General features: G+C 34.1%; 6 protein-coding genes across 11 annotated transcripts; 3 read left to right on the top strand and 3 right to left on the bottom strand.

Annotated features, from left to right (window-relative positions):
- Nucleotides 1–14702: 14702 nt before the first annotated feature.
- On the bottom strand, nt 14703–100764 carry LOC111056885 (Hermansky-Pudlak syndrome 3 protein homolog). Of its 4 annotated transcripts, none has more exons than XM_039423102.1 (22): nt 100546–100709; nt 99052–99157; nt 98466–98584; nt 97299–97531; nt 96071–96284; nt 95708–95770; nt 94790–95034; nt 94082–94217; nt 93447–93565; nt 90905–91057; nt 90472–90581; nt 88975–89265; nt 86835–86937; nt 85621–85835; nt 84108–84261; nt 83397–83558; nt 82586–82729; nt 79280–79429; nt 77974–78144; nt 77167–77260; nt 74523–74728; nt 14703–14884 (listed from the first exon to the last, which is right to left on the bottom strand). In XM_039423102.1, the coding sequence occupies exons 2-21, from the start codon at nt 99144–99146 to the stop codon at nt 74550–74552; spliced, it is 3150 nt and encodes a 1049-aa protein (XP_039279036.1). In that variant the 5' UTR covers nt 99147–99157; nt 100546–100709; the 3' UTR covers nt 14703–14884; nt 74523–74549. The 4 variants fall into 4 exon arrangements, with proteins under 4 accessions (XP_039279036.1, XP_039279043.1, XP_022199987.2 ...); XM_039423109.1 differs by lacking the exon at nt 14703–14884 and adding an exon at nt 24486–26211; XM_022344295.2 differs by lacking the exon at nt 14703–14884 and having other exon boundaries at nt 72543–74728.
- On the top strand, nt 29064–31182 carry LOC120353614 (THAP domain-containing protein 1-like). Its single transcript, XM_039438390.1, has 3 exons — nt 29064–29202; nt 29744–29939; nt 30739–31182. The coding sequence occupies exons 1-3, from the start codon at nt 29132–29134 to the stop codon at nt 31180–31182; spliced, it is 711 nt and encodes a 236-aa protein (XP_039294324.1). The 5' UTR covers nt 29064–29131.
- On the top strand, nt 65821–68923 carry LOC120353264 (piggyBac transposable element-derived protein 4-like). The gene is made up of 3 exons (XM_039436555.1): nt 65821–66397; nt 67557–67676; nt 68847–68923. The coding sequence occupies exons 1-3, from the start codon at nt 65821–65823 to the stop codon at nt 68921–68923; spliced, it is 774 nt and encodes a 257-aa protein (XP_039292489.1).
- Nucleotides 100765–100793: 29 nt separating the features above from the next.
- Nucleotides 100794–108635, top strand: LOC111058476 (uncharacterized protein C16orf52 homolog A). The gene is made up of 3 exons (XM_022346010.2): nt 100794–101625; nt 106261–106473; nt 108317–108635. Exons 1-3 carry the CDS (start codon nt 101523–101525, stop codon nt 108502–108504), a joined length of 504 nt encoding a protein of 167 aa, XP_022201702.2. The 5' UTR covers nt 100794–101522; the 3' UTR covers nt 108505–108635.
- A 747-nt stretch (nt 108636–109382) lies between these two features.
- Nucleotides 109383–112585, bottom strand: LOC111058470 (odorant receptor 4-like). 2 transcript variants are annotated; one of them, XM_039423140.1, is made up of 5 exons: nt 111681–112585; nt 111153–111249; nt 110690–110791; nt 109893–110048; nt 109383–109557 (listed from the first exon to the last, which is right to left on the bottom strand). In XM_039423140.1, exons 1-5 carry the CDS (start codon nt 112553–112555, stop codon nt 109495–109497), a joined length of 1293 nt encoding a protein of 430 aa, XP_039279074.1. In that variant the 5' UTR covers nt 112556–112585; the 3' UTR covers nt 109383–109494. The 2 variants fall into 2 exon arrangements, with proteins under 2 accessions (XP_039279074.1, XP_022201693.2); XM_022346001.2 differs by lacking the exon at nt 109893–110048.
- A 1656-nt stretch (nt 112586–114241) lies between these two features.
- Nucleotides 114242–128818, bottom strand: LOC111058472 (major facilitator superfamily domain-containing protein 6-A). 2 transcript variants are annotated; one of them, XM_039423130.1, is made up of 10 exons: nt 128614–128818; nt 123621–123979; nt 121345–121560; nt 120023–120305; nt 119039–119226; nt 118616–118752; nt 117951–118063; nt 116979–117221; nt 116144–116314; nt 114242–115687 (listed from the first exon to the last, which is right to left on the bottom strand). In XM_039423130.1, exons 2-10 carry the CDS (start codon nt 123966–123968, stop codon nt 115632–115634), a joined length of 1755 nt encoding a protein of 584 aa, XP_039279064.1. In that variant the 5' UTR covers nt 123969–123979; nt 128614–128818; the 3' UTR covers nt 114242–115631. The 2 variants fall into 2 exon arrangements, with proteins under 2 accessions (XP_039279064.1, XP_022201697.2); XM_022346005.2 differs by lacking the exon at nt 128614–128818 and adding an exon at nt 124957–125327.
- Between the last annotated feature and the right edge of the window lie 220 nt (nt 128819–129038).

Genomic DNA, 129038 nt, shown 5'->3' with positions numbered 1-129038 from the left:
AACTAAATCGAAAGCAGCCATTCATTTTTTTCAAACTAAGTTTAATTATTATTCCAATTACTAGAAATTGAAAAAACCAAAAACTTAGCTTAGGCTTTTTTCAGGGCTTATAACTCTCCAACAATACATCATAGAAACTGATGCTTATCGTAGGTGTGTAGAGAATTGAATTCTCTTTGAAATGATGTATTATTTCACTATTCCAAGTTTTCCTTTCATTGTTATAGCAGCTTAAATGTGGGGGTGGAATTTTCATTGCTGCAACAATTGATCGTTTGACAATGACATTTGAAGGGGGTGTCTGTGAAACAATTTTTGACATCGCAGATTGATTTGGACTAGTGAGTATGGGAACATAGCAAAAGTGCGTATCTTTATCCCCTCTGTTGAAGGTGTGAACCGCTGAGTTGACACTTGTTACAGCAATGAAAATTTCACCCCCTACATTCAAGCTTCTATAACAAGGAAAGGAAAGCTTGGAATAGTGAAATAATACATAATTTCAAAGAGAATTCAATGCTCTACAAACCTACAACAAGCATCAGTTTTTATGATGCATTGTTGGAAAGTTATAAGCCCTGAAAGAGCAAAACATTGGATAAAAACCTGTTATTTTAACAATTACACACCTTCAAGAGCAAATATCTCGGGAACTGTTGAGAATATCACAAAATTCCACTGAACAAAAAGAGAAGAGAATTTACCAAGCTTCATTTTTGAATAGTTAGTTATGTCGGATAACGCATTGTTCTCAAGATATGAGCGTGGAAGCAAAACGCTGAAAAATGCAACTTCTAAACCACCCTCATCCCCTTAGCACATGAGTAAGGAATGGTCTAGGGAAATTCGTAAAGTGTGAAATTATATATCAAATTGAAGAGAATTTAATGCTCTATAAGCTCATAATCAGCATGGATTTTTCCCATCAATTTTTAAAAAGTTATGAAAGCAAAAATAGAAAATAATTGATGGTAAACGTGTTTTTTTTTCAAAATTATCACGCTCTGCTTCACGTCGTGTGATAACTGTTTTGCGCGAGCGATAAAGTCGCGCATTACGCTCTTAATACATAAATACCTATTAAGAATGTAATGGTGATATGGAAAGGCTAAGTGGGACAGGTGACTTCTTTGTATTACCTTGGCTCTACAAGAATAAAATAAAGGTATTTTTTCGTTAGGGCTACTCTTGAATAAAAATAAAAATCTAAGTACCCTTTTTTAAAATTATTGTTTACTCACAACATGTTTCGGTTATGATACCATCCATTATCAAGAATCAAGTCATATGCCTTGACTTGATAATGGCATCATAGCCGAAACATGTTGTTTCACCATTATCAAAAATCAAGTTATATGCCTTCACTTGATAATGGCATCATAGCCTAAAGAAGTAGCAAGTGAACAATTTTAAAAAAAGATTACTTGGATTCTTATTTTTATTTCTATAAAATGAAGGTTAGCAATCATGCCTGTCTTTAAGAAGGGTGATAGGCATGATCCTACTAACTATAGGCCTATCTCCATCCTGCCTATTATATCGAAGATATTTGAAATCCTTATTGCTGAGCAACTCCTTGCTTATTGTGACCAGTGCGGCCTGTTTGCGACCACCCTGTTTGGTTTCAGGAAAAATAGATCCACCACTGATGCAGTAGATTTCCTGCTTTCCAAAATATTTGATTGCTTTGAGGCATGTGGACTTGCTGGGCTCACCTTATGTGATCTCAGCAAGGCCTTTGATACAATGGATCATGCTATTCTCGTGGACAAGCTTAGGCATTATGGTGTGGGACCGTCTCCTCTCAAACTGATTCAGGCCTACCTGGGGGGTCACAGACAGGCGGTGCTGGCTAATGGAGTTCTCTCTGAGATCAAGGATTGTGTTGACTGTGGAGTGCCTCAGGGCTCTGTCCTGGGGCCTCTGTTGTTTCTTATTTCAGTTAACGACATAGCTCAGGTGGATGGCAGATGTGTTGTCTGTTATGCGGACGACCCCACCTTCTTCAATGCTGGTCGCGAGATGGGAGGGCTGAGGGCAGCTATGGTGGAGACTGGGGCATCTGCGTCGGACTGGTTCTCTGCCAATCGCTTCCTCCTCAATGAAGACAAAACACAGTCTATTGTGTTCAGTCTCAGAAATGGGAATGAATACAATTTTGCCCCCGTCAAACTGTTAGGGTTTACCCTTGACAGGAAGCTCTCATGGGGCGAGCACATTGAGACAGTCTGCGCCAGGTTGAGCAGAGTGTTTTTCCTGCTGAGAGGTCTCAAATACAGTGTGCCACCTCATTATCTTAAAATGTGCTATTTTGGCTTTTTTCAGAGCGTGATTTTATATGGCCTCCCTCTCTGGGGTGGAGCCACAGATGTCGCCCGAGTCCTTCGTCTCCAGAAGAGGGCCCTGAGGATTATTTGTGGGGCTGGTAGATTAGCCCACTGTCGCCCGCTCTTTATCAAAGAGAGGATCCTCACCGTCTTCTCCCTCTATGTTCTTCATACCCTTTGCAGAACACATGCAAACGTGAGGTTGCTCTTGACCCGACAAAGCTTCCACCCGTATGAGACTAGGGGTAGACTCAGGCTAGATTTACCCTACCAGAGGCTGAGCAGAACTCAGACTGGTCTGGCTCATATGTCTATCAGCCTCTATAATAGGCTGCCTCTGTTGGCCAGGGAACTGCCTGCTGTGCGGTTTCGAGGGGCTCTGAGGAGCCTGCTGACGGATCACCCTCTGTACTCAATCCGTGAGTTCTTTATGTTGGAGAGCAGTGTGGTGAGTGCCTATTTTCTTATTTGATTTCTGCCTCCGGGCAGTTGTTTTTCTTTTACTTTTTTGACGTGTCCCAGTGGGCTTCACTTTAGTGATCCCTTTTATGGACCTATTTAAATAAATACTAAATACTAAATCAAATTTATAGTAGCATAAATAAATTTGAGGTTAGAAACAGTCCAAAACAAAAATGTTGAGTTATCAACAAATTGTATTTATTTTGACAACAATTCATGTTTCACATTCATTTTTAGGAAGTGAGTGCATACAAATTTAAAAAATCACACAACTTTTGATTGCACAAATACAATAGTGCATTACAAAACAATATTAAGCAAAAAAATCATGCTATAAAAAAATCATAATATATTATTATAATCATCTACCGGTATGCATTCCGTTAATGTTCTTGAACAATATATTAATATATACGTATTGTTGACAATAACATAATTATTTTTCTTAATTGAACCAGTTTATAAATTCAACATTCAATAAACTATACAACTGTATAAACTTTTGTGCAGCACTTCAATTTCATAACTGTTTTTAGAATTTGTTGAAGGAAAACATAAAATACTTTTGTGATGTTGCATAGCCTAGTATCAACTCAGATGTAATCAAATTTTTTACGATGATGATTAGGCGATAATCTCTGAGAAATATCTCGCAAATGCTTATCCAAATAACGTAAGTAAAATCTAATCTATCTAGAGTAAGTAAAATTATACCATCAGTAATCGTTATTGATAGAAAATAATTCCTTACTAAATTACAGGCAGCTCATGTTGATTGAAGTATTCAATTTAAATTGAAATTTTTAAAGTAATGTCATATTGGAAAGATAGCATAAACATTTATTACTTTCTTTTCTTGATGATGAATTATTATGAAAAAGTGTAATTTTCAAGTGTCAGAAATTTAATATTAGAATTTGAGAAATTTATTTCTATTAAAAGCTACATGGAACACTAGAGCTATTGACTTAGGTTTATGAAAAAGGATTCCAATTCATTACAGGTTCTACTCATTACGGTTAATATGACATTTACATGAACCAAGGTTTGAAGCTGTAACAGAATAACAGTGTCCATGTTGAATGAAAAAGACAAAGAAATTGTCAAAAACCACAGATTTATTGATACTTAGAAAGACCGGTTTCGGTTATTACACCATTGTCAATCTCTGATAAACTAAAACTAAATACAAGAGCAGCAGAATTTATACTAGTAGGCGTGTACTGCTATTGGTCAAGGGCATGAACGCCTGCCATTGGCCCAGCTAGACAGTCTCCTCCCACTCAACGTTGTGACAAAATGGCGGCTTAAGCAACAGAATCGCCATGATAACAAAATTTACTTTCAGTACAAAATAAGAACCAAGAAAACAAGTGTGAAAGATAATAAAACAAATATGTAAATGGAAAAACTATTGACTAATGTATGCTTACAATTTTATGATAAAACTAAATTCGTAGTGTTGTATTGGTTGAAATGAATCTGGTCATTTAAACTATACTGGGAATTTTCCTTAATTACTCTTGTTGTTTCTAAAGCCTCTAGAATATTCAAAGATCTGCCTTTGTTATTAACATGCAGAAACTCAACATTCTCCTTAACTGTGAACTTGTGATTATTTGTTATCAAATGTTCTGCAAAGTTAGGTTCCCCATTTTGTTTATTCTAATCTCTGATGTGTTCTTTAATTCTACTTTTGAAACTTCTACCAGTTTGACCCACATAACAAGCATTACAATCACCACATTTAAGTTTGTACACCTCACTTTTATCCCAAATATCAATTTTGTCTTTACTCCAGCTAAATAGACTATTTAAAATCGGTTTGTCTTGAAATCCATTCCTCTTCAATTCCCTACCTATCTTATCAGATACAAGGCCTAAATATGGGATTGTTATCCAAGTCTTCATCCAAGTGTTGACAAGTCTTAATTTTCTAACTTTGACATTTGAAGGATATTCTCCATTTGAAATCATTAGCCTAGTGTCCATCAGACTAACAAGAAACAAAGCAATCAAATTAGAAAACTTCTGATTATGCATGAATATACATAAGAACACATGTCATACAATTATTTAAATACAAATGAGTAATTTTATAATAAATTTATACCTTTCAAGTTGAGATTTTTAAATTGTTCATTTTAGTTTACACAGAAATCAAAGTGTTCTAAAATTTACAATAATTAATTATTGGATTGAATGAATTCAGAGTACGAAAGACACACTAAAATGACATAATTGACATTGTAAAGTAATGCGATTAGTAAAGATACTGTAATGCTATTATCAAGTTTAAACATTAATTTTTAAAACAAATATTGTAATTCCAATCATTGAATTATATTAGTCATATTGACATGTATTGTTATTTGTTTCCTTGTAGAATAATAATTTTTGATTTCATGTTAGGCTCATGGAGGATAGGTTCAGTCAATTAGAACTCTTTGATTGATCAAATCACAGCAGCCGTAGCCATAATGTATCATGAATAATATATTATGTTAAAATGAACAGAATTTTCTTCAACAGTATGTCAGCCGCATTTGATTTTCAAAATACAAATAAATGAAAAATATAACCAGGAAATATTCTTATTCAACTATATTCTTATTCTACATTATTATTGTAAGGAATTACACCAGAACAGTGTTGAATTCATAAAAAGCTTACACTAATTGCAAAATTAGAATAATCGTAATGACAAAGGCAATGAATAGGTTAATATTTGAGTGGTTCAGAATAAATTACATGAGAACACGAAAAGTAGAACCATTAAATCTGGAATAGTCTAAAACTGGTTAAAAAATGCATAAAAACTGGAACATTCAAAAATTAAAAAACAAGCCAATCTTGCAATTTCTTTGTTTTCAGAACATCATACATTCACTATAAATAAGTTCATTTATTTTTCTACTATCACAAGCTTTGTTGATAAAATTTCTTGATGTACATAAAATTAACAGTACTTGATAACACATAGCTTCTGGAATTAATTTCAACATTGGATGAATATAGTCATTAACATAAAAACAATTCATTTAAATTTCTATAAAAAACAACATTTTTGTAACAAAATAAGACTAGCGCACAAATAAGCTAATATAACTTAGCTCAAAACAATATTTATGTTCAAAGATGAAGAAATACTTATACCAAATAGTTGATTGCAGATAAGATGAGACTTCAAAAATTTCGATGTAAATTGATGAATAGAACGGAATAATCAAGTACCCGGAGAATGTCAAAGATTTCTACCCTTATTTAGTTGGACTCCAACTCAAAGTGTCTCATTTTATGTGCATTCAACTATACTCCAAATCACCATGGATTGCAGGTTCTCTGATTCTCTACATAAGTCTCATTCAACATTATACAAAGATTTGACTAAATAATAAAATATTTGAAAAATCATCCGAAAATAGTGGTTTTACTCAACATAAATGAGGAACCTATGGGATTGCAGATTGCTCTCTGCGTGGCATTGGGAAACCTATGCTTATGGACATGTTCGAACTCAGTTTGATATATGTCTGTCATGCTGCTTAACATTATATCAGGTATAACATTGGGATATGTCAATTTCGGTGTTGATTACAATAGTATTGAACTTGCCAAGGGAGCCCTTTTGCTCCTTCTAAACTGTGCGAATGGTTCATGGATGTATCCTGTTGATTACTTTTTTTGCAGGCATGTCTGACGAGCAAATAGCTGGTCTAGTACTTCTCTCCAGGTGTAATTGAGATGGTATGTTATGATATAAAGTGTGTGTTTTACAAGTTGAGGCAATAAAATGTAAGTAAAGAAATTGTGAAAATAAAGACAAATTACTATCAAAAGTTCAATCAAGTTATTACAATGGCGACGAATACTATCATGGCGTATAGTGAATTTAGATTGGAGGACAATTTCGAAGTGTGGTTGGAGAGAATAGGCTCTTTCCCCGCGGTTGAAACATTCACTAATGTATTTGCTAATTACTTTAATTGGAAATTATACTTATTCGTTTTTGAGACTTATTTAAGGAATTTTTTTCTATATTCCTACTACGGTATATCAATTTGTTAATTCTTGCATTTAAACTTGAAAATGGTCAAAGTAGGCCGAAACTAGTTGTTTGGAATGTTTTAAAGTTAAAAAATTTCTAAATAAAAGGGTACTTCATGTTTTTATATTGTTTTTAATAATTTTAATAAAGTAGCCCATACAAGTGAAGTGATTTTATTATAATAATATGTTTGAGGACTTTGTGTTTTCCTCTTTCTGATTTTTTGTTATACTTACTTGCAGGAATGAATGTAATTGAAGTATTCAGCATATTTATAAACTGTTATGCATTTTGTTTTAATTGTGTTATGTGTAATTTTTTTTTTGTAACCTGTATGACGATTTTCAATGCTATTTTTCAATAATCAATGACATTTATCAATAATAAACATTATTAAACCTGCGCAGAGCTAAAGCTGATAAAAAGATAAAGAAAAAGTATTCGAAGCAAATGACACAGCAACATTATATCTATTAGTTTCGATCTAAGAGGATGATGCCTATCCCTGATGTGACAAATTCAGAAGTTTATTATATGCGACAATATTTTGGACATACAACCTAAATACTCATGATTTGAAAACTAAAACCGGAAATATGTATATGTGGCACGGAGGCAAAGCACGCAGAGGGTGTAAAAAGATTGCCTCCTGCTCCTGCCTCTTGAAATATGTATCCCATACAAGGGCTTCCACGGAGTTGCGACATTATCATCGTAAGTACCTACAATCACTATTCAATATTCGCAGCTTCCGAAATCCTCACATTTATCATCACAATATTTATTTCAATTTTCGTCTAATAAACTAATATGATTTTAATACTCTATTATAATACCATAATTATTATCTATTCTAAATAATAAAAATTTTACTCTTTCTTCCATTTTTAACACAAGCAAGTTCATCAAAACAAATTCTCAAGTGTGTTTTGTAGAATTTGAAAACTAATAATTCCTTTTCCTTTTTTCTCAGTTGTTGGTTTTAGCATACAGGAACTGAATACTATTTGAACATTACTATTAATAACAGATATTATATTGTTTCTGGTTCTAGTTTGGCCCTGGTTTACATAGCCCACTGTTATAAGTGTACCTTCGATACTTTATTGAAAAATTGCCAATTGGAATATTGAAAAGATTTTCAATTGAATAATAAAATTTCATTTGAATTGTATGTTGAACTGGTACAAATAATGTCAGCCAGAATATTCATTATGGTGAAATTAGTTGGTTGGAGGTATAAAGTCTCAACACAAAGTGTTTCAATATAACAGTTCTTTGAATGATTTCAAGAATTGATGTTATGCGTTGTAAATTCAAATTATTATGTTGTATGAAGAAAAGGTAATTCATTATTATTTGTGAGAATGAATGGTATTCTCATCAAGTGCTACAAACTACTAGTTTTAAAAATTAATTTTTGTAACTAACGTCTTTTGTTCAGCAGGAGTGTTGTTCTCCTATTTTGCTGTGAAGTCCTCCACGGCAGACTGCCAACCAATTGAATAAATGTCATGTTAATTACTTTGAAATGTCAGCTATCTCACACTGAATGATGAGAAAACACATAATAATCTATTGAATTTGCCCAAGTATAGAGGACTGGTAATAAAAGAAAAGGAAATATTGAAAAAACTTTCCTTCCTCTTGAAGTCCTTATTCTTGATGGCAGGGCGTTTAGCATTGGAAGATTGGGACCTGTAGGGGGGGGGGAAGAATGACATGATAAATACAGTTGACTTAGTTTCCATAGTTTGTTATTTCTTGTTAAATCTCATTTTATCATGTTCCATCACTAGAGTACAATTCTGTCAAGAAATTAAAGCCTATATTTTGATCCAAATATCGGTCTTTTCTTTTTCACCAACTCTTAAACTATAAGGAGGAAGTGAAACAATTGAAAAAAGAAATTGATGTGCTAAAAAACGAAAATACAAATTTAAAGGTTGAAATTTCCGGCCTGCAAGGTTACACCCGTAGAGACAATGTTATTGTCACTGGATTTCCAGAGACACGTAATGAATCAGTGTATGAGGTCTTTAATAAAATTTCATCCGCAATAAACAGTCCAATGAACTCTAATAGTCTCAGTATTGCTCACAGATTGCCGTCAGGGAACAATAATAAAAGTAAGCCAATTGTTTTCAAGTTTATTAGAAGAAAAGATAAAGAAGATTGGTTGACTTATTTTAAAGGCGCTTCAAATCGTGATGGAGAGGATCCTGGAATCTCAACAAAAACGGTATGCCAGTCATTGATTGACGGACGAGTGTGTGCTTATCAGCATCTTGCTCCCACCACAAGTGCACTTCTCAAAGAAACGCGAAAGATCGCTATTCAAAAAGGCTATCGTTTTGTATGGGTTAAGGATGGTAGGATACTGGCTAGGAAGGAGGAAGGTAAGCAGCCAATACATGTGAGAAATGAGAAAGATTTTGTGAAACTATAGATGGCCGAATTATTTTGTTTTAAGTCTTACTTTGTAACTATGAAGATATTTTTCTATAACACTAAGTTATGTTTCGCAATAGGCCTATTATTTACATTGTCTAATGATAAACTGAGAAAGAACTATACTCTGATTACTTTAGAACATTCGAAACATGAATTTTATTATTTTTTTGGTGTTTTTCAAGATGGAAACTATGATTTTATGACTTTTATAGATCTATTTTGTATAAAGATGAACAGAAGTTCAGGTAGAATTATTTATTATTTCCAGGATTTAATTTACTTCATATTGTTTATGAGAAATCGTCAAATTAAATATGTATCTGAAGAATACAATATCACTAATAATTATAAAACTGTTAAAAAGTTGAATTCAAGCGAGATTAGTTTTTTGTCTTTGCTGATTGATTTATTGAAAGATGGCTTCTTGGTATTATTTTATTTGAACGGCCAAAGGTATATATATAGAACGCAATTTTGAAAACGTTCAATCATTTTTATTACTATGTTTATTGTAAATTTATATAGAATGATTCCAAACAGCTTTATTAGAGCCGAAGATCCACAAATTAAACAAGAACAGGTTGATTTGAATATTTTTATCAATAAAATAATTGTATTCTACATCATTGTCACAATATTGTCAATAATTAGGATTTCAATATTGGTAAGACTCCATTATCCTATTAATATAAATCTTTATCTTATCGTGTGCAGTAGGTGGCTAGCCGAATTTTTCATGAGTAACGAAGTTGTTATTTTATTTTTCTACCCAATCCAATGCCTTTTGAAGTAGGTGATACAGTTGATGTTGGTATCTATGATACGCTGGAGGTTCAAGATATTGCTAACTTCAAGCCGGATAATTATTTAAATAGTAATACAGAGAGTTTACTCAACTTATTGCATATGAACATAAGGAGTGTTAATAAAAATTTTGATCAATTTATATGTTACCTGAACCAGTGTGAAACAAAATTTCATGTGATAATTTTATCAGAAACATGGATAACTGAGGACTCTCAATGTAATTTTATTATGGATGGATACCGAACTATATATAAAAAATCCAAATATTCAAGAAGCGATGGTATCTGCTTGTTTATTGACAATAGCATCATAGACTTCGAACTGATTGATTTAGAAATAGATAAAGCTAACTCGATTGCAATTACATTCACATTTCTAGATAAGAAGTATACGCTGTTGTCTGTCTATCGCTCACCTTCACTTAATATTGTTGATTTCATAAACAGTTTCGACTCTCTTTTGCAAAATACTAATAATGGAAATACATTTTTGGTGCTAGGAGACATGAATTTGAACCTATTAGAAAATTGCAATCTAACGAACGAATACTTGAGTGCTGTTCATTTAAATGGATTTAAATCCTACATAAATATACCAACAAGAATTCAAAATAATACTAAGACATGTATTGATCATATATTTCTCAAAGATAAGAATATAAATCCTGAAAACATATTAGCAACTGTAATCGAATCAAATATTACTGATCATTTTTGCACAACCATCCATTTAAATCAGAATAACATAAAAACTAAGAGTATTTCATCGACTAATGATATAGTCAAAATTGATTATGAAAAATTATGTCGTAGCTTAGAAGAAGAAAGATGGGATAAGATATTTAATAGCAATACTGAAGACATTGATGAGTTAGTGGATGCTTTTATAAATACACTCACGGACCACATTAAACTTAGCTCACGATCTTTTAAGATACCTCATAAAAGAAAACCACTGAAGCCATGGATAAGTCAGGGCATTATTAATTCTATAAGAAAGCGAGACAAGATGCATAGGAAACTGACTAAAGAACCATTTAATATTAGATTGAAGGAGGAATATAAGCGATATAGAAACACTCTGAACATTTTGATCAAAAAAGCAAAAATTGAATACTATAATCAAAAGTTTCTCAATTATAAAGGTAATATTAAGAAAACTTGGGATTGCATAAAAGAAATTACCAAAACCAAAACTAAAGAATTTGAAGCTAGAATTGAAGCTGTCGTACTAAATAAACATTTTGCAACAGTAGGCCAGAAATATGCTAAAAACCTAATTCAAAATAATATAATTGAAATTCCCGAAACAATCTCACCTAGAACCTTACATAGCTTTTTTCTAAGCCCAACCAATGTTACAGAAATAAATAAATACATTCATGAGCTAAAACCAAACTCTTCTCCAGGTGCGGATGGCATAAGTAGCATATGTCTAAAGAAAATTTCAAACTATATTGTTTGTCCTCTTGAATTCATAGTTAATAGATGCTTTCTACTAGGATATTTTCCCAGAAAATTTAAAGTAGCCTTAATAAAACCGATTCCTAAATCCAATAAACTTGATGATCCACAAAATTATAGACCTATTAGTCTACTCAGCAACTTGTCTAAAATCATGGAAAAAATTATAAAAGCAAGACTGTTGAATTTTCTTGAAAAAAATAAATTTATTGAGGGCAACCAGTATGGATTCCAAAAAGGTAAATCTACCAAGGATGCTGTGTTACATTTGACAAGTATAATCGACAAAAATTTCAATAGTAATAAAAAAACACTTGCTGTATTCTGTGACTTAGCGAAGGCGTTCGATACAATACCACATTCTATCTTATTAAACAAGTTGGAAAATAGTGGAATAAGGGGGATAGCAAAAAAACTATTCGCAAGCTATTTGAAGGATCGAACCCAAATTTTGGAAACTGATATCCAGATTATTAAAGATTATGGTCTGCCACAAGGCACTGTACTATCGCCTCTTATGTTTTTGATTTATGTGAATGATTTATTGAAACTACGCATTCCGAATGGTATTGCTCTATCTTTTGCCGATGACACTGCTTTAATCTTTTCTGGCTCAACTTGGGATGAAACATTCAACTGTGCAAATCGCGGTCTCTCAGTGGTCAAGTCGTGGTTAAAAAGTCATATTCTAACATTAAATACAATAAAAACTAAATATATAACTTTTTCGCCTAATAGAAGCGGTCAACCTTCAGAACATTTAAAACTAATAATACATAATCATAACTGCGACACTCCCAACTGTACTTGTTCAACTATAGAAAGAGTTAAGTCAATGAAATATTTAGGAATTACGATTGATCAGCATATTAAATGGGACATTCACATCCAAAATCTTTGTTATAAATTAAAATACTTGATTACAATATTTTACAAAATTAATCAATTGAAAGACTTGAACATTCTCAGAACAATTTACAATGCATATGCTCACTCAATCTTCCACTACAATATAGAAGTATGGGGAGCAGCCTTTGACACCCATTTCAATAAACTTTTTACTATTCAAAAGCATATCATCAGGGCTGCGCTAGGAAGACCAAGACGCTATCCTAGCAGACTAATATTTGATGAGATAAACTTACCAACGCTTCGCCAAACGTACATAACAAACTTAATTATATTCATAAATAAAAATACACATCTATTTACTCAACGCAATGTCACTTACAATTTAAGACCAGCAAGTGTAAGTGCTTACAGTATAAATTTCACTGCATTGACAACCAGCAATCATCAATTCAAGTTCCAGAGCGATAAGCTAATAAATAGAATACCAGACGATTTCATTAGGGATAAAATTACAAGTAATAAATTAAATAAAATAAGATCCTGGGTAAAAGAGAATTACTTTTTTAAAATCGAAAACTAAATTACTATAATTATAACTTGTTTTTAACACGCTCAATTTAAACTTGGTTTTTTTTTTTTATCTTAAATATTCATATCAATTGAAACTTTTACAATATTTCCATTTATTTTAAAAAATCTTTAGTTTAATTAATGAATTAACGTTTGGTAGAGAGTTAGTGGGGAGGATATTTTTAATATTCTTCCGAAGAATGGACATTGTTATGTCCAGAGCTCCGTCAATTATGTAGATGCATAACAATATAATTATCACATTTATTGGAGTTTTTTGTTTCTGTCTTTGGCAATTGAGGGTGCTTACCCCTCACTACCATGACTTTGGGGGGAGGATTCTTATCTCTTCGGCTACGTCATCCCTCCCAGTGACTTGTAACAGAGCCTGGCTGTTTTTCTTTCTACTCTCTCGTTTTCAATTGAAGTGCGCGGTTGAACTTGGCTGTGACGAATTGTCGTGATGCATTAGAAAATTAAGCCGTGATGTATTAGTGCGTGCGGTGTGAAAACACTGATTCCAAAAACCTAATGTACCTGCTCTACCGACTGAGGCCTATCCAGGGACCAAAAGCTTAAAAGCCGGTGAGTCCGTTCCTTTTTAAAAAAAAATAGTTAAAAAGGACCCTTAGGTGGAGTCAGTTTCCACAACATGTAGGATGAAGCTAACACACACAGGAAATAAGGAGGAGAGAAGAGATGCTAGAGGTGATCGGTGAGGATCACCACCGACTAGAGGTTCAGTTGGCCCCTGCTGCCTGAGGGCAGCTGGAGTTGCAGGACTCGACATTTGGCCTCCGCCATCTGAGGCATGTTCTACTGAGTCCAGACCAACTGCTACGTAGATACCCAGATACTTCAGCCACTACAAATCATATTTAACCAAAGTTAAGCAGCGTTTTAGTGCCCCGGGGGTCGAGCGAGCATCCTCAGGTCACTTCCTCCATACTTGGTCAGAACAGAACACCCCAAAGCTATCTTCCAGATACCTAGACTTGCAGTGCAGGGGATTCAGATATAGAGAACCTGCTAATGGCCAGGTTATTCCCTGAGCACAACTGTTATAAGCCTACCTTCAATAATTAGAAATTGCCAATTGGAATATTGAAAAGTTCCAATAAGATTTTCAATTGAATGATAAAATTTCATTTGAATTTTATGTTGATCGTTAGGGGAGTCAGTTGTCAAAATTGTTGATTTTTGATCAGAACAAATACTTTGAAATTCCCACTTTTCAATGATGTATGAATTACATCTCTGTGACAACCAGAAAAGTTTCTATGGCATTTTTAAAAAACCGTTGCATGCATGCTTTGAAAAAAGCTCCAACAGCAAACAAAGAACTTTGCTCTGAATATTTTGAGCTCTGATTTCTGTTTTCATTTGATATTATTCAGTAAATTTGTATTATCAAGATTTGTGAACTTGTTATTCATAGTTTGGCAACGCATTCAATTCCAATTCCAGCAGTTATTGTTTGTTTATTATTGTCAACTGAATGCCACCTAACCAGTGTTGCCAAAAAGCGGGTAATTACCCGAAAAGCGGGTAATTTAGTTACGTGGGGGTAATGCTGAGGGTAATGACAAATGGAGGGTAAAAACCAGGTAATTGGAAATGAACATCTCAATTAGTTTTTTATTGTTACCTTTATAATCTTCCACAAAAAAAATATTTTCCATGTTTTTCTCTCTTTGAGTAGCCTGCATCACTGTATGTAACTTTTAGTTTGTAGTTGGTTGGTACAATCGTACAATGGAATCTGGAACTGGAATCGTTTCCGTTTGACCGTTTCCGTTTGGTTCACGTTGCGAGTTGCGAGGGATTGTTTTCTTTTGAATGTTGTTGTTTGAGAGCTCGTGTGTGTTTAACCTCTCGTCTTCTAGTAATAATATCGTCTTCTGAAAGAAAGTGATATACTCTTGAATTACAGTCTACTGTAAAACATGAAAACGCAGTAGGTAAAATATACTGTACTTAAGTGACGGTTTTAAATTACAGTGATAGTGTCAGCCTACTGACTAAGTACCGGTACGTACTAAGCTAACATGTGAAAATCACGTGGAGGTTTGTTGAAGAAGCTACAGTAATTTGTGACCTGGTAAAAGTGCTGTTGTGTTATCTTGGAGACTAATATGAGAATATATTGTGAAATGGTGTACATGCATCATATATGTATTGAGAAGTTTATAAACAGCAGGAAAATAGAAGAGTGAATTTTCATTTGTCAGAGTTTTCCAAATGTTGGTCTAAATAATTTGAAAATCAACTTTAAGCTTTCTGGCACTTTTATAATTTTGACATTGCAGTGATAGTGTAGTGATGACCTAAGGCAAGTAACTTTTATAAATATATCATACTGAAACTAGATATCAGTTTTGTGGAATAGCCTACTGTTAAGAAACTGTATAAGTTTTGACCTAGTAAGATGAAGTGTTGAAAAGTAATATAGGCTATAAATGGATTGAAGAGTAATTTCCAGTAAGTTAATTGTAGAAAGTAGAAAAGACAATAGTACATTTTAGTTCAGATTAGGCTTTGCTAAACACAGATCAAAAAAAGTAATAATAAGTCGATATGTGAGCCTAAATAACTTGAAAATTAATAATAAGCTTCTAGTAGAATTTTTAATAGTAAATTGAGTTGTGAGACCTAGCAAAATGGACAAATTTATTATAAAGGGGAAGATGCTTGCTGGTGCAGATAAGCCCACTGAACCCATGCCCAGTACCAGCACTTCAATTGAGCCTACATTTTCTAGTTGTAGTAATGATACTACCAGTAGACCTGAGGCTCCTCTTAGGCCCGCCCAGCACTCAGTCACGTGGCCAACATGAAATTATTAAAACCACAAATAAAATTAAAATCCCATTGAGTTCAGCCTCTGGAAAAATTACCAAGCATAGGGCAAACAAATTTAGTTCGAGTTGGCTTTCAGTGCAAGAATTTTCAGGTTGGTTGAAAAAAAGTCCTAAAGCTAAAGGTGACAGTGATTTAGCTTACTGTCAAATTTTTGACCAAACTATTACCTCTCACAAATCAGAAATAGTAAGGCATTCCAAATCTAATAGGCATACAACACTAAGCAAACAAACTGCAACAAACACTAATTTGTCTGAAATATTGTCAAGTAATGCAACCAATTTAGACGTCAGAAAGGCAGAGATAAAATTAACTGGACTCTTGGCAGCAAATAATTTGCCTTTTTCATTGATGGATACCTTAGTCCCACTGTGTAAAAAAATATTTCCTGACTCCCAGATAGCAAAAAAAAAAGATGTCTAAACGAACAAAAGCAACTGCTACAATGAAACACTCCCAATCAGCATCTTTTCAAGAAGGATTATATGAAAAACTTTGTGTACCTGGGACTTTTTTTTCTTTAATTATGGACGAGACAACTGACCAGTCTTCAATCAAACAGTGTGCCTTAGCAGTTATTTTCTATGATGTTGAATTTTCCAAGGTCAAGACATATTTTTTGGACATTTATGATGTAAGGTCAAGCACAGCTGCTTTTTTATTTTCATCAATGAGATTGACAATTTGAAATCTAAAAACATCCCATTACAAAATCTGATAGGCTTCTGCTCTGACACCTGTAATGTAATGGTTGGTCAACAAAACTCTGTTTTCTCTCACCTAAAAGAGTTGAACAAAGATATAGCATGCATCAAATGCACATGCCACAGTCTTCATTTGGCTTCTTCAAAGGCCTGCCTGAAATAAGGAGGAGGGAAGAAGGGAAGAGGTGCCGGAAGTGATGAGTGAGGATCACCACAGACTGGAGGTTCAGTTGGCCCCCGCTGCCTGAGGGCAGTTGAAGTTGAAGGACTGGACATTTGGCCTCCGCCATCTGAGGCATGTTCTACCGAGTCCAGTCCAAGTGCTATGGGCCTGTGTCAGGCTGTTAACCCAATATGCCCTGTACCCAGATGCTTCAGCCACTACAAATCATTCAACCAAAGTTAAGCAGCGTTTTAGTGCCCCAGGGGTTGCACGTGGAGCGAGCATCCTCAGGTCACTTCCTCCATACTTGGTCTGAACAGAACACCCAAAGACTATCTTCCAGAGACCTAGACTTGCAGTGCAGAGGATTCAGATACCCTCTACTGCCACATGTGACTTTCAAGTCACAAGCCGTTTGAGAACGGATAATATTAGTTATGTGATATTATCACTATCAGTAACTGCTCAGAGTGACTCCCAAGATACAAATGGTTGACTGGCTGAAAGAAATTTAGTGCTATCTGTTGACAATTTATAGAACTTCTGTTTCAAAAATCATCTTCCCGGGACATTGAGTGACCAGCTGACAGCCATACTATATAAGTAAATTATATTCTTCAATTGAATATTCCGCTAAAATAAAAATTACTGACTATCTTAGAATATTATGAAATTTATAAAAATTACATAAAAATGCTAAAATTCTGATTCAGTAGTTTTATATGACTTGATATTGGTTTGTAACTTCTAAGTCACAGCTGACAACAACTACAACAGCAAGTTGGAAGAAAAGTGAGGTTATTTAGTCTGAGTGAAAAATGTGTGTCGTTTGTGCTGCAATGCAATAGAATTATTGAAAGTAAATAATTATGAATTGGGCAGGTAAGGATTTGACTGAAGAGGTTGTTACTAGACAACTGGAATTCCTTAGTTCTGATGATGAATATTTAAGTGAAAGTGACAATGAAAGTAATGAAGAAACAGTTTTAGAAGCAGAACCTGACGAACCAGCAGAAACTCATGAGGCAACAGACAATGCAGAAGAAAGAGAAGAAGCAGCAGCTACAAATCCAGAAGAAAAAGGTAATGAAGAATTTATATTTACTCCTCTCACTTGGAAAAATCCCACATCAAGACTTTGCATACCGGTCCCCAAGTGGAAGTCAACTCCACCTCAAATTGATGAACCCCTAAAGGAACCAATCAACTATTTCAGAGACTTTGTAGACAACACCACTCTGGATAGAATAGTTGAAGAATCAAAAATTTATGCTCTTCAGAAAAATATCAATAAACCACTGGAGCTGGACAGAAATTTATTAGAACAATTTATAGGTACCTGTTTTCATATGAGTATCTATGGTTTACCACACACGCGCATGTATTGGCAAGCTGAAACTCGACTACCCAAAATAGCTGATCTAATGTCAAGGACAATGTGGGAAACCATAAAAAATAATCTTCATTTTAATAACAATGCTTTCATCAATGGCTCAGAAGATAAACTATATAAGTTGCGTCCCTTTATTGATGCTCTACTAGAAAAATTCCAGGCAATTGAAATGGATGAGAAATTATCAGTTGATGAACAGATGATACCTTTTAAAGGCAAACATTCTCTAAAGGTGTATGTGCAGAAAAAACCAAAGAAGTGGGGATATAAGTAGTGCTTTCTTTGTGTGATGATAAAGGTATTGTGTACAATTTTGAATTTTATACTGGGAAGGTAATACAACCCCGTTTCCTGCCAGATATAGGCGCCAGTGGCAACGTTGTGCTTCGGTTGAGTTCAATAATTCCTAAAAATATGAACCATAAACTCTGTTTTCTCTCACCTAAAAGAGTTGAACAAAGATATAGCATGCATCAAATGCACATGCCACAGTCTTCATTTGGCTTCTTCAAAGGCCTGCCTGAAATAAGGAGGAGGGAAGAAGGGAAGAGGTGCCGGAAGTGATGAGTGAGGATCACCACAGACTGGAGGTTCAGTTGGCCCCCGCTGACTGAGGGCAGTTGAAGTTGAAGGACTGGACATTTGGCCTCCGCCATCAGAGGCATGTTCTACCGAGTCCAGTCCAAGTGCTATGGGCCTGTGTCAGGCTGTTAACCCAATATGCCCTGTACCCAGATGCTTCAGCCACTACAAATCATTCAAACAAAGTTAAGCAGCGTTTTAGTGCCCCAGGGATTGCACGTGGAGCGAGCATCCTCAGGTCGCTTCCTCCATAATTGGTCTGAACAGAACACCCAAAGACTATCTTCCAGAGGCCTAGACTTGCAGTGCAGAGGATTCAGATATTAAGAACCTGCTACACCACTAGGGATACGAAGTTTGACCCCCCAAATAAAATTGAACTAAAACTGTATTCAACTACAAATTGCGTGACGTCTTTTTTTCAGCAGGAGTGTTGTTCTCCTATTTTGCTGTGAAGTCCTCCACGGCTGACTGCCAAGCAATTGATTAAATTATATGTTAATCACTTTAAAATGTCAGCTTATCTCACACTGATGATGAGAAAACACATGATAATCTATTGAATTTGTCCAAGTATAGAGGACTGGCAATAAAAGAAAAGATGGCAAATATTGAAAAAACTTTCCTTCCTCTTGAAGTCCTTATTCTTGATGGCAGGGCGTTTATCAGGTCCAGACAAGTGGATGGAGTCACGCTGGGTTTGTAGAGAGAGCAAGCACCCAGCCAGGCTGTAGATGCCCTCTCTGATTTCGTCAGAGTATAGAGGACTGGTGGTTGATGGGAAAACAACAGATATAAAATGAAATAAAAATTGTGGTGTTTCTGTTTGAAACAACATAATTAGAAATTTAACCCTTAATTGCCCTGGTGTGGTCAAATTTGACCTCAAGCGTTTTCATTGCAACAAGACCGGAAAGACAAAAATATGATCCACTGGCAGCAATTTCAAACATTTTCAAAAAGTTTGTAGAAAACTCAAAATCCAATTACTCATGTGGGCAATACACAACGATTGATGAGATGTTGGTGCCTTTCAGAGGAAAATCCAGGAACAGAGTTTAAATGAAAAGCAAGCATGCAAAGTATGGAATCAAGATTTTCATATCATCTGATGCCAGAACAAGCTATTTTGTGAATGGAACAATTTATTGTGCAAATCAATATCCAAATCCAAAAAATTAATGAAGCCAACATTGGAAGTTCTAAACCTTATCAAGCCTATTTCGATGACAAATAGAAACATAACGGCCGATAATTGGTTCACATCTGTTGTGCAAGTGAATGAGCTCAAAAGAGAAGGTCTAACTTATGTGGGGACTATGAGAAAAAACAAATTGGAGATTCCACTAAGTTTCTTACCCAATAAAGACCGACCCCAATACCCTCAACAGAGTTTGCCTTCACCAATGATAAAACTTTGATTTCTCATATTCCCAAATATAACAGGGCAGTAGTACTTATCTCTTTGATGCATTATGATGGAGTAATTCTAAACGACCATGAAGACAAACTTCCAGAAATTATTATTGACTCCTACAACATAACAAAAGTGGGAGTAGACTCCTTGGACCTGAAATGTGCGCAGTTTTCTGTCAATCGTAGCACTCAGAGGTGGCATATTTTTTGAAAAATTATACACAACATTTCCTCAGAGGTTGACTGCATGGAGCATCTCAACAAGAGAGCTGGAGTCCCAGCCATGCCGGCTTCCAGACGCCCATTATTAAGAGCTGAATAATTCATTTATAGATTCGAGCTTAGGACAGCCATCTGACAAATATCGTATTTCGCCATACTTGGTCTGAACAGAACACCCAAAGGCTATATTCAATACTGCAGTCCACTCAATAATTACACAAATCCAAGGCAGTTATGTCAACAAACACCATTCATTGTCTTTCCAATTCATGTGATTTTCAATATACAAAGGACACGGTGAACCCCTACCGGGGAAACCGGGATTACCTTGAATTCCTCATGATTTTACTAACGAGGAAAAATACCTTGAATTCCTCATGAATTTTTCATAAATTTAAATTCATTCATTAATGAAATGTACAGTAACAATAAACACAAATAAAAAAAACACTATTATTTCTAGAAATAATAATTGGCAATGCTTTTGAGCCTACCTAACCTAAAAAAATATCTAAAACCATCGGCTATGGTACTGAACATACATTATACATGGCTTCATTAGTGAAAGTATGACTCAGAATACATAATAAATGTTCAAATGTATTGTTAACTTTGACACGGTAGTCTATTTTTGTGGGGAATTTTTTTTGTTTTTCAATTACTGAGTTTTGAAAATGGACCCTTTCCGAAAGCACTCCACACACATTAGTAGTTAAAAGAATGTTCTAATTCCTCACAAAAATATACTGTAGTGTCAAAAAATATCAATCTATTTGAAAATGTAAATACGCTATTCACGATTCTTCATGGAAGATCAAGCTGAAGATTTCCATAATAAATTCTTTACGAATATATCTTGTTCCTCAAACACCACGGATACTCTAACTGGAAAATTAAATTTTACTCGGGAAAGCCGGGAATTACTCATGAAGTTTTTATTTTAGAATGGGTGGTCATGCCTCCCCATGTTATTAAACACTTGGTAGCCTTTAGTGACAATTGTGGAGACCAAAATAAAAATCACCTAATATAGAAATTTCGGTTACACCTAGTACCGGACTTAAAACAATCACTCACAATTTTTTGTTCACTATTTTCAGTTCACCTAATTTACTGCAAACTTTATATGAAAATGAAGTTTATGCCACTTTTACAGTAGAACAGGGCTTCCTGTTATAAGTAAGAATAAAAAACTTGATAATAAACATGAGTACAAATGGAGAGTGAATGGTCATGTGGGCTATGTTCAATGGCAAGATACAAAATTAGTACATGTTAATATCTCCACAGCATTCAGACCCAATGAGAACACAGAAAGATGGGAATATGATTTCTGTTACTTGTCCTAAAGCAGTTGTTGAATACACAAAAAAATGGGGGGAGTGGATCGATTTGACCAGAAAAAAGGTACATATGAAACTGGGAGAAATTCAAGAAGGTGGTGGCTGCCGTTATTTACTTCATGCTGGACAGTGCAATCGTCAACGCACATTTGCTTCACAAATCTATCCATTACAAATCACAGTTTGAGTTTAGAAGGTCTCTTGCAGCAAGTTTGATATCCAACTTTTCCAGCCGAAAGCGACCAAGTACCGATTTCCAAGCTTTTGTGAAAAGGAGAAACAGTGGTAGGCCTACAAAAGATTTTGGTGTACCTGATGATGTAAGATTGGCATCAGTTGGCGTCCACTTTCCACAAGGAATGGATGAATACAAAAGATGCAGGTACTGCAGTGGCAAAGATAATAACAAGAGATCAAAAATTCGATGTTTAAAATGCCTTGTTCATTTGTGCATTGTACCATGCTTCCACCTTTTCCATACACCATAAAGTTTCAAAATAAATATATTATCAGCACCTGAAAGTACGATACCGTAATTCTTCGCCTACTTATAATAATTATTCTGGATAATATTGATGTAATGAAGTGGGAAATATTATTATCATAAACTTTGTATTTTATTAGAAACCCCCATATTCTCATGATATGATTCTAATTTATTGTTGTGTTGACAGGCAATGGCAAAAATATTGCCACCTAAAAAAGGTCAGTAAAAGGCAGTGGCAGATATATTGCCACCCTATAAAAATTGATAAATTGAAAATTTGAATTTTTCAAATATGATATGATTTATGTAGAGTATTATGTTATGAAATTGCTTTGTATCAGGGTTCTAACTTTTAAGGAACTCTCTGCCTTATAAAGGGTTAAAACAGAATAATAATAACTCAAATCAGTAGGCTATTATAAAATTAATGAGTAAGAGTCATATGAAAAAGTGAAGAATTTAACAAATATTGAGTTTGATGAGAAGGAGAATGAATTACTTTCGAAGGCCTTAAAATATAACATCAATTTGGATAATAAAACTAGAGTAATTGAGGAGCAACTTTTTTTATTGAACATCAATTATATTCAAAGTGAGAAATCCAAGGTGCTTTGAGGAACAATTTTGTGCAAGAACTTGATAAAGATAACAATCCAAAGAAAAAGGAAATTTTGGAAAAATCAAAAGAAGATATGAAAATTATTAATTCAATTTCAAATAAACTAATTAATGAAAAAGCTATGATAACAAAAAAGTAAATATTTCAGAGTTTTCAATAAAAGGGTACTAAAAGTTTTTATATTGTTTTTATTTGAATCTACTTGATACCCATATAAGCGAAGTGAAGTGTTTATATTAGGTACATAGAAGTGAGACCATTCAATGGGATGAAGGGCTCTATGGTGCAAATCAAGTTTTATTCAATGTCAAAAGATTGTATATCTAACCAACGTGGTTCTAAAGATAGCAAAATTTGTATATATTTTTTATTTGGTCAAGTGTCAAATGAACCTATTCAAATATAAGATACGCAGTTCTGTGGAGAAAATACCTTCTACCTAGTAAAATGGCAAGAAAACTGATGAGTACTGCTTCACGGGACATAATGAAAAACACATCTCTCCCAACTGAGCAGAAACAATGTAATGACCAAAGTTTTGAGTGATTGTCTTTTCACACTATGTAACAATAGCAATGGGGTTATAATGATATCACTCTTCTTGATACAGTTTACTGTCAATGATGCTGTTAAAAGAGTGCAACGACCTGTCAAATAGGAAATTGTGTATATCAACTTTTCAAATTCAAGCCACAATAAAGTGTGAAATATTTCAATATTTTGTATGAGAACAAGGATGGATCTGCAGTACATAAAATAATGTGTTCCAATTACATGTATCCTATCAATAGAATTATTGTATTATATCTATTTCGTGTTATCAGAGAAGGATATGATTTATCATACCATTTCAGCTTTGACTGTGGATTAGAAACAGTTACGATTCCTAGATTTCTATAAAACAGAACCAATGAACATATTTATTGAATCATATACAACTTGTACCTGTTAGCCGCAGGCGTCACGGGAAGTATGAGGACGCAGAGGAGAGCAGGCGCTCTTGTACTTTCACGTATCATGTGCCTGACGGTAAGGCTAGTTTCACACACATTCGGTTCGTTTTCGGCAAATTCTGATAAGTGTGAAACTAACTATTCCTCTTGTGATGTTATTTGTGATACGTCTTTGAAGGATTTTAAGAACTGTGTTAGCTCTACAGTGAAGTTATACTGAAGTTATACTACTTGAAGTTAATTCGGTACCGAATAGAACCGCATGGAACCGAACGCCCATTTGACTAATAAATTCACATAAGGTTCAAATTTGTTTCTAGCGAAGAGCTACACACATTAGGTTCGGTTTGGTTTGTTTCGTTTTCGGCAAATTCCGATGAGTGTGAAACGGTGATTCGGTTTGAATTCGGTTTCGAATAGCAACCGCATAGCACCGAATGCCCCCAGGGCACTCAGGGAAACTCAGGGAGAATTTTTATTATTTTTATTTTTCCATGAAAATTACATGATTTTATTAATGGAGAGAAGAGAAGAACGTTACATGTACCATGTGTCAAAATTGAAACAAATTTTTAATTCAAAAAAATAATCACTCTGAACGTCCAAAATTAATACAATCAAAAATAAACTATTGAAATAGTTGAAAATTTTTAATTAAATTGAAAATTTTGTTGTTCAAGAAATCACATCTTCCTGTTTGAACACCAGCTTTTATATTTTATTACCAGCATGAATTTAAAAATCTGATTAGAACCGTACGAATTAAAACCTGATATGTATGAAAGCCTCATTCGTTTTCGGCAACGAACCGAACCGAACCGAACCGAATGAAACCGAATGTGTTAGAAGCTAGCCTAAGGGTAAAAATGTGCATGTTTGTAGTAAAACATTTCGGGACATTTTTGGAGTTACTCCTAGAAAACTCCAAACAATTCAACTGAAGAAGAAACAGGGTAGCTTGGGGTATAATGACACCAGAGGACAGATTGAGTAATCACATACACACAAATATCGATTTACAGACAATTATAGAGATTTAGTTCACCAACATGTGAATTCATTCCCTAAATATGAGAGCCACTATTCCCGTAAAAGAACAACGAATGAGTTTTTATCACCTCACTTGAATAAACATGTTATGTTGCAATGTTTCAAAGCACAATATCCAACTAGTGAAGTGACATACAAATACTATGCTCAAGTTTTCCAATTAGACTTCCCAAAACTGAAATTTAAATGTCTATCAACAGACTTTTGCAAGAATTGAGACATGTTCAAAGTACAAAGACTTCAAGCTTCCAGTGAAAATGTCAGGAATGAGATAAAAGTTGAGCAAGAATTACATCATAGGAAATCAGAAAAAGAAAAAGAGTGTATGAAGAATGATATTATATCTGCCCAGCTTCCAAGTTCTAACGCCAACTGTTTATGTATGGACTTGCAACAAGTCATGTTCGTTCGAATGCTTACCCATAGTGATATGTTTTATTCCAGACAACTGTCATGTTACAGCTTGGGAAATCACGTGAATAATCATGGGTCTGCATTTATGTGTAAGTGGCATGAAGGGGTTGGTGAGCGGGTAGCTGATGAAAAATATCATCTTCTTTCTTCAAGGGTTTAACTTCTGAGTCTCTATTGACAAGAAGAATGCTAATTTTGTGGTGTGACAACTGTGGAGCACAGAACAAGAAGCAGTTTCTTTTAATGGGAGTCATTCATTTTGACCTGTCAAATAGGAAATTGCGTCATAATTTTTTAAATTCAAGCCACAATAAAGTGTGAAATAGTTCAATATATACGTATGAGAACACGGATGGATCTACAGAAATGTTTCACTTAAGTTAAAGAAAACGAACGTAAGTTTTTGATAAATAATCTTAATGTAATGGAAACAAGTGATGAACAGTATTCCTACTTGTCAAGTATGATTAGTTTGATTCCTATGCAAAGAAAAAGATCTCGTTTACCGGATGAAGAAGTTAAGTACAGGGATTCGACATATTGTTATACAGTTCGCGTTTTGAGGGAAATTGAAGGGCGAGAAACTGCGTTGGAAATTCCAGCTATCTTTAAAGAGTTTTGTTTGATTTTTGGAATAAATAAAGGTAAGGTTGAGTATATTCAAAAATCACTCAAAGCAACAGGTTTGTTTCCAAAAAAACAAGAGAGGGAGATCATCAAGCACGCACATGAGTTTAGAATTTGAAAATAAAATTTGGATAATGCTATTCTCCAGCACATAAATTCGTTCAAAACTCTTGCTACAATATGATATAGAACATTCACCGAAGTTATATCTCTCTGAAGAATTGAATGTTTCAAAAATGTATTATATGTTTAAATCACAAGAAGAATAGAAAGTATCCTATGATTCATATAGAAGAATTTTCATCGCCAACTTCAATATTTCTTTCAAATATCCTAGAGTGGACTCATGCTCTGGTTGTGATGCATTCAAAGCATCTGTTTCTATATTGAAAACTGGAAATAAACAAGATTAAATCAAGGAACTTACAACTGAAAATGCATTGCACACCAATAAAGCCAAAACATTTTACGATCGTAAACGTAAATCAAGAAAACTTGCACAGAAGGACCAATCAGTTTTGTCGATTCATATGGATTTTCAAAAGAATGCTAGCTTGCCAAAAATTTCTACTAATGACATGTATTATGAACGCCAACTATCAATGTTCTCTTTTAATGTTCACACATTATCGAACAATAATTCCTTCTGAAGTAGTTCATATCGGAGATAGGGATCCAGTAATATACCTATGGAATAAGCTCTTGTAAAGATTCTACATTAAGAGATGTCCATTCAAAACTCAACCACTCAGGAAAATCAAATTCGCCAAGGCACTCACTTGGCTATGTACAGAAATTCTTATAATGGTCATTGGAATCCAGGATATGCACATGTTTGATTCCCCAGTTATTGGTGAAAAACCTTGCACCATCTGTGGATTCTGAAAATTTAGATAAGACCATTCCCACCACACAAGAAGAGCTCGAAGATCCAGTTGAGCATTTGGATTCAACTCCAGAGTTCCCTGCTCTCCTGGAACCTTGTAGATACACTAAGCTCATAGCACACAGGAAACGTGCCGCACCGCCGCGTACCGGACATGACTCTCACCCCGACCACTGCCTGCATTCTGTATCGTGACACCGTTATGAGCAGTTCGTTATTCAGTGTCGTTAGTTAAAACCAAGTTGTATCTTTAAGATGAGCACGCTCAAGATGGCGACTGTATCTATGATCTACTCTGTCACAAACTTAACAAGTGTTTATATCTTCAATTCGGTTGTGGAAAAATTAAGTGAAGAAAAGAGTAAATGATGTACAATTGGAAAATAGTAATTTTAGAACGTTATAATAGGTTAAACAGTAAAAATCAAACTTAGTGAGGTTGATTTATTTGTGTTGATACACTTTCTATGTATGATTTCTGTTTCTTTTTATGGTTTATAGTGTATATAGTTTATAGTGTAGTGTCTTCTAAGTTAGTGACTTTCATATTTCAATAAAACTAAAAAATATCGGACAAAATAAGAGTAAATTTCACTCATGAAGAGTTAAATTTGATAAACCTTGGTTCTAAATGATCGATAATTGAAAAAAAGGTGCACGACCAAGAGAAATAGAACTTACAGAAATTGATGTGGGGAGAAATTGCAATTGAGTTCAATGCCGAAGGACTGAATACACACCATAGAACCATCGAACAGATAAGAGGTGCATGGAAATGCATAAAAAAGATTACAAATCTCAGAAAGTGGTATACTTCTTAATAAGAAGTAAAAAATAGTAATTTCAATATACAATATTATTACCTAGATATAATGATTCACTTTTTGGCATACTAGTTTATTGTAATAATGCCACAACCTTATCATATCTTATTTTGATAGATAATATTAAATTATATGATATATGATTATATAATGAATATCATGGAAATTATTTTGGTTGCTTAAAGTTGTTCTTTTGGATTTTCTGATGCTATTAACATAATTTTTCTGCCCTATATTATCTCATTTAAGCTCGAACTTTTAAACCCGAGTTAATCCATTGTTGGTCTCATAAGCCCAACTTTTTATACCTCGGTATTATCCCTGCGATAATTATTGCCTTTTATGCCTCAGCTTAGTTAGACACGAGCTCATAAAGCCGATTTTTGAACTACAGCACAAAAACCGGTTATTAGTACTAGACTAGAGATAACCCCAAGCCGGCTAGAGATAACCGGCCCTGTATGTTGTAGTTTGAGTGAATTTTAGTTATGCAACTATAAATGGACAGCGTCCAAGAACAGAAATATTTAATTACAATATTATACTACTAAATTGAATGTTTATTATAAATCATTCCACAATTACATTGGATGTATTCTTTCATAAGAAGACAAGAATCCCTAGGCCTGGTATAAGGAGCGATTCCTTTTCCATTATGATTTTCAACAGTGGACAGAGAAGGGGCTCAGAAGACAAAAAACTGGTGAGTGGAATGAAGCCTTTCATTTCCCTTGACAAAATGACGGGCGTAGCAATAGAAAAAAATCCACCCACAGTGAATTTCGATTGAATGTCACAGAACAAATGTTATCAACATTGACATTACCCCGATACAAGACAAGAGGCCGTCCATCTGCTTGTGACACTCCATTGCGTCTTAAAGCCAAGCAGTGGGCTCATTTTGCTGAAAAAAGTACCGGCAACAGTTTCGAGAAAGAATCCCACAAAACGCCTCTTCGTTGAGCACGACAAAACATAAGTAGATACCTAGTGAGACTATCTGGCAATGTGAACAATTTTAAATGGCATTGCATATGCCAGAATGTGACGATGGACAAATTGTATCCATGCAGGAAAATAAATTTGTTGATGATAAATAATTCAGAAATTATAATAACTAACTACTTAACTTACATAAATTATTATAACAGTTATGCAATTAGTAATGTTTCAAACAAAGTTAATTATCAAATGTTAATAATTAAATTGACAAAATTAATTCAATATTTGGACGTACATTTTCTGAACATTTCCAATAACGCTTTACTGAGGAAAGCTTAACCAAAACCATTCATTGTATTCATAAGTTTCCTGCATCATATTGTATGAAATTCTGTTCTTGAAAATTCTTGGCCTACGAATAATAGGGTAAGTCCGGGATAGATGGACCACCGGTATAGATCAAAGAAGTTATAATAGTATTCACTAGAAGGAGCAACAGCGCTAGTGTTGCTCTGCAAATTGAAAGTGCCTCTGGACGCCATATTTAGGGACCATCTTCCGGTCTTCTGCTTGTCAACCTACTTCAAAGCATGGTTTTCGTAAAGAGTAGTGTTTCAATTTTCATATAACTCAGTTGAAAATATTTAAATTGGACAAAATTATGGTGAATTCTTGCGCTGCATTCAATTGTACAAACAATGTTAAGAAACGCAAGGATCTCAGCTTCCATCGGTAAGTATAAATAATACGATCTACCTAATAGGTTAAGTCACACATTGCTTGGAAAATATGTGATGAAATGTAATCATCACTCTAAATAATTTTCATAATGCGAATAATGATATTCTACTCCAGTCTACTTGTTTCCAGTATTCCAGGTTGAGAATGTGCTAGAGAATGAGAAGTGATCATGTCATTGATGGTCTTAAAATTTGATTCAAGCTTATTCCTTTGGGAATTTATTTTTCTATAGTTTGTCATTTTTTATTATGAAGTATTATACTTGGTCTGAAGCACCTTTTGAGCTATGCATATATATGGACAAGGTTAAAGGACATTAATTTGTAGGGGGACTTACCTTACTAGTCTAATTTACATAAAATTTAGGCTCTAGAAAAGGATTATAATTTTAATCCGTATATGGCTATGCATGGTCTACAACTCATGTTAACCAGAACCCTTACTATTATAACAATAATTGACTATTCCTTTCTACATCTGCCTAAAAATCATAATTTGTTATTAATGTATATTACTGTATGGTTTTTTTCAGTTTTCCTCTTACAGACAAGAAAAGGCTTCAAGAGTGGTTGGTAAAAATTCGACGAGAGGGATTTGTTCCAACTATCTACAGCGTTATCTGCTCAGAACATTTTGAACCATCATGTTTCTGGCAAAATCCAAATAAGAAGCTTTTGATGCCCTCAGCTATTCCTACAATCTTCAATTTTCCTGGATCACTTAAGAAGGTTAGTTTGAATTCCTGGAATTTTTAAACTCTTATTATTTCTACAACATTTCATTATTTTTTTTCATATTTCTTCACATTTCATGCTCCAGGTTTGATTCAATGTAAATTCTACTTGCCAGCAAGTTTTATGCTTCTTAAATGTAATAATGAACCAAACCTGGAACACAAAACTTGCTCGTAGTGTGACCATATCCTTATGAAAACAAACTCTTATGTACTGAATTCTCATGAGTGAGTCTCTCTCTGATAAAGTACAAGTAATAAAACATGAGTTAAGACTAGCTTATTCCAAATCAGAATCTCATAAATAATTCTGAGTCAAATTACAATTGATGGCCTCTTGATCATTACAACAAAATACAACAGGATTAGAGGAAAGCAAATTAAATTTCTCCTACTTGCATGCAATAAACTTCATGCTTACAGCAAGTTGTATATTATTATGATTCATTAAATTTTTTGCACATCATACAATAGATATAGAGTACAACCGCTATTACTAGCCTATTCATCTACTTTTCTAGTATACTATGTCCTTTTTTCGTATACTGAAATTGTGTGATAGATTCAAACTTCTGTTTATGTATTGTGTATGAATTGGAATAAGGCAATTTATTGTTTTGATTTGAAATAAAATTGATAAATTTTAGTAGACCTCTGCTATTCTTCTACTTTTTCCAGAAAAAACTCCTAATTCATGTTGTACTATTTATCAAATACTTCAAAGCTTTACATCACAGCGTATACCATACCTACTATTATACTATTATTTATGTATATATTTTTTGTTTTTGCAGAGGGTGCACACACGGCCGCCTCCAAAAGAAAGATCTGCTGCTTTGGATTCTGGGAATGGTGATGTAGAAATGCAGGAGGAATCTGGACATTCTACTGTGGAAGCTTCCATGAAAGATCTTCTACATGACCATTCATATGAGATTAATAGTGAAGATAAACTTTCAAAATGTGAGTATGTACTCAATAGGAAGGTGAAAAGTATTGAAAAATACAAAGCTAGGTTAGATAATAACGCTGCCAAGATTAATGTTAGGGATAGAAAAATTAAATCCATGTCCAACATGATAGAAGAGTTAAAGGAGAAGGTACACATTACCAAAGGACTTGAGAGTGTTCTTGAGAATAAATTTGCAGATATTTTCATTGAACTTACCAATCTAGAAAAAAGTGGAAGAAATGCTGGATATATTAGCAACGTTAAAAGGTTTGCTCTCACCATGTAGTTATAAATTTGTCAGGGACTGTTTTAATAATTGTTTACCACATCCAGCAACCTTGAGAAGGTGGTATAATGTGGTAAATGGCAATCCAGGCTTCACTGCAGAAGCATTCGCTCTTATCAAACAAATGACTGATAGTAAAGATTATCAGATTCATGCATGCCTCATGATGGATGAGATGTCCATAAAAAGAGATGTGATTTGGAATGGAAAGGAGACGACTCTGGGGTATGTTGATATAGGGCATATTTATTGTGAGGGGAGAGAGAAAGGGCTTGAAGCTAGGGAGGTACTTGTTGTGATGGTAGTTGCATTGAATGCATCCTGGAAGATACCAATAGGGTATTTTTTGGTGAATGGCATCAGCAGCAAGGACAAATGCACCATCATCAACCAGAGTTTGTCATTGCTGCATGATGTCAATGTAAATATTGTATCTGTAACATTTGATGGATTATCCAGTAATGTAAATATGGCTCGAGAATTAGGATGTAGTTTCGATATAAGTAGTTTTAATTCATTTTTTCAGCACCCTCTGACAAAACAAAATGTATATATAATTTTAGATGTATGTCATGTGTTGAAATTGGCTCCCAATGCTCTTGATGATATGGGTGTTTTAATAGACAAGGATGGGAACCTGATAAGATGGCGTTTTTTTTCTCAATTATTAGATCTGCAAGAAAGTGAGGGTTTGGCACTCGCAAATAAATTGAGAAAAAAGCACATTCTATATCACCCTCAAAAAATGAAGGTGAAGTTGGCTGTCCAGCTGTTGAGTGCTTCAGTTGCTAAAGCACTTGAAGTTTTGGAGCAGGATCTGAAACACCCCCAATTTGTTGGCTGCTTGGCAACAAGTAAATTTTGCAGCATTGTCAATAGGCTTTTTGACATAGGGAACTCAATGCATCCTATTGCCAAGAGTTATAAAAGCGCACTGAATGATAACAATGCTTTGCATGTATTCAAATTTCTGGAAGAGGCTGAAGACTACATGCTAGGGTTGCAAAGGGAAACCATTGATTAAATCTCCCCGAAAAACTGTGATTGTTGGCTTTTTATGCCTCATACATGGCATCAGAGGCATGTACAAGGACTTGATTGTATCTAGAGAGCTAAAGTACATTCCTATGTATAAAATGTCACAGGATCACTTAGAAATGTATTTTGCATGTATAAGGGGCCGCTTAGGCTGGAACAATAATCCAAATGTAATACAATTCAAAGCTGCTTATAAACAGCTCCTTGTAAAAAATGGTATAAAGGTAAGCAGTAATGGAAACTGTGTTCCACAAGATCCAACTGAATTGCTAACGGTTGATTTTAGTTTGCAGTTGGATCCAATAATGTTCGCCACCAATAAGTTGACAGGGAAAGAGCCTATTGAGAATGATCTGAGTGATCAGGATCTCTTCTCAGATTGTAATATTGATGTGAGGCTTTCAGAGTACATTGAGAACATTATTGTTTATATTGCAGGGTATGTTGCTGGCAAAGTTGCCAAGGTATTTAATTGTATGATTTGCATGGGAGCTTTGTTCTCTGGCTGTTCCTCCTCAAGCCACCACTTTTTAATAAACAGAAAGGACAATGGGGGACTTGCATATCCCTCACAAAGTGTGATAAGTATTTGTAGGGTATCTGAGAAAAATCTAAGATTTGTAAGCTGCCAAAAAATGAAAATTGATTCAATGGTTAATCATATTTTGACACAATGTAAATTTGAAACTTTGTTTGTGGAGCTCAATAGCCACATTTTTGAGAATGAATTTCCTAACAACCATGCTGTGATATTGACAAGGAAAATCATTGAATTTTATTTAAGACTGAGAATGTTCCATAAGGCCAGATTGGAAAATGATAAAAGAAGTGTTTCCATACGAAACAAATTAAACAAATGTGTTTTGTTCAGGAATGAATAAACAATTTATAGTCTCTTCATTCAAAATTGAACACATTTGTTTAATTTTTTTGAATATTGTTGTTCTATCTGTAATTTATGCATAAAATCATGTGCGAATCATTATTTTCAAATGCAGTTTGTGTGAGATATTTTTTAGTATATTGTAAGTAAATTATTTGTAAATACTGTTTGTTATAATGTTGTAATGTAGGGAACATGTACCATGTAAAGTATTCTCAAATACCGTATATTGTAAATGTGAATATATCAAGTAAATATTGATTGTGAATGTGTGATTTTTAAGTAAATAATATGATTTATTATAATATACGATTTATTCTTAAATAGTTGTAGCAAACTTTTTTGTTTCCCTACTCCAGTCTAGCCTATTCTAGTTTGATCTAACTTAATGCTCGGTAACAGAATGATGCATAATCAAATATTTCTTGTTTTGAATTGGGAAATTTTTCAATTCTTTAAAAAAGTACGGTAAAGTTTTGACGTTTTAAACTGATAGATCATGATGATTTTCAATATCTTGATGGAAATCCTACAGTTTTACGAATTCAGTACTTTTCTAAATAGCAGTGCAGTATTAATCTTTCACAATATTTGTAGTATGATATTATGTGTTTGCTGTCTTCTTCATGGTAAAATGAATAGTGAAAACTATTAAATTAAATATCATTGAGAATTACCCTGAACTATGAAAATATTTCAGTTGTATGAAACTTGAAGCCAGCTTACAGACTGATGTATTGTACTCATTCTGTATCGAGCATCATGTTTTGAAATTTGTCACAATAACATAATTTTGAATATTTAAAAAATAATTCAAAAAATGAGGCTCGATACTTCATACAATAAGTCATTGTGTAAGCCGGCTTAGAAATAATACAAAGACCATTGTCGCTTGACCCTGCGATAGCTGGAGCTATTAAAAATTAATCAGATGATGATATATTATTATTTTCTAATGATAAAACCATAACTATTTTATAAAAATAAATTCGTATGGCTTTTGTTGGTGGGGAGTTCCTTGCGGGAATGTTCCACCGCCTGAATATATAATTTAAGCCGTCAATGGGCCTTACGACTGTCATACTTCAGCCGGGACCGACAGTTTAACGTGCCCATCCGATAACACGGGAGTGATCTGTTTTAAAAAACTTTTGGCTCTCAGTGGGGTTTGAACCCGGGATCTCTATGCTGCTACGCAAGCACTCTATCCACTAGACCACGGATCACTCCATTAACTATTTTATTAATAGTGGGTACGGTAGACCTACCTACTCATTAAGTTACATTCAGGCCGCTGTTGTAAATAATAATAATAATAAAAAATAATAATAGGTACCTACCTACGTACCGTAGGCCTATAGCGCCTAGTAAATCGGTTCTGGTGCTGTCCTCATAATACGGTATGTAGAATAATCAATTGGAAAAATTAACTCTAGACCATTCATTTAAGAAATTGTCTACAAGTTCATTAATAGGCTATTTATCTTCTATTTGATCGTTGAAACTGAAACAAACCCAGTACGGTAAAGTATTGTAGGTACGGTACGGTAAGTTAGATGACTGAAACTTGAACCAATAAGGTGTACGGTTCGGTTTATCAATAACTATAACAATAGTAATAGTGACTCGAATCTTGAATTACAAGTTTTGAAACAGCATTATCGCGGTGTATTTGATATAAGATATAATTATTATGTCTTTGTGTGATAATAACAGTCAGTTATCCCATTCCTTTCAATACTGGTTTTGAATTTGCCGCCTGGAAGCTCCCTGAACATGGCGACGATGTTGACTTTCAATTTGCAGAGTTCAGGCCTGTACAGCGGTATAGGGATGGTAGGGGCTTGGTATAGATGGACAACCATTATAATTTGTCCTTCTTCCACCACAGCGCTAGTGTCGATGTATGGAGTCGTTGCTCTAGAGGAGATAAGCCTTTCACATAGTTTGATCCATTATTTTTACTTATATTTTGAGAGAAAAAGACGCTCATTCTATTTGGTAAGTTGAAAATTTTTTTAGCCTTGACTTTTTTTTTGCAGTGTCTAGTTGGTTATCATTATTTCAACATAATTTGAATGCTGTAGCTCAAGGGTACATGTGAGCATGTTCCTAACCTAAAAATGGCGGAATTGAAGCATGCTTTGTCTAAATGGGAAGCTGGTCCATCTATCCCTCACTTTTGGGATAGATGGACCACTTGAAAAGCCTGGGATAGTTGGTTGGACCATGTATTGTATTAAACTTTTATTTTCTATATCAATTGCTTAATTTGTTTTAACTGGTAAAATAGAATTATATTTAATGCAAAAATTTTATTTTTAGGTTTTAACAGCCCTATTATTGCTCATAAAACAATAATACACAATGAAAAAATATTACTACTTAGCCTATATTGAATGTTAAGAAATATTACAAATGTTATGAAAGCCGCAATGAATGTTGCTGAAATTATCATTATTAACAATAAATTCTAATAAGTTTTCTTTTTTCGATTTTTTATAGGAATGCCTACTTTCTACAAGAGGAATGGAACTTCTGGGCGAGGAGAATGGACCGAAGATGGTTTGAAGAATGCTGTGAAAGCTGTCGAAGAGAAGAAGATGGGAGTGAATGCAGCAGCTACAGCTTTTGGAGTTCCAAAGACTACTTTGAAACGGCGCCTCAAATCCCAGAATTTCGATAAGGGCTCCATGGGGAAAAGTTCTTTGTTGGGAATTGAAAATGAGAAAAAAATTGTTGGACACATTAAAAAACTCCAATCGCGAGGGTTCACTCCAACAAGGGACTCTGTACGCTCCATGGCTTACTATCTTGCTGAGAACCTGAAATTGAAGCACAATTTCAGTCACGAGAAGAAGCAGGCAGGCTGTGACTGGTTGTCTTCTTTTCTTGCTCGTAACTCTGAACTTTCCATCAGACAATCCGAAGGAGTCTCACTAGCAAGAGTAAAGGGCTTAAATAAAATAGTTGTAAAAGAATATTTTGAGCTCTTGAAAAATGTTATTGAATCAAACGGTCTCATTGACAAACCAGGAAATATTTTTAATATGGACGAAACGGGTTTACAACTCAACAACAAACCTGGGAAAGTTGTTGCCTTGAAAGGTTCGAAAAATGTGACATCTGTCACATCTGGAGAGAAAGGAGAGACTATTTCTTTATTAGCGTGTGTTAATGATAGAGTGTACACCGGCCTACCGGAAGGACATAACGTCCTACCATTAGGATGTTCTACACAAATTCATAATAAATCTTGTGTACTGCTGGCAGGACCGTTCTTTGCACCATTATATAGAGGGAAATTTTACGTTTTAGCGCAAAAAAAGTTGAAGTTGGTAGCTTTGTCCAGTCAGTAATGGCTGACGATCTAAGGAAAGGTGATCGCGTCTTCGTTTATGCGACTTATTTCGACAATTCAAACAGTGAAAATGGATGGAGTAAAAGTGTTTTTGGTGACAATTATGATGCCACCAAGTGCTATGGTAGTATAATTAAGATATCGTGTTCACATGCTAGATGATTCTGCTAAGGAATTATTTTATGTATGGAAGAAGATAAAGAACTATATTATGCAACAAGAAAAATCTCAGACGATTGAGTGCTCCAGCTCTGACAACAACAATAATTGTAGGCCTACTACAAATGCAATTACAAAAAGTCTTGATGCTCCATCTTGCAGTCACCACTCTGTCTTGCCTCAAGAAGAGCTGAATAGAGATCCTGACCCAGACAATTTTGAAAAGCCTACTCTAAGCCAATGAACATCCAACTCTTCCAATTTGACACAAGGAGCTCCTGTACTCTCCGCCTCAAACAATCTCAATGTATTATCCAACAACAAGGATTCAACAGGATTCAGCTATTTACAAGATGCATCTCAATTGGATGACACTGATACACCTGAAGAAAATAATCCTAACTTATCAGTAAATAGCAGCGATCCCGATCTTATCAGAATAGTAGACTTTTTACAAGATGAAGGCGAATCTTTTGTATTGGATATTAGTATGAATAATATGACAACTGAGGAACCTTGCAACACCAAATCAATCTCACCTACTCAAGCTAATCAATGTGTCACACCCACATCAAATAAACTTTTGAGTGAAACAATCAGTCCAGCCTTTGGTGACTGCTTACTATGGCCCACTGAGTCTCCTGTAAAAAAGGGAGGCAAACTTAGAAAGAAGCTGAAACTTCCGGATGCTGTAGGGGCTGGAGCATGGAAGGATTATTGGGAGAAGCAAAAACGTATGAAGATTATCAAAGAGGAAAACAAGGCCAGGAGACTTCAAAGGAAGAAAGAGAAGGAAGAAGAATTGGAAAAAAAGAGAACCCAGAAAAATAACAAACAGGTGGGCCGACAAATGAGAAAGAAAAAAAGAAATTCAGAAGTTTTCACATCATCATCAGAGGAGGAAAAAGACGAAGTTATGGAATTTGAAGACAAATCTGATGAAATGGAACTCTCTTTATCAAGAACTCCAACACCAACCGAGGAAATCAAACGGGAACCAAGGGAAGGGGATCATGTTCTTGTGAAATTTCCTTTTGATGGGGTGGAAAAAGAAGCAAACTATGTAGGGAAAATTCTAAGTATTTGAAAAAGTGGAATCTCAGTGTCATGTATGCGGAAAAGTAAAAGATATGAGAACAAATTTATTTTACCTCAGGTCCAAGATACCGCCACTATCAACGAGGACCAAATAATTCACATTCTGAAACCTACAATAATGAAAGGCACAAGGAGACAACAATCATATATTTCATTTGATGTTGATCTTGATAATTTCAATATCAACTAGCCTGATTGACACAAGAAACTCCAATTCATGAAAAAGAAACCTGTATTGGGCCTATATCCTTTTTCAAGAAAGCATTGCCAGTTTTTGAATTTATATTTTTCATCCAGTTAATAAATTTATATTTTCAACATCCAGTTTTTTTATAAAATGAGAATTGTGTTTTGTCTTAACATTGTGTGAATATAAACTCAAACCTAAGAAAAATATAAAAAAAAACAGTTTATTTAGGCTACATAAGTGCAATTTAAACTCAAACCTAAGAAAAAAAACAAAAAAAAAAACAGTTTATTTAGGCTACATAAGTGCAATTTTATAAGTGCAATTTTTCAGTTTTCTTATTTTTATGTAATAAATATTGTTTTTTGTAACATATTTCGTGAATGTTTTAAAACCCAAAAGAGCTTATTAATGTTTTAACATAAAATTTCTATTGGTCGGTAATTGGTGCAATGCTGGTTGTTAATTGGAGCAAGTGGTCGATTATTGGTGATTTTGCAGATTTTCAAAAAAATGCTTAAAAATCCAATTTAAAAATTATATTAAGCTCAAGTAAAGTATCCTATTCATGTAGAACATAACAAGGATTAGATTAAAGGTGAGAAGAAGATTCTACAGTTTACCAATGATCTACTAGAATTTTTCAAACTCGAAAAAGTCTTAATTGGTCGGTAATTGGTGCATTCACCCTAATTATAATAAACTTTATGAATAGCATTTTCAAAATAAGTTGTAGGTATTGCAAATGGATCACCGCCCATTGTAGAATAAAATTTCTCTTTTTAAAAAAAACACTTCTATTGTTTTATCGTTATATTTTGAATAAATAATATTGTTCTGTGAAAAATTTTCTCAAACAATTCTCTGCCCATTGTTCCAGATGGAGCTCAAAATCGAAAAAAGAGTACAACCACTGATGCCTCTGGGACTGCTAGTACTTACAAACCAAAAACTCCTCCTACTTCTACCAGGTATGATATTTATTCACTTATTTCATATTTTCAACAATATTCTTCAATTGCTAAGTTATTTTTCCAAGTCTGGGCAGTGTGAGGGGGGAGGATTTTGAAATAAAACTCTCCTCAATAAAATTAGTAGAATAATATTAAAAATATTACTGCTTTTGAAATTTGGACTTACTGTAGTTATACAATAACTTTATATTACTAATAACATTCATTTTAAATTTTGAATATTTATTAGTAGAGGTTTCTAAACGTTTCTTCTAGATACCACTGTGATTATGCAGTATTTACATAATAGAGCATTGAAAATAAAAATTCAACCTTTTGAAACATTTTTGAAGCCCATTGCAGAATGAGATTTTATCTTTTTAAAGCTAGTTCCATTGTTTTTTTATTTTTCAATGCTTCAATTGAAATGAAATATAGAAAAATATTTTGAAATAGCCTACTGTGATCGGTCAAGTGGTCAGAATGTTATCAGTTCACTCTGATGTGTTGAGTTATCAGTACTTTGCATTTCCCTTATAGGGAAACCACTTTCTAGACCAAGTAGCGCTGACACTTATCTGCTTTAGATCACTTCCTGGTGGTTCGGTACCCACCTAAAGCTGTAGGTCCAACTCATCCTTCATCATCACAATCATCATTCATTACAACCACAAAAGAACCAGTTTCATGTAAGCATAAACCTTCTGAAAAAATATAAGAAATTATATAAAAGCTAATTGTTTCAGGTGATGGAGCACTAACACTGAAGAAGAGAACAGATCTTGAGCACACTATTCAACGAAGAAGTCTTGCTCCAGAATCATCATCATCATCTTCGTCAGATGAGAGTTCAGAAGATGAGCAATTTGTTGAAGACACAAACAATAATAATCTGCTAGGGGAGGAAGTTGAAGTGGATGAGAATATTGTTCAGGCTCATGACACCGAGTGGAAATTTTTTAGTGAAGTTCGTGTTGATAAGTTCAAGGATCATCAGTACAAAGCACGTTTTCATCTACCTACCAATCGAGACCCTACTTCAATGAATGAAATGGACTTCTGGTTGTTATTTTTCCCTATTGACGACATAAACCATATTCTAGCTTGCACAAATGCACATTTGAGAGACAGAAGAAGAGTAATATCAAAACATGAGTTTTTCAAGGTCATAGGGATATTGTATGCAATGAGTATTCTGTTTTAGGTGCTCGCCGTAAATACTGGTCAAATATTCCTGATGGACTTTTTCCAGCACCAGCTTTTGGCACAAGATTTCAAATAGGGTTACATCGATTTGAGGAAATATTAATGGCAATGGCTTTTGCTATGCCTGATGAGAAAGAAAGTGGAGACAAATGGTACCAAGTCAGACCTCTCATTCAACTGTCAGTTGAACATTGGAGGCAGAATTTTTCTCCAGGCCACAAGTTGACTGTTGATGAATCAATGTTTGCATGGTATGGCAAGGGCAACTACTTTGATAAAGGCATGCCTGCAGTAATGAAAATAAGAAGGAAACCAAAAGGAGTGGGGTGTGAAGTTAAAATTATTTGTGATAGTACATCAAGAATCATGATAGGCATGGAAATAAATGAAGGGAAAGAAGAAATGAAAATGAAAAAATGGCAGAAGGATTTTGGAGCTGGTAATGCTACAACTTTACGACTTACGGAGCCTTGGCATGGAACTGGTCGCATTGTTGTTGGAGATTCGTGGTTTGCATCAGTGAAAACCGCTGTAGAACTACATAAAAGAGGAATGTATTTTCTTGGAATGGTAAAAACTGCTTTCAGAAATTACCCTCTGAAACAAGCCATTCTAAAGTGTCCTGGAGGAAGGGGAGAATTTGTTTCAGCTACAGGAAAGTATGAAGATGTAGATCTCATATGTTTGGGGTGGAGGGACCGAAGAGTTCACACGTTTTTAGGAACATGTAGTACCACTTTACCTGGTGAACCTTGCAAGAAGAAGAGATTTGATAATCAAGGTAATGTATTTATGAAAGAAGTGGCTCGCCCAAAGTTAGTAGAAGATTACTTTTTTGGTGCACCTGCAATTGATACCCACAATCATATTCGACAAGATGGACTGGCCTTGGAATCTGTATGGCAAACTCAGCAGTGGCATCATAGAATGTTTGCTTGTATATTTGGTATCATGGAGACCAATGCATTTCTTGCGTACAATATGTACAGGTCAGAAGATAATAAGAAAAAACACGCCGACTTCACAACTGCTCTTGCTGTACAACTAATTAACAACAATATTGGAGGTCCACAAGTACCAAGAATGTCAGTTGAAGAAGAACAATGTGATAAAGTTCTATCACATGTTCTAGAACCTCTTTCCAAAGCAGACTGCCGAAAACGTGTCCAGAGAAAATGTGTTATTTGCTCAAGGATCCATGGTAAACAACAAAAAGCAAGCTATTTTTGCAAGAAATGTGGTCTAATGTGGTCTCTAATCTCAAGATACTCTGACTGAGGATACGCAGTTCTGTGGAGAAAATACCTTCTACCTAAATGCAGAGTAAAAGGCAACCTAGTAAAATGGCAAGAAAACTCTGATGAGTACTACTTAACAGACATAATGAAAAACACATCTCTCCCAACTGAGCAGAAACAATGTAATGACCAAAGTTTTGAGTGATTGTCTTTTCACACTATGTAACAATAGCAATGGGGTTCTAATGCTATCACTCTTCTTGATACAGTTTACTGTCAATGATGCTGTTGACAAAAGAGTGCAACGACCTGGTGGTCGACTGATGGTCGAATTCACAGCTGTGCAATCAAGGATGACATCAGCAGCATTATTGATGAGAGAGGGAAATCGACACCAGGCAATAAAGTTGACATTTCAAGTGTTGTGAACCACATCAACTCTTTTCCTGCCTACTCTCCAGCCACTATACAAGAGCACAGACAATCCCAACCGAAAATATTTAAACCCAGATCTTACCATTAAAGAAAAAAATGTTCGACCTTTATGTTTTGTGGTGTGGAGAAAATCAAATAACTCCTGTAAAAGAAAAAATGTATTACCATGTATTTTCAAATAATTTTAATTTACATTTCAAACCTCCACTAAAAGATACATGTCAAAAGTGTGACTGTTTCCAAAATAGACTTCTGGTAGCAAATAATGATGATAAGAAAGAAATAGAATCAGAGAAGGAGCTTCACCTTAGAAAAACACAAAAAGCATGAGAAAGTTTGAAAGAAGATCAAGAAAAATGCTCTGATGATTTGTATGTAATAACTTTTGATCTCCAGAAAGCATTGGCTTTTCCAAAGTTGTCAACATCTGTAGCCTACTACAAACGCAACTTGTATGTTTATAATTTAGGGGTCCACGTTTTTAACAATGCAACTGCCTACATGTATGTCTGGCCTGAAACAGAAGGTTCGAGTGGCTCGCAAGAAATCAGCTCTTGTCTGATAAAACACTTGACTGGACATGGAAACAATGCTAAACACATTATTATGTACTCAGACTCATGTGGTGGCCAAAACAGAAATATAAAAATAGTTCTCTCTCTCATGAAATACTTACAAAATCAGACTGGAGAAACAGAAATTATTGACTTGAAATACCTCGTACCTGGACACAGCTACCTTCCAAGGTGAACAAGGTGAACCAGTTAACTGGCTGACAATGAGATGGATCAGAGTTGAGAAGGCTGAACCATTTGATTTTAAATACAAAGCTACTTTCTCATCAGAAATACCTTTTGGAATAATCAATATCAGAAGGAAAAATGAAAACAGACGTCCTTTAGAAAGCCTTGCTAATGTCACACAAGATCTTCTCTATCCAACATCAAGACCGATCACCATGGCCAAGAAGAAGGACATGATTTATCATACCATTTCAGCTTTGACTGTGGATTAGAAACAGTTACGATTCCTAGATTTCTATAAAACAGAACCAATGAACATATTTATTGAATCATATACAACTTGTACCTGTTAGCCGCAGGCGTCACGGGAAGTATGAGGACGCAGAGGAGAGCAGGCGCTCTTGTACTTTCACGTATCATGTGCCTGACGGTAAGGCTAGTTTCACACACATTCGGTTCGTTTTCGGCAAATTCTGATAAGTGTGAAACTAACTATTCCTCTTGTGATGTTATTTGTGATACGTCTTTGAAGGATTTTAAGAACTGTGTTAGCTCTACAGTGAAGTTATACTGAAGTTATACTACTTGAAGTTAATTCGGTACCGAATAGAACCGCATGGAACCGAACGCCCATTTGACTAATAAAGCAACTAATAGGAGCAACTTTTTTTATTGAAAATCAATTATATATATTCAAAGTGACAAATCCAAGGTGCTTTGAGGAACAATTTTGTGCTAGAACTTGATAAAGATAACAATCGAAATAAAAAGGAAATTCTGGAAAAATCAAAAGAAGATATGATAATTATTAATTCAATTTCAAATAAACTAATTAATGAAAAAGCTATGATAACAAAAAAGTAAATATTTCAGAGTTTTTAATAAAAGGGTACTAAAAGTTTTTATATTGTTTTTATTTGAATCTACTTGATACCCATATAAGTGAAGTGAAGTGTTTATATTAGGTACCTAGAAGTGATAAATCGGTACACCAGATCACATTTGAGGCAGAAGGGAGAGAAGCACGGAGTATTGATTGATTGATTGATTGAGTACTTTATTTATGTAGATTACAATATATACTGGCTTATACACTTGTATACAATAGAGTATAATAGATTATTGCATGTACAGCACAGAAATGAGAAGAAGAGTGACTGATGTCAAAGTAATAAGAGGTGCCGAGCTGGATACAGATCATAGGCTGGTGGCGATGGACATGAGATTGAATTTACCAGTGAAGCAGCGATCAAAAAGGTACAATAGATTGAATGTCCAGAAATTGAAAGATGAACATACTCAGGAAATATACAGTCAAAAGATTGCTGAGGAATTCAGGACATTACCAGAGGACACCAGAGATCCAGATGTATTTTGGCAAGAAATAAAGAAAGAAGTACTGAAGGCTGCAGAGCTAGCATGTGGAAAGAAAGTAGTCAACTCAAAACTGAGAAGAACAAGGTGGTGGAATGAACAGGTGAAGAGGTTGGTGAAAAGAAAGAAAGAGGCATGGAGAGCATAATCTGGCTAGTAAAAGCCAAGAGGATAGAGAAAGCTATGTCCATTATCGGAGACAGGTGAAGGAAGCAGTGCGGGAAGCAAAAGCCCAATCTTGGGAAGAGTTTGGGCATTATTTGGAGGAAAAATATAAAAATGATAGCAAGGTGTTCTGGAGAATTGTGAAGGGCTTAAGAGGGAGAAGAGTAAAGGAAGTGAGAAGTATTCGGAATGTGGATGGAGTGTTGGTGTGTGACCAGAGGGAGGTTTTGGAGACCTGGCGACAACACTATGCTGATAAGTTTGCTGGAGAGGAAGAGCCTGAAAGAGACTTTCTGCCCATTGAAGTTGAAGTGGATGAGTGAGCAAAGTAGAGATGAAGTGTGCGGCGAAATAACAGTTGACGAGGTGAGAGCAGCAATAACAGGTATGAGAAGGGGGAAGGCTGCTGGGATTGATGATATTGTACCGGAATTCATTATATTTGGAGGAGAATCAATGATTCAAGCTCTCAGAAAACTGTTTGGTCTCATTTGGGAGAGTGGTAGAATACCGACAGAATGGGAAAGAAATATTATAATTCCTATACACAAGAAAGGAAGCCAATATGAATGTGGGAGCTACCGACCTATCTGTTTGAGTGGTACAGTGTATAAACTATACACTAGAGTTTTAGAAAGAAGGCTGAAAATGGTGCTGGAACATCGGATAGAGGAGGAGCAGGCTGCCTTTAGGCCAAACAGACAGACTCATGATCATGTATTTTGCTTGAGAATGATAATAAAAAAGTGTCTGGATAGAGGAAAAGACTTGTTCCTGGCATTCCTGGATCTGAAGGCCGCGTTTGATTCTGTACCCAGAAAAGAAATATGGAAGGCACTACAAGCAAAGCAAGTCCCAAATAAATTGATGAGAGGCATAAAATCTGTGTACAGCAGTCCAAAAGGGTTTGTTAGGCTCAATGGGGAATTGTCCAACCACTTCAGCATGACAAAAGGTATTAAGCAAGGAGATAGTCTGAGTCCACTGCTCTTCATCAATTACATGGACGAGGTTCACAAAATTTGTAAGAGAAGAACCCAAAGAGCGGTAGTGGGTTATTGGAGATTACAGCCAATCATGGCTCAAGCCCTGCTCTATGCAGATGATATTGTATTGATAGAGGATACAGAAGAAAAACTCCAGAATGCAATAGTGGAAAGGAAAGAGGAGCTGGAGAGAAAAGGTATGCATCTAAATGTGGAGAAGAGCAAGGTCATGCATGTGGGAAAGACAGAAGAACAGAGGTTGGAAATCCAGTGTAATGAGAGGAGAATGGACCAGGTCAGTGAGTATGAATACCTTGGAGAAATTATAGATAGAAACGGAAGGATAGACCAAGAGGTGTTGAATAGAGTCAAGAAGGCGAACCAAGTGTATTACTCAATATGCAATACAATTGTGGGTAAGAGAGAGGTGAGCAGACATGCAAAGCTGCAAATATTCAAAACTGTGTTCTTGCCCACAATGCTGTATGGAGCAGAAAGCTGGACCACCTTGGATAAGCACATGAGTAGGGTCACAGCAGCGGAAATGCGCTACCTCAGAAGAATAGTGGGTAAAAATAGGAGAGACCGTATTCGAAATGAAACTGTGAGGCAGGACTTGGAGGTGAGGCCGGTGAGTGGGATACTGGAGGAGAGGCAGTTGAAGTGGCTGGGGCATGCAAGCAGGGTTGATGAAACAAAGCAAATAGACAGTTCCTGAAGCCAAATATATATATATATATATATATATATATATATATATATATATATATATATATATATATATATATATATATATATATATATATATATATATATATATATATATATATATATATATATATATATATATATATATATATATATATATATATATATATATATATATATATATATATATATATATATATATATATATATATATATATATATATATATATATATATATATATATATATATATATATATATATATATATATATATATATATATATATATATATATATATATATATATATATATATATATATATATATATATATATATATATATATATATATATATATATATATATATATATATATATATATATATATATATATATATATATATATATATATATATATATATATATATATATATATATATATATATATATATATATATATATATATATATATATATATATATATATATATATATATATATATATATATATATATATATATATATATATATATATATATATATATATATATATATATATATATATATATATATATATATATATATATATATATATATATATATATATATATATATATATATATATATATATATATATATATATATATATATATATATATATATATATATATATATATATATATATATATATATATATATATATATATATATATATATATATATATATATATATATATATATATATATATATATATATATATATATATATATATATATATATATATATATATATATATATATATATATATATATATATATATATATATATATATATATATATATATATATATATATATATATATATATATATATATATATATATATATATATATATATATATATATATATATATATATATATATATATATATATATATATATATATATATATATATATATATATATATATATATATATATATATATATATATATATATATATATATATATATATATATATATATATATATATATATATATATATATATATATATATATATATATATATATATATATATATATATATATATATATATATATATATATATATATATATATATATATATATATATATATATATATATATATAGTAATACACAATTACACGTGTGACAAATGTATATTATCGATGCCTTCAATTTCCTCCTCGATTTCGACCTGATTTTTGTGACTGCCAACTCCCGAACAGTTTATCATTTTCGTTTACATTTTCGTTTTCGTTTACCGAATCGTTTACGATTTTGTTACCACGAATGAAGGATATCGACAGTGAAGCTTCCTTATTTAGTGTTGTTTTTGGACAGTTATTTTGAAGTTTTATAGATAATAAACAAAGCCTAATAAACAAACAATAGATGGCGATTTAAATTCCGATGATATAGGACAAATATTGTTTTGTGATTCTGAAATTGATGAGGATAGTGGTTCAATTCACAACAGTGACATTGCTTCAAATACAGGTGAAGAGGTTGGTGAAAAGAAAGAAAGAGGCATGGAGAGCATATCTGGCTAGTAAAAGCCAAGAGGATAGAGAAAGCTATGTCCATTGTCGGAGACAGGTGAAGGAAGCAGTGCGGGAAGCAAACGCCCAATCTTGGGAAGAGTTTGGGCATGATTTGGAGGAAAAATATAAAAATGATAGCAAGGTGTTCTGGAGAATTGTGAAGGGCTTAAGAGGGAGAAGAGTAAAGGAAGTGAGAAGTATTCGGAATGTGGATGGAGTGTTGGTGTGTGACCAGAGGGAGGTTTTGGAGACCTGGCGACAACACTATGCTGATAAGTTTGCTGGAGAGGAAGAGCCTGAAGAGACTTTCTGCCCATTGAAGTTGAAGTGGATGAGCAGAGTAGAGATGAAGTGTGCGGCGAAATAACAGTTGACGAGGTGAGAGCAGCAATAACAGGTATGAGAAGGGGGAAGGCTGCTGGGATTGATGATATTGTACCGGAATTCATTATATTTGGAGGAGAATCAATGATTCAAGCTCTCAGAAAACTGTTTGGTCTCATTTGGGAGAGTGGTAGAATACCGACAGAATGGGAAAGAAATATTATAATTCCTATACACAAGAAAGGAAGCCAATATGAATGTGGGAGCTACCGACCTATCTGTTTGAGTGGTACAGTGTATAAACTATACACTAGAGTTTTACAGGAGCAGGCTGCCTTTAGGCCAAACAGACAGACTCATGATCATGTATTTTGCTTGAGAATGATAATAAAAAAGTGTCTGGATAGAGGAAAAGACTTGTTCCTGGCATTCCTGGATCTGAAGGCCGCGTTTGATTCTGTACCCAGAAAAGAAATATGGAAGGCACTACAAGCAAAGCAAGTCCCAAATAAATTGATGAGAGGCATAAAATCTGTGTACAGCAGTCCAAAAGGGTTTGTTAGGCTCAATGGGGAATTGTCCAACCACTTCAGCATGACAAAAGGTATTAAGCAAGGAGATAGTCTGAGTCCACTGCTCTTCATCAATTACATGGACGAGGTTCACAAAATTTGTAAGAGAAGAACCCAAAGAGCGGTAGTGGGTTATTGGAGATTACAGCCAATCATGGCTCAAGCCCTGCTCTATGCAGATGATATTGTATTGATAGAGGATACAGAAGAAAAACTCCAGAATGCAATAGTGGAAAGGAAAGAGGAGCTGGAGAGAAAAGGTATGCATCTAAATGTGGAGAAGAGCAAGGTCATGCATGTGGGAAAGACAGAAGAACAGAGGTTGGAAATCCAGTGTAATGAGAGGAGAATGGACCAGGTCAGTGAGTATGAATACCTTGGAGAAATTATAGATAGAAACGGAAGGATACACCAAGAGGTGTTGAATAGAGTCAAGAAGGCGAACCAAGTGTATTACTCAATATGCAATACAATTGTGGGTAAGAGAGAGGTGAGCAGACATGCAAAGCTGCAAATATTCAAAACTGTGTTCTTGCCCACAATGCTGTATGGAGCAGAAAGCTGGACCACCTTGGATAAGCACATGAGTAGGGTCACAGCAGCGGAAATGCGCTACCTCAGAAGAATAGTGGGTAAAAATAGGAGAGACCGTATTCGAAATGAAACTGTGAGGCAGGACTTGGAGGTGAGGCCGGTGAGTGGGATACTGGAGGAGAGGCAGTTGAAGTGGCTGGGGCATGCAAGCAGGGCTGATGAAACAAAGAAAATAAGACAGTTCCATGAAGCCAAACCGGAGGGAAAAAGACCAAGGGGCAGACCACGGCTAGCATACCAGGATTATATGGAGAGGTTGGGGGAGATGCGAGGAAGGAGTTGGCGGGAGATGCGGAGAATGATGGGCGATAGACTGGAGTGGAGACCGAGGACCAAAACCACCCGACGCTGAGAGGCAGAAGGGTTCGATGGAGAAGAAGAAGAAGTGAGATCATCAACCATTCAATGGGATGAAGGGCTAGCTCTATGGTTCAAATCAAGTTTTATTCAATGTCAAAAGATTGTATGTTTAACCAACGTGGTTCTAAAGATAGCAAAATTTGTATATATTTTTTATTTGGTCAAGTGTCAAATAAACCTATTTGAATAAAAGATATAAAATAGAAATATCAACTGAAATCGGTGGATTTAATTTTCTTTAAAAGCAGTGTTATCTCTTGAAATTGTCACATAATGTCAATACTGAATTTTGTATGTGACCTGGCACTGGCTTATGTACTGATGTAGCCTACTCTGGCTCAAATAAAATCATTGAATCACATTGGTCATTGATATTTTGGGCAATTTAAATTGGGCTATTAGGCTTGAAATTCACCTATCAAATGGGAGTATTCCCAATATATATATATATATATATATATATATATATATATATATATATATATATATATATATATATATATATATATATATATATATATATATATATATATATATATATATATATATATATATATATATATATATATATATAGTAATACACAATTACACGTGTGACAAATGTATATTATCGATGCCTTCAATTTCCTCCTCGATTTCGACCTGATTTTTGTGACTGCCAACTCCCGAACATACCGTTTACGATTTTGTTACCACGAATGAAGGATATCGACAGTGAAGCTTCCTTATTTAGTGTTGTTTTTGGACAGTTATTTTGAAGTTTTATAGATAATAAACAAAGCCTAATAAACAAACAATAGATGGCGATTTAAATTCCGATGATATAGGACAAATATTGTTTTGTGATTCTGAAATTGATGAGGATAGTGGTTCAATTCACAACAGTGACATTGCTTCAAATATAGGTGAAGAATTTGAGAATTTAATACAAGATGAATTAGGAGACAATCATGAAGAATACAGTGATTATGAAATAGAGTCTAATGAAGTTACAGAAGATGAAACAAATGAGGAAGTGGGTGCATTCGAACAATTACAAGAAGTTGAAGAAATGGATGCTTTTTATTTACTGCAAAACTTGTACTAGCAATCCTGGGCTGCATATTGGTGTTTGTTTTGAGAAGTACTATTCATCAATAAAAATCAAAGACTAAGATAAACGAGAAAAAGTTTTTGTCTGGATGTAGCATGACTGGAAAGTCCTACTTTGTAACTATACTGTCCACCGCTCGTAACTTGTCTTCTGAGGTCTGAGGCGTAGGGGGAAAATGAACGAGTGGCGCCATGTTGTTGACGACTCGGTAGTGTGACTACAAACCGTGCTCACTAATAAAGCTATTCACCATTCAGCTTTCAGTTTTGTTTCCGCAGCTGACCAGAGTAAACGTCGAAATGTTGTGTTATTTTTTTCATTAAGTTAGTAGCCGTTTTAAAATAGTTATTAAAATAGTTATAGCGATTTATTAAATTAGTTTTATAATTGTTATAGTGATTTTGTGGAACTAGCATTTTTATAATGTCACAGACTGGGGAAACTTCTAATTGTCACGACATGGATGTACATTTAAATTTATTTTTATTAAAAAATATGTTGGATGAACAATATAGAAAACCAATAGAGAGTAACTTAACCATTATCCCTGTTATATTGTCATAAAATCCACCCTTTTTAGTACATCATATAATAAGTCTAAGCGAAGTGATATTCAGAAAAAACAATGATTTTTTTAGTTTCATCGAAAAAGTTGAATTCTGAGTTGAAAGTTGAACTTGAATCTTAAACTCTATTATTTTATGTAACGACTAAAAAAGTTAGGATGTAATTTTACTTATAGATCGCTGGTTAAATTACAAATTTGGTGGGATGGAAATTGCTCAATTATTACATTTCGTCCCTGTAATTGCAAAAGGGCGTATCGTCGGTGTACTGAAAAAGTGACCACTGGTCACTTTTTGCCGAAATTGGGGTTTTGTGACCAACAGTACAATACTACGGTAAACTTTCCATGGAAAAATGCTCAAGTCGATATCTCAACGTCTAAGGGCCTAAAAAGCATAAAAATTGTTTTGACCAAGTCTCTGTTTCAAGATTATTATGCAGCTGTAAATGACCATCTGGATTTGATCATTTTCTACTGATGTAACCTTTAATAGAACAATACTACAAGTAGTTCTGCCCAAGTCAACTTGATAACTTTCTCATGCAATGATCTCTGCGTTTTTCTTGTGACCAACTTGACTTGGTCAATTTTTGTTGGTTGATATTTTGTAGAATTGTACAAAGGCTGCAGAAGTGTAAGTTCATGTTTCTTGTTGCTTCAGTTTGATTTTTATGTAGTTTAAAAAGGATGAGCAGTTGTAAACCATTTTATAGTCAACGAGGATCTAAATTAGTAGATCTTGCAGCAAAGCAGATAGAAAATGAAGCAGCTGATAGAGGTAAGAACACTGTTTTTATTACAATGCTGCATGGAAATCAAATTTTGAGGTTAGTTTCGTATATTATTATTATTTTGTGTTTCTAAATAGAATTCTCTACTAATAATACAGTCATCGTTGTCTATAACACTGTTTGTTGTCAGAAAAGATATTACATAATAAGCCTAAGCAAGCTTGGTTTGTTTTTTCTCAGATTGTGAGGCAGCAGAAATTGAAGGGCCTAGCAGTAACAACCCAATCTCAACTTTGGAACATGAATTGATAGAACTGGGTGTGATAAAGGCCAAAAATGAAGAAGATTTTACTTATAAGGGTAAGGATAATGTTTTCACTGTTATTTATTGCTCTCTGTTACAGACAAATTAATATTGTTCACTGTTTTTTGTCAGAAGATTGTTTTCCACCAATTGGCCTAAGCATTCTTGGTTTGTTTTTTCTCAGATGGTGAGCCAACAGAAATTGCAGAGTCGAACAGTAGCAACCCAATCTCAACTTTGGAACCAGAATTAATAGAACTGGTGTGGTACAGGCCGAAAATAGAGCAGATGTTACTGATAAAGGTAGAAAAAATGTTTTCACTGTTATTCATTGCTCACTGTTACAGTCAAATATTGTTTACTATTTGTTGTCAGAAGAAATGTTATTCAATAATAAGCCTAAGCAAGCTTGGTTTGTTTTTTCTCAGATGGTGAGCAAGCAGAAATTGTAAGGACTAGCAATACCAATCCCATTTCAACTTCGGAACTAGAATTGATAGAACTGGTGGTGATACAGGCCGAAAATGGAGCAGATATTACTGATAAAGGTAGAAAAAATGTTTTCACTGTTATTCTTTGCTCACTGTTACAGTCAAATATTGTTTACTGTTTGTTGTCAGAAGAAATGTTATTCAATAATAACATATTTGACTGTAACAGTGAGCAAAGAATAACAGTGAAAACATTTTTTCTACCTTTATCAGTAATATCTGCTCCATTTTCGGCCTGTATCACCACCAGTTCTATCAATTCTAGTTCCGAAGTTGAAATGGGATTGGTATTGCTAGTCCTTACAATTTCTGCTTGCTCACCATCTGAGATAAAACAAACCAAGCTTGCTTAGGCTTATTATTGAATAACATTTCTTCTGACAACAAATAGTAAACAATATTTGACTGAAATCATTGCCTGGGCAAGAACTCCAACTTAGGCTTCATCAACCAGAAGCATCCTCAATAAAGTAAATTATTATACTCAAGCTAACTTCAAGCCTGAATTTTGGAAAATAGTAGGCTATGTCTTATCCAATAAATAACTTTTCAACTTCCATTCTACTGGGTTTTCTACTGTTGCAGGGGTAACCCTATCTGAATAATAATTTTATAAAAAGTTAATAATTTGAGCTGTCAATTCTTCACCTATTAAATAGAATGATTGTTCTTATTGTTGCAGATGAGTTGTTCCTACCTGTTGCTGAGGATGCTATTCTACTAGAAGTCGACAATCTACCACTTTTTGCTATAGAGGAAATCAACGAACAAGCAGTTGAAATACCTAGTATTCTTCCATCCAAGAAAGAGGAACTACCTACTGCTAGACCTAGTCGAGAAAAGAAGACACGAGGAAGGGAAAAAATTCAGGATATTTTGAAACAGACTGATGATAGCATAAATGACCGTTTATATTCTTCTGATTCAGATAATTATCTGCCTAGTTCGAGCTCCAGTGACGAAGAATCTCCAGCTCCAAGAGTTCTAGAAGATACTATTGTTGAAGACAACACTTGCTCAGAAAAAAAGAAACGTTGGAAAGGTGAAAATATAAATCCAAGGGACTGGGAGAGAAATGTCTCTGCAGCTAAAAGAATGAGAGGAGAAGCCTATTTTGGATTGAAAAAGCTACAATATGAAGATGGCCCAAAATATAGGTTTAATAATGAGAGGAAGGAAAGAGAACTTTTAGGAAGATGCAGTTGCAAAAATGGAAAAAACTTGTGTAACAAAATAACAGATCAGGACAGAAACAAGTTGTTCACAAATTTTTGGAAAAATATTGATAATTGGGAAACAAAGCGAGCTGTTGTTGTATCATTAGTGGATAAATCTGAACCAAACTACCGGCGTAGAGACACTGACATTGAAAATGCCCGAAAAAATGTGGCTTTTCAATACCACCTCAAAATGGGCAATGAAAAGATAAAAGTATGCAAGAAGATGTTCTTGAATACATTTTGTCTGGGGGAAAAGTCAGTAAGATCATGGGTACTGAAAGGGTTACTTGACCAACCAGTTCAAACAGCAATCATCCAAGATGAACCTCAGCCCATGATTGAGAATGCTAATCTTTCTGAGCAATCAAAAAAATATACTGAAAAGAGGGATGGGATCCGTCAGTTTTTGAATTCTCTTCCTAAAATGGAATCTCATTATTGTAGAGCTAAAACATCAAAGGAGTACCTGGAACCTAATTGGGAAAGTAAATCTCAATTATTTAGGGAATATTCACGTGTCTGTTCTGAGAAGAGCACTGAACCTGCCTCACGAGCTCTTTTTTATAGAGTTTTCATTTCAATGAAGTTAGGATTCTTCTCACCTAAGAAGGATCAGTGTTAAATGTGTATTTAACATAAATTGGGGAAGATTTCTGAAGAAGAGTTCATGAAACATCAAAACAGGAAAAAAGGAGCTAGAAAAGAGAAGGACATTGACAAGAAGAAGTCAGAAGAGAACAGCAATTCATTGGTGGTTACAGTGGATGTTCAAAAGGTTCTAACATGTCCCAACATTAGAGCATCGTCATCCTATTATAAAACTAAACTTAAAGTACACAACTATTCTATTTTCAATCTAGCAAATCATGATGTCACATGTTACATCTGGCACGAGGGAAATGGGCAACTGGACGGTGATGTCTTCGCCTCGATGTTAGTAAGATACCTCAATAAACAAAAAGAACATAATCCAAATATAAATTAAGTTATAATTTGGAGTGACGGTTGTACCAACCAGAACCGATGCGAAACAGTGGCTAACGCTCTCTTGTATTTTTCTGTTAAAAACAAAATTACAGTTTTCCAAAAATATCTCGAGGTGGGACACACCCAGATGGAGGTGGACAGTGTCCACAGCTTGATTGAACAAAAAATAAAAAAACGCGAGCACTTTGTACCAGCTGATTACGTTAGGGATATCAGGGATGCGAGAAAGGAACCAAGGCCATATCATGTAGAAACACTCAATTATAAAGACTTCTTCAAGTTTTCTGATGGGTACTATAAAAGTATTCGGCCAGGAAATAAAAAAGGCGATCCCTATGTGACTGATCTAAGGTGCCTCAAGTACACATCTGATGGCCATATTTGGTACAAATTGGATTTTTGTGAAGAATGGCAGTTACTAACTAGGCGACCGAAATCAATCTCCAAAGTTTACTGTGAAATCAAATCTCTTTACACGAAGCCAGTTCCTATAACTGCAAGAAAATTTAGGGACTTGCAGGACCTGAAAAACCTTATGGAAGACGATTATCATTTTTTCTACGATAATTTATGCCATGAAGATTAATTATAATTAATCTTCATGGCATAAATAGTTGGCATTTGGCTAGTGGCATTAATCTAGTAGGCAATAGACTACTAGAATTAGAATTAGCCTACTACTAGAATTATTTTTCTGAAAGAGAAATAATTTGAAAGAAAACTCTAGTAGAAGGCTAATTCTACTATTCTAGTAGTCTATTAAATAATTATCCACGAGACTAGAGACTACTAGAATTATAATTAGCCTAATACTATAATAATGTTTCTTTCATGTACTTGTAATAACTTGTTTCACAAGCTAGTCTAATGATAAATGGAATGAAATATTGATGAAAAAGATAAGAGAATAGCCTCCATCATAGATAGTGAGAACCTATTTGTAGATTATTGATTGATGTGTTATTTGATCAACTTCATGATAAAATAAAACCCAATTTGAAGTTGTCTATTGCACTTTAATAACATTCAAGATACTGGACCGGTTTCGTTGCCTAACTGGTCACATGAAAATGTACTGTTGAAAATGTAACCAGTTGAGCCACGAAACATGTCCAGTATCTTGAATGTTATTAAAGTGGAATATTGGACAACTTCAAATTGTGTTTTATTTTAGATGATGAAAAAGTAAGTAGGTAAGAAAATAAAAAGTAGGTAATGAAAAAGTAAGTAGGTAAGAAAATAAAAAGTAATTCATTCTGCATAAATGTTTTGCCAAAAATGTACTTCTTACAAACGAAAATTTATTCTCCCAGCTTTGTCTTTTATTCTGTAAGTATTCATTTATTAGTTCCTGGTCTATAGGCTGAATAATATTTAGTTATATATATTATTTCGAATTATTATAGGAAAAAGAAGTGTTACTTGTGTTTCATTATCTCTTACATCTCAGGATTTGTATAATATACCAAACTCTCATAGATTCAAGTGAAAGTCAAGAATTCATAATTATTTTTTCAAGTTTACACTAATTTATAATAAAAAGAAAGATAAAAACCTTGAAGTTTGCTTTTTATTGATATTTTTCCTCATCTGAATCAAGAGTTCTAAAAGAACCATTTCATTATTAAAGTCGTATGTTAACAAAAATTTCTCTACTTTGAATCAAATTGTCTTATGTCTGTGTCAAAATGTCGTATGTAAATATATACTGGTAGTTTCAATTACAAAAAGTCGTAAGTGCATGAAAAACACAAAATGCGTAAAGTTAAAGCTATAAATACCATACAATATCATATTACATAACAAATATAAGCTCCAGAATCATTTCAGAAGTTATTGAATGGAAGAGTAATATTTTATAAAGTTTTTTTGCTCTCCTGAAAAGTGGCATTTTTGACATACGACTATTTGCAATTACAGGGACGATTTGGCGAAGGCAAATAGACCACAGCGTTTGTGTACTCGCTACCTGGCTCTCCAGTGTCATATGTCACGCCTAAAACTAGATCGACTGCATTTCTTCCAGAGGCCAAGTTACGAGCGGTGGACAGTACAGGGTGGGTGAAAAGTCCAAGAACGGCTACCCGTTCTCGAAAGGTTAACCGAAAGGTTACCTTTTCGCTGCGTAATTCGACTACGGTCGAATAGACAATTTATCCCTTGAGTGGGTAATTCGACTTTAGTCAACATCAATTAAAAAATTTCTCCTTTGGCAGCGATTTTCGACTGAAATCCCAAGTGAGGAAAATTATTTCATTTCATGTCTGTATCGTGCTGCAGCCTAGTGAGATGCTTGCAAACTAGGAGAAGTCACATGTGTTTGTTTATGTTTTCAAGGCAGTGGGCAGTGTAAAAGACATCCGCGGCGTGTTTGGATATTATTTCTAACGCTTTATTTTGTGTTTAGTTTTCTACAAAGTTCATTAAATTATAGTTATAGTGTAAAAGTAGTGAAAATAGTGTACAATAGTGTTTAGGTGATAGTGTAAAACTCATTAGTAGTGAATGAAGGAACATTTTTGTTAGGTAAAGTACAACATTGTTATTAGGTTATATTCTTTCTAAAAATGGCAAGCCCTTTGTTGGACAATGACATTCTAAACTATTTGGAGACCAATGAAGATTCAGATATAGATTACGAACTTTCATCTAATGATGAATAAGACAATTCAGATGATGAAACAATTGAAGAAAGTATCCCTGTAGCAGGTTCGTCGTCTTGTAGTGGTAGCCGCCATAAGAAAACAATAGCCAGTGACATTACATGGAGTACTGTAAACGTTTCTGATGGTCCTCATTTGATATTAGACAGCATTCCACAATATTCTGGACAATCTTCTATAAAATTCCCAAAACACCTAACTCCCACAGAATCATTTCATTTATATTTTCCTGAAGAAATTTATGAACATTTTGCTGAACAAAGTAACATATATGCCTTGCAATGTGTTGATGCTACCTATGGCATACCAAAGAGGTCTAGACTCCATCAATTAGAAGAATTCACAGCAAATCAAATTCAAGCTTTTGTTGCAGCTCAAATTGGGATGGGTCTAACAAAAAAACCAGCTGAGGACTCATTTTTTCAGGATAGTTTTTGGTTGACAAAAACCCCTGGTGTTAGTAGAATTTTCAAAAGAGACAGCTACAGACTTCTAAAAACATTTATCATTTCAACGACAATGTTAATCAAATCCCTAAAGGACAGGTAGGATACGACAAATTATTCAAGGTTAGGCCTCTGCTTGACATCACATCCAAAAAATATATGGAGAGCTACACTCCTGGTCCAGCCATTGCCATTGATGAAAGCATGGTAGAATTCAAAGGTAGGCTTTCATTCAAGCAGTACCTCCCCTCCCTCCAAACCCTCTTCTAAATGGGGAATAAAGGTGTGGTCCATGTGTGATTCATCTAATGGTTTTATGCTAAAATTCAGGATCTACACAGGGAAAGAGACAATGAATACTGATGATGGACTAGGAGCAAGGGTTGTGAAAGACCTGATTTCAGACCTCACATTCAGTGGTAGGACAATTTATATGGTCAATTTTTATAGTAGTGTAGGATTGTTCAGTGACTTGAAGGACTTAGGTCTTGGTGCATGTGGGACAGTGAGGGCTAATAGGAAACATCTCCAAGCCAGTATGAGAACATTGAAACAAAAAAAGGGGGAATTGCCAGCTATGTGGATAAATGAAGATAAGTCTGTTATTGCATGTACCTGGCAGGACACAGGGAAAGTAAATATGTTGTCCACTGTGGGGGATACGAATGTAACAGTTGTGACCAGTCGCTCAAAAAGTGGGGATAGGAGACAAATGAAACCAAACATTCAAATTTTATACAATAAAATGGGTGGGGTCGATCTTTTCGACAAATTTTCAACTACTTATCGTAATGCTCACAAGAGCATGAAATGGTACCAGCCAATCTGGCACTTCTTGATTGGAGTTAGGTTAGTAAATGGCTGCATTGCCTATAACATGCAGGAAAATGTGAAACCTCTGACTCACAAACAATTTCGAGAAGCAGTAATTGATGGTTTGCTAAAAAATCATGAAATGATCACCCCAAAAGTTTGCCGTGGCAGGAGGTTGAGCGATCCCCTATCTACTCAACGTTTGTCTGGTAGGATTCATTTCATTGACCAATTTCCTGACAAGTCGCATAAACCAAATTGTGCAGTTTGTGCTATTATGCCATCATCCTGCAAAATGAAAGGGAAAGGTGCATGTAAGAGAAAAAAACCACCTATTTTTGCAAGACCTGTGCTGATAATCCTCCATTATGCATTGTTCCATGCTTCGAAACCTATCACTCCAAAAGAGATTTCAAAAAAGTATGCAAATGCTAAGAAATAAGTTGATACAAAAAATTTAAATATTGGATAGTTGAAATAAGCAGTTTTAGGATACGGCTACTGATAGGAATTAGTGATTGGGGATAGAAGATTAGGATCAATTTTGGGGTTAGTGAATAATTTATAATGAAAATAAGTAGAGTAGATAGTGGAGATGTGTTATCACCTGAGTTAGGAAATGGAGAAACAATGTTGTGATAGTGCAAAAAACATGATGATAGTCGAATCTTGTGATGCCTCCAAAAGCTGATTTTGCGGATCTAATGTAGTGGTGAGTTATCAAATTTTTGTGAGCATGCTATTACTTTATTGTTAGTAGATGTACCATATGAATAATTTATAATACTATTAAATTTCTTACATTTCTGAACGATTCCAGAGAAAAACCCACTTACTATCATTATTTGACATCCAGCAAAATTTTATAATCGTAAAGCTAAATTACAAGAAAAAAAAAAAAAATGACCAAAAATGAAGGGGGGAATATATTTTATGCATTTTTTTCACATAATATGGTACTCCAAGAGGTAACAATGGATAATAATAAGAGAAAAAATGAATAAAAGAAAAAAAATTACCCTTCATAATTACAATTTATGGAAGATGACTTGAAAAAAATTACGGAGCGAAGCCTACATTAGTTTCATCATTTGCACGCATATCGATATCTCTATCCGTTCAGGAGATATTCACATTATTAATCAATATCATGCATATCAGAAATGAAATACATGTGAGTAGTATTGATTAATAATGTGAATATCTTCTGAACGGTTTGAGATATCGATTTGCGGCTTTCACCATTCAATTTTTCTTGAAATTTTGAAAAAATCATTCAGGTAAGTTCATAATATTCCAAGTAGACTAAACAATAGTTACGGTATTAACTTACTAGTAGAGTTTTGTAGCCCAATCGAAATCAAATAAAACGTTAAACACATTATGTACACTCTTGATGTATTTCGTTTCAACATAATGTAGGCTACCATTCGGTAAACTATCTATTGATTTGGTGATTTGAAATACGCATTAATTTCACGTACGCTAATAAATGAAAATTCCAATACCAATACACTAGGTAGGCTTTGCCTTATAGCTTAGTACCTTTGTGTAGGCCTACCAAACAAAAAACTATTTGTCTCAAGAAATTATCAATATTAATAATAATTCAATTAGTTTTAAAACTGCAATTTTCAAAGTGCACAGTCAAATATTCAAATGTTTACAATTGCCGGTTTCAGCTCATCTCATACCACCGCTCTGAATCAGTTTGCTTTCATTACTGTGGAGATACTGTGTGATTATCCATTTAATCAATTGTTTTTTTTAAAACACCAATCATCTTCTATTATATTCAGAATCTGCACAAACCAAACAGGTAAATTGTGTTCATAATATTTTAAGTAGACTAAACAATATTTATTGACTTACTGTAGAGTTTTGTAGCCTAATCGAAATCAAATAGCAACTAAGTTACACGCTTTCGATATGTCTTTTATTTCATTTCAACATTATGTAGGCTACATCTAGTCACCACCCATTGAATTCGATTATAGCTGAAACCAGCCAGAATAATCTGACATTGTCAAAAATCATCCCCTATTTTTTAACAACGAAATTTTGGAGTAGTTTTTTTGAAAAATTCTGAATTTTTTATTGTTGTTTTTTTTGTTCATCTTGAGTGGAATCTGGTGGAATGGGCGATTTTCGATTTTTTTCCTTTTTTTTGGGTTGAAATTTAGGGGTTAAATTCTTTGTTGTTGAGGTATTGGAATTATAATAGTAGAATTTTCTCAACGAGGATCGAGAGATTGCTTTAAGGCGATGAAAAAACATATTTGGCATTTTTTTCTAAAATCAACCCCTATAGAGTTATTGAAAACTTCCGGAACACTAAAAACCACCCCTAAAATCAGCTCTCTGACTAAATGAGATAAATTTGGTTTTGATGGGTGAAACTAGAAGAGAACGTTGGCGCATTGAAAGATCTGTGTCGATGAAAGACAACCGATCAAAAAAGTGTCGGGAGTGGTCTTTTTGGGGGTTGAAATTTTGACATTTATCAAATTTTCATATTTTTGGAAAATTAGAAACCCTATCTTGTAGAGTTTTCAAAAGTGAACATTTTATGTGAATTAACTTTTTCACGATTAATCAACCTTTCCGGAGTTATTAGCATTTTTTGAAAAATTCAAAATGGCGGATTTCAAAATAATTTGAAATAATTGAATTTTGAAAATTTTGACATAATGAGCTTAGATTTTTGAACAAATAACTCCTTAGACGCGAAACTGTAGGAACAACCCTTATGAAGATAGGGAGGAAAAATGAGTGCAGAAAACGCCAGAAATTGAGAAAATTCAGTAACTCTGAGACAATCGAGCCCATTAAACAATCAGATGGGCAAGCGAAGCAACCATCTTTTGGATGGGCATTCAATCCACCTTCAAACTTTGGCGAGCGGAGCGAGCCACCCAGCGAGCGAAGCGAGCCTGTCTACCTCTCCTTCGAACTTTGGCGAGCCACTTAGCAAGGGAAGCCAGTCCGTTCACTCCACCCTTAAACTTTGGCGAGCGGAGCGAGCCACTCGGCAAGCAAAGGAAGCCTGACCACCCTTTGTTTCAAACTTTGGCGAGCGGAGCGAGCCGCTAACTTTACTTTTAATTTTTGCCGAGCGCAGCGAGCCACTCAGCAAGCGAAGCGAGCCAGAATCAAGCCATGAATAAACATAAAACATGACACTGGTCAAGCGAAGCAAGCCTTTCCACTTCAGTTTCAACATTGATGTGTGGAGGGAGAATTTGGCCAATAGTGTAGTCATGACAGACAGTAGTTCAGATGTGATGTATCAATAGTACTTCATGTCACAAGTCTGTTAATGATAATTTACAGCATTATACACAGATAATCTTACAACTTATACCATAAAAACATTCCAAACAACCCGACAGGGCAACCGGCCGGGGGTGCAGGGGGCGGAGCCCCTGCCGATACGCGAAGCGCCGAGTTTTGAAAAAGAAATTATAATCGGGGGCGGGCTGCTGAGGGCCACTGAGTGTTCGGAGGGATTGATGAGCTTTTTGGAGAGGTTTAATGGTGGCTGTTGAGAACCGGTCATCGGATACCATGATTCCTATAATCAAGGAGTACTTACATAGAACCAGACTCAACAATCGTGTCGGACTATTGGAAAGCTTATGATTGTTTAAAAGGAGAAGGCGTTGATCACTTGAGAGTGAACCACAAAATGAATTTTGCTGTCCCACTTTGAGGAGCTCACACGAACAAGATTGAAGCTTCTTAGAAATTACAGCCTACTGTGGGACAATAATTGTCCATGACTTATTCATGAATTATTCATGACTGTGGTGACACATGATTTTGTGTCAGAAGAGAGCTTTGCAAACAACTTTCAATCTGGGTAAAATGGTTTCCTGCAAGCCATTCTTTAAAAGAACGGCGACTTGACTCTGCCCTGTATATTCATGCTGCTGGCTCTGACATATTTATCAAAGATAACATGAAACAATTAGATCCAAGATGCGATTTACATGAGCACTATACTAGAGAGTACCATCAAATAAATACAGGGCGGGTACAACTCTCAAAAAAGCAAAAGATGTATATATACCGCAATAAAATTATTTAATAAACTACCTGAGAGTACCCGTAATAAAAATTCTAAATCGATCAAGTTCACAATTTCTAAATTATTCAAAGATAGGGTTTTTTATTCGATTGAGATGATGGCAACTGAAATTTCATTTTAATATTTGAAGACGTCTATTATAATAATTGTCCAAAATATCATACAAACAATACAGCAAAGATTTAGATGATATAAAAGTTTCGTATTCAATGATAATCAAAATAAGTTTTCCAATAATTATTCGATTCAGTCGTTGAATATAATATTTTATCAGTTTATCTATATTCCTTGATTAATATTTCACAAAATTCGGATGTGTTGAATTGACAGTGCCTTATATAACTGTGAAGAAAACCAAGTACCCATATAAATAATCACCATATAACGTTTTAGCCTATTATGTGTATTATTCTATGTTAATTATTTTCTGTGCTTGTATCAAGTATTCAAATGACTACTTGTACAAAATTTGTATGACTATATATTCTGACTTTGCCTTGTTTACAATTTTTTGTATTGTTGGCTGTAAATATAAATTGAATTTGAATTCTTGGGCGCGGCAAAGGCAACTTTGCGTTGCAACTTTGTCTGACACATCGTCAGGAAGAAAGCTTTACTTCCTGGCTATTTATCGAAGTATGTATTCATGAAATCATGCAAATTGAGGAAAGTTGACTGCTTAACAGTTTTGTAAGGAAGCAGGAAATTTATATGACCCTGGAAAGCCAAAATATGAGGAATCCGATGATACTGATGATCTGGAATTCATTGATATGAACTGAATTAGTATTTGATCAGAACTAATGGGCCCCAAAGCTTATGGTAGTGATTGATTCAAAATCAACACTATTGTTTGAAATTCTTTCTTTTTTTGCTCCTTCAACTAAATTTAGCTTATTGTTTGTTTCAGAGATGCCACGAGATTATAAATGACAATCAGTGTCAAGGAAATATGTGGATTACACTGCGGAAAAGCTGGAGGAGTGTCTGAAAGCTGTATGGACCAAAGAAATGACTCAACGTCAGACAGCAGAACACTTCAACATCCCCAGATGAACAGATATAAATACATTGAAAGGTGGTGAGAAAAAAACATGGTCATCCATTTACGTTCAATGAAGAGGAAGAAAACAATTTTGTGACATTCAGTGAATTTGGATTCCCTCTAGGCATCTTCGACTTGAAAATGGCAGTCAAAAACTATTTTTCTCGAGTAGGGCGTATTTTTCGCAAATTCAAAAACAACACTCCAGGAGTGGAATGGGCTATGAGTTTTCACAAACATCACAATAAGCTTTCAGCAAGACTGGCAACAAATATCAAAAGGGCAATAGCTAGTATAAATGAAGGGATTCTGGAATTTCAACGAGACAAATTTAACAGATAAACCCGCTAAGAAAAAAGTTTTATGTAAAAGGGGAATGAAATATCCAGAAAGGATATGTAATACTTCAAAGAGTAGCATTTCACTCATGATTTGTGGCAATGATATTGGATAGAGTCCTTCCTCCATATGTGGCCTACAAAGCTCAAAACCTCTGGAATTTGTACTGAAAATGGGCCACTGGCTTTTTTTTAATAAATAAATGGTAATTTCCCAAAAAAAAAACTAAAACTACCACATTAATTACATAAAATATTGGATATTTTACAATTACATAAAATGGTTAGTTTCATAAATTTCTTATACTCCATTAGACTGCAGGTATAATGTTTGCCAGAGTGGTTGGTTCAATGCAATATGCTTTGAAGATTGATTTGAAACTATATTGTTGAGAAGACTAAAAAAAAAACAGAAAGGGAAAAAGTTTGTGGTGTGTAATAATTTATCATCACACTTCTTTGTTAACACTTTGGCTACCATGTTTACAATATAATATAAATATGGTCACAACTAAGTTTCATGACAGCCCATGTGTGCAAAACTTGGACACATTCATTGATATGCACAGCCCATGTGTCCAGATTTTGTACACATTCCAAGCTATTTCAATAGGGAACATCCGTCTGTGTCCATATTCTGCACACAGCTTCATAGATCGGGCCCTGGCCAATAGAAATATGCTACTGGTCTCGTGCAGTTGGTATCACTGGGTGTGATTCTAACCTCAATTTGAAATCACCTGTTTTCATGTCACTAGTAGTGTTTCAAGCAAGGAGCTTGAATATAGTTAACTGGTTTACTATATTCTAGCTCGTTGGTTTCAAGTGTGTGTTTTCTACTGGTAAACAAGCCATGAATATCGGAAGTTTTGATTGTTTATTGTTGTTTGCATTGAGTTACCGGGTTTATCGCATATAAAATCGTGTATAATAAATTCCTAACTTGGTAATTTATTTGTTCTATTGACTTTTTTGTTTTTATTTTATGACAGTTTTATGAATAATGGATAGACTTAGTAATGAAGAGGTTAGGCGATGTTTAGAATCATCTAGTGATGAATTATTCAGTGATGATACAGATAATGATCCAGATTGGGATAATTACACGAGTGATTCTTCTGATTCTACTGAAGAGCCAAGCAGAAAGAGAACGAAATTTGGCAGTATTGAAAGACTAGAACGTGACACGGAAATTGATGTTATACCATCCACATCCAGAACTGACTCGCATGAAAATATCATTGCTGCAACTACAGACAACAACGACAAAAAACCACATCATCAATCAATCCAGTACCAGAACATTTTATGGGAGGATATAAAAGGTAATTTGAACGACTTCTCTGCTCATTTACCAGAAGTGATCGGCTTCCAGCCTTCATTCTTGTCAAAACGTTCAGGTGATGAACCAGTTGATTTTTTCTCATTATTTGTGCCTGATGAACTTTTGAATATTATTGTAAAAGAGACAAATGAATATGCAACGCAGAAAATAGTTGATGGTATAGTGAATTCTTCCATAACCGAGCATTCTATTCTATCAAAATGGTCTGATGTAGATATGAAAGAAATGAAAATCTTTTTTGTCTTCTTTTGTGGATGGGGCTTGATAAAAAACATCTATAAAGAAATATTGGTCGACAAGCATGCTCTATTCCAATGAATTAGTAAAGAATGCTGGTATGTCTAGAAATAGATTTGAAGCAATACTGAGCATGATTCATTTTTCCAATAATGAAGAATGTGTACTGGGGATCGATTGTTCAAAATCCAGCCATTGATTGACATATTGAATGAAATATTTCATGATGCATTTATACCATACAAACAGCTATGTATTGACGAATCTTTTGTGCCTTTTCGTGGAAAAATATTTTTTCGCCAGGGAAAAAGACATACATACGGCATGAAACTTTTCAAGTTGTGTGCTAAAGGTGGTTTCACTCATCGCATTTCTCTCTATGGTGGAAAAAGTAGCTCTAAACTGACGGGTCGTCCTTTCACTCAAGAGGTGGTTATGAATCTTGTATCTCCTTTTCTCCATTGTGGTCGTGAACTCTATACGGATAATTTCTACACTTCAGTTGAACTCGCCCATGAATTACTGAAACACAAGACACATCTCACTGGGACTCTGAGGAAGACTAGAAGACACTTACCAAAATCTGTAGTGAATGCCAAACTGAAGAAGGATGAAGTCATAGCATTACAGAGTAGTATAGATGTTATTGTTGCTAAATGGAAGGACAAGAGAGATGTGCTATTCTTCTCAACTTGTCACATTCCTGAGATGGTTGACAAAATGAACAAGTATGGAAAAGTTACCAAAAAACCATTGACTATATTGGAATATAATCAGTCTAAGGCTTTCATTGACCTCTCTGACCAACTTTCCTCATACATCACACCCCTTCGAAGAAGTGTCAAGTGGTACCGGAAAGTTGCCTTTGAGATCCTCTTCAACACTTGTGTTATCAATGCAAGTATAGCACATAAACATGCAACTGGAAAAGCAATGGACATATCATCATTCAGAGAGAAAATCATATTTGGCCTTATCGATAAAACTGATCAAAAAATGCTGAGAAAACAAATCCCCATAGTTTGGAAAGCATAGAACAACGTGGACGCTGTTCAATGTGTTATGAGACTCTTACAAAAACTTTTGGACGGAACCAAGCTGCTAAAAACAGCAAACGAGTAAAGACACGTTGTCCTGGATGTGCTAACCAGAAATATATGTGCAGCAATTGCTTTTTCAGAGTTCACAGTGTTACAAAAAAGTGATACATCTTGAAATGAAATGGAACAATCATTATTTTATTCAGTATATTTTTGTATTCTAATATTTTATGTACTTGCATTATGTTATAACCTCCAATTAGACAATTTTTAAAGATTTTTACACATTTATAGTTGTAATTAAAATTTATTCAAAATACTGATTTCTCTAATGATTATGTATATACAGTCACCACTTTCCAAAATTAGCTGTGTCCATAAGTGGTGCACATGGGCTTGTGGAAAGTATTTATCAAAATTTTTGTACGCCGGGCCCATATGTACAAAATATGGACACATCATCCTGAAATTTGTGAATAAATATAAATTTTTATAAAATTACCATGAATTATCATAAAAAAGTATCAAATTGAACATAAAAAATCAATAAAATTAGTCTGGGCCGGTAAGAAGCTCTCAATAAACAGGCCTGGTAGGGAGGTGAATTACTAGCTCAGCGCTCTGGTAGCCAAAGTGTTTAGTCCTGCAATTATAGCATTTGTCTGTTTGCCCCCAAATAGCACACATTTGACTCAGCCACTTGTCATGACCTTCTTTAGGCCAATAAAGGCAGCTTGAAGGATATAATTTTTTTGAACTTTTTTGAGTCAAAACTTCAGTTATGGAACAATGTAGGTTTTATATATTTGTGGACAAAAAAATGTAGCTACAACATTTATTATTGTTGAGTTGGAAATTTCATACCGGACAGTCGTTGATTTCATTCAGCTGGGAGGGGACTTTTGATTTCTCAGTATTGAGAAAAACGAAACGAAAAATTGGAGGACCTGGAAGAAGGTTCAAATCGATGAGAGCTTTTGTTTGAAGACATTCCTGATTTGAATTGTTCATCTGATTTAGAACTGAAGGACGACGATAATGAAACGATAAGTCCGAAATCAACACTCAGCAAATTCGATGCTGTGTTCAATTCTGTTCTGAATAAACAGAATGAAGCTGAAGATGGTATTGATGAACCAGGTAAGATTTTACAGACAATTGCTAATATTTACTATAATCTTGGTATGAAATTTTCCATACTCAAGTTTTATTCAGTTCTCATGATTGTAAGTCATTAGCCTATACTATTTTATTTATACTTAAGCACAGTTTTTCATGTTAGTCAAAGCAATTGCTGGTAGGCTTATATGTTATATTGTGGCTAATATTATCAAATAATCATGATTTCACAATAATTATTGATATAATATTCTTCTCAGATTGGAAGAGCTGATTCTACAGTCTATTCACTGCCAAACTGCAACAGATATTTTTATAAAAATCATCAGTTGTATATAGGAAATAATAGTCTACTAGACGAATCTGTATGCCTCCCAAAAAGGGAAAACTCTTCGGCTTCAGGAGAATGAATTCCTGACATTCCTAGTACTAAATTTCTTCATGGATTACCACGAACTCCCCTCAAAACTATTACAACACTAATGGAATAATGCTCCTGACCTGTAGTATCTGTAGTTGCAGAGGCAATGACAAGGGATGGATTTGATGAAATTCTTAGTTGTCTACATGTAAATGATAATGCAAACATCCCCCCGAACTGCACAGATAAGCTGTATAAGCTGCGACCAATGATTGAAGCTATGAATGAGTTCTCGAGCAGCTATGATTGAATTGAATTGAATTGAATCGCTGCCTTTATTAAAAACCTAGGAGGGCGAAGTTAGGGCGCAGCCGGCCCTCTCTTACACTTAACCCTCCATACAATTCTAAGTTACAACTAAAACAACATCATAAACAATGAACTAAAGTAAAAGAAAACAATAACTTAGAAAACAAATTAACAAGAAAAAAAATATATAAATATAATAACTATATTTAATTTTTTATTATATTATAATTATTTATAATTATATATAAATATAATAAATATAATAAAAATAAAAAAAAAGAGAAAACTTGAACTCCTTTCGAATTTGAGTACGTAAAGGTGGTTATGCAGAAAGGAAGAAGAGAAAAGTGAATACAGTTGAGAATTTTCAGTCCAAATCCATAGATTATTCCGGTAGAAAGAAAGAAAGAAAGAAAAGAAAAAGGAAGAGAGAAAGAAGGAAGAAAGAAAGGAACCACACACATACACACACACACACACACACATATATATACACTATATAGACTTGAATTACGGGTTAGGGAGCATTCCAGCCGAGTCCACCACCTCTGATCCACCGCAAGACAGCCGCGCCGAACCGGCGACGTCCCTCAACTAGCTTCAGCTCAGCAGGCAAAGAATTCCATAAATTACAGGCTGTCACAAGGAACGACTTATGATGGGACACAAGAGAATAGAGTGTAGACGAATCAATAATTTTATTCAAAGGGAGGAATGCTATGAGACAGTACAACTCGATGGAGCCAATAAAAAGAGGCTACGAGCTATGATGTGTCGCTGACTTGAAAGGTTATAATATTAAATTTTGACTTTCATCAGGGGAAAAATGATAAATTGAAAATTTAGCTTGGGGGAGAGAGTGGTGTTGAGCCTCACTCGAAAGTCCTGGGGATCAAATAGAATAGTATGTTTCGACAATTATTTCAGCTCAGTGGGATTGGTAGAGAAATTGAAGACTGAAAATATTTAGCATGTGGTACAATCCGCCATAATCGGAAGGGTGTACCAGAAAAAATGAAACGAGGAGCACCGAGTCTCAGAGATGGGAATTTTCTTTTTCAAGTGGCAGCACAACAAGGCGATCAATTTCATTTCAAACTATCATGGCACAGATATAACAGAGGTGAAGAGGACTCAAAACGATGGGACAAAGAAAGAGGTGCCGTCTCTGATTAGCAATGAATACAAGGGTGGTGTTGATCAAGTTGACAGGTACAGAGTACTGTATGGTGTCAACAGGAAATAAAAGAAATGGTGGCACAGAATATTTTTTAGTCTCCTAGATATAGCATTCGTCAATACATATTGATCATTTCATGTGAAATGCATGGAAAGCAGCAGTGCTTGATGTCCACCGGCAGGTAGCAATGGGGCTGGATAACTTACAAAGAGACGTTTAGCTGGTGATCAACCAGGGACGTCCGGAACATTGCCAACAAAGAGGCGCAAAGCAGGGTATTCAACATTGAAGGATGTCCGGCTGGGAAACTTGGGAGCTCATTGAGCCAAGTACAATATGGGTTGAGCCAGGTGTGAAGTTTGCGCAATGAAGTTTAAATCGAAACAGACATCTATCTGTTTTCTTTGCAATGTCCATGTAATGTCTGCTGTAATGAGAAATGATAAGAAGAATTGTTTTGCTGAGTACCACGAAATAAAAATTTGAACTAAGGATAAATCAACAATTTTCTTATTCTCTATTAGTCTACGATTTAGTTAATTACTTAGTTATCAGAGATTGACAATGGTGTAATAACCGAAACCGGTCTTTCTAATTATCAATAAATCAGTGGTTTTTTGACAATTTCTTAGTCTTTTTTCATTCAATATGAATAATTACCACAATATCAACTTCTCAACTACACAAAAAGTTACTTTGGTTATTAACTTTTTCATTATTTAGTTGATCAATACAATCAGTTAGGTCAATGGTTGGCTAGTTCAGTTTTTTATTATTTAGTAGATATTTCCTCACATACATTTTGTTTACATTCTATAATATTTTTTTAAAACATGGAATAAATTAAATTCTTCCATCAACAACGATATGAATCACTTATAATTCCCAATTCGAACTACATGATGGATAAGGAGCAAAGTGTATGAATTATGATAACCCAGGTGAGTAAAGCTAAATACAAATTCATGTTTCATATTTCTACCCGTAGATTCCTGGCGAGACGTATGAGTCCCGGATTGGTAGAAGCATGAAGAAAACCTTTATTAAATACTTCATTTCTGTGACATTGAGTCGTAAATGAACAATAAAAACACAAAAATATTCATGAAAATTAGAAAATATATAAATATGTATACTCAGGCTTCAAAGGGTTATATTGAATATGTAATATACCAAATAGAATACAAATGACATATCTAACGGCTACTAGTGAAATTAGCAGGCCAAGTTTATTTCGATAAACCGATCGATATCAAATATCGATACATAAGAAAAACACGTGTTCGGTCTGCTCTCCATGTTTAGGTTGTGGTACGATTACACTGGAAAGAACTTCAACGCTTTTGTTTCCTGTGGAAGTTGAAATGATATATTGCTTCTAGTTTTTGATAGAACTATGATCATTTTTGAAATTTTTATACCTTTTAAATTCATATTTTTTTAGTGCGGCCCGTGAGATGAATTTAGGTTAGTAATGAAGCCCACTGCTTTCAAAAGGTCCTGCTCTAGATCGTAAAAAAATAGAAGATGATTTGTTTTTATTTTGCCTAATGGAATCGGAAGAGGAGGAGAACAAGGAGAGACAGCTGTGGGTTCATCCAATAAACAAGAAGAGAGACACTGTTTCTCTACCATATTTTTCCTGATTTTTTAAAGGACAATCAAAAAATGTTCCAATATTTTAGGATGTCTCCAGAAAATTTTTATGAACTTCTGAATATGTTAAGACCATTGTTTGAAAACAAAATATAAACTACAGAAGACCTAGCGCACATCGCGCCGCTCAACCACAGAAGAAAAATTCCACTCCGTATTCCGTATGCCGAGAGTTCCGGCAGCGGAATAATTCGCCGCGCCTCGCTCAAGAGAAGGAATCACTGGATCATATCCTCCTACCTTATGTCTAAGAAGAAGTGAACGGTTTCGTCGTCCTCCTGCTCACCTACAGGACTACTACTGTTAAAATACTACGTCGGGTGAATAATTATTATACAGTATATCAGCTGGTATCATGTCATGTGAAATATTCTTCAATAACTAGGAACGTTTCCAAATGACATTCAGTTGATATGGTTGTCATGTAAGATCAATGTGAATTTTGTTAAATAAAACTTCTAAACAAGTATTTCAATTATTCGGATTCCAAGGCCTTATGTAATAGGGTGGTTTTGATCTTGCTGATCATATATGATTGCTCGCTCATATTGTGAAAAATTACATTTATATTTAAGAGTATTCTTTCATCTCATGAACATGTGTCTCGTTAATGCTTGGTTTGTATATAGAGAGAAAATTCCATTCCTAGAATTCAAATCCTCTAACAGGGAGTTTATTAGCTATTGGGAGTAAACAGATGAAGAAACGTGGTCACACATCCAAAAACAATGCTGAAGAAAGCAAAAATTGTAACCAGCATCCTACCAGAGATTCGATATTATGGTAGGCTATAGATTATTGGCCTAAAAAAGTTGAAGGGCGAGAATCAGTATGCGGAGATGTTAATTGCAAAAGAAAAACTTGATATCAATGCAGAAAGTGTGCCCTGTGTATATGAAGAGTTTTCCTTCCTTGTATTTCCTTGTAGTTTTCCTTGTATTAAGAAGAGTTTTCCTTCAAGATAGACACTATATTTCTATTGTCCTTTTTAGTATTTCAGTGTCTTGACATCATTTTCATTGTATTATTGACTGTAGAGGTTTTATTCAAAATAGACACTAGACAGATGATAGCTCCGAAAACGATGTCTTCAAAGATTCTTATGGAATGCAGCAACCTCAAGAAGACAAGGACGATGACGAAACTTCTTTGATGTTACTAGGCTGCTAGATGGAGTTGAGGATACTTCTATTTATTTTCTTCACATCGGGATATTCATACTGCCGGCGTTCAATTTTATTAGGTCAAATTTGGTCAAAGATCACGTCATATTCAGTGGGCATAGTCATCTTGAATGCGATGTTCACCTCCAGCCGTATTTTTCAGATAGTTGATAAAGATATTTAGAATAATAATTATTGGTTTTTATTCTGATTGTCACATCTTTGTACTGGTTTCTGTGTTTTGGTGAAATAAATTGAATTGAATTGATGTGGACCATGGACAAATTGAAGAAACAGAAGAATAAGTACCTACAAACACCAATCTACACCCCGTGTTCCAGCTAGTTAGATCTACAGGCAAGAAAGGAAAGAAATTCCTGGCCACTGCATGAGCTCACACATATCAATCATGATACAATCAGTTTACGTCCGTTCAAATATGTCGACTAAAGTATATTATGTCGACTAATAATGAGCCCGAGAGGGGCACACAATGCCCCTCCGCCACTCTGCTTGCTGTGCCCGACAAACACAGCACGCAGACTTGTGGTGCCCTGCGGGCATTGGGCAGGGTGCGCGAAATGTGCATTAAAATTTATAAGGGTGCCAACATACCTGCAATTTATGGGTGAAGATGTTAATAATGGTTCATTTAAAACTCTCTATTCGATGCACACTGTGCAAGTGCCTTGTAGGAAATTTGATTAGGGCGTTTTTTTTATTTAAATTTTGCAGCAACCACTGTCTCAAAATATAATCAATACACATGATTGTATCAATCATGATACAATCATGAGCTCACTCATTATTTTATCAACTATAGGTTTTTCTTTACATTCCGCCTCGTTTAGCCGAGGTGTGCGTTTAGACCAGGTCCTCGTCTAATTGGAAAAGTTTGACCTGGGATAATCGAATACCTAGACTAATCGAGCACCTGGAGTAATCGAACACCTGGACTAAACGAAATACACCCTTTGTTTGAGGCACAGAGCCTATATCTGTATAATCTGAAGATTATTCTTACAGCTTTAGAATTGATTTTTAAGTTCTAAGAAAGCTATTTTACTAGGATTCCGCAGCGTAGGAATCCTACTAAAAATAGCTTTCTTAGAACTTAAAAACCAATTCTACAGCTGTGAGAATAATCTTCACTACACTGTAAGTTGTGCATTTGACAATTGAACACTTCAACCTGATTATTCAACATTTATTTTCATAGAGAAAACCACTGTGCGCTTTTTCAATTGATATAGTTTTAGATAATATTGATAGTAGAGCTTTCCAGAGAACTTCATAAATAAAAGTAACAGAAACCAATTTATATGTATGATATGGAATCTATTTCTTGGGATGTGCCTTTGAAAGTAGCATCAATGAAATAAATTCCATTTGTGTTCAGTGAGTTAAAAGTGATTTGCCATACGGCACGAGTTGAGACTATCATCATCATGTCAATAATGAGAGGTAGACAATCCAATCCTGAGAGGGAAATTGTATAAAACCAATTTGTGATAAAGTGTGCAGACTGAATAATGTTTACTGATCTCATAACTTGGAACTACTAGAGTCATCAATGGATGAACTGTAGGTTTCCATAGTGTTAGATTTCAAAGTGAAAAAAATGTATTTATTTTACATTCTATAATACACAAATTATATTAACAGGGCCTCTGTTCAGGCCTAGCCCAAAACTGTCCCCTTTCAGAATTTTTATAGAAGTAAATATTGATGGTTAGTATCTGATATTGCATCTGCATGTTTGGCCCAGTCGCTGGCCCAGCCTGCAATGTGAGCAGTGCCCAATGAAGGCTAGTGGTAGCCAGCTTTGGCTAACCACCCATCCATAAACTGGCGCTGGCTGACATTGGGCCAGCATGTAGATGCAGTGAGAGACAATCGAGAGAACGCCTGCAATCCTTACATGAAGGTAGATTTGTAATGTTCTAAATATAATAACGATCTTACCTATATGGAACAATAATGTAAGTTGAAAGTAGAGATATCGAGAGAACGCCTGCAATCCTTACATGAAGGTAGATTTGTAACGTTCTAAATATAATAACGATCTTACCTACATTAAATAATAATAATCCATTTTTGCAAACGTTACATCATGGTACGGTTGTAAAGTTGATAGCTATAAATAGGAAATAATGATGACAAGTGATGGTGATCACAGATAGTAAGCGTGTACTTGCAGGTGGTTAGCGTGGTCTGTTGGTGTGTCAGAGGTTGAGCGTGGCGAGGAGGTGCTCGCCCGTGGCCATGATCATGCAACGAATGTGGTCGGCGTGGCGCACCTGCTGACATTGCAACACGTACTCGCTGTACGCCTCTTCGCCCGCCACCTCCGAAGGCAGGATGCTGCACAGGCGGCCGTTCTCCGACAGGTAAGTCAGCACATCTGAAACCATTCAAACTTACATTACTTTCCTTCGTTTCACAGCTAAGTAAGCACATCTGAGACCAAACATATGTATAGTGTTCACCTGATGACTTTGTCACTAACATGTATTTGTTCACGACAGTAAAAACATTTTGAATTAAAACTTCTATTACTTTCCTCTGAAAGGTAAGCAAAGCTGAAACCATCAATCAGCCAGTGGCTGGCCACTAACGGTAGGATATGCTTAATGAACATGTTGTTATACATTGTTGTCATCACAACGAAAAGCTTCGAGCTAAGTTTTGAAGTTAGGTTCTTGTATCTCCGATTTTTCATTTTTTCTTTGCTGTTCTATTTGAGGTTAAATTATTTTTGTATTATTATAATGAGTAATTTCCAAGTGGTTTATTTATTGTTATTGTTTGTTTATTTAATGTTAGAAGCTTCTCGCTGATGACAAAGCATGCATTACGAACATGTGTGAGTGCATGATAAACATGCATGCCTACCGTTAGTGGCCAGCCTAATATTACTTTCTTCCACAGATAGTAAGTTCCATTAAGGGCCCGTTTCCGAGCTCAGGATTTATGTAAGTTCTAGACTTAAGCTGGAGTCAGAAAATTGGCTTTACGAAACGGGGTTTAGTCCACGTTTAAATTAAATTTCGAAAAACTAGAAAATTGAACACAAAATAAAATAAATAGAAAATAGTGTAAAGTTTCAGCTATTTTTAATTATTTAGAAATGTTTCATATCATCAAGAAAAACATTTCCAATAATTATAGAAATGAGAAAATAGAGATTATCATAAAAACTAAGACTACGCCCCGTTTCGGAAAGCCAATTTTCTGACTCCAGCTTAAGTCTAGAACTTAGATAAATCCTGAGCTCGGAAACGGGCCCTTAATGGAACTTACTATATGTGGAAGAAAGTAATATTAGGCTGGCCACTAACGGTAGGCATGCATGTTTATCATGCACTCACACATGTTCGTAATGCATGCTTTGTCATCAGCGAGAAGCTTCTAACATTAAATAAACAAACAATAACAATAAATAAACCACTTGGAAATTACACATTATAATAATACAAAAATAATTTAACCTCAAATAGAACAGCAAAGAAAAAATGAAAAATCGGAGATACAAGAACCTAACTTCAAAACTTAGCTCGAAGCTTTTCGCTGTGATGACGACAATGTATAACAACATGTTCATTAAGCATATCCTACCGTTAGTGGCCAGCCACTGGCTGATTGATGGTTTCAGCTTTGCTTACCTTTCAGAGGAAAGTAATAGAAGTTTTAATTCAAAATGTTTTTACTGTCAGCTAAATCCCGAGCTCGGAAACCGGCCCTAAAACTTTCATTACTTTCCTCCAGCATGTAAATCTCAGCACATCTGGAAGCATTGAAACCTAAATCCTATGACAGGTAAATCAGTACATATGAAACATGTATGTCCTGTACAACTTAGGTATACTACCGTTCAACAACACAACAAAACTAATGGTAGCCTATTGTTTCTTCTTTAAACAAAATCTGTCTCTAATCCAAGGGGGTGATCACATTGAATGCGTATATGTGCAAGTGCAAGCTTGGTTATGCCTGACCAATCGTGCAGATGAGAAACAAAAACTGAAAAGAGCGATAGAAACACTCACACTGAACGCTTGCACTTTCTGGTTGCGTTCAGTTTGAGTAGCTACATGCAAGTCACAACCTGTTTCAATGGCACTCAACAAGTTTTTCTTTTCGGCTAATACATGATCTGACGTGCACTTGCACATACACGCATTCAATTTGATCACATCCTTAGGATTATAGGGTATTAGTAATTATTTATAAACTTTCTAGTAGCGCTATCCGAACAATTCAAAATAGATATGATTTGAATTAAAGTAAATCATACATTTGAGTGTGAAATGGTTTTCTTTTGGTTTGCTTTTTCTACTTTTCCTAACAACTTTCTTTGTGACATTTCTGCTCTAGTTTTCGGTGGTAGTTATACGCTGGACTTTAGATAGAAATCTAGTTCCGAAACTTGTTTCAAATACAGATAGTATTAGAATATTAGAGAATGAAGATGGGAATATTTTGATTACTTCGATAAAATAACTAATAATTTCAGAATGTTTAAAGACAATCTCATTAATTGTGCCCTTTTTCTCTCTTTTTCTTTCTTGACGTGTTTAAGTGGTAGAGTGGACATCACTGTCCAAACTTCACCACGTCAACAAATAAAAAAGTAATATTCTATTTTATCAATAGGAAAGAAGCTGAAATTTCTTATTTCTATTAGTATGAAGATTGTTTATTTTCGTTTTTAATTTATGCTCACTAATCGGGAAGTAAATTGGGAATCAATCTTCTTCACTTGTTTTGTAATTATTTGCTATTGTAGTCGGTCTCAGAGGTAAGCATGATATTATAGAATTAAGTTTAGAAACTACTTACCTTTGAATAAGTCGTTATATACATTACTCTTTTCTGCTCTAGTTTTCAGTTCGTTTAACAAAGCTGTCCAGTCATTATCTGCTTTTATCATTTCCTAAAAATAAATAAATGTATATAATTTGAGAATTTAGACAAACATATCAAGTTGAACAAAAAAGTGCACAAAAGTGCTTCAAGTTGAAAACTTGATTTTCAAAAATTTCAGTGAATGTTCTAAAGCTCTAAGACTCTAGACAATCTTTGATTGAGGAATTACAAACTTACAATATAATGAAGGCAATGCGGTTTTGAAAACGAATTGATTGGTCGTCGGAGACAGTCAAAATCGAAATGCTTTACTTTAGTCTTAAGGAGTACAGTGCTGCCAGATTTCACAGAATCCAGGGAGGCTGTGAGATAATATTGTGTGAGAGAAAGACCAAAGAAGAGCGTAGGCTTTTTGACAGAATCAGCATGAAAACGGCAACAGTGTACTCCAATTGTTATTTGAATAACATTGGTCATAAATCAATTGTTATATTTAAATAAAATTGGTCATAAATCCCCGTGCTGCAAACAAAGTTTTGCACGAACTATAGTTACAAAATCCATAATGAGGTTACATTTCTATTCGAGCATACATTCTGCAACATGGAATCTGATATTTTTATTATATTCAAATCATGCTTAGTTTGTTGATTTTGAATGTATACAAACTATTGATAACGTATAAATGAACATTACAATAACCATTTGGCTGTTATTAAAGCAATAAGTTATTAATGGAGCAAAGCCTTTTCTATTAAGTTTAACAACAAATGAAACTACCTTAGCATACGTTACAAGGGCTGAAGGACAGTGATCCAACAGAAGCTGAATGGCATTCTCCTGAGGCTGAGCCAAAATCTGAAGACTGAGACAGTTCGGCAAAAAGTCATAAACAAACTGATTCAGCTCAGATAAGGATTTGGTGTCAAGCCACTCTTGGTACAACAGCCACTGAAAGACAGGTTAAAAATATTAGTGATAATGTGACTGAAAACATGGAAATATTTCTAATTCACATTATGCATTATGAATACTTGGTGTTGAACTGGATTTTATTGAAAAAAAAAGATCCAGTTTTCTAGTAAAATCTGTACAAAGAAGTATAGATACATTAATTCTCAGAACTTAAATTGAATAAAAATACTAAGTAATTGTCAAAACCACAGATTTATTGATAGTTAGAAAGACCGGTTTCGGTTGTTACACCATTGTCAATCTCTGATAAACTCCGTTTGGATGGTTATTACACCATTGTCAATCTCATCTTAGTTTATCAGAGATTGACAATGGTGTAATAACCGAAACCGGTCATTCTAACTATCAATAAATCTGTGGTTTTTGACAATGTCTTAGTCTTTTAATTTAATATGAATAATTACCACAATATCAACTTCTCAACTACACAAAAAGTGAAAATTTTCAGAACATTCAATACCAGGCCCCCCACATCAATATGTGGGCCCCAGTGTCAACAATCGTGATGGGCCCCTTTGAGCTTTACAATTAATATAAAACTGTATTTTCAATTCTGTTTAATTATGATTGAATAAGTTGTTTCTTTCCCAATAATTTATTGTTTTGATTTTATGTATGTGCAAATGATATAAATAAAATAACTTTACGCACTGTGCAAACAGGATAGATTAACTGATTCAGATGAATAGATGAATCAATACACTCAAAAGCTTGCTTCAGAGTTTCTTAATATAATTATTATTTCTTGTTGAGAATATTTTTACAAATACCGTAGCTTGGTTGATGAGTTTGACTTTTCTAGTAATTCATCAACACGACTACTTCAAGTAGTGTTTCTTTCAAATCTTATTTGAAGAGATGAATTGGGATAATAATAATGTCATCTTATACATAATCATCATCTGGCCTGGTGAGCCTGTTCAGAGCTCAAAGGATCGTATCCTTTAAAGGGACATGCCGCTAGTGTTGACACGATCTGAATGAGACTTCCAATGTTTCAAGGAAAAAAGTTGGATTACAATCAATAATTGAAGCAATTAAAATCATTTCAAATAAGCGTACGATACTTTAAAACAATACAGAATTAATATTAATCCGGAATCTGACTCACCTGCAGTTTAATTGTACTAAAGTTTTTCTCGGTAGGGTGTGAAGGCAACTCATTTAGGAACTCAGGTAATTTATTTATACCTATTTTTGGAGGATCACGACCTTTATCAGATGACACTCTGATGTCGCTTAGGTAAGACCTCATCAGAATCTAGAACATGAGCAAAGGCTGATTAATTTATCTATAAGTTCATTTCCTGTTGCAAACGCCAGTTTTCCAAGTTGTAAATAATCAAGTTGAAAATAGCTTTTGTAAATTGATTCTGTTCTGATTTTTTATTGATAACTTTCAGTTTAAATCAAATTAATTTTTCAGCATTATGCTGAAAATATTATGCAATATTATATTATTATATGTTATGTTATATATTAATATATATATATATATATATTATATATATATATATATATATATAATATATATTATTATATATTATATTATTGATGATAATATTATTATTAATAATATATAATATTATTATTATATTATGCAATATGCATTTGCATAATTAATCTACATCCGGAGTTTTTGAAATGAAAACATTTTAATAGCTGGTAATTATTTTAGCAGTCAACTATCATCCACAAATAATTACATAGTTCATGATATAATATCATCATGCCAAAACTATTAATAGCCCTATGAATCGGTGTCTAGTAATTATTTGGAAAATACAACAAAACGTTTGAATATTGTTCATGATAATATAATACCATCGAATAATTCAACCTAATATATTTAATTTCTATAACTCGATGAACAACACAAAATTCGTTCAATTTATCTACGCTTACGAACTGACTTAAAATTGTCAAAATACAAATAAAACCTGCACTAGTAGAGCCGCTAGCCTGTTCTACAGTAACTATATTACCCACAGTATGGCCATTGGAAATTTTTTTCCCGCCGCCGCCATGAAGATTCCAAATATTTGAATTTTACAATGGAGCTTATAGGAGATTATAAGTAAAATCGCTTGCCTTTACTTATTAATGCATATTTTTGTGATTATTAACTTCCATATAATTTCTTTAATGTTTTTTCTATATTCCCAATATAGTTTTGGAACTTGAAATAGTGATTCGTAGATAATAGCAAGTAAAAATGAAAGGTAGGTAACGTAACCTGAAAGCTGAATCTCCAAAAAAACTTTTGAAATATGTCATGATATTGTGTAATAAATTTTGTTCCATTGACAAATAATAATGAAGTTCTCATATCTATTTGTAGAAATATGATGAAATTCTCATCACAATAGATTCCATAACATTCAAATATTTTGTTTTATTAGTTGACAGCCAATAAGTCTGACTAAAATATTGTAAACACGACATTGGATATAAACTGTGGAAAAGCCAATTGTTCTAGCCATAGTTCTACTTAATGATTTGTAAGCAATTGAAAAAGAAAACACATAACCCATAACCATTATTATTCACATTTAGTTATATTTCAAATCTTGAGCTCGTGGTAATGCAACTCTAAATCCATATTATCCAATAACTATTGACCAATTATTGAACATGTTATGGGTAGGGTACTCAGTACTGAAGATAATCAATAATAGAAGTCAAGACGTACTACTTAATCAGCACTTAATCACGGTTAAAAATTTAATTAAATAAAATAATTTCATAAAATGTTATATTTAATAGAGCCGCAAAAAGTATTTTGAAATTGGATTATTTGTAGTTCGATCCAATAAATTGGATGAGGAAATACAATAAAATTGAAATTTATCTCTATGCATATTTATCTAGATCACTGGTTCCCAATTAAGTTGTCCGCGAAAGCTCTAGAAATGGTCTGCGATGAGTCCGAAGGAAGGAAAATTAATGTTTCAAGCTTTATTAGTGTTTTTAAAATTTTCTTTATTGCCTATATTAAAGTATAATCAATTTCCCTTCGAAAATGATATATCAAACTCATCGTGAGTTCAAAATATGTTTACAATCGGTAAGTGGTAAGTTCCAAATTGTCAATGCTATAAGATAGGACTTGAAAGTTTGTTTCGAATCTTAATGGCGGATTTGTACCATGTGACTGAGCTAACCAATCAGAAGCGTGACAGTCAATGGCCATACTGTGGGTAATATAGTTACTGTAGCCTGTTCTGGAGCCTGCTACTCTAAAACTATATTATTTGCCTATCTTCTATCTATATATATATAAAAGCGAAATGGCACTCACTGACTGACTGACTCACTCACTCGCAGAACTAAAAATCTACCGGACCAAAAACGTTCAAATTTGGTAGGTATGTTGGCCCTTTAGAGGCGCACTAAGAAATCTTTTAGCGATATTTTAACTCTAAGGGTGGTTTTTAAGGGTTTAAAGTTCTTTTAGCATGTATATTCTTCTTATTCCAATACCTAAAAATTATAATTGAAATGTCCATACCATATGTTAATATAGAACTATAATCTAGAGAGAGTACCTCTTCGAAACAGTTGTTCTGGTAGCTAAATTAAAAATTTTGTCAGGTTGGCATTAAGTTGAGTTGACTTTGTTAGGTTGGCACCAAGTTGAAGATTGAAATGCATTTATCCAGGACCTCCTAAATACCTATTTATACAATTAGCCAAAATTAGCGTTTTCTCAGCTTTTCTGCGTTTCCTCACCTTTTTCAATAATTGATGGAAATATATTTTTAAAAAATCAGTACACAGGTTTAGCTGAGGTGGAAGAATTTTGTTCGCCAAAGATACGCCGATATAGGAACATGTGTTTTTCGAGATCAAATTGACATAATACGTTCAAATTCGGTACAGAGGTTCCGCTGAGATCTACATGCAGGCGAGCGAAGCGAGCCCGCTGATCTCATTTTTGGATGATCCAGTCGGGGGTCCAGGGGGCGGAGCCCCCTGGCTAGACGGATATGGCGAGCGAAGCGAGCCTGACGGCTAGTAATATAATAATATACTTATTATTATGTATATAATATAACCTCGTATATGATATAACAGCCTGTAATGGTTGTTATGTAGGCTATTCGTTCAGTATAGCGTTCACAATGATTGTAACCATTTTACAACAGTATTTAATATAAAATTACACATAGATCATTCATGTTAAATGCTAAGTTCAAGTCTATCTACAAGCATGGTAATAAAAACTTGTACCTAAAAATATAACATTCATTTTGTATCAGTGTACGGTATTTATTTGTGAATGGTGAGTACTTTATTCGTCTTTTAATGGACTATATTGGAAGAATTTTATGTATTTAACTGACTTGAAAGTTTTGACGAATGGTGATGAATGGCCAATAATAACAAGTGAATAAATGTAATCGACTGGGGTTACCTTCAAAGCATCCTGAACAGGGGGATGCATTGTGTTGGGTTTCTTTCCAGGCACAATAAGAACTTCTTCCAAGAATGACTGAAGAACTACCGTTGCAGCTGTAGCCACGGGGCCTATCCTTGACGGCAAATACGTGAGAAAAACCTGAAAATAACAAATAATAGATTGAATTATGATTTTACTACTTGTCTAGCCTCTGTGAAAACATTGCAAAGCTATTTATTATAGTAGGAATACTCAAGACAGTCACACACCAAGCTAGAAATACGTCTCTTGAAAGACGTAGTCGACGTATCTTCTAATGTTAATCAATCTATTTCAAACCAGAAAGCATAGATAGGAGGAGATAGTAAACAGTAGGAGATAGTAGACAGTAGGAGATAGGACAGCTTCGTATTCCGAAGACGAGTTTCTAGCTACGCCACATTGGTGTGGCGATTAGAAAACGCTGAGAATCTAACCATCCAAATAACGTAGAGTAGCGCAAATTACATTAAATTATGTAGTAAATAGATTGGTAAACTTGAGCATAAATTCAAACTGATCACTTCTTTAAAAATACTTCATCATGATTCGAACTGCTGTATAATGGTTAATTTTTATTTAACCAGACAGTTAATTTAGAACTCATAGAAAAATTACTTATTATTACTGCAGTATTAATTAACTTATATCTATCATCGTCTCATCATATTTATAGATCCCTACACACTACAGTATTTTACTCAACAAATAAGAAAACCTTCGAGAATTAGGTCCCATTACATTATCAGGTCTGTACATTAGAATTTATAAGAAGCAAACTACAAACCTGTATTACATGCTCCACGTCCATTTCATCAGGATTCTGATTAACTACTATTGCCAAGGCCATAGCTAACTGATGAGGCTTCTCTTGCATCAGTAACACAGCTAGCTCAGAGAATGTGACCAGTAATGGTCTTATCCTAGTGGGTTTCTCTTTGGATTCACCCTGTGAGAAAAAAGTGTTGTTTATTATTTTAAAATATTGTACAATTCAATCTGATGATATATACGTTTCAACCTAATAACAGATTAACTTAATATAGGCAAATAAAAGTTTAATCAATTATATAAAATAGAATTGATTAATAATCAACCCAGAAGGATCGGTACTCATATCACGAGTTTAGTCTGCATTTCACTGGGAGTGATACAACCTCACCTACACTATAGAGCTATTGCAACGCACAGTTTTATGCAATAGCCGATTGATCACTTTGAATTATACCATAGGGAAAAGATAACCTAATAAGATATCCCATGGTATAGGGCGTTTATGCTCCAATTTTCAATGTTAACTCAAGCCGATAGTCCTAGTGTTTTTTTTTCGTGAACCTATGTGACGCTGGTAGTCTCTCATACAGTGATGTTCATACACTCTTACTGGTCAAAATAGTAATAATAATACAAATTATACATGATTATTGGCCGTTAAAGCTAGCGAACCGTTAAGGGTAACCGGCTCTACAAAATGTTGGAGGTTGATTGTCAATATTACTTGTCTCATTGTATCAAAGAGCAGCTGGTAATGCTTGACGAGGAGGTTGACCAGTTGCTTGTTGCACTCGTCATCGTCATCTGGCAGCAGACGCAACGCAGCTCCGCCATCTTCCGACAGCAATTCAACGGCCAGGCAGCACTCTGGCTCCGTCCTAAATAGATAAATACATTTTACTAACTCAAGAACTTGGTTTAAAAACATAGAGTATTGTCAAAAATGATTGCTACTTACAACAGGTTCGAATACTACTCTTCCACTACTTACAGCAGGTTCTGAAAACTCTTGTTCTACTAACAGTAGGCTCTAACAGTTTTGACGATGTACAGTATGAATTGTTTGGTTAGACAAAATCTGTGATATTAGTTCTAGTTATAATAATGGATTACCAAGCAGTATTGAATCACTGAAGTTCCTAGGTATATATATTGATAACATACTGAATTGGTTTCCGCACGTAGAGTCTCTAAGTAAGAAACTATATCTAAAGAAGATTGCGTGAAGCTGTTGATGTTTTGTTAAAGGTTTATTAAGCTCAGATATTCTCATTATTGTATTATGGAATCATTGTATGGGATAATAATTGTAGTAAGTCCATTGAGATTTTTAGGCTTCAGAAAAGGGCAGTTAGAATAATAATGAATGAAAACCAGAGATCTCATTGTAGGCATCTTTTCAAAAATCTAAAGGTGCGTACAAATTTACGCGCCGCGAACATGAACAATTCACTTTTAATCAGCTGATGCCAAGCTTTTTATATCTGTATCTAACCGTTTCTGTAAAAATACAGATATAGTCAGCTGATTAAAAGTGAATTGCTCATGTTCGCGGCGCGTATATCTGTACGCACCTTTAGGTGCGTACAGACTTTCGCTCTGCTCCGCAACCGGACCGGGGAACGCGAGAAGATCTAACATCTTCCGTAACGTTCATGATGGGTGCGACTACAGAGCGGGGGCGGAGCGACTGCGGTACGATGGAGGAACGAGGGCGGTACGAGGGCGGAGCGTGCTCGGTGCGGGTTGGAAGCGCGTATATGTGTACGCAGCTTTTAAACTATTGACTCTGCCGTCCGTCTATGTGATGAGCCTGCTTTTCTATATACATCAGTATACAGGGGAGTTGACTACTAACACTGAAGTACATAATCATAACACGAGGCACATAAATTACATAAGAACTCAATACCTCAAGTATTCACGATCTAAAAAAAGCTGGATTTTACAGGAGTAAAATTGTATAATTTCTTGCCATTACTTATAATTCAACAAGCCTTTGTTCAATGAGTTTCAAAAAAACTGTTAAATCTATCATACAGCAAGAATGCATTTATTCAGTGGCTGAATTTTATGAAACTGATTTTTGTATGTATGAATTTTGATGATTGTTTTGTAATTGACTTTATATTGTGGAATTTTGTCGTTTTTATGCTTGAAATTTTGTATGTATATGACGTTGACCATACATTTGTTAAAAAGTGTCTTTTGTCAATAAAAAATTATATTTCAATTACCTGTTGACAAGTCTCTGTCGTATATTGTCGGTTGCACAGCTGACAAGTACAGGAGACTTCAATAGCAAGTTGGCCAAGTGCGGCGGCTCGAGCTGCTCAATGAGAGTGGCCAGGGTGGACTTGGGCAGTCGCTCAGGCCACTGGTTCAGGCACTTGGTCAGGTAGTAGGCCACGCCCAGTTTGGCTTTCGATTCCAAATCAACCTGCACAGCACACTGCAATGAGCATCGCTAATCCAGTCAAGTATGCTCATATGACTTAGCAATACAACTCTAAAATAATATATAGCAAATACGAGAATAGCTGCTATTAGACTTACTTGAAAGATGTTGGAAATATATTAGCTAAATATATTGTTGTAGACAGAGAATAAAGTTAATAAGGTGATTAAATGAGTTAGATATCCAGCTTTCCTCTTGTATCGAAGTGGAAACAGTTATCCCACAGAGAAAGACAAGTACTTGGCGAGAAAGACAAGTACTTGGTGAGAAAGACAAGTACTTGGCGAGAAAGACAAGTACTTGGTGAGAAAGACAAGGACTTGGCGAGAAAGACAAGTACTTGGTGAGAAAGACAAGGACTTGGCGAGAAAGATAAAATATTCTTTGAAAAAATATATTTTCCTATGACTGTTTGTAAAGTTGTTCTTCATGTAATGAGAACTCGTCGTAAAACAGCTATTCACTGAGGAGCAAGCAATGATCAAATTTACGCTGAGACAGCTTCTCTATGGCTTCTTTGATATATTCATCTATTTCATGCTTGCTGGTAGATTATTTTTGAATTATTGCAAGTTTGATTTGTATTTCATGACCTCAATCTTCAAGATAAGTTTTTACAAGTTACAAACATTTATTATAGTGAAAAGGTAGCATGAAATTCTTTTCTTTTGTAGGGAAAATGTTACCTGTAATTTACGCTTGAAGCTTACTTTTCGCTAACGTTCTGTTTCGTCGTGCTTTACTCAATACATCAATTTAATATTAAATTGTATAACCTAGAAGGATGTTGTACAGAAGTCGGTAGGCTACTCATTTATTGGATCATTAAATATAGATGCAATACCAAGGTAGAGTTCATATAAGTTTAATTCTTGGGAAATTGTCAACTCAATACCTCCAGTGAATTCAACGCCGAGATTTGGCGTCCATGCAATGTGACTAGTTCTGTACAAGGAAACGTTTGCTGACAAAATAGGTTCATATTCAACTTACTTGATTTTCCGATGCTTCAAGCCATTTTAGGAATTGTTCAGGGGGCATTCCAGACATTGTTATGTATTTGCAGCCGATTTCCCAGTCCTCTTCATTCTCACTTCTAGAAACAGTAAATATTTACATTCAGAAGGTGCAAATACTTTCAAATTCACAGAGAGTTTGATGACTTCCTGCGATCCGTGATAATCGTTTTATTGATGCCATCTCGGAATTCAAATGCAATGCATCAGACCATCAGACGTTAATTTATTAGTTATTTTCTAAATTGACAAGTTTACTAAATAGAATTCACATTATTTGAGATTTAGCTATCAACTATGATTTAGTATACTAGAACTGCATTATAATAAAGTAACTTAGTCTACACCCCAGCGCAAAGCGCCGCTTGCTTTGTTCAAATTATCCGCTCTTTCTTCAATACACTGGTCAACTCAATCGATTGAATAATCACTCAAGTCCAAGCAGCTCTGTGAAAGGTTGCGAGTTGGCATTACCATTCATTTTACTTTTTTAAAGATATTTTTGACCCAATCAAGCCAATGTTTTCCAAATATAAATGAAATATGCACATATATGAAAACGCTGAACTTAGTTTAGAATTTAATTATGGCGTCAGCCATATTAGCCAACAACCGATATTACAGCCTCAGTGGCTGTCATTAGTTTTACAAAGGTATTTTGATAAATCTTCAAATTTTATGATGATATTAGTATTATACTGTTTTAGGGTTCTAGGATGTTCCAATAGTATTGATAGAGCTAAAGTGGCTTTATTACCCACAAAAGTGGATTTTATACAATAAATCTAATAAATAGGTTAATATTTAGTTGTTTTTAAATATTTGGCATCATTGAAGAATATCAATTACATATAACTATAATGATCCTAATAGAATGTTTAATGACTGAAACGCATAAAATTCTATGAATGCATTTGTAAGGTATGTCAACAGAATTTAGAAATGAATTAAACAAAAAATTAGGGATTCCCTACTTATTTCCAAGTAAGGTTTCTAAGATGAGCGCCGGAGGGGAAATCAATAGCATTGCGTGTATGAGTGTCATTTCAGAGCTCAGTCAAACCTATTATAATCAAGCCATACTCTTCGATTCTCATCGATTCAAATTCTAGGTACAATGAACTTTTTGTGATTATTCCTTCACTTATCTATGCATTGCATATAGCTTTATTGGTGAAATCCCTCTAACGGCATTTCTTTCCATTACACCGCAAAACCCGGATTTCGAGATCATTATTTTCGGCCAAATGCATAAAGGTCTAGAGAAATTTAATCGCAGTGAAATGATATGATCAAACAAAACTATTGCAATGAGAAAAAATCAACGAATCTGACATTCATGAAATAACTTAATTTTACAGGACCTAGATTCAGTTGGAGTTTCATATTGAATTTTCACTTGAAAAAGTTATTTTCTATTCCATGTTTTTGTTTAAAACAAATGGACAATAAGCACTAAAGCAAGCAACATTCAAGCAAGGTGATATTTGTTTATACTTATTTATATTACTAGTGATTTTTATTAGGCCTACATTTGTAATTACGTTTATTATGCATTATGTAATGTATTTATTTCTGAATGAAATTCAATTGAATTGAATAATTCACTACTCTATAATAAACGATTCAAATTTGCTGAGACATGAGTGGAATTCAGTTGTAGGCGTTATGTAGGTGTAATGTAGGCATTATGTAATGCATATATTTCTGAATAAAATTCAATTGAATTGAATAATTCACTATACTAAAATAAGTGATTCGAAGTTGCTGAGATATAAATGGACCTTCAGTTGTAACTGGGTTCCGAACCACCGGGAAACGATTGAAATGTGTAACTCAAGGCAATTAAATTGGCCGTCACACAAGCCCAAGTAGCCTATTTAATAAAAAGTTTCATCTGGCTACTATACGATAAACATATTGATTTTCCATGAGTTTTCAAATGTCTTAATTCGGTAACAGGTAATATACCTTTGGGCTTTAATGTTTTTCAAGGATAATATATATTTATTTTGTAAATTTGTTCATGTTATGTAAACTTATGGGAGAATAAAGAAGTTTCAAAATAAAAAAACAAAACAAATAGAACATACTGTAATAAAAGAGCAGTAACTTACAAAATATGGTATTGTCCAAGTAAGGCACATGATTGCTTGTAGAGCTCCTTCTCGTGGGGCTGCACGGATCGGGAGGGCGTGGATCCGGGCGTGGAGCAGGTGGAGTCATGGGCTGGCGAGGCCCTCAGGTGAGTGGCCGTCTTGATGAGCATGTGAGCCTCACTCAGCAAATGCCGGTAAGTGGGCGGCATGCTCTTCTTGAAACCCAACGCAGTGGTCACCATTTCGTGATACAGCTGTTGAGCAGTCGGCAGTTTCAAAGAATATATTGTCCAGTTAACAGACTTCATCCTGCAATTGAATTCTATACTATTAATGCCAATTTCACCAAGCTCGGTCAAGACATTTGAAAATGGTCAAATCAGGTACGGTTTACAACGATTGCACAGCAATATATAGTTTCTAAAGGTGCGTATACGCCATGTTGTTTTTAATCGGATTCTGTACAAGTACAGATATAATGAGCATAGCATCTGCTGATGAGAAGCGTAATGTGTGTGTTCGTGGCGCATAAGTCACTACATTACATGTTTGTAAAGCTTACCCAGCTTGACCATGTTTCTGTTAACAAATTCAAGTATGGTGCATACAGCAATAACAAGTACACAATTTTCATCAATTTTGCATGAGAATGTGGATTATCTGATTGTCTGTCAAACCAGTCTTAAGCCTGCCAGCCTTGACTCAGTTCAACTCGTTCGCAGCGGTTGAGAAAAATATGAAGCACTCCCACTGAGGAGTAATAGACCTACTGCTAAGCCGACTGTTTCGAATGGAATGGCAATAAATGTTTTTCAAACCCATATTTAAAAAAATGTATGATTAATTATAATATTATAATTTGTTATTTCTGTCCGTTCATTCAGCGTTTCTATAAATTTACTCTTTGGACGAATAAGGTTGGCTTTGATTTAGAGTGCTAAATGGTATCTAATTGTTTAAGCGATAACCATTACGAATGTATTGTTCCATGAGCCTAGCTATTTTATAGAAATGAATCATTCATTTCTTCATATTAGAAACCGAACCTCAGATCCGGTTATATTATTATCTGCTAATTGTCAAATTAATGACATAAGATCAGTCAAAATAATCTTTATTTTGGAACAATACAACAAAAAAACTGATGGAAAATTATCCAAGCAAAACAATAGAGAGTTTCAACTCACAATTTTCCATACGGGTTGATAGAGCTGGCTAAATCGGAACTTGCTGACTACATGTTAAACTGCCGTATCAATAAAAACTGCTCTGATCGGTGTAGTATTGATTCATACGGCAGTTTAACATGGAGTCAGCGAGTTCCGAGTTTGCCGATTCTATCAACCCTTCCATACCATGAGTCAAACATTAATAGTGTGAATCGTATTTATTTGGAAGTATGAAACTGGGATATTTAGAGTGAAATCAAACATTCGACTGTCAACTACTTATCACTGAATCAACTCAATGACATATATTTTTGATGATGAAAACAATTTAGATTTTCCTACTCACTCCGATGCGGCAAGAATGATAAGATAATCCTCGGCTAGTAATAGACCAATCACACCAATAAACGGTCGAAACCCCATCAAACACACGGGATCTTCCAGGGGAGGCGTCACCTGTTCAAAAATTTATAAGTTCAATAGAAATCAACAAATTTGTGGAGAGTTGACACACTCAATACATAGGTTATCGAGATTAGCCAGTTTAGAGTAGAAAGGATTATTTCATAAGGACTTGAGAAGTTCTGCAAAACAAGAAACACATCCTACATATTAGACGTGCATATAGAGGCATGCTTTCCTTTGCAATACATTTGTAATTTTAATGTGTTGACTGCTTTTTCCTGTAGTATGGAATTCTTTTTTATGAAACAGGCCATGGGTTCTACAAATTTGATCTTACTTAATTCAAGTATGATGACGATAAAAGGATAACTCACTTGATTTTCATCGAATTGAACAGCATGTGTGGATCGAATGGTGTAAGTTTCAAGTCCGGTCATCGTTATAGCATGTAGAATTCCAGCTTCCAGACAAACGTAACGAACAGGTGATGTAAAACTGATCACACACACGCATTCACCCAAATTCACCTGCAATGGAATTTTTTATTGAATAATTGAGTGGGAAACTAGTTAAAGCATGACTTCAAATATTATTGTCATAAGTTCTACAATCTTGCCTGAATTCTAGGTGCTCATTCAAATACTTAAAAACACACTGCAATTTGAAGCAGGCGCGGATCCAGGACTCTGACCTGGGGGGGGGGCGATTGGGGAGGTCGTCCAGGGGACCCCCACCCAGCAAATTGTTGAATTTTTAATAGAAAACAATATTTGAGAGGTTTATTTGATAAAATTCATTATTTTTTTTATTTTGTTTATTAAAATGTGAAGATCATACTGTAGTTTTCTGCAACTACAGTAGAACTTAGTCCAGTCACTATATTTATACATTGGTGCTTGCATTTTATATTGTAGTTCTGATTTTTCAATATATTGTTTGGATACATAAGAAAAGTCCAGATCCAGAAACAATTTTTTCATGCAAAATTTCCTTGTGTTAGATACCGGATGGCCCAAAAACCTCGTATTTCCGGTTCATTTTCCATTTTTCAGTTTTTTCCACCAAATCCTGTAATCGAACAGAAAAATCTGCTCCTGCCTTTTATTTAGATTATGATATTCCTAATAGAATGAGGTCATTTGGAAATTTCTATCATCAATGAGTACTGAGTTACAATTTTTCAAAAATAAGTAAAATGTTAAGAAAGAATCAATTTTTATGAATTTTATTTTTTGATCAACAATAGCTTGAGATTGTTACCAATTTAATGTATAATTCAAAATCCCTCTGTGCGTAATTACACCTGACAACAATGCTCCTTGTATTTGTTTTAGTTTCAATCATCTTCAGCAACTCCATTGTCATCACATTGAGATTTTGCACCAAGTTCGCATATAAGCTCATTAGATCATTCATTTTCTATGAGAATCACCCATTAGGTGCACTTAATTTGGTGGAGACGCGCGCATAAGGACACCTCAAGGATCAAAATTTCAAACACAAATAACTTTTGACACAATGATCAGATCTCACAGCTCATTCTTCTCAGCTAGTCCAGGAGGTTCAAAATCATAATACATCATAAGTGAAATTCGATCGAAAATTGAAAATTTATCCTTGAGTGTAATTTAACCAGTATTTCAATACACACAGAAATTACCATTTCTTTCTTCAGAGCTCTTTTACTCGGTAACCTTATGAGTGACTCTTCACTAAATTTAGTGCATCTAACAGGTGATTCTTATAGAACATGATCCTATGAACTTATATCATTGTACGAAATCATTGTGCGCAATGTGATAATGGAGTTGCTGAAACAAAATTATTTTTTTCAAATTTTACTCACTTTTTTAAAACATTGTAACTCAGTACTCATTGAAGATAGAAAGATCCGAATGATCATCTCATTTTATTAGGAATTACATAATCTAAAAAAAGGCGTACACAATTTGATTTGGTGCAAATAACTGAAAACTAGAAACGAACCCAAAATACGAGGTTTTTGGACATCCAGTATCTAGCAAAATGAAATTTTGTATGAAAAAAAATGATTCTGGACTTCTCTTATGTATTTTATGTATTCTGTACTTCTCTTATTGTGGGGGGGGGGCGATCGCCCCCTCTGGATCCGCGCCTGATTTGAAGTGAATTCATTAAAGATAGAACGATTTGTGTTCCAAAGAAGAAAAGATTGTCACATTTCCAGCTTGAATAAATCAAGTATACAAATTATTTTCCGTTATTCAAGGCATAGGAAATTAGGTTTGTGGATTTCCTATGATAAAATAGGATAAATGATTAGATGTTTTAATTTAGAGATGAAAAAATTGAACTGAGAAAGTATTAATACACACAGATTTATAAAGTTTATTAATACACTGATACAATTAATAAACAAAGTAATGCAAATTGGAAACAGGTTGTTAATCACAGGTGGCAAATATCAGATGATTCGCCACAAAGGCTAAGAGAACTACTTATCAACTTTCATGATGATAAGTAATTTTAACTCAGACTAACTATTTTGAATATTTATGTTTGACTGAATTTCAGAATTGATTTGTTCATTAGTATATTATTCCAGTAATTCATATTGAAGGAATTAATTTCCAAGGGTTTGTTATATAAAATCCAATTCGTTAATTTCAATGAATACATTGATACATTGATAGTGTGTTGTACTAATGATAAAAGTTTGATCAAAGTACTGAAACATTTTCAAATAATTTATTAGACAAATTAAGACCTATCAATTATTAAATATAATTTATCAGATATAATTTTATTGAAATACATGCTTTTTATTTTTTCCTTAATCAGATAAACCTGAGTATACTATAATACTTCCTAATCTATTCCATGAGTTGTGACAATGTGAACCTTAACAATGAAAACAATTTGACTTGAAGTACTTACTGTATCAAAATTGTTTATTGAAAAATGGTAAAGATATCCTTCTTGTTCAGTGCAAACTAGGCAGTTTAAGCCCATAAGATGATCATAGAATAATGACCTAAGGCGAGGACAACTCCAATCTGAAATATCAATTTGCGGTTTGATAACAAGCCAAACAATGAACAAGTATGAATATTTCGTTAAAGAAAGAATACGCCAAAAGATAATGAAATACTTGAGGCCTTTAAAGCAGGCTAATGCAAGATCTTGCTTAAAATGTATTTTTAAACCCAGAATCAATAATTATTGTAGCCTACATTTGACAAAATTTGATAAGTTATTCAAATTGAGATGATTATAGATGTAGTAGATTTTTAGAATTCCTTTTTGTGAATTCGTATTACATAAATCCAAGTTTCATACATTTTTTTCAATCTATTCAAATATAATTTACAAAATAATTTAAAAATGTGAATTGATAAACTCATATGTAACAGCGAAATGAAGTTCAATAGTTAAATTATTCAATTGATCTTAATATTTTGAGTAAATTGATATTGTGTTTCCATTTTATTACAAATTCCTTGACTATTATGTTATTCAGGGATAAAAATTATTTAAATACGTGTAATAAGGATGAGTAAAAGAAAGCTCACCTTGTTGAGGCACTACAGAGCTAGACTCCAGGTAGAGTGGCCTTAGAATGAGATTATTGAAAGTATAGTCATTGCCAGGTTCCAATTCCAGCTGTAAAAGACTCTCTACCATAGTGGTCATCTGCTCTGCCCAAGGCTGTAAGAATCATCATCAACAAGGCTAGCAAAATCTCCAACCAACGATTCACATTAGTGTTACAGGAGAAAGGCAAACTTAGATAGATAAATACGAAGAGGAAAATGCACTTTACGCTTTCAAGAGTGATTAGTGCTGTTTTATTCCACAGATGCACTGTGTAATCATCATCAATTGAAATAATCAGAACTGATGACAGTCAATGTGACCGTTATTTTGGGTTAAATGTGACCCACTTACATGAGGTATGAGGCATAACAAAGTAAGCATTCCTATAAGTGCAGGTATCATTTGATTATTGAACAATAATACACTAATAGGCTAAAAATATAAAATAATTGAGAACGAATGGTGAAACCATCTCTTAGCTTTCTGACAGAGATGCTTGGACTAGAGTGCTAGATAAAGAACAAGATAAGACGGCGGTCAATTTGTATAAATCAACAGCGCTTCGCGCTAGTTTATATGATGGTAATCTAGTTATGATGAAAAACTATGAATGAAAACATAACATTTTAATACAGGAATTTGTTTGATATTATATGAAAAGTGTATAGTTGGCATATACTCACCTCATTAGTTGGCATTTCTTTGATGGCGATGCCCATTGATACCATATAAGGCGGTTTGAAAGGTGATGATTTAACATCTGTTTTTCTGTTGGGATCATGGACATTCATCCTGATGCCAGGCAAGTGCGTGACGTAGGAAGTATCGTTATAGCCATTCAGCTGTATCTGATCTGAGAGCCTGTCAAGATCCACTGGACTTCTACTCGTGACTGAATATTCGCCGGATCTCTTCTCTGAGCCGCTAGCTGCCAAAAACCAAACAAGTCAAATAGGATTGGAATTTTCTTTCAACATCTTTGCTACAGAATTAATTTAGTTTTTCTACACCAAACTATAAAAACAAAATTACAATTACGTTTAAAATTTCTAGTCATTTTTACAATATACCCTACTCTCAATTCCATCAACGAAATAGTCTAAGGCGAAGTAGTTTCTTAATTGAATTAGGCCTACATGACTAATAATAATAATAATATCGTGTGACCTGGCTGGCTCAGGTCTGGTGTCAGAGTTTTCAGGTCGCAACTGATCAATTTCAGGGCCTCTGACATGACCTAACGACTGCTTTTTAGGCAGCCGGGACCGACGGCTTAACGTGTCCATCCGAAACACGGGAGTGGCCCGAGATAAATATCTTGCCCGGGCCGGGATTTGAACCCAATCGTTATATGACTAAAATAATACACAAGAAAAAACTAGAATATTTTTGAAATGGCATATCTGAATTTTATGTATATAATAATATCCTTATCTACAAAACACAAATGATACAATTGAGTTGAAAGCTCTCGCTGCACTAAGGAATTCATTTTATTATTTTACAAATCATCATTAACAGTCTAGATATTTGAAAAAAAAAATCAAGTACTGTGGTAAATCGAAAATTAAATATGGAATGGATAACATCGATCTAGTTACCTGATGAATGAGGAAGAGGCGATCCACTGTAAGTCGATGACTGGTCACTTCTATGAGACACACCTAGAGGAAACATTGAACCAGTCTTTACACAACTTTATTATGCATGTAAAACCACAGACAAAAATAATTATTTTGACAATTTAATTAGAGAAATAGATGCTTTATTCCTTTATACAATCTCTGTATAACATTTAAAATTAATTTCGAGTGTCGGGCAATGATAGATGCACTCTTGAAAAAATGATTTGCCAATAAAAACAACAAATTTTCTTATAAAATATAACTAGAATAGTAAAAAATCATGAATGAAATTCAAATTGATGTCCATCTTAAATATCTGTTTGAATGTAATTACAGTACCTTTGTTGATTTTGAAAACGTGTAACGACTCTCCATCCATAGCAGCTACGATATTTTCGACCATGGCCAGCTTAGTCGGAGCAAAACTCAGTTCGAGTGTGACAGGCCATAGTTCGAAATCGAGGAACCTCAGCCTGGAGATATCGTGCAGTCTGGATACAAGTTGGAATAGACAGATTGTTTTCGTAGATGCCACAATGAGATTGCCAGTTGCCTGCAATGGATAACATTATCCATTATAGATCATCTAATAACTGAACCAATATTAAGCCTATTTATTTATTCAATGATACACAATATTATTATGTTGCATTGTCATGATTTTCAAGTTTATATTCAGGATTTGATAAAATTTCAATATCATTCGAGATCTCTGTCACTGAATTTACCAATAAAGCCCAGAAAGGCTTGGTTAGGTTGGGTTGGATTTTATTAGGTAAGGTTAGGTTTTAATTGAATTGATTAGGTTAGGTTGTATATATAGCTTATATTACCCTCATATTGTTTAGAGATTGATTGAGTAACTTACTCCAGTATATCATTTAAAAAAAATACCAACCAATATCCTCAACATCATCTTCAGATACCGTACGAAAAAATTCTTTAACGAATGGATAAATCTGATCATGAATTAAAGGAAATCCTAACACGTTTCAAGACAAATTATTTTTCAGCAGTCCATTTTTCAAGATGAACTTAGTTGATATAGAATATGTATGGTGGATACTGAAAAGATAGGGAAGGAGATTGAACACATCTGACACTGATGAGAAATTCAAAGAAAAATAGAATTGAAGAAAAACACTTTCAAATCTGAAATAATGGTTTCCAGGCAGTATTAGTTCGTACATGATTTACGTTGATCAGTGTTATTGAAAAAAATAGAATTGGAAAACACTCAAAATTTGTATGCGGATTTGGAAAATTTTGTAACATCCAAGATAACAAAGCCTAGTGATGAGAGATCACTAGATCAAAAGATTATAGTCCTGGGACTATACTTACTTCCATAATAAACATTGGTAAAAAGTAGGCTATCATAGAAACATTCGTATTTTGGAAACTTTGCCGTCACTTAAATATTTTTTGATAATCGATAACTGAAGATATTTCAGTATTCTAATCTGACATTTTTTACGTTTTTCATTTCTCATTAATTTGAAATTTTATTATCGTTTGACCAATTATAAGTAAAGAGGTTTTATCATTGGAGCATGATGAAGTTTACCTGGCAGCAAGCGATTGCAGTGGTAGTTGGGAAGCGGACAGGTAGTTCAATCATTTCCAACGAATCACCGCCCGTCTGACTACTACTGGGCGTCACCCTGCCAGCAATGCGCGCTCTCATTGGCTGAGAGCCATCCAGCACTCCCGGCTGGTCCCAGTTGGCGTAGATGCGGGTGTAGATCACCTCGCGACCTTCTCGACTCACCTTCACCTCCAATGTCGCCACATAGTTTCCTGAACAAATACAAACAATGCTATTTCTACTACAATGCGATTCCTTTAAAGAAGTCGGCATCGTTTAAATAAAGAATTGATATCCTTTATCCTTATCACAAGCCAGTTGATAATGAATCTATCTAATCCAACTGATCAAAATTGTCGTCTATCCAGAATGTTTGAGCCAAACTAAATAGAACAAAAGCTTTGTTAGCCTAATAGTATAAGAATAAGATAGTTGATATAGCTATTTAGAATAATAATTAATGCCTTTGTCTAACTATAACAACTTTGAATTATTTTTGAGTTTTTGGTAAAATGAATTGAATTGTTGCTAGCGAGATAATTGGAATACAAGGAAGAAGGCACATCAGCTTATTCGAAGATCTAGGCCTATATCAGATATTAGTGTGACATGGGTGGTGTTCAGAAAATCCATTTCCTCAATCTTCTTAATGTTGAATTAAACATCTTAGTGAGTGTTTTTCTCAAAAACTGAATGTTTTTCGATTCCCCACAACCTCTTCTACTACAATACGTGCAATACAGTAAATCATTATTCTCATGATCTTAGCTATAGTTAAACTTATAGGTAAACCTATCGGTTGAATAAAACATTCGGTTGAAAATCTTTGAGCAAGATATTCTTTAAAAAAGTGCTATTTTCAAGTTGAAATATGAGAGTTTTGATCATATGATAGTTTTTACAGTTGAGAGATGATAGGATCTCCCAGTTGAAAGTATGATAGTTTCGATCATATTCAATTGAAGGCGACCTAGTGTAATCTGTTGCAATCAAAAGTAGCAGTGGTGCTGAGTACGAAGTCATTCAGAACAAACTATCAGTTATGTTACCTATTTAAAAATCAAATGTCAAATTAACTGAACAAAAAGCTGCGCTTCTGAATTTCAATTGGTTTAAAATAGCCTACTTTATATTGAAAAAGCACACCTGTTATACAATGAGTTAGGAAGAAGGCCTGATCCACGGTTGGAAAGGAGAATGTTGACTCCGGATTCATGGATAAATCTCGAACTTCAATTACATGATGATTGAGAGCGATGAGCAACCTGATAACAGAAGAAGCATTGCGATGTTAGGTTATTATTTTTGATAACTGGCTGTAGGAGCATAGATTAGTCTAATGATATCAAACATTTCATCACACTGTAATTAGTGATATAAGAGGTATTGGGAAATTGGAATCAAATTAGAATCGAATTAAAATTAACTCAACTTAATCGAATTAATTGATAAGAAAATTAGTAACAATACTAAACATAGAATTAGATTAGAATCAAACTGAAATTAGTTTTTAATACAGTAACATCTATCGACTATGAATCGAACTAAAATTAGTTTGTAATACAGTAACTTCTATCGACTATGAATCTATACCAACCTGAGTTGTCACTGAGTTAATGAACTAAATTACAACTCACAATAGGTAGGTACTATAATCTTAGTGCTCTGTTGAAAAAAATTGTATGTAGTCTGAATTGGCAATCTTTGCCGCATTTGTTTCAAATGTATTTACCTTTCAGGGGGTGCAGTAGTAACGGCCACTGGATCCTCACATGTTTGGATAGTCTGGCTTTCAATGTTATGAACTCCATTCAAAACTCGCACCATCCTGAGAATCACTGAAAAATGTTTAACTGTCAGTTAATTTTCTATATTAACATCTAAAAAATCTATTAGATTGAATAGATTATAGGCCTATTTTAAATTCTTCAAGATTTCAGCAGGTGAAGTTTTTAATTAGACACTTGCGGAGCACGGGCTACCTGCTAGTTATAAATAATTCGATATTAAGGTTGCATATGAAACTAGTAGCCTAACTTACATTGTGGTAGTTGAAAGAACACTTGATAAGAAACAATGAAAACCAGAGGCCTTCCTTAGAGGGGTCTCAAGACGCGTGATCAGGCGTCAAGGCTAAAGCACATTATCTCTCAACCTAAAACTCATTAGATTCGATGAATCATTTCATTTTATGTTTTATGGACGTTACGGCAAAATGTTAATTAGAAGTGTTGGCTTTATATTGCTTTTATAATGAATCATCGAATCTAATGAATTAATAGGTGCTCTAGCCGTGACGGCTCTAGCCATACTTTGTGAAACGCCCGAGCACGAATTTTGAGACGCCTCTAAGGAATTGCACCTTGGAAAGGCCTCTGGTTTTTATTGCTTTCAAATGTTTGTAACGACGCGACTCGAGCCGCCTGCTTATGGACGCGCGTCTCGAGACGCATCTAAGTAAATGCACCTTAGGACTTAATACGTCCTATCTCCCTACCTTAGATCCAAGCTATCTGTACCGTTCACATTCTTAGCTTGAATCTGACATTGGAAGATACGGCGTATTACAGCGCTGCCAAGTTTAAAGAGACCTATGGGTGTAATCACATTCAATGCGTATTTAAGTACATATTAGATTATGCATGAGCCTACAAACAAAACCTTTGCCATCAAACCAAGTTGTGACTTGCATTTAGCTGTTCACATTGAACGCATTCAGTATGAGTGTTCCTACCTCTTTCCAGATATTGTTTTTCATTTGCACGCTTGGGCATGCATAACCTAGGTGCACTTGCACATACAAGCAATTAATGTAATCACGCCCTTATCATAGCTTTCAATCATCTTTCTCAATAAATTTGGTGACAAAAATTTCACACAATTACCGTATTAATTCTTCTTGTACATTTATTTTAACGGTAACTAAACACGACAAGAAGAAAAATGATAAATAACCGACGCATAATTTTTCAAATTAAAATAACATATTAAATCGACTCCAACCTGAAATTTGATAGGTAAAAGGTATGGCCTGGGGCAGTTTTAACTTTAGCTCTTATTCTAATAATAATAATTTGTGTTTCACACAAAGAGGGTACCAACATAATTATAGGAATAAATAGTGGGGTCACCTGATCCTCTATATTCGAATCAAACACAAATTTTGAGTCAAATACTAATTTAAAATTTAAAGCAAATTCAAATACAGTACATCAAAGTTACTTACCTTTAGGTAACAATCAGATGAAGTAGATTTTCTGGTAGACAAAGACAATAATCAGTTTAAGATATAAACTCTTATGGTATCATATTATTTTCAAAAAGCTTTAATGTTGCTGATCAACAAAATCAAACTGGAGCTGGAGCACATTTCCCTGCCATAAATAGAATAATAACAAATATTTCAATTTGTCGGTCCTGGATGAAATTCACTGAACCGCAAAGCAAAAACAACCAGGAGCAGAACAGAACATAGGTTATGATGTTGAAGGAGGTAGGATAGAAAATGAGAGAAAGAGAAATAACAATAGAGGCGTCTCCTTCCGTTTTTCAGCACTACCAACGTACCAACAATTTATTGCCTTTCACTAATTTATGTTACAATTTTATATCTTACGTGCTTTCAAACTTCATGAAACGTTTATTTGTATTTTTCAATTTTATTTAATTTGTTTAATGATCCAATAACAATATTAGTCTTGGCAAGTAAAAATAAATAATTCGACAATGAACAGCTGACAGCAGACATAAAAAACAGCTGACACTGACTTGCTAAGGGGAAAATTACTCAAAATTTCTGTTTCATCTAATCAAAACAATAGTCCGTAAAGAAACTAAACATAATCAAATTTGCTAGTACTTTAAATAGACCTGTTTTTAATAGCCTTGAGTAATCTAGTATCTGTATAAAAGGATTTTAAAGGTGTTGTTTATTAATATTTTCTGTGTTCTCTTAACTTAAAGTGCATCCAAACTGCTAAGTCTTTTTTTGAAAAATTAAAAGTTCTTAAGTGAGTTAGCCTAAAATTATTTGATGCAAAAATGTAATATGTCAGTTTTTCATCGTGACTGAAAGTGAATTTGTACGTTGTCATTCAAGAACAGTGGTATGTGTACCACCTGTGTAGATTTTAGAAAACTTTCAAGTTGAATTAATTTTTATTCAATAATTTCTTTCTGCTTTGAATTTACCCTATTAACATAATGGATAGATTAACTTTGATATCAGGAACATTGTTTTTGGCTGCAGATGTTTTCGCTATCATTAGTCTCGCCATGCCTGATTGGATAATAACAGACGTTGGTGGTAAGTAGTGGCATTCTTGTCAATTTCTCAATACCGAACTTAATCTTCATAAATCTACTCAATATTCTACTTTTATTCCATTAGGACACTTGAGTGGATGTCCCGAGTAAAATGCATGCCTGATACTAAAATCTTGGGTCTCAGCTGGAGGCATAAAACTATAATATCTAGTCCAAATATTGGATCACTTGCTGGCTCATCCTGGTAAGCTTACCCACGTTTGTCTTGCCATCCACAATGCGTGCCTTTATGGCCAGCCTTGGCTAGCACTTTGCACGGACTGCCGATTTCAAAAAGGCAAATTAAAAATGGAGTTAGGGATTGAAAGTATTGACTAAAAGGAATACAATAAAAACAATAAAGAAGTAACGCAATAGCAATTCACAGAAAATAAACTTAAAAATCATAACTAAATTCAGTTTTACAGTAGGCCTACATGGAAAAACCAGCAGAGCAGACGACAAAACAGAAAACCGTACGCATTGGTTGACTAGTTTGGATGGGTGATGAGCCAGCGCCTGGAAAACTACAATAATTCCATGATTTTATTACAACCAGAAAATACTTACAGTACACTAGGCCATGTCATTACAATAAATTTACAAATAGAAATATAATAACAATACATAAATCTGGACGAAGTGGGTGAACAGATATGTATCTTTTATGACATGACAAAGGCATTTGATCTTCTATCTCATGTAAACCTTTTGAATAAATTATCAAGAATGGGAATTAAAGGAAAACCACTGAAATGGATAGCCACTTACCTGGAAATAAGAAAGCAAATTGTCAGTATAAGACATTCAGGACATGATGGTATGACTCAAACTTATAAATCCACTATTTCGACAGCGATAAACACCGGGGTTCCGAAGGGGTCGAACTTGAGGCCAGTCTTGTTTCTGTTATATATAAATGATTTACCTGAGAATGTTACTACAGGAAATATATGGCTTTTTGCAGACGATATCAGCCACTTAATACAGGACCAAAATAAAAACAGCCTCCAAATTAAAGCACAATCTGGTTTAAATGAAGTGAGTAAATGGTGTCATATAAATAAATTATCGCTAAACAAAGGGAAAACCAAAATTCTGCAGTTCTACAATAGGAAAAAGTATGAAAGTAGGCCTACTCCTCTCCTCAGATTGGAGGGTTCTAGTGTGAGTGTGGTGGAGAGTACAAAATACTTGGGCATATCCATATCAGACAACCTGGACTGGCGACTACACATTGAGAACCTATCAACAAGACTGACAGCTGTTTGCTATATGATGCGCCGTCTTCAACCACTCCTAGATCGAGAAGTACTTATGAATGTTTACTACGGCTGTTTTCATAGTATAATAAATTACGGTATACTATTCTGGGGAAACAGTCCACACATGGAAAGAATTTTACTTCTGCAGAAACGAATTCTAAGGACTATCTTCAGGCAACCATACCTCGCCCACTGTAGACCCTTGTTTGTGGAGGCTGGCATTCTAACACTACCTGCACTGTTTTGGAGGCATGTTTGATGACTAGAAGGAAGCCAGATATTTTTTTGAGCAATCAGCAATATCACCACTACAACACCAGACGAAGAAACGACACTCATGTGACAGTGGTACGATCCAGACTGACCCAATATGGACCAAAATATTTCTGCGCTAGGATATACAACTGCTTGCCAAATGAAGATCTTGGAAAACTTGAGTCAAGTATGAATTAGAAAAATTCCTCACAACAAGACCATATTATAGTTTACAAGAATACATTGATGAAAGAATCTCACCACACCGACACCAGGAACTACAAGGAAATTGAGCTCTACATTATGATTAAAGAACCTGACGATCACGGCGCATACGCGCTTCCAGTGGGAGAATATCAAGTATCAAGTAAGTAAGTAAGTAAATAAATATAATACACAACATGCAGTGCAACAGTAGGCTTCAAACTATTTGGTTTTTTATGAAAAAAATACTGAAATAACAATAAACAATTACTAAACTAAAACTCTTTCACACTCTTTACAGCCTATTCTAATTTTAAACTTTATCTACTTAGCCTATAATAAATCTTGGTTAAATTAAAACTAGCCTATAGAAACTATTATCACAGTCAATTTACTATTCATATAGTGCTTGTGTCCGACTCTTCAAACTCATTGAGTACAAAGGGTTGGCGACCAGCCATGACTTGAACCGCTTCTTAAAGCTCACCACAGGCAGCTCTCTTATTTCATCAGGTAGCCTATTGAGAAATCCAATGCCTGATAAGGGAAAGCTTTTCCTGGATCTATTCAATCTCACCCTGGGCAGGACCATATTTCCATTTCCCCGTGTAGCATGACTGTGAACCAGATTGGCCCTGGTGTACAAATGAATATCCTCTCTATTCGAAACCAAGCACTCGTATATGTACAGGCTGTAGACCTGTACTCCATCTCCAGGCTGTGGACCATCATCACTCGTAAATGTACAAACAATGGTTTATATTGATCAATCCAACCAGCCCTCATCACAATTCTAATGGTTCTTTTCTGCATTATTAGAACCCTATTCACACTCGCAGCGTGCCCCCACAGCCTTGTACCAAATGCAATATGGCTCTAAAAAAAGGAAAGTAAGCCAGGCGCACAAAATCATGAGGCACACATGATACAAGTCTTCTAAGCAGAAAAATTGCCCTACTTGTCCTTTTGCTGAGCTGGCTGATGTTAGCCTCCCAGGTCAATCTACTATCCAGGGAAAACCCCAAGAGCTTCAGAGTACCTGTGGCAATCCCAGAATTGAGGCCTGAATCACCGCTCCTGAGTCTTGTCACTGTTGAGGGCCAACTTATTTAGATCAAAAGGGTGCAACAGGTACACCTGTACACCAACAGGCTACAGATAGTACACCATTCCAGTCCACAACCTGCAACCTATCACTTAGGTACGATTCCATCAGTCTGACAGCACCTACTCCAAGACCATATTTCTCCAGCTTTCTCAATAGATTTGTGCGAGACACAGTCGAAGGCACGTGATAAATCACATAGCAAAAGTGATGAAGATCTTGTATTCTCAGATGCCTCCAGGACTGATTGAATGAGTCTGCACAGCAGAGACAGTCGATCTTCCTTTCCTGAAGTCAAAATGAGCAGGAACCAGCAAACCATTACCCTCAAAATAGTTGTACAGCTGAACAAACAATACCGTCTCAAAAATTTTGGAAGCACCGGGATCAAAGATATGAATCTATAGTTGCTTACACTATCCAGAGCACACATTGGCGCTGGCCGACGTTGGCCTTCATTGGGCCAATATGTAGATGCGGCATAGGCTGTCGGCTATCAGATAAGATCTTACGATGTATTTTTTACTCTTTCTACCTCCAATTTCTGAAATACTTCTACCCTTCTTCGACTTGAAGTATTGCAATAAACAAAAAGAAAAAAAAATTCGGATGCGATTGAAACCGCATGTTGTCTTTAAACATTGCTAATTTTGTGTTGTCCTTCTAGGGTTAAAGCAAAAATGATCGCATAGCAGGAGAACTGTGATTTTATTGAAACATATAGAGAGAATGGCTTTTGTGGGACACGAGCCCTCCTCTATATGCGAGGTCTCTATCAGAATGCGAGGATATTGGCCCAGAAACAGCTACTGGTTGTAATGCTGAAATAAGACAGCACTGCAAATATTGTTGCAGTGCGAAGAAAAAAGATTCATTAAGAACTATTTTTCTAAGAGAACTCAGAAAAGTACAAAAAAGGAATTCTGGAAGAGGAAGGGAGCAGTTGATGTGTATGTGCCAAATTGGGTGCACTACAGGATTTTGATATGAGCTTCCTGGCTTATTAGCCAGTCAGGGTAGGAACAGATTCTCTCCCACCCTCAGTATATATCAACCGCCCTAAAAATACAACAAATGAGAGCGAAACGAGAGAAAACGCTGGAGAGGAGAATGCAGAAAATTTAAGTACCTACCTGTCAACTGGCCTTCATTTGGCCATATGTAGATACGGCATAAGCTGTCGGCTGTCACATACGATCTTACTATATTTTCTCTCTCTACCTTCAATTTCTTAAATACTTCTACCCTTCTTTGACTTGAAGTATTACAATTAGTTGAGTCAAGATTCCTGCGCCTAAATATAGATAATTGATATATATAAAAATCACTTCTTGTTAGTTTGGAACCCACCTGAAGAAGTATGTTGAATTATCACCGTCCGTTTCATTGCGCAGGTATAAGCCTGGAGATTATGTAAACATCACAATCAGCGAAAGACGTGTTTATTTTACTTATTAACTATATGTTTTTATTAAAGAATCAATTGTGTGGTCCACAATATTTGATGCTGTAAGTTTGTTTCCTTATAAGCTTGTACTGAATTTTGCTAATATGCATCTCGGGAGATTGCAAATTCCTTCAATTGATGGAGTAGCTCCCTGGAATTAGATATTCTAATAATTTACTAAATCTTATTAAGAATCAATTCTTTTATTACATCAGAGAGAAGAGAATACTATTATATTCGTTTGTTTCTGGTTTCATGCTCAATAAATACATAGACATGAAAATGTTCACCCTTATCGACAACCTTACCAACAAGCAACAGCTTTCAAGTCTGTTTTTCATATTAATGACAATTTTTCAGGTGACACGCGGCTTGGACTGATGTGGACATGCATGACTCTGCACAGTCGACCTCAGATGTGCTTCACGCCCGACCTGCAGCCAGAGTGGCTGTGTGCCCTCGTCTGCATATTTGTGGGATGCATCTGCATAACCACAACCATCATACTGCTGGCTTCATCGCACTGGGATCGTAACGTCGTACCCTATGCTAGATGGGTTGGCTTCACAGCAAGTGAGTAATCCTTGAAAAATTTCTTACGGATTGGTTATTTATATTACGCCCTTGCAAAAATTACGCATTCTTTGAGATGTCATGGATTTGTATTTCATGTTTCTCTGCATTTGTAAATGTTTCAAAGTGTAATATGTGTTTTATATTAACAAAATTCTCGAGTGTAGTGTTTAGAGGAAATTACATTTGCTTTAATTCCATGCGTATCGCTGTAATAGAACTCCTGCTTTCACAGATTCAATAGAATGAGTTGTTTGACTCCAGTTGTTCTCTGATATAGAAATAAGTTTTTTCCAATGATTTCAATGATCACGTCTTTCGGAGGAGACGATAAACGTCGGTCCCGACTACCTAAAAAGTAGTCGTTATCACTCATCATCATCCCTCTCACTCATTACCCACGCACAAGTCTAAGAGCTTATGTGGGCAACACCCTTAGTATTATTACTAGTAGTTCTGTGAACAGTAGATCTCGCGCAGTTATAAACCACAGCCTCCTCTAATACTGTCCATCAGGGTAAACTATGTCCTGTCGTGTCGGCGAGATATCGGTGTGTAAACAGCTAATGACTGTTTGGGTTTTTGCACCAACAATGCTAATAAATTGTTGTAAACAACTATGCTACTATCATCAAAAGCTTATCGAGTTGAAAGCAGAGAAAATACTATGTGACTTCGAGTTATCATTGCATGCAATTAATAGTCCACACGACAGCTGATTTTTTATCAAGTTACATTGAGATATTAATTGCATGCGTCATTGCAAGCAATTAATAATCCACTCGACAGCTGATTTATGATGAATAATAAATTCTATAGTCTGAATTTTACGGTAATATTGGCGTTCGAAAGAGACTCCTTTTCCTCTTGTATTATCCTTGAAATGCAAAATTTCAAAAAACCTTTTTGAATAAATATTATATATATATATATATATATATATATATATATATATATATATATATATATATATATATATATATATATACGTCGACGTGAAATTCAAAAAGGAACAACATTTCTATTAAAAATAGTTTGCTTCGTCAAGTAAATCACATGTGGAAGTGAGAATATCTTCCTGATTCATCACCTTGATATGGAGAAGTTCCACAACATTTCTGTGCTTGGTGTAAATCTATTAAAAATACAACATTTCAAACACAACATTTCTATTAAAAATAGTTTGCTTCGTCAAGTAAATCACATGTGGAAGTGAGAATATCTTCCTGATTCATCACCTTGATATGGAGAAGTTCCACAACATTTCTGTGCTTGGTGTAATCTATTAAAAATACAACATTTCAAACACAACATTTCTATTAAAAATAGTTTGCTTCGTCAAGTAAATCACATGTGGAAGTGAGAATATCTTCCTGATTCATCACCTTGATATGGAGAAGTTCCACAACATTTCTGTGCTTGGTGTAAATCTTAATGATTTTTAAAGTTCAACGTAACTTGTTGCTTCACAGTAGCGTGGAAAATAGCAGTTGAAATCTTAAAGAAGTGTGCTAATTAAAATTTAATAATGGTAAAGTGATTAGAAATTTATTGAAAGAAAATGTCCTGTTCTGATGGGGACTGCATTCCTTTTGAATTAATAATATTGTGTATGTGATTTATGATTTATCCTGTTATGCATAAGTAATTATGATAAGTAATGCATTCACTACATGCATCCAAGCTCTCCCACTGGAAGATAACACGGCAGTGGTAGATAATGCCGTGAGCATTAAAAATAGTTTGCTATTGTATTTAAATAGTTTATTGTATTTATTACAATATGTGTTCGGTGTATTGAATGATGTTCAAATCATTCAATTGAACCTGTGTGTGTTTTCAGTGGTGCTTTTCTGCCTGGCGGCAGTGATATTCCCGATGGGCTTCCATGTCGATGAAATAGGAGGTCAGCCCTATCAGCTGCCGAGCAGTCACCAGGTCGGAGTCTCATACATACTCTTTGTTCTTGCTCTCTGGATAACTGTGATATCTGAACTGTTTGCTGGCAAAGTCTGCTTGCCACACTTCTAATTTTTAAAAGAAGCCTTTTGATCGCCATGTAAATATTTCTTACGGTAGTAATCCATCATTTTATAAGTGTTATAAGATTTGAAACTTGTTCATTCCCAAGTGATAATAAACAGTATTCTTTCGTTACATATATCTTCTTCAAAAATTATTTCTCTCCCAAGATTAAAATTGATCAGTCTTATTTTCAATAAGAACTCAAACGACAGGTAATATTTCTCAAACAATGAATGAAGATTCATTCAAAGTGTCGTTCGAACTTGGGTATCAACTACATTTGTATCATACATTTTAGATGATTATTAGTGAAATAAAAAGTGAAATATCTGCAGAAAATTTCTGTCCTTATAATTTAATATTTTATAATACAGTAGTTATTTTTGTAGATCTAGGGACAAATGTACAACTTTTCCTCCCTGAGGTTAACGTTTGATTACCCGATGGCGAAGCTAAGAATGATAATTTCCCGAGGAAGAAAATGTACTATCTCTTCACACAGAATTTTTCCTCTGCATACATTTAATATTATTCATTGTTCAACTTGTTTCGATAGTGATCCTTTCCCTCCCAAGCATGTTCATACTTCAAACATGATCTTAAACTAGCGATAATCACAGTATGCTATTGTTGATCAAAGCCTCCAGATAGTCTATTATCTGAATTACTCTCTACTAACCTATCTCCAACAAAGACGCTTACAGATACAGAACAATGGAGTTTATTCCCATGCTATTCTAATGCAGTTAGGTACTTTTAATGTGCATTTATTACAATATCACTCACTAAAGAAAAAAAGTAATGTCTTAAGTCTTAGTATTTTGTTATAGAGAGTGAAGGAAAACAGTAGGTAGAGGAAAAGAGTAACGGTTGTTTACCATGAGTAGAATTCCTTACGATTTATATTCTAAACTTGTGCAGTTTTGTGCTATTCTATAAACATATTTGACAAAAAAATTATTTTTATTATCCTTGTCAGCTAAAAAGATTCTGAATTCATCTATTTTTCAATTCTGTTGTGTGAAGTAAGTTGTAATACGAGTAGGATGCATTGAGGATCTGAAAAAGTCAATTTAGTTTTGTCAGAAAAAATTGTAATTTAGGATGGAATTCAATTAAAACTTATCTTGTACAATGGAACTCGATTAATTATTCTATTAACAACAGTGGAAAAATGCAATGAAATGCTCTTATTAGGATGGGCTAAAAATAACTTAAATGATTAGCAAAAATCACCATAAGCATGGGGTGATCAAAGTGCGGGATCCTAACGCATATCTTCTTCTTTCAAAACGCCATCCGTATTTTGCAAATACTGAACTCAAATTAACATATTCATATGTATTTTATTATCTATTATATAACTAATAAATTCCAATGTTAGAAATGCTTACCACTGCAAAATTTCTCAAATTCAGTACATATAATCCAAGAGGCTTAATCTCAAGAGGTTTGTTCAGTCTTGTGAGAATCAAGAGTAAATCTTTCTTAAACCATAATGGCTTTCGCTCCCAAGAGCAATGCAGTACTGCCTTTCTCATCTCTTCGTCCTATTTTATTTGTTAAACAAAAGACATTTTTCAATTATCTCACTGTTTCAATGAAGTGACTGAAATGACACCACTAGAAAACTTGACAATTTTTTCATGGCTTAATTAATTGGAACTAATCATTTGAAATAATAATAGTTATTATTCGTTAATTTATTGTTATAATCAATGAATTATTCATTTCATGTTTCACAATTTGGTGTATCTTGTGAAAATGAGAACTCATGAAATTCAATTTTCTCAATTCATCCTCAAGATTGACGTTTACAGAAGTTTTTTCGAGAAATATTTGATCAACAATGATGTAATTTGGTAAACAAATTTAATGGGTATTGATAATATTCCTGAATTACGTACGAAATTAACGAAGTGTTGAATTTAGGTAATATGTAAAATTGTTAAATTCCTTTTCTATGTGTTCACAAAATGGAAAATATTTTTTTAAAGAGAATATCTAGACTCATAAAAAATGTACTAATTATGTATCACTGATAACCAATAACAGCTAATAGTATAGGCCTACCTGTAGGCCTAAAATCAAATTTCCCGTTGAGGAAATGGAATGTGCTATTTTAGAACACTGATAATAAACTAAATAAAATATGCTATTTCAGAATACTGAGAATAGGCTGAAAACTCACCTCATTGCCTATACCTTGTCCATAGTAGCAGAACATTCCAAATGAAAATAATATCGGTATGGCTAAGATTCTATATTTCAATTTCAGAACTTTATCATCGACCTGAAATGTTGAATTGCTTGATAGTTAATCATATAACATATTTTATTAAATATTTAGTTACCGTCTAATTAGAATAAAATGTATTATGATTTTAATTTTTCAATCACAAAAATTAATATTAGTTTTATATTTAAAGAATATTCGAAAAAGGCGCTGTAGTCCTCAGTAACCAAGCTTTCGTTCAGTAAATGGTCTTGCACCTGGATATAAAATCATATCAAAGGAATTGACAATATATTCATTATAATTATTTTTATCAAATTAACTTTTCCTATCCAAACGATAAAAAGTTACACCTTCTTTTTGCTTAAACAAAGGTAGTTTACTATAAATATTAAATAATCCGTCTAATATTAGTTACCTGAGATCCAAATAGGCTCATACAAATCTGACAACTGATGATTTGATTGAACATGAATACCAAGAAACTTGAAGCTCGATTGAGTTCATTCACAACTCTAGAAAATAAAGAGAAAGAACGTGTTGTGCTGAATGCATTACAAAATAATTGTTTCAAACTGGTGACGAAGTAGTACGATTTGTATTTAGCAGGCTCACTAAAGCTACTATATAATTACAAAATCACTTTGTTATATAGTAATCACTTTGTAAGTACAAATTCGTCAAATTGTAGTTGGTTGAATTTTTCAACAACGATAATATTGTATCGATAGTGAACCCATAATACAGTAGTAATACTGCATAAATATACGTAATAATACTCCGAAATAAATTATATTATTTTCAACAATTTAGAAATCATCAAATTCATTCTTCAATTTAAGGTAATATTGTAGGTAATACTTGGAATATACTCTTCATTCTATAATGCATAGTAATTTTAGAAATAGGCTACAATAATTATAATGCATCAAAGTACCGTACTTACTCAATTATGGATTGATGATGGAGAACTAAGTTTCTAAGATAAATTCTTAGATATTTATTTTTCAAATCATCTTCATTTCCATCAACAATAACATTTTTCTGGTCAGCTACGTACTTTTCTACCCGAAGATCAATCTCTCTAAATGACTGACAGAGAAATTTGAGCTCCATTTCAACAGTAAGAAATGCGCAAAGGATGAGAACAATCCAACAGGCAAATATCATTCCCTCGACTCCGAGGTAAGTGCCCTGAATGAGGCACAGAGTCAGGTAGATGGGCATTCGCGCAATGCTGAATGGATACCAGCTCTCAACGGGCAGCGGGTAGTCTTCGAACTCATTGTTGGCTTTCTCACTTTTTACCGCATCTTGCCGTTGCAAAGTATGATTTCCTGCATCGACCTGAATATCTCTATTCTTCGCCAAAAACGTGATCAGTCCGCTGCTGATCGGTAGAATGAAATTGGCAAGAGTGTAACATGTCACCGTTATGATGAGCAGCTTAGTTGTTCTCTGGGCTTTACGCTCCAGATCCTCAAGTACAGCTTTCTGCTCTTCAGAAATCATCTCTTTCAAATTGAAATGCCTCTTCTTGATAGTCGCCATTATTGTTAGAACTTTGTTTGGTTTTAATGCGAAGTCGATTAAGATGGCAGAGATGTAAAATAAGATTACCATATCTTCAAAAGCAAGAAGTCTGGATTTCAGATCGGAGAATCGCATGACCAGGAAGAGAAATGATTGCGAGAACATTATAATAGATGAAACCGTCATTATCAGGTACCTGACTTTAACTTCCCCAGGAATTGGGCGACCAAGGAATACTAGAATTTTGGAGACCAGAGGGAGAGGATCCCACATTTTCCGGTCGTTCATGACTCACCTAAAATAACCAAATAATTATAAAAGAACCCTTTTTTAGCAAAATACAATAACAATTATTAGAATATCTCAGTTTTACATGTTTATACAGTGCTGTACATTCGTGAAACGAAATTGGGCAATCATGTAAAAAAATGTCCAAATACTGTATAGCCAATTTGTATTCTATTAAAATGTTGACAAGAATGTGTTTATTCTAATTTTTGAATTAAATATCATTTTACGCGTATTACCATATAGGATACATACTTCTGTATAATTGTAGCAGAACTTATTCAGATTATATTTAAAGGTTAGAAAATGTTCACTGGGGTTCAGGTTATTTATTTCTATATACAGTAGTATATTTTCCTGAAGTTTAGTGAATCATTTATATTCAACTTGATGCCGAAATAACGTTTTTGAGAAGTGTGAAGTATGAGTGCTTCAATTAGAATTACCTGGCCAGTTCATCTCCCCTACCGGTTTAATCAGTGCATTGATAATCGAGGTTTGTTACTGACGTATGGTATATGCAATGGCATATTTCAATCAACCCCTGAATACATACCCCTGTAATTGTATCCCTAGAAAATAGCCCAATTTTAATATAGATAAGCTAATTCTGAATAAAAATTGACACCAACAATTCGCAAATTGAATTAGGCCTACTTAGGAAAGGCCAAAGTTAACCTGAATGTCTAGTAAATTTCATGTCTTCCATTTACTGCTGGTGGCTTATGCATAATAATGATATGTGATAGCTGGATTCAACCAGTGTCTAAAACGAATTATTTATAGACTTCTGTGAAACTTGGAGTCAGTCTCCTGTCACTTGAGCTACATGAACGTTATCGATTATCTCAAATATTGAAATAAACATGGGTATAAGTTTCTAATTATATTTATTCAAAAATGTAAGTTGTAATTAAACTTTTAAAGTTGTTATTGTGAGAAATTAATTTTCCACCTTGTAAATATTTATTTCCTGATGTGGATTCTATTTAAAAATTCAGATTTTGAAATTCAATTTATTTAAAAAAAGAGACGCCCTCTTAAGTCTTTGTTTCAATGAATTCGAAGAAATACTAGGAAGAAATTAGAGGAATAGCGATCAATTTAATACAAATTTTGTGAGCATCCTTTCTCTGAACAATAATAGATTATGGAAAACATCTCTTGTACTTATTTCAAGTACATTTTTTATCCTAGCTAGAATTTTGGAAAAATATTAGCCTACTCAACCTCTCTGTCATACCCTTATCAATTAGAAATGTATCTCTGTTGATCCTGCTGGAATATTATTTCTACCCTCAGTGAGAAGATATAATTCCAAAAAAGGTTGATGATAATAACTCATTTATTTCTTTCATTCTGAATGTTTTAAATAATAATTTACATTTTTGATGTAAGAGATAGTTTTAATCGGTCGAAATTTGCTAAAAAAATACTATATGGGGGAAAAAACTTGAAAAGAAAAATAGTTTGAGTGCACTTCACCACATTTTACCATACAGTAAAAAAAGAAACTAAATGTTAACCACAAATTTAAGAATATTACTAAAATAGCAGTTGGGTGTTTATTAATAATCTTGAAGAAACTCAAGTTGATGATAAATTGAGCATTATATTTTGTTTATTCATACTGCCACAAGAAAAATATTCCAACAATGAGCAATTTAGGTTTAAAACAATTTTAGATTTACGTTAACATTTATTTATTTATATATTATTTTTTAATAAAGATTTACATGAGTACAATAGGTGAGAAATCAATGTTATACAAGTTACATATCATTATGCTTTGAACATGATGGAAAATATTATACTTAAATATTTATTACCCTCTTCTATCAGAAAATGTCCACTATGAATCAACCTCCTTTTGTGGTCCAACGAGTGTGTCCAATGAAAATCTTGAGGCGCAGTATTTATAAAACTCAAGAAGGTTGTCAAATAAATATTGGATCATGTATCTTTTAATAGCAGCATTAAAGTTGAATTGTTTGGCCATCCAAAAATGCCAATATTATTGATGCGGAACTTTTCGACTCGCAAAAACTTTCTTGAGACGATTAAAAACTTCATTCCATAACAATCACCATCCATTGGCAAACTTTAGCAAGTTTCAATGATTTGTTTTTAATTGGCTGTTGCCATTCAGATCTTATAAATAGTTCAGTTCTTCTATCATAAAGACGTAGAAGTGTTAGCTCATCAGGTAAACTTATAAACTACAATTATTTCTCCATCAACGTTCCAAAGTTTGAACTTCTGATTCACTGGATGCTCATACTCAAATGCGATAATCACGTCTTCACGCGAGGCATGTCCTGAGTCCAATAATAATTAATGGTCGAGGGAGCGTTTTACTGTGGTGGTGAAAAGGGGAAGTACCGTGAAGTGCTAGGAAATATGATTATGCATTTAAAATACCATTTAATTGTATTTTCAAATACCATGTGACTTCAGAGGATTCCAATGACTGGTGGATTAGAATACAGTTTTTATATGCCATTATAATTTATGAAATGGAGTAATGATTAATTCAAATTATAATATAGATGCATTCTGATCAAAATGTTTTCCCTATCACTGTAGATATTTCTGTAGAATTCGTATTCAGTCTTCTGTTTCAGTACTCTATTACCCAACATAAATAAATAACATTTATGCTTCACCATTATTATACTATAGTTATTTACAAAATAGATTTGCATCAATGTAGATCAACTGGACACCATCCGATGTATTTGCATTGGTATTCAAAAATTTGTTCAGTTCATTGACACTGGGTTTACAAATTTATTGAATAATTTACTAGTTTGTTTGTGTTCTCCTCATTAAATTGTACTTTGACGGCAAACAGATCTATTGACTATAGCGTAAACTCATAAAATATCATTCAATATGGGATCTCATACATGTGTACCGGTACTACAGGAATCCATTCAGCTCCGCCCTCCAATCAAGCCCTCCTAGAAGTAACTAAATAATTGATCCATTTTTAAAACATCTTCCGTAGTAACCAGTTCCAATAAATATATCGATGGAATCGAATCCTTTCTGGTTTGAAAAAATCAGTTTGTTGTTATACTGCGCTCATTTCTGAAGGTTTTGAATATTCCACAGTAGGATGAGTTGAACCTAAATGAGATAAAAAATATTGTTATTACTTCCTTGAATTCAAATAGATTCAATCAATACTATTTTGCAATTTTTTAGTAAAAAATTAGACAGTCATTGACATTTTCCTTTTATATACTTTGATTTTTTCTATTGTTTCATTTTTCTAAAATATGTAGTATTCTAGATTCTAGAATACATCTCAATGACTAGTCTTCTACTTCAATTTCTCCCGTATTCTTGAAGTTGTGTCGTTGTGTGTAAGAATTATTTATGAATATATAAGTAGGAAGAGTAGCACCCATGAATATTCATTTTTCAATCACAACATCAAATTAATGATGAGGAGAGAATCAATTCAACAGGATAAACCCTAAACTGTTTCTCTCCCTAATTTTTATAATATTGATAGTAATTTCTCATGTAATAGCAATTTTTTACTATTCAATAGGTAGTGGTATTTTTTTCTTGACTTACCTTTCTTCTTTTCAAATGTTTCTCTTTTTCGAGAGTTTCTCGAGATTATGCAATGCAATATACAGTGAACTGCACATAATATAAGCATTGTAATTCCGAAAATTCTGAAAACCGTCCCTCCTTTCATATTATTCATCATTAAACCTGCTATGAAATTTCCGCTTGAAAGTCCTGAAATTGAAAGAAAATTTTGAAGATTAGATAAAGAACTTAACAGAGATCATTATATCGCATTTAAGTGGTTAAACATCGGTCTTCGTATTATTAGTACCTATAAGATACTATATCATTCTTCTATTTATCGATATTAATCCACTAAATCTTGACAGTAATAGGTCAAGAATAATGATATAAATTACTAATGATATGATTATATGGCATAGAGTGTATTCTCTATTATTTACTTCTCACTTCTATGAGCAGATTAGACTTATGTAATAACGTGGAACTTCCCCCCTACACACAGATGGATAGTCTAGTAGGGGGATTCCAAAATATGTTGTATATTGCATTTCATATTCGTGTATTATGTTTTTTTTTGAAAATAAATTGAAATTGACATATTAAAAAAAAATTAGTCATAATCATATAAAAAAACGTCATACGTCGGTCTTCATATTACCTATGGGTTACTGTATCATAATTTCATCTTGTATCAATAATAATCTTTGAAATCTATATATGAATAAGACTAGAATGAAAAATTAATTACCTGAATATTACATACTTTGTAGGTTTTCTAGTTTCATGGATAAAGTCTAAAACTGTCAAGTGATATGCGAAATAAGCATAGAGTGAGGCTTTTAAACACTCGTTTTTAATATGAAAAACTCACCGATCCCTTCATAAACAGAGCCGACCAAACTCTGTATTGTGGTCTCAGTTCCAGGTAGCGCCAGATTATTGGCATATGAAGTCATAACTGAATACAGCGTACTGAACGTCATCCCATTGATCAGTGCCACCGGTAGAAAATGCCAGGGATTGTTCAAAGATGAAATTGTCAAGAAAACTACTCCATAAAGAAACAGCATCAGTGACATACAGTTCACCAGGCCAAGTTTTTTACAAACCCATGCTAGAAAATGAAAAATATTGTTATTAATTTGTCATATTCTTATTTTACATCGGAATATTATAATGAATATAAAAGGACTTCTTGCAGTTGAATCATGATAGGATTCATAATTCATATATTTTATACTATCATTTTTTTACGATTTTATGTAAGTTAGGTATACTATAATACAACATATATACTATTATTGTATCCTTCATTGATAGTTTAGAAATATCTAGCAGTTGAAAGTCGACTTTTAATGTCTATATCGTATAATTCAGAAGAGGGGCATTTTTGGCACACATCCTTCTATAATTCCAACATACCTATCTAATATCTATAAAATAACATCATAGTACCCTTTTTTGAAAAGTTTTTAATATAAAATAACACATTGAAAACACAATCAAAATTTGTTATTTTATATTAAAAACATTTCAAAAAATGGGACTATGATGTTATTTTATAAATAAAAAATAGGTAGCCCTGAATACATACATTTTAAAAAGATATGGAACAATCTAATATCATATATAATACGATATTGTATAAGTATATATTTGTATACAGTATGTGATATTGTTTGATATATTGTATGATATTAGTAGGTATTTGTTTTGAGCATACGTCTCTTGTATCTTTCCTCAAGTAGACCCACAATGAAATAAATTAGGAAAAAATAATTAAGAATCAAGTGTATGATTTTTATTTTAGGTATTAATTTTCTATGAACGTCTTCACCCTCACCGTTCAAGAAGAAAAATGGCAGTTCACCCAAAAATGTTTGTAAAATGACGTAGAGTCCCTCCAGTGTCTTGATAGATGCTGTATCCTCACAGCTAGATAAATCTTCAATGTACCTGTAAAATCGAGCACAACAACATTGCTAAATTTATAAAATGGACTATGAAGACAGCTGAACACAAAAATAGTATTTCTTGATCACTTTATATTATTGTAAGACCGAAAATATTGGATGCAAACTAATAATATTAGTCAATAATTAATATGAGTCAAAAATTTTGAAAATAAAAACTAATAAGATGGAGCAATTATTTCTGTAGCTGCCAACTCACCTCTTCAATAAATGAAGTTATTATTATTATTATTCATTGTTCAAAAGTTTCTTGAATGCTAATCAAAACATCAATAGAAAACGGTTAGTTTGTTGAATAGTTTCTCGAATGATAAAACTGTTTTTGGATATTGCTATCATTTAGCAATAATATCTCAAGGTTTTCAAAGTTTTCCCTCAGATATCTTATTTTTTTGTAACTTGAATAAAATTCACATCAAATCGAAAAACTTTGGAGAATGTCACAAGTGAAAAGTTTTCAAGGTCAAATGCACAAATTTAATTAGGAAAAAAATAATTCTCTGGAAAATGAAATGATCTGTTGCTAGGCTCTTACCAGAAGAAAAATCCAACGGTAATTCCAAGACATGCTCCAACTGAAACGCACCAGCACAGAAAGATGATTGTTTCAATATTCAAGAGTACCTTTCCGACATCTAGAGCTATGCTTTTAGCTTTCTTCTTAACAACAGTCTGAAATTTAATCATGTGAGAAAACTTAATGAGACATTTTATTTAAATTAAATTATCATGTATAATGTACCGTATTATGCTCAATGAGCAATTACGATGTAACATACGTTGTATTATTCAATTTTTATAATATTGTTAATTGATGTAAAAATGATTGAATACATTATTGATGACCTACCGTGTTGAATGAGATAAGGATTCAATATCTTATGTATTCACTAGAATTTATCGAAAATGGTCAAGTAGCAGTAGGCTGCTTACATTACATTAGGCTTACAGTACTTACATTTAATGAGGAGACCAGTAAAGCATCGAGGCTTAGGATAATTGCAGTTGAAATGAAAGCCGGAGAATAGTTCTTGATAGGTGTTCCGTCACTAAATTCATCAATCATTTTTCCGCCAACCATTGCAAATATCCCCCAACCTACAGAGCCCCACAGTCGAATTTTACCAAATTCTGAGGATGATTCACCTGTAATGATAAATTAAATAGAAATATGACATTTTCAAGTACCGTATAACATTTCTTTGAAAATAATAGAAATATGACTTTCTCAGGTATAATATTTCTTTGAAAATAATAAATACAAGGCTACTACTGTTCACATTCAATTTACTTGACTGCCAATTATTTAGAATAACTTCTCGTATTACCCAGTTGTTCAATGATGTACATTTCAATTTTTTGGGGGGGGGGGGGTCAGAATCAATTAATCATTTTCATTACTTCAATTCACTTTCTTCACTTCTTTGGTCTTCCCAACAGTCTATGTCAGAGGAGTCGTCATTATTTACAATCGTTTGAATTATGTATGACTTGGGAGAATTGTAGTCATCCCAGCAATCAGAATCGTATCTAGTCACTCAGATATAGAATATAATTATTATACTGTGTTCATAGTTCTCACTTCTTCCATCAGAATGGTGACCGCTTGAAGTCAGCTCAAATATCATTCTATCAGCTTTTGAGTTCTATTATCTCTTCCCAGTGTTTCGGTACCTATCTAAAACTGCAGTTCCATTTATCTCTTCATCATCGTCATCTTCTTCCCCTCCAATCCCCAATGACAAGCCTCATCAAGCCATCATCTTCAGAAACGAGAAACAAATATTTTTTTATATTGCAAACTTGAGCATTCCTTGTTCTTTAGACATTAGCAAGAATTTAAAATAATGAAAAATTAGTTATACCGTTCTCAAGAATATTATTATTACTTGATGAATTAATAATATGTTGCACAGCAATTCATTATACATAGAAGACTTACCAAGAAGTGCAAAGGTCATTGTATCCGATAAACTGACAACTATTGATGCCCCAACACCTCCCAGTACTAGCAGTAGACTAAAAACCCACAGTTGGTATTCCTGTGTTATATGCTTCTTTTCTACCAACGTGCCAATATCAGTCAGCAATGGACTATCGCACACCATTCTACAGGAGGCCACTCTAACTGCATTCTGGCTGCAGAGCGTGCTATTCAAGAGATTTCTTCTTGGTATATCTTCCATTGACATCACACTAAATGTCGTACAGACACCCGCATTATCCTGCATGAGAAAACAAAACCTAATAAATATTGAATTTTATTTAGGAAACTGTGTTTCTACAGAGTGATTTTTATTCCTGTCATCGTATTGTAAGTGTGTAGTAATTTATTTCTGATAAAGGAAAGTTTTGTCTTGTCGCACGAAGTTGGTAGCCACACGGTAGTTAATTGGTAAGGTCAGTGCAAGTTGATTATATTTGAGCTGTAAAACATTCTGTGTGGATTCCGGTCGCATTATGAACAGAATGTATTTTACCATAGAACATGAGCATTGTGATAAGAATCAAAGTGTGTGTAACCACAATCGGTGGACATTTTACAAATAAACATTTGTATTATAACTGAATTTCCGTTTTATAATAAATTACATTAAAAACTGGGTACAGGACTAAAAAAATCACCCTCTATCTTCAATTATTTTCAAACCATCCTCTAATAGATTATTACTTTTTATAAATCCTACAGTTTATTTCTAAAAAGTCATTAATTGAAAGCAGAATGGATTTTTTATCAGAATTTACTATATTCGAATATTTCAAGATTTTTGAAAAAAATTATTACAGCCTCTGAGACTCTAATATTGGATCAATTTATTTGCGGTTTGTGCGAAATCAAAGAGCCTTGCTACCTTTGCAGATTTGTATTTTGACGCCATCTGTTAGCTCCTTGACATGACTGATGCATGGAGTAAAGTGCCAGATTAAGTATACTTACTGAATAAGGCGGCTAATGAGAAAAGTAAGCGCTTTAGCCTACAAGGTTTTACCCTTCACTTGTAATATACGTAGATATGCTTTCTTTTTGCTGTATTATATTACTATCATCATCTTTCAACATTATTACTGGCGACATTTTTTAGGTTCATCCAAAGTGGATACTTGGGTATATAATTGGCAAAAACTGATTTATGAGGTAAATTTGGAAAAATATAAATACATTTTCATTTATTCATATCTTTTCACTTATTATTATTAATTGTTCAAAATACCTTGACCTATAATAAGATACAGTGATTATATAATTAGTGAGCATACACCTACCGTCTCCATCCTTCTCATTGAAGTTTTAAGAATACTGGTCTTTAAAAGTAATGCTTCATGACCGACACTTGACGATTTATCAGTAGAGATTCTAGAAGTTGTGTTTAGTACAGCAGCTAAACTCCATCTTCTTGAATGATTACATATATTTGATAGGTGCGGTTCTAATTTATCGCACTCTGTTTCAAGTAAATCTTGATCCACCAAACACCGCATCTGAAACGCATAAAAATTATCCTCTTTGAATTTTGATACGGTACTAACTTAGTTTTAGGATTCTATTCAAGTGGTTTTTGCTTATAATATTCACCTAAATAATTTCAAGTACATATAGACTGAACTTAAATAATAAATATATTAAATTAATTAACGAGAAAATCAAAAATTTAATGTACCCTTTTTTAAAACTTCCTTTTATTACTCACGATATGTTTCGACATATTGATGCCATTTTCAAATGTTTTAAATTTTCTTATAAATAAGAGTAGCTTTCACCTATATAGTTTTCATATATTGACAGCTTACATTGACTACGGTACTTTTGCAACTATAAATTTTGCAACAAGCTATGAATGAAAATTTCATACAAGCAGGAAAATAATATTTTTTACAACTTCAGTAATTTAGTAGTATGAGTTTTATGAGTCTAAAAGGAATGTTCTTTTGCAGATCTCTAGAGTATTTTTTGTAAAAACTTCACATTTTCAAAAAAAACACATAAAATCCTTTGTGGATTTACATAATTAACTTAAAATCACATTTTTCAGTGTTCGTCAAAAGGTTTTTCCTTATTCTACCGTCTCTTCCTTTCCATGCTTCTCATTTGTCATCCCCATCAGAAATGGGTTTCTTGCTTGAAACCGAATCTTAAGACGGAACTTCAAAATGGTAGTTGATTTTGCATTGAACCATTGAGGCTAATTTTAATTTTAATAATAGTGAAGGTTGCAAAGGAGTATACTCTCAGTCACTTGCACCACTTTATCAACCACTGAATCTCAGAAAAATCGCAGTGTAATCAGGTCTGAAGTGATCCAGCTGCATAACAAAAGACTAATGATTTACCGTAGCCTTAGTAGAATTCTCAAAAACAAAGTTGTATTTTATATGCAGTTGTAGTCGGAGGGGGGTGTTTCTACTCTTTTTAAATATTTTCTAAAATTATACTGCTATCAAATCTATTTTTGAATCCTTAATCGGTTTGGAGCTTATAGTGGATTCGTTCATTCAAATGCGCAAATTCTCATCATTATTTAATTGTCACCTATTCTAGCAACCAGGAACTTCAATGAAAAATACTAATAAAATTCAACTTCAGGTTTATTGAACTCAAAACTAATTAATAAAATCATGTCAAATCTCAAATTTTCAAACAAAACAAAGCTATTCAGCAATCGATTCAGGTCAAGAAGGCATATTCAATTTTTAATTTTACTATTTTATTCCTTATATAACTTTCAAATGAAAAAAAAAACAGTCACATTCTTTGGTGTGGCAGTTTTAATTTCAATACTTGGGAACTTGCTGCAATTAAGTTTGGGCCTCGGTCATTCTATAAAAATAAATTTTGAGCTATATAAGAGAACAAAAAGCGCTTGGCACTCACCATTTTTAACAATTTAAACTTCGACTCTTCAAAAATACTCACATACTGTTTAAGAAAACTCACTATACTTGAACTCACAAGCACAAATAATTTCCTGATTCTACTCCTACTAACTGATTCTACTCCTTTGATTTCCTATTCAGCTAGATAAAAATATCACTGATAACTGAAACTTGTCAATTTGTCCCTCTGAATGGGAAATGGACCCACATTCAGAGGACCGAGGCTCACACACCGTTACATGATGTTTTACGGTTACGTCTAAATTCGAACTGTGGCCCTTTCACTGAAAATTATTCCGCCTCCAAGAGCGTTGAGCCTAACTTCCAGTTGGAAAAGCCAAAGCTTCATAAAGGTCAATGCTCGTACAATTCCCAAATATGATAGCTTTTTCGACATGAAACTGTATTTGAAAAATGCTTTAATTTCGACAACTAAGCAACAAGTTGGCAAATTCAAACAAGACATAGTCAATTCGCACACTAAAAACGCAGGGTTCAACATAAGGTAAAAATCAAACTCCATTTAGTTCAAAATCCTGCAAAAGAATATAAGATACAACTACATGTATAGAATATAAAAACAACTACAATAATACCCACTTAATATCACACTATTTCACAGTCAGACATACCACTAAATTTGAAAAAATAAACTGAATCCATCTTACCTGACATCCTATTGCTGTTGTGGAGTAATTGGGATCACACCCATTCTCCTCCTCATTCAAATCTTTCATAGTGCAGAGTTTCAAGGAGATATTTGTCGAACTATCACAGTAGATCTCAGAAAGCAATTCCTTTTGTATGGGTGGAATATACATCATTGAGTAGTAGCATGTTATTGATATTGTTAATAACACAATAACTATTTGCTTGTGAGCTTGAAGTTTATCAGATAATGCACCAACTACAAGTTTGCCAATCATTCCTACAACTGGCATCAACGTGAATACTGATCCCACTGTAAGGGCTGAGAATCCCAGCTGCTTCGCGTAAGTGCTTGTGAATAGAAGCATAGGTGCAAGTCCTGAAAAAAGTGATTCATAGAGAAATTTAAAAAATCTCTGTTGAAGTGAATGATGTTAAAAATTGATTATCAATTTAGAAAATCAAGATAATTCCACGAATTTTGGTCCGGGACGTAACCAAATTTCACTCCAAACTAAAATAGAAAACAAGCTGAAATACAGACAAGTTTATTTAAGATTGAAAATCTCACTTTATACGTAAAATTATTCTCCAAACTGGATGAATTAAGAAAATACCGTAACTATAATTTTGGCTGAAAAGGACATACAACGGTAACTGAATTCTGTATTTTTATGTAAAGTTTAATATGAAGTCATTTGTTTGGTATCTTCAACGTTCATAATTGAATAATATTATTGTTTTATTTCATTTTCACTCTTCAAGTTCTATGAGTTTTAAACGCTCATGATCTAGAGCCTAGACCATTTTTAAAATAATCCAAAATTTCCATGTTCTAAGGTGATAGAATAGAATAGAAAAACGTTATTGAATAAATAAGCTACCTTAAGCGAACCTCAAAGAGGCTGCTTGACAAGGTACCATATACGAAACATGTAAATTCAAATATAAATAGGCCTATACATATATTAGTGAAATTTATTTTCACAAGAATTTACTTAACAGTTAAAATTATCATGATATTGTAACTAATTAATTGTTGGCTCAGCTCTCAAAAATCTCAAAAGTGTTATGTATAGTCAACCTGAACTTACATACAAAAAAAAGAACGGAATGAATTACAGCAATACAATACATTAGTAATGAACCATTATGATGATGATGATAATAATAATGATAGTAATAATAAAAAAATGGTATTATACTCTTCCTGATGGATTTATAATTATACAGAGCAATTGTATCTTATTTAGTGATATTTGCAAAGGAAGAAAACATAATTGATCGAGTGTCTTCTTGGTACTTAGTCAAGTGTGTAATGGAATTAGGAAGATTAATAAATAATAATTTAATTACCTGCAAAAAATAATAGATAGTGTAGTTTCAATTTCAATAGCTCTCTGTCCTTATCCATGATTGCAGTGTTTGAGTGAGAAATCCGAATGACACTGTGAAACCTATTTTCCAATACTAATGAAGTGTACGAGACTACTAAACGTTCTCGAATAGTCTATCAATCACACTCACGATTGTAATAAAAATTATTGATTTTTTTCTCTTTTAAAAAGCAAATTATGTGATGTGCTAGTGATTCTGGACCGTAGAGGACTATGCATCAAAATACTTCTCTTTTGACGATGATAGAAGGGATAAACTGTATAAGATTAAAGAGAATAGAATGAAACGTTGACAGAGAGAGATGAAGAGTAAATGTGACATGCTAATGGAGAATAGAGTCCAAGCACTCAATTTCATAATTTATCAATATTATTATTTCTGATCAGCAACCTTACTGTTACAGAATAGAGTATATCAACAAATAATTACGATATGTTATGAAACTCAAGTAGGCCTACAGAATTTAACCGATATCTGGAAATACAAAAAAATCTCTTAAGATATGTTAAATGGAACAAATTACAGACGGGTTGTTGACATGGAAATCTATAAACTATGAAATTTATTTACTACTGTATTGAATTTATCCTTTATTAACTATAATGAATGAATTAATCTCATTCATTCACACGTTTAATGATCAAGTTGTATTACATTTTATTTTCAATCTATATTCATCAACATGCAATAATTGCACTCAAATATCATGAACCTCTCTCTCCAAAAAAGCAGATCAACTATCTCCATTTTTTGTGCATCATAATTATGTGCTAATGCCAAGGTTCACATCTTATCGGAAAAAATTTGAAGTTTTAATCAGCAGTCTAACAATATTCACAGACCGATGAGGTTTGCTAGATCATTATATGGATCATAATAATATTGATTATGGAGTGTAGTATTGGAGTGTAGAATGGAGAAATAAAAAATTCTCTTGAATAATGACACATTGACCTTTATTTTAAATCTAAAAACAACTAGCCTATTATATGCTTTCAAAAAGATAAGAAGTATTCTCAATTTATTATACCGTACTTTATGCACCACAAATAATAAAATACGTTATGAGCAGGGAACAGTTCCATGAGGTCTTCAAAGCTGAAGGAATGTATAGGCCTATCATTTTCCACATTCAATATCTATGCAAACATGTGAGAAATTCGAAAAGTAAGCAAACAAGTAACAGTAGGTACGGTGTACAAAAAAAATTAAAAGTATGTAAAAAGTGAAATTTGAATTGATAAAAATTTACTGTTTAGAATACGTTATCGTATTCTTATTTACAAGAAAATATATCATTGAGTACTCATTAGTAGCACTGCCAAGTGAATAAGATTTAATGAAGCAAATTGTTGAAAACAGTATCCGAGAGATGTATGTTTGTAATCATTTGTACAAAAGAAAGTTGAATAGTAGGGGACCTTTGATAGTGTATTATTTATATCAATGAAAATTTGTGTGTGTTGATAATCTTCACATACATAGACATAGTTCACATACAGTTTACAGTAGTAGGTAGGGTTTTATTTAATTTTCCTATTTCTATAATTTATTACTATATTATTCATTTTAATTAGTCCTATTTTTTAAATTATATTAATAGTTATAATACCACCATTATCATTATAATAATAATTATCAGGGTATCAACTAGTTTGGAATTGTTTTCGAGATGTTTGATGAAAAATATTGTGCTTAAATCTAGAAGATTATTTTTATCATCAATGATCATTATTATAAAGGCAGAAAATAAGACATCATGATATACTTGATGATTATTCATTTTATTGTATTACACGTTAAATTTATTTTGATGTATTAGATTAACATATTAAAATACACGTTTACGTATTATTATGTTTAATACGATTATGTTTGATTATGCTTCTGAAAACGCTTAAAGTCCTCTATTTTGACGCTATTTACTTTTGGAACCTTGACCCGCCTGAAATTTGAAATGGAGTCAAACCACTTGGTCTCTAATTGAATCATCCGTCAGATAAGTGCTTTTTGTGAATGTATCCTCGATTAAAATCAATTTTCCTCTCAGAACACTCCATGAATATCAAAGTGACATTATAAGAATTTACAGCAAATATCTCTAGTCTGACTAGAAAAATATTTATTTCGGGAAAACTGAGAGATAAGAATTTAATTTTTGAGTGAAGCAATTCGATTACATATTCGACTCATTTTCAAAGATAATAAAGAGCTGTGTTACATAAAATACGTTTTTACTTGACAGCAATAGTACTGACATTTTTTTCAATTCCAAACACCTTTCAAGGCACTGCACCTCATCTTCAGCAGAGTACCCTGTAAAAGGCATCGTAGACTGTTATAAAGTAGTAATAGAGGCAATCAAGTTAATAAAATATTTGAGTTTTCACCTATTGTGATCAAAGTAATAATAATCATCAAAGATATCCGAAAAACATACGGTATATTCTACTTCAATTTACCTTCTAAAAGTTTGAATTTTGCAATATTTAGAAATTCTTCTCATGCAGCATTTGCTCCAAATTACAAATTCATTATTCTTTAAAAACAGCAAAACATAAAAAACGCGATAGTAACATGCAATTTTCATGAATTTTGCAAATTAGCCTATTTAGAGACGGAGGCCTATGTGAACGATTATATTTATAATAGAAAGTAAAAACAAACGTGAAATCAGACAAATTTATTAAACCTGTACAAGGCAGTAAAAGAATCACTTCCATAGGCTGCATCTGCATTATTCATTCTTCGTTGCCAAATCTTGAACAATAGCAACCTTCTTGCGAGTGGGAGGAGGGCTGTCCAAATTGCTCTTCATGAAAAGTTTTAATGGTTTTCATCCAACTACAAAAGTATCGGCTAAATGCAAAGGCTTGGTTTGCAGACAAACGTATCCAGCGGGTTGAAGCAGGTCTTCGGTTGTACCAAATTCCAGCAGTTGTATTGTTGCAAAGCCTTAAGTATTTTAAACTTAACAAGTAGTTGACTAAATTTGTATCAATTTGTGTGAGCCTTTCATTGATATGGTATTTATTAAAAGTTTGAATCAGCTGGCCGTTTTTTACAAGCACGCGTAGAAATATTTTGACAAACATTTTAGCATTACGATTACGAAAAATATGTCTTCTATCAACATATTTAATAAGCTCATAACGACTGCACGTCTTTACTTGCAGGATATTTATAATTTCTATGAGTGTAAGAAACACATTACGCCTATGTCTAGTCATTTTTTTCAAATAAACGTTCAAATTTATTGCACAGAATAAAAAGTAATTTATTCAGTGGCACAGTAAACAAACATCTTATAATGTTTCCTAGAAACTGTTGATTTTCTTTAAAAAATAATTGATTTCCAAAAGTCGATGTGAACCCTGATATTTGATATTCTACCGTAGCCTATGATATTTCAACTTCAAATATCATCAGGATCAGCTGATGAAAGGCTTATGCATCCACGCTTATCCCTATCCCCACACCTACACTACAGTATAATACAGGGTCTTTCTAAATGATGAACCCATTTTCAAAAATTGGTATTTATTAAAGTAAAAATGCAAAATGAACAACTTTTATACCAATGGAAAGAGAAAGTTTCAAAGTTTTTTTTAATACCTTACAAGTGTTCAATGTGGCCTCCGGCTGTTGCACGGCAAACATCCACGTGGTAGTCAAACTCGTCCTACACGCGAGAAAGCGAGGGTCTTTCTAAATGATGGACCCATTTACAAAAATAGGTATTTATTAAAGTAAAAATGCAAAATGGACAACCTTTATACCAATGGAAAGAGAAAGTTTCAACGTATTTTTTAATACCTTACAAGTGTTCAATCTGGTCTCCGGCTGCTGCGCGATCTGCGGAACCGTATCACTGCTGCCGTGCACTCAATAACACCAGATACGCTTTCTGGCGTGTGGAACGAGTTTGGCTATCGCGTAGATGTTTGCCGTGCAGCAGCCGGAGGCCACATTGAACACTTGTAAGGTATTAAGAAAAAACTTTGAAACTTTCTCTTTCCATTGGTATAAAAGTTGTCCAT

The sequence above is a fragment of the Nilaparvata lugens genome, chromosome 1 (genome assembly GCF_014356525.2).
Source record: "Nilaparvata lugens isolate BPH chromosome 1, ASM1435652v1, whole genome shotgun sequence".
In the NCBI taxonomy this organism is placed as follows: domain Eukaryota; kingdom Metazoa; phylum Arthropoda; class Insecta; order Hemiptera; family Delphacidae; genus Nilaparvata; species Nilaparvata lugens.
The sequence above is the reverse complement of the archived record's forward strand: the minus strand, read 5'-3'. Positions and strand labels throughout refer to the sequence as shown.

Excerpts from the sequence above, each read along its gene's own strand:
- LOC120353614 (XM_039438390.1), top strand. The coding sequence starts at position 29,132 with ATGGTGAATTCTTGCGCTGCATTCAATTGTACAAACAATGTTAAGAAA. Across the intron at positions 29,203-29,743 it reads AAGGATCTCAGCTTCCATCG|TTTTCCTCTTACAGACAAGA; the intron begins GTAAGTATAAAT and ends GGTTTTTTTCAG. Across the intron at positions 29,940-30,738 it reads TTCCTGGATCACTTAAGAAG|AGGGTGCACACACGGCCGCC; the intron begins GTTAGTTTGAAT and ends TTGTTTTTGCAG.
- LOC120353264 (XM_039436555.1), top strand. The coding sequence starts at position 65,821 with ATGAAACTTTTCAAGTTGTGTGCTAAAGGTGGTTTCACTCATCGCATT. Across the intron at positions 66,398-67,556 it reads CACTTGTGTTATCAATGCAA|AACTGAAGGACGACGATAAT; the intron begins GTATAGCACATA and ends CATCTGATTTAG. Across the intron at positions 67,677-68,846 it reads AGATGGTATTGATGAACCAG|GGAGCATTCCAGCCGAGTCC; the intron begins GTAAGATTTTAC and ends ATTACGGGTTAG.
- LOC111056885 (XM_039423102.1), bottom strand. The coding sequence starts at position 99,146 with ATGGTGCGAGTTTTGAATGGAGTTCATAACATTGAAAGCCAGACTATC. Across the intron at positions 78,145-79,279 it reads TTAGTACAATTAAACTGCAG|TGGCTGTTGTACCAAGAGTG; the intron begins GTGAGTCAGATT and ends CCTGTCTTTCAG. Across the intron at positions 74,729-77,166 it reads ATATAACGACTTATTCAAAG|ATGTGCTGACTTACCTGTCG; the intron begins GTAAGTAGTTTC and ends GAATGGTTTCAG.
- LOC111058476 (XM_022346010.2), top strand. The coding sequence starts at position 101,523 with ATGGATAGATTAACTTTGATATCAGGAACATTGTTTTTGGCTGCAGAT. Across the intron at positions 101,626-106,260 it reads GATAATAACAGACGTTGGTG|GTGACACGCGGCTTGGACTG; the intron begins GTAAGTAGTGGC and ends ACAATTTTTCAG. Across the intron at positions 106,474-108,316 it reads ATGGGTTGGCTTCACAGCAA|TGGTGCTTTTCTGCCTGGCG; the intron begins GTGAGTAATCCT and ends GTGTGTTTTCAG.
- LOC111058470 (XM_039423140.1), bottom strand. The coding sequence starts at position 112,555 with ATGAACGACCGGAAAATGTGGGATCCTCTCCCTCTGGTCTCCAAAATT. Across the intron at positions 110,792-111,152 it reads TGAGCCTATTTGGATCTCAG|GTCGATGATAAAGTTCTGAA; the intron begins GTAACTAATATT and ends TCAACATTTCAG. Across the intron at positions 109,558-109,892 it reads ATTTGAGAAATTTTGCAGTG|ATCCTCAATGCATCCTACTC; the intron begins GTAAGCATTTCT and ends TGACTTTTTCAG.
- LOC111058472 (XM_022346005.2), bottom strand. The coding sequence starts at position 125,014 with ATGGATAAGGACAGAGAGCTATTGAAATTGAAACTACACTATCTATTA. Across the intron at positions 121,561-123,620 it reads CAACAGCAATAGGATGTCAG|ATGCGGTGTTTGGTGGATCA; the intron begins GTAAGATGGATT and ends TATGCGTTTCAG. Across the intron at positions 115,688-116,143 it reads AACATTTGAAAAGAAGAAAG|GTTCAACTCATCCTACTGTG; the intron begins GTAAGTCAAGAA and ends TATCTCATTTAG.